The sequence below is a fragment of the Monodon monoceros genome, unplaced genomic scaffold (genome assembly GCF_005190385.1).
Source record: "Monodon monoceros isolate NGI ecotype Baffin Bay Population unplaced genomic scaffold, NGI_Narwhal_1 Super_Scaffold_16, whole genome shotgun sequence".
Taxonomy (NCBI): domain Eukaryota; kingdom Metazoa; phylum Chordata; class Mammalia; order Artiodactyla; family Monodontidae; genus Monodon; species Monodon monoceros.
The window spans coordinates 60,002,938-60,114,266 of NW_021703772.1; the positions used below are offsets into that span (position 1 = coordinate 60,002,938).

Genomic DNA, 111,329 nt, shown 5'->3' on the forward strand with positions numbered 1-111,329 from the left:
GTGAAAATTACCACTGTCCCTTCTCTCCACTGCTACTTCCCCATATTATCGAACCACAGTTCTTTATAATGTCCTAGATGCAACAAAAATACTTTTCCATGGGTGTGTAGTTTATCAATTTTACTGTATAATTTATTATACAATAAAAATTTTATATGTATAGATATACATATATACGTATATATGTATGTATATATGTGTATATATATCCAGCAGTTACTGGTATAGAATAATTCATTTCTCCATATGGTCAGTTCTTGAGTTGTATAAAAGTATATGTATAAAGAATGAGATGAGGACTTCCCTGGTGGCACAGTGGTTAAGAATCCGCCTGCCAATGCAGGGGTCACGGGTTCAATCCCTGGTCCGGGAAGATCCCACATGCCGCGGAGCAACTAAGCCCGTGCGCCACAACTACTGAGTCTGTGCTCTAGAGCCCACGAGCCACAACTACCGAAGCCAGTGCACCTAGAGCCCATGCTCTGCATCAAGAAAAGCCACCGCAATGAGCCCATGCACCGCAACGAAGAATAGCCCCCACTCTCCACAACTAGAGAAAGCCCGTACGCAGTAACAAAGACCCAACGCAGCCATAAATAAATAAATATATTTATTTTTAAAAAAAGAATGGGGCTTCCCTGGTGGTGCAGTGGTTGAGAGTCCGCCTGCCGATGCAGGGCACACGGGTTCGTGCCTCGGTCCGGGAAGATCCCACATGCCGCGGAGTGGCTGGGCCCGTGAGCCATGGCCGCTGAGCCTGCGCGTCCGGAGCCTGTGCTCCGCAACGGGAGAGGCCACATTGGTGAGAGGCCCGCATACCGCAAAAAAAAAAAAAAGAAGTAGGGTGGTCTGAGGCCTGGGGAAAGGTGAATGGAGGTAAGGTGGTGAAGTAACCCGTGTTCTGTGCATGCGCAACTGAGCTACGTGCTTTTTCATGGGATGCTTGTTCAGAAAATGGAGGGGTTAGTGTTATCTGAGGGTGGAGTGTTTTGGCCTTCTGATGTCAAAAGGTCATCTATCCAACACTGCAGAAGGCCCAGTTGAATAGTTGGTGGTCTCGACCAATATGAACTGGGCAAGACTAGCTCCATGTTCCTGAAAAACAACTTTTGAAACCGTTACTATAGTGATCCATACGTCAGAGGTGTTATCTATAGGGGGCGGTTAAAGGAGTCTTGTGATATATTGTCTAAGCTATGTGAAGCTTGAAGGGTGTGCAATCTGTAGGAACAGTTAAGGTAGGTTTGATCAGTGAAGGCAGGTTACATATGATTAAGCAAGTTATAGTTTAAGGGATCTGTTGACTGCCCTTGCTTTCATTATCCCACAGGTTTAGCTTGAGGGAGAACATTGACCACTTGGAAACAAGTGTAGGCGGTTGAGGGGATGGGGTGGAAGCAGCAAACATATTTTCCAAAAGTGGTGCCTCTAATAATTCTTTCAGGTATCTGTTAAAATGGTTGTTGTTATGATTTTGGTGACAATATCTTAGAGGAAGCAGTATGAACATGACTATGAGATATGTAGAGAAAGTAATCAGAGGGTGGTATCTCTTTTATATGTTTGCTGCCCCATCAGCCATACTCTGTACCCTCCAAATGTGGCCTTCCTTCATCCATTCTATGAATATTTGTTGAATGCCTAGGTACCAGGTTATGTTCTAGGTGGCTGGGAATAAAGCCATGTGCATTTCAGATAGGATCCCTTTCACATATGCCTGCTTTTACAAAGCATATAATGCAAAGTCCAACATGGTAGAAGAATTTTACACGTTGTCTTCAAATATTAGCCTGCTCCATAAAAGAAAGATTAGGTTTGTTCTGAGTGGCCCAGGCAGCAGATGGAAGACTTGTGGGTGGAAACTGTAGGGAGCCAGATCTGACTCACACGTGGAAAAACTTTGGTTACAGCCCTTTGACTGTGAAATGCGCAACCTTAGAGGAGGAGGGGGTTCTTGTCAATGACTGTTAGAGTCTGGAGGACAGCTTTCTAAGGACACTGTGGGGAGGATGATTAGGAAGCAATGTGGTGCTATGAAAAGAGACTGGATTCTGGTGTCAAATCCTGGCTCTTTCGTGAACTGGCTATGTGGCCTTGGGTGAGTTACTTAACCTCTCTGAGCCTCAGCCTCCTTACCTAAAAAGGGGGTATAATATCTGTCTCACTGGGGGTGACTGTAACATAGATAGTTTAGCCATCTGTGTTAGCACAATGCCCAGGGCATACTAAACACTCAAATGCCCTCTATTTTTTTTTTTTTTATCATTACTGGTGGTTTTTTAAAGTTATTTCCTTATTACGGTTTGATCAGAACCACTCACATACATGTTTTGCATGAAGCCAACTTTACCAAAGATTTGGTAGAAAACAATTTACAGTGGAATATTAGCCATCCTTAAAATAGCCCCTCAACTACTCTGTGATTCTGCTGCAGCCTCCAGTCGTTTTGCCTTCCTCCTTCTCCCCTTCCTTCCAGATCACTCCTTGAGCTCTAAATTCTTCTCACACTATCACGCACAGTTTTATTCAGCTTCCTCAGCCCTGATTTGCAACTGTGCTGTTTTCCACCGGAGCATGTCGAGGTGCTCAGCTGAACATTAACTTGTGTGAAAGCACAAAGGCCGGGCAGAAAGCTTGAGATTTATCATATCAAGGTTCTTTCACCCAGAAACCAATCCAGCTTTTCTTTTCTCCAAAGTATATTCACCAAGCTTCCACCCAATATACAGAGAATGAGTATATAAAAATAGATTTAAAATTACATCAACTTTTCACTTCTTGGTCAGAGGCTTAGGGTCCAGAAACTGGAGAGAACATTAGATTTTTTTCAGGTATCTGTTAACATGACGGTTGTTAAGACTATAGTAAAAATATTTCAGAGGGAGCAATATAAGCATAAGACTGTAAGATACGGGATCAAAGGTAGAAAGTGATCAAAGGGTGGTATCTCTTTTACGAACTTTTACCAAAGGGCTATATTATTTAACTATGTACATATAAAGTATAACTGTAATGTAAGGCTCTATAAAAACCTTTATAGCAGACTTGGGCGGGATTCTCTAAATTCACTGAGATTTTGATTCTTGTTGGACTGATTTGAATGAAAATCATGGAAACAAACTGGACTATGTTCACCCTGTCTCCTTTACCCTCTGGCTTCATGGGGCTCAGAGGACAAGAGGAAAGTTATGACTATTTATTCTCCTGCCCCTTCCTGCTGGGCCATTGTTTGCGTCCCTCTTAAGTGTGGCCACAGCTCCCTCCCCATGCCCAGTGAGCCCTAGAGGTGGTACCAGTTTCCTTCTCCTGTTAATTGGGGGTGCTTCACGATCCCTGTCTCTTTACTCTGCCCACACCTCTGTAAAGAGTCCCTTCACACACTCTTCTGTTTCCCCTTTGGGTATGCTACCATTTCCTGTCCCAGAACCCTGATGCTTTACAAAGGTAACTTCCAAACAAAAGATAAAAAGCATGACTTTCATGCAACTACAAAATGAACACATCATCACATTGTGTACGTTTAACATCTTATGATTTTATCAATTATACTTCAATAAAGCTGAAAAAATAAAATGAACACACCCAAATTTTAATTAACACATTCATTAAATGAGGGAATCAGAAAAAGTATTACAACCAGTTCAAAGGAGAAGCCAAAAAATAGGATTACAGAAACGAATTTGTAAAGGGCTGTAAAACTGGCTTTTCCCCTTAGGAGTCCGGAACCCTCCACCTCCACCAGACAGAACGTATTTGCATGGATATAGGCAAGAATTATTTGCATTATCAGTTACCTACAATTTACATAGTTATAAATAGCTCAAAGGCAGTGAGTCAGAATCAGACACCCTAAGAAGCTGTGCTCTGATTAATGCATGGTATTTCACTGAGGCATGATTTTCCCCTACCTACATTTGCCTTCTTTCTTTAAGAAGGACCGTCATTCAAGTGATTACCTGTGCAGTGATGTGGAGGCCATCCTGTTCACCAGGACTTGTTTTAGAGAAATCCCCGTATTTATCTGGCGTAGGTATTTGATATGCTGCTCGAGTTGAGAGGGAGATCCCCAGGGAACGAGTAACAGAACAGCCCTGCAGGAAGCTAGGAGAGGAATCCACTCTGCAGAGCTCAGGAGGAGGGGAGGTGGCATTTGCAAAGGCTGTTTCACAATGAGAGCGCTCCCTGAACCCTCAGTAAAGCTCACTAGAAAAAGAAAAAGATGGTTGAGACTGGGTCTTTTGTGCCTTTGTGCAAATTGGTGAAAGGGGTGAATTTTGCATGAGAATTGGGGGCAGCATTTGCACTTGAGGAGCCTAAGCAGTGGTCAGGTTGAAGGGGACTCTGAGGTTGAAAACCCCTAAGAGTTTACAGACCTGACAGAACTCTGGACCTGGACAAACTGGAATTTGCCATTTGAGCTAATTCTGGGGGCAAGAAGTCTGCTGATGTCTGAATTATATATGCCATCAGCACAGTTCAAGTTGTTCCCTTTAAAATTTTGTTGGGGGGGAGGGCATCCAAATTTCTAGTTTCACCACCAATTTCCCTTTATTTCTTTCATTTCTTTCCTTCTTAGGTTTCTAGCTGCCTAGTTCTGGGGTTCACTCATTCTGTAAATGTTTCTTTAGACATGCTGTGTCCTGGGCAGGAACTAGTTTAAGTTCTGGGGATACAGCAATGTACAAGACATCCAGGTCCCTGCTGTCATGGGGCTTCCATGCTAAGGGGAAGAGACAGAGAATAAATATATAAGATTATCTCAGAGAGTGCTACAGGCTATAACAATAATAAACTAGTGTGTGTGTGTGTGTGTGTGTGTGTGTGTGTTGTATGGAGGCTGAGATTAGGACCTTCAGAGGCCCTAAAAAAAAAAAAAAAGATGTTAATGTGACTCCTCCCATCATGAGCCTCAAAAAAACCAATCATTGCTACTGCAAGAAACAAAACAGAAAATCCTTAAGCTTGTTGGCCTTCATTCATTCACAATTCAGTGAAAAAGTCATTACGTGAGACTTTGGATTATGACTGCTATGATTCCCTCAAAACACATAGCTGGCTACAGTCATCACCTCAACTTGCAAATAACCGCGGGCAAGGCACAGAGTTAAGGCCGAGGCGCGAGTCTTTTGCTTCCTGGACACTGTCCTGTCCAGCCCCCTCCTCCACTCTCAGGAGATCAACTGAAAGGCTTTTTCAAAAGGTCCTTTTCCATTTGTTCTGCCTGTGGAGGTGCCCCCACTGTCTGTCAGGAAACTATAACATAAGATTCTGTAAAGAGCTTGGATCTACAGCCATGTCCTCTTCAGAACAATGTGAGTTGCCATATTTCACTGATACTTAGATTTTTTTTTTCACATTTTAACACTTCACAAATCAATAAGGTCTTACAATTCCCATCAGAACAGGTGTTGACATTGCCTATGTTTTTGATCATCAAAACTTGCAGACTGGGTATCAGCTGTCTGGAAGAAAATCCTGAACACTGAAGCGCCCTCTTAAGAAATGCTGCAGGGCTTCCCTGGTGGCGCAGTGGTTGAGAGTCCGCCTGCCGGTGCAGGGGACACGGGTTCGTGCCCCGGTCCGGGAAGATCCCACATGCCGCGGAGCGGCTGGGCCCGTGAGCCATGGCCGCTGAGCCTGCGCGTCCGGAGCCTGTGCTCCGCGACGGGAGAGGCCACGACAGTGAGAGGCCCGCGTACCGCAAAAAAAACCCAAAAACAAATGCTGCATCACAATAGTTATTTTTTGGAAAAGACATTATTCTGAGCTAAAGGTTAATATAAAGAAGGTTATAATATAAAGAAGTTCTTGGAGAATCTTAATTTATTTCACTTACTTTTTCCTATTATTATATGTACAAGGAATATGATTAAAATCTGTCTAAATGTATCTAGAGCTGTTACTAAGATAAAATTTTAAGGGATAAGAAAGCATTGTCATTGGCGACCTTTTAAAATTCTTACTAGGAGGAATATCAGGAGACAAACTGTCTCTAATGCAACTGGTAATTGGAATTGAGATCACCTGGGGAGGGTACAGGAAGCCAGAGACAATCTCTCACAGCAAAAATATTTAAGGCATAACAATAGTGGAAGCCAAAGAAAAAGCACTTTCAAAAATAAGGGAGCATTCGATATTGTTAAATATTCTCCAGCAGTCAAGTAAAATGAGAACTGAGAAGTATGCTTTAGACTTAATAACCAAAAAGTTGGTGGTGGCTTTGGAACAAGTGGCTTCATGAGAACAGTGATGAGGAAGTAGAGATGATAACTCTACTTATAAATAATAACTCTACTTGTAAATAAATACAGTCATTGGGAAGGACCACTGTGGAGTTGGTTTATTTATATATTTTACAATGGGAAAGTCTTGAGTATGTCTAACTGCTGGAGGTGAGGAACTTATGAAGCAAGCTGGATGTAAAGAAGAGGGAGAACTTAAGTGCCTGAATAGGGTCCTGGAGGACTGGAAGTGTTGCCTTAGATGGGAGGAGGGACACATCTTTGATTGGGATGCGTTATCAGTATGTTTAAGAAATGTGTGGAATTGATATGGGCAGACCTGGGCTGGAATCAAGGCTCCGCCACTTTCTAAATGTGTAACCTTGGCTAAGTTGCTCACTCTTACTAATGATTATAGCCATTTCTCTTTCTGTGGCATAGGCACTGACCAATGAAGCAGTTATCTTAACAGAGAATGCTGAGGCCGAATAGCCTAGTGGAGAGAACATCGTGTGTTAAATCAGACCAGGGCTCAAATCTAGTCAGGAAATTGAGAAAATCCTTATACAATAATTTGCATTTTGTGTGTGTGTGAAGCAGGAGGTATAGTGTGCTTGAAGCTAAAGGGAAAGGTGGGAGAAGCTCACTGGATAAACCATCTAAGGAAAGGAAATTCAGAATAACCACGTCTTCTTTTGATAATCCTTCTAGAGATGCGTTAGGGTTGACGGATTTTACTTTGTATTAAGCAGGACTCTTGCAGACTCAAGTACAGAAGACCTAGTTCAAACTTCCTTAAATAAAAGACCATTTTTTTCTCAAGTCACTGAAAAACTCTTCGAGTGGTACATCCAAAGCATCAGTGTGTCCTGCCCTTCTCTTCCTCTTTCTTCCTCCCATATTTCAGCTCTGCTATTCTTGGTGTTGGGTTTCTTGTGAAGCTTCACAAGGCTGACTCCCTGCATTATTTTAGAGATGGACAGAGTAGCAGCAGGCTTTAGTCCCTGATGGGCAAAAGCTCACTAGTGAGCACCCCTCATTGCTCTAGAAAAACACTAGGATTGACTCTGGCCAGGCTGGGGCCATGTTTCCAGCCCTGGAAACTGGAAGTAGGTGTGGAGAGGTGGTGGTACACACACACCTATACCTATCCAACATCAGGGACTGAATTAGAAGAAAGGGAAACAGCAGATTCTTTCATCTGAAGGGATGCTGGGCAGGTAAAGAAACAACACATTATTTCCATGTTCTGCAGACTGGTATTGTGTTTTCTTATGAAACACTGCGATTTAATGGAGACATTCAATCCATGAAATGTGACATTCTCTCACAGAATAATGATTTTTTTCTCTATTTTTATTCCCTTCATTTCCAGATTATTTAGGTCAGATAATGTGCATACACATTTCTACCCTCTTTTAGAGGAGATTTAGAAAAAAGAAACAAGATTCACCTTGATGTGACGTATATCTTGGAGAATCAGGTTGATCTTAAAAGGAATAAAAGTATTTTCAATCCAGCATTAGCTAGAAGAAGGCAGTTACATCCCCTCTATGTATTTTCTTTTAGTTTCCTAGATCTTTTACCATTTTCTTTGGGTGAGTGACCATATCAGTCGGAATTCAGGGCATAAAAATAGAAATCATTCTAGATATTGCTGGCATGAAGGGAATTAATTCAGGAAATTACATGTATACAAAATAGACTTAAAGTAGGCTCTAGCCTGGGCCTCTGAGGATAATTTCTAGAACAATGACCCATCTGGGGATTTCTGGAAATTGAGGAGAAGACAAATACTTGTAGCTGCAATCCACGGTCGAAAACAGCAGAAAAGAGACCACCACCAGTCAATCCTTTCTGATACTTAAAGCTAGAAGACACTCAACACTGAACCTCCACAACCGTGTCTGCCTGTAGAAACACCCACTGAGTCCACCTTGCAGATCTCAAATGAAGGAATATAATTCATAGACTCTAATTCACGTGCAAAATCCCTAGCTGTAAGGGAGTCTGGAAAAGTATTTTTAGCTTTCCAGCCCTTCTAACTAGAAGAAGGGTGGAATAGAGGTGGGGCAAGCCAATCCATAGGTATCTACCACAATGGTCTTAGGCATCTTATTCATTTGTTTTCTGGCAGGAGTAGTTGGGTTGTTTGTGGTGCCAACAGGCAAAGGGAAACTGAAGAATTGTTGCTGCTTGAGAAAGGAAATGTCAAATTCAAAAACTTAACTCTTAGCCTGACCCTTACTTCAGTCTTTTTGTTTTGTTACTGATTTAGAGAAGTCACTATAACCAGACCAACATATCACTGCTTCTGTGGGTCAGCCACCAGAACTGGCGGATTGCTCCCCATTCCGTTGTAATGGGATTCACTGTAACGGGATTTTGCTTCTAGCAGGGCAGGTGTCTTGAAGGCATGACCCATAAGAGTAGCCTAAAACGAATGTTATCTATCCTGTCAAGACAGTGAAAGCTATAGACTCACATATAACAAATACTAAAATGTGCCCTGATTGCTCCTTATCCACAAGTCTGAGGATGTTAGGGGGTTGGAAATTGTATAAAGTGAGTAGATTGGTGTCTATTTCCTAGAGGCCTCCTAGGTTATAATACTGTTTACTCCATATACTGTTTTATAGATGAGGAAATTAAACCATTGGGGGTAAGTAAACTTGCCCAAGGTCACACAAGTAGGAAGTGGCAGAGAAGTAACCTGAACCTTGAATGAAGGTCGGCTCCATAGACCCTTGCTGCCCAACGTGTAATCTGTGGACCAACAGCATTGCAGCACCTGGAGCTCGTTAGAAATGTTGGCTCTCAGGCTCTTTTCCAGGCTGTCTGAGGCAGCACCTGCATCTTAAGATCCCTAGGTGATGCTCAGGCATGTGAAAGTGTGATGAGGACGGCTCTTAACCACCTTGTTGATTTAAGACTTCCAAACCAGGGTGGCTTTCTCAGTTTGGTAAGCACCCTAGAAGTTGTTCCATCAGCAATTTGATGACACCATAGAATCAAACAGACCCCCAGTTTTCCTAGGGAAAAGTGCCTTTTTTTTTGGACTTTAACAAGGTCTTTCAGTCGATGCATTGTGACATGTGCGAGGGAGAAATGGGAGTTGTTCCAACTGTCCTTCCAATGACAGACTTGGTCTAATGTAAGTGATGTAACTCAAGCACGAGATGGGCTCTGTGAGCACATTCTCTTCTGCATAGCAGTAAAGGTATAAGCAACAAAGCTACAACATGCCTTCCCATTACAGGAAACCAAAGAATCAATAGTGTGGGTGAAGAACTGAGGAAGGGTTCCCAAAAAAATAATCCTTTTTACGCTCTTCCATTTCAGAAAAAAAAAAAAAATCAAGAAGAATCAGTACATAGCAATTTCAAGATGCCTACAGACTGACTTTGTGTGCATGCTCCCACCCCAACCCGCATTCTGGTCATTGTATTAAGGGCTTGAAACAATTGAACACAGAAGTAAGGTCACTCTTGTTGTACAAAATGACCTACGTTGATAAGCAGTTGAAGAGTTAGGCTCCCAGTATTTTTTAGTTAGTTACGGGTACTTGGACTTGCAGATTATAGCTGTAACAGGTAAATCACAGGGTATGATAGACCTTGAAGAGTGAGGAAACGAAAGGTCAGTGACAGTTAAACTATGTTTCCCCATCTGTAAAATGAGGAAGTAGAACTAGATTTCCATGCTTCCTTCCTATTTTAACATTTTATGAATCTACGTAACAAATGTGATTATAAAAATAGCTAACATTTGGGCTTCCCTGGTGGCGCAGTGGTTGAGAGTCCGCCTGCCGATGCAGGGGACACGGGTTCGTGCCCCGGTCCGGGAAGATCCCACATGCCACGGAGCGGCTGGGCCCGTGAGCCATGGCAGCTGAGCCTGCGCATCTGGAGCCTGTGCTCCGCAACGGGAGAGGCCACAACAGTGAGAGGCCCGCGTACCGCAAAAAAAAAAAAAAAAAAAAAAAAAAAAAATCTAACATTTATTGAGCACTTTCTGATCATCTCATTTATTCCTTATAAAAATCCATGAGATAGGTACTAATATCAATCTTACTTTACAAATGGAGAAACTGGGGCACAGACAGGTCAGTCACTCACCGGGGTTATATTTCTAAGAGGGGAAGCTAATTCATACCCTGGCAGTCTGGCTGCAACCTCACTCTTGTTCAATCACCTCCTACTTTATGGCAAATATGCCTCTAGCTTCCAAGCTCTCATTACTTGGAAGCATCACACACAGAGATAAGGCATTTCCACATAGAGGGCGGACCCCTTGCCGTAAATATTCAGGCCGTCCAACGACCTCTATAGCAGCTCTCAACCTGAGCTACACTTTGTGTCACCTGGGGAGCCTTAAATAGCACTAATGCCTGGGGTCCCACCCTCTGAGATTCTGATAAAGTCAGTCTAACATGAGGTCTGGGCACTGGGACTTTTAAAAAATGTTTCTTAGGAATTCAAATAGGCAGCCCAGATTGAGAATGACTACTTCCAATTTTCCAGGAATGGGGTTTGTTCTGGAGGCAAGTTCTACCCATGCAGGACCAGGTACTGACCTTATGTGTCAACCATTCATACCTTGATGCAAGATTTTTAATCTGCTACTTATGTAAATTTACCTGTGTTCGTCAGTACCATCTGTTATTTTAGATAAGCTTCCAATAAAAGGTCAGAGCCCATGTCTTATTTGTATGTGTATCCCCAGAGCCTAGTACCATCCTAGAAATTTTATTTCTAATTGGGAAAAAAATGATGAAACCACACCTAACCATCTCCATATTACAATCACAGGATCTGTTACAGTGACAATAACAGGATCTTAAATCTCACTTAAATCTATCTACTGGTTATTGTTGAACTGAATATTTATCTGCTAGGCTTCGAGATAGTAAAAGAAGCACACTCTGTCCCTGTAGTTTGAGATTTCTTGGGGATGTTCTCGAAGGATGAATAGTGTGTGAGAAATATTATCTAACCTCTGCTAATACGATATGTCTCTGCTTATTTCCATGACCCCGGCACAGGCAGCCTGACAGAGAGATGGCTCCAGGGTCAAGGCAAAGAGATTGAGGCACTTAAGCTTTGCTGACTGCTACAAAAATCGCACTTGTTTTCCTTCATACCAGTATAGCCATCGACCATTACCTGGTTAGCTTTTCCCTTTGTGGCTTGCACTGTGCTAGACAAGTTTTCTCACTCTGACTTGTGTTTTACAGTTCACTTACCCATAGAGGATTTAACCAGGAATCCCTTTATAACACTTCCCTCCTAGATGGGTCTGTTGGTGACACCTCTGCAGACCTGGCCTCAGCCACTAGCACACAGCACTCTCACAATCTAACAGCTGGGTCAGAGTCAGCAAAACCTGTTTTTTAAGGTACAAGAGAAAGAAAACTGTTACTCGCCATTTGACCATAATCAGGAACTAGTGGAGGAACAGATGCCCACTAGCTTCTCTGCAATAGCCACTCTTCTGAAATCATTCTTCAGTTCATTTTCTCCATCTCTTTGAAGCTCAGTGCACGTGGTTGGACCACGGAAGTCCAACCAAAGGATGGACCACCCATCCTTTGGTCTCGAGGAACTGCCTTTAATCATTTACTTCATGCTACCCAAGCTGATCAAACAACCCTTCCACATTCCTGTTTTCTCAGCTCTGGGGATGTACTTATGTGGAAGCCAGTCACCTACAGCATTCCACTCTTTCCTCCTTTAAAACAAAACAGTCCGTCAGTCCCAGCCTGTCTTCCCACATTGTCCTTCTGTGGGCTAGGGTACTAGAGATGAGCTTATTAAGATGTTTTCATTTAGGGTAGAAGGCTAGAACTTATCCTTACTTCCCTGGTCTGGACAACTGAAAGCATTCCCCACTGACATCTACCCCACATTCTAGAATATTCTGAACCACAAGGGCATATCATAAGCCATGACTGTGCATGACGCACTGCGAGGTTGTGGCAATGACACGTCAGTGTTTGCAGACGGATCCAAGGATCCCCTGTATAATACCACTATCACTCCTAGGCATCCCTGTATTTTATGAGAGGGGGAGAAGCGAATAGAATCACAGGAGTCATATAAAGCACTGCCAATGACCTCCAGCCAAGAGCATTTATGCCATAGCCCTAGCCAAACCACAGTTACTGACACTCTTAACAGTTATGTTGATTATACATTATTGCAGTGATTTAAACTGGGTACACCCATAGGACTGTGGCTAATAAAGGGTCACAGCCACTGGCCTATCATTAAGGAGTGCCAATCACTCATTTCTTTGGGTGATAACATCTGTCTGATCTTCCAAGAACTAAGAAAGCTAAGACTTAACACGTTACACCAAGTTCAATGGAAAACTATTACCTAAGAGCCTGGGCATATAATACATTTTAGATTGGAAATTTATTCAGGCCAGGGCATGCTATATTATCTGGGCGCTATATACATACCTTATATTTATTAAATTGTGATAATCCAGCTAGAGAAGTTTCATAAAATTGCTTAAATTTAAACGAAATCCATTGGTGAAGAAAATATTTTCTGACCTGTCAATTCTGCCAAATCAGTCCTTGGTGACCAGTATGATGAGTCGTGTCACAGCTGGCCCGCTCTCACATCCAAAGTGTATTCTAAGAAGAAAGCAACTTAGCCATAAGAACTTTTCGCTTCATGCCATGGTATCATTGCTAAATGACGCATCGTAAGCCTTTGAAGCAAATGAATCAACACATACAGACATCTCCCAATTTGTAGGTATCTTGAACAAACCACCTTTAAGATCATTTTCTTTTGAAAATATCCTCAACTGAACAGTAGAGCCAAAAGGGGGGAAAAAAACCCCATCCATCACATTTACATTGCATTTTGGGGGGGCTGATGTGAGATTATTCTTAGTGTCCCATATAAATAAAAACACGAAAAACTTTACAGTTTAGTTTGATGAAATAAAAAGGCAATTCACATTATTTATAATTTCACATATACAACGCTGTGTTACTAAGCAATGAACAGTTTCATAAAAAAATTTATTTCACACTTTTATACAAATATCCACAGGTATTTTTCTAATCATGAAATAATTTCACAATGCTAGTTAGTATAAAAATGTATCAAATGCAAACAGACCAGTGACTTGACTTGAGATGACATTTTTAACAACTATAAATTTAAACACCACTACATTCTTGCTGCTTTTGTTGTTGAACTACCCTTGTACCCCCCCCCCCGCCCACCTTTTAGGACATTCATTTTTATAACAAAGGTCTATAAACACTTTCAAAATACCAGCTTCTGAGCAACCTATACGCCAGTGCACTAGGTTGCAAGTTACCTAAGCAAGAAACTGAGATTTTAAACACTGTTATGACCTGTTTTAGAGAAATCTTTGTAAACAAAATATCACTTATATAACTATTTTTGTTTTGAAAATTCCAAAGTACAACTAGTATCTTAAGGGCATAACATTTCTGAAAGGAAAAAAAAAAATTCAAACTCCAAAGCAACAATGGCACACGTAGCTGTATTTTGTTCTTTTAAAAGATTCTGAGATGCTGCTTACACTATAGCCAAACAAATTAGCACCTGTTTGCTGTTGCGCCCCATATAACTTAACATTTTGAAGTACAGTGATTTTTTAAAATTTAGTTTTCGTATCTATTCAATCTCTATTGAATGTATTATATAATAATATCTTCCTCCTCCCTCCCCTTCATCTTTAAAATTAAACAATTTAAAGTTCTTTATATAATAATATCTTCCTCCTCCCTCCCCTTCATCTTTAAAATTAAACAATTTAAAGTTCTTTTTTAGAGTAGTCAAAGTCTTTTGGGGGATGCAGACAGGAGAGGAAACAAAGCAAGAAAACAGAACATCAACTCACTGATTAAATGCTTCCAGTAACATTTAAAAATGTCAAAGCCACAATGTTCTAACTTTTGGTATCAAGTATTCAGTAGTCTTACGCTGGATCAGTTTGGGTCCACCCTAGGTACTCACCGTTTCTTTCAAGTCCTGAATATACAGTATTTTCAGCAGTGACTAAACTGCACTAAAGTCCAACAAACAATCCCATCATTTCCAAGAGTTCCTGAAAGTTATAGCATGAAATTCAGAAATATCACACAGGGCTCTAAACTAAAAAATACCTGCTGTCTTTAAGAATTAAACATCTTACAGTTAAATCCTATTTCTTAAATGTTTTGGGTCTGGAGGGAGGGGGTAAGGGCTGCCATGAAGGGAGATGTTTTAATAACTTAAACTTATCTGTAAAGTATAACAACTCTGATACATTTATACAGAATTACTGTTTTCTTTAGGCAGTCAATAATTTAGGTCCAACCAACGACCTCTCGTGTTCTAATTCTGATTGCTTAATCCAACCTGAAGGGTAAACTGGAGAATCTTTGGCCTGTTAGTCAATAACAAAATGGTTTGTAAAAAAGAAAAATAAATACCATCTACAAATAGGTATAACTAGCATTCAAATCTGTTATGCCTGTGTGTTTTAGTGAGAGGGGAATTAAACCTCTGTGTATTTGGTGTGAGCAGGTATTCACACATCTAGGAAATGGAAAAAGATGGCAGGATGGCAGCATCACCTTCTATTGCACACTTAATTTATGGGAGCACTTTAAACTGAACCCAGCTACCCTGACGGCATAGTCTTGTAACACAGGACAGTGGACTTGCAGGTTCTCTGGTCCTGCGAGAAGAACGTTTGCAGAGGTGGTGCCGAGGTCAGGATGGTCACTCTGTTGGTGCAGTGGTTGTGGTGGCTTCTTCCAGCTATACCATCAAGAGGATGTGGCAGGTCCTTCCCCAGCACAGGTAAGTCAGTCACACCAAAAACAAAGGCAACCCGGAACATTAAATTAAGGCAGTTTAAAGAAAAATCCATTCCAACAGCCTTCAAATTGGCCGTGCAAAACAGGAGCCTCAGGCTACATAACAATGTCCACAGTTAAAACTGTAGGCTTGTACTGTGTGTAATCTGTCTGAAATCTGTATTCAGGTATTGAACAGGCTTTTCAATCCATTTGAATTTCTGGGTTGGGGAAAACAAAAAGCAGTTTGGGTACTGTGAAGCTTTTTTGGCCCCCCTAGGAGTAGCTTTCATTTTCATTCCACCTTGTGATCCACTGTTTTTTTTCAAGGTTATCATTATATTTTTCATCTTGGATCTCTCGCTCCTCTTTCCGGATCCTTACAGCATGGTATCGGGGAACACTATCGTCGTACCTAGAGCGTTTAAAGAATCCACACTGGAGGCAGGGGAGAAAGACACAGAAACAAATTAAATAATTCCAACAAGAGCATGTCCACTAGATGGCAATGTCTAAGCTTTCTGTTCACCTATGCCTAACTTTGGACTTGGACAAAGAATAAAACACATGGTTTTCTTTTAAGAAGGAACCAATAGGTCAAAAAGAAATGATAACAGCCGGTGGGGATAAACGGAAGAGAACAGCTGTAAAACTGGAAGAAAAGTCCCTTTTTCCATCTTGTCCTTCCATCTTACAACAGTGTTAGTTGCCTCTACCAGTTGAAGAGCTTATGAAACAGTGCTTCCATTTTTTATAATCACAATACTGTACGTAAAAGATCTAATTTTCAGATTATTAGAACACCATGTTTCAAGAACACATTTTTTTCCCAAGGCCATACACCAAAGATTATTTCATGCCCCCTTCCACTAACAAAATGGAAATCAGGTCACAAATATTTTATAAATTACTACTTGAAGTGGGTCAATTTAAGAAATCTCTCCTCCAAGGCTCCAGTACTTATCTCTCAATAGCTAGAAGGTGATTTATACTGCCTGGATTTCCAAACAAAGCTTCAAAACTAAGCTGTTTCATTAATAAATCATGTAGTAACTGTGTCCTGCAATAAAATCATTTATGTACTGCATGGAATTTGAGGAAACTATCACTTGACTGAATTTCAGAGCATACCCTAATTTTTTTTTTTTTTTTTTTTTTTGGCGAAAAGACATTTACATTTAAATTATTAACGAATATATATTTTATTGATCTTTAAAAAAAATTCAATCTGATCCAAAGTAGATTTTTATTGAGAACATATCTGGAAATTTAAAAATCAGATTGAATTTTTTAAGTGAATAAAATATATATGTGTTTTTTAAAAAGACGTGTTTTTAATTTAAAAATGCAGATAAAAGGTGGATGAGGAAGATACTTAGAATGGTTGGTTAATGTGTTTAACTATGTGACATCAACAGGAACAGAACATTTGTTTTGAATGATAAGTTATAAAAATGGCATGGGACAAAATGAAATTATGTACGAAGTTATCACTGAGTCAATGGGAAAAATGGACCAAGAAGTTTTGTTCTAAGGCCTTTTCTATCTTCTGCAAAGAAGCCAAAACAACTATCTGTTGCAGTATGTGGCTCTTCCCCATTTAAACAAAGAAGAAATCAAGGGGGATCCATGAAACTGAAATGGGGTTGGGATTCATCGTGACAGTGCCATGGAAAGGGATTATAGGGGTAATTCTACCCTCTCATGCCCACAGAAATGGAAAAAGGAATCTCTGCCATTCCCATTTCCGTGGATTTACAAATAAGAAAAGCCAAATACAAACTTAAAATCAACTGAGACCCAAGGTTGAAAAGAATCTCTAGGAACAAGGAACAAGGTCAAACTCCATTACAACGTTCTGAAATAAACTGTCCAGAGCATTTTTATATTAGAATTTTGTATATTGAAGGCCATGTGGCAAAGAATCGTCTTCTGAAGTTGACCATAATGTCCATCACGCCAATAGTTAGAGTTTGTTGCAATGGTCTTTGACCCATGGTAGATATGCAGGGAAAGGAAGTTGCATGCTTAGCTAGCATAAAACAATTTCTGAGCAACAATAAAAGCATTCCAAGCCTTCCCCCATCACTTCATAGCAAGGAGATCAAAAAGATGACAGTGAGAAAGGCTTCTTTTCAAGAGAAACACAATGTTTCCAACATGCAATAGGTTAATGAGGCAGTCAACACAAGCTTCTATCTGTGGGAAATTCCAAAATGGACAAGAAATCTGGGATGATTTCTTATGCATCTTTGAAATTCCAAGTGAGATGCTACATACTGGATTAACAACACATGGCAAACTGGGCTACTGTGGAGGTCTAAAGCCTCCTTTTTTGTGTACATAGGTTGCCGTTTTCTTCATTGCTGTGGGTAATGTTTAATAACAACAACAACAACACAAAATTACTCACCTGCAATGAAAGATTCTTTGTGCATTTTTTAAAAACTGTAAGCTTTCAAGTGAAATAAATGAAATAAATCCAAGCAAGGCAAGCCAGTGTGGACATTTGGAAACATCTGTTAATGGGACACACACAGCAAGCTGTTGCTTTTAAAGTTAGCCACCACAACCATAGCGGGTCCCACAGCTAGCAATTAAAAAACATTGATCAATTACCAATTACAGAAGTAGATCAATACTAGGCATCAGAAGTAAGCCTCTCTTTATCAGACGGCTGAGCATGGATCTCAGCCTTGTGATATGTGGCATCATAATGATCTTTCTTATTTCTCTTGAAGAAACCACACTATAAGGAAGCAAGGTATTTAGTCAGTGTTAACAGTTTTGTGTATAAAAGCTAAACAAAAGAAAATCTCAGATTTTAACCTGTTTTCTACTTACAGCTTGTTTACAAAGAGACCACTATGCATCAACCAAAAGGGACCAGCCTCTGCGCTATACTACATGGTGACAGCAATTAACCCAACTCTATTACCATGGGTCTCTGGTCAAATATTTATATGGATGACATTAGCTGATTGATTTTTCTATTTGTAACAAATCCTAAGGACCAAAATCATCCTAAAAGGGAAAATATATACACATCTGATTACAGCTTTGGGTGGTTTCTTCTTGCAGGGAATACGGAGTTTAAAAATAGGCAAAAGATTGACATCTTTTAAAGAATAAATTCTCTAAGGCTTAGCACAAATCCAAATAAAATAGATTCTGTGAATATTTTTCTGCCCTTCGCAGTGAATTTTATGGGATAAATGCCATTTGCTTGGGGGCCTTGGTGGGGGTAAATCACAATATAAATTCAAATACACTGTCATGAAACAACGACAGTTGTCATTTTCCCAAATTCTGAACCACCACGTAACACTTCAGTGGTAGGAATCTGTGCTCCTCAGGTTAGGTCACTCTAAATGAGTATAAAGGTATAATCCCACTTTCTACTATAATTTCCTCATTCAACCGTGGAGAACTTTTTCTACTTACTTTTATCTCGTTCATAAGGCCATGGAACTGCCCTTTGATATATAACTTGATTGAACAATTTCTGACCTCCTGGAAAATTCTGCAGCCTAGCCTGGCAACTCACGAAGTACAAATCTTGATCTGCTTTGTACAGTGTGGTAGCTACTAACCACGTGAGGCTATTCAGATTTAAATTAAATTTACAAGTCAGTACCTCCGTTGCACTAGCCATATTCCACGTGCTCAACAGCCACATGTGACCTGTGATTACCATAATGGACAGTGCAGCTTCAGAACATCTCCATTATTACAGAAAGTTTTACTGTGCAGCGTTGATCCAGGCTGTTGATCTAGGCTATTGATCTGGATATTTATTTCTGACATTTAATTTATTATACAGTGAGCACACCCAGCCAACTTTCAGTAACACGTGCTAGTAAATATCGTGGGAAAAGGAATGAACCACAAACCAAGAGTCCTTGTTATGCCTCTAACTTGGCAACATTCTTAACATCCATGGGCGTGAGCATCTTTGTTTACAAAATGAAGATGACTGGACCAGGCTGGAGGACTTTTCTCTTATACCCTCAAACAAAACCCTATGCAGAATCCCTATGTTCAAAGCAGATAAAGTCACAACGGCTCTGGTTGAAGTGGGGATACTGCCCCTAGCCCCACCTGCGTAGCTTCGTCTTGGCACCTACGTGGATATGCAAAACTCAATTTAAAGGCCAGTGAACCAGAGTCCTCTCTGGTCCTCAAAGTCTATTATTTTAGCACATAAAAGCAAACAGTGCAGTTTCAGAAAGAAAAGCATAAAGTAATAAAAATGATTTTCATGGGGGGGGTTGTTGTAGAAGTTGTCTGATTACTTTAGAGTTCACTTGTGAGTCCGGATACTTTAGAACATAAAAAAAAGGAGAGAGAGATCATCTAGTCCAACCCACTTACTAAGCAGCTAAGGCAAACCAGTGCCCCAGGGAGGTGAAATGATTTGTCCAAGATTATATAGCTCGGGTTTCTTAACTCTCAACTTACCCTCATTAGAGACTGCCAATAAGATCTGCTCTGAAAAAGATTGTTCTTGTGACCTCTTCTGGAGAGAAGGCCATCCTCAAATATCAAACCTTGCACTCAAGTTTTTGATATCAAAATAATTTCCAAAGCATCTCCTATATTGGCTGGCTGTGCTCATCAGACAAACCTACTACCTGAAGTGAACATCAGAGGTAGGACTGGCTAACATCCCATGGGAGGATGGGTCTTGGCATGAGCAGATACCAAGCTTCAATCACACAACTGGAGGACACAGGAAAATTATCTCAGAAAATTATCTTGGCAAGAGGAAGTTACTTGAAAAAATAAAGTGAAAAAGAGATGCCCAATATTTGAAAGTGAGAATATCCTGAGCCCTGTCCATTATACTCTTGGATCCAAGGAAAAGATAAGGATAGTCTGATCCTAGGTATTGTCGGTGGAGTTTCATCATCTGTTAACCTCTCGACCAGACGTGTTTGGAAACCCAGAATTTTTGGCATTTTAGAAAAGTAACACACTGCATACATAATGTCACAGTAATCAAAACGTTAGTATTTCTGCAGTGAGACTAATGAGTAAAGGACAAAGACCATAAAGAGCCTCTTTTCACATCATGTCAAGTTGTGCTGCTGAATAAGTCATTACAAACTGAGTTTTTTTTTTTTTTTTTTTTTTTTTTTACAAGTTGTGATTGTTGACAAAGGTTGATAAAGGTCTGTGAACCTCCATTACTCACTGAGAATAATCCAAAATCTATAGGTCATAATCTCTGGCAACAAAAGTATGCAACATCTCATACATTTTTTGTAATGTAGACTATGTACTAGTAGAAAGCAGGCGGAAGATACTACATTATATTTGCAGGACCAAATGCTAATGAAGAACATTATATGAAACACGGATCTTCCTTATGTTTGATATAGGCTATGAAAACTACTCTGGGATTCATTAATTTCATGCCTTCCTATTCCTAATCTAGCTGCAACTGTAACAAGCCCCAGCTGCTGCCATGAACACTTCTTTACGAAAGTTGAAATTAACCGGGATACAAATTCTGATTAACGTGATACCCAACAATTTGCCTTAGATTCAGAATTTGATCTTAGATGAAGAAAAGGTCATAGTGGTAAGATTTTTTAAATTGTTATTTGCCAAACGTGCTAAATTATATGTGAAAAACACCAAAATTTACACACTTAAGAAGCTCCTTATAATGCACAAATACTATATACCTTTAAATACAAAATGTTAGATAGATATTCAGATGTTCATTGTATAATTCTCAAGTTTGCTGTATGCTGGAAAAGTTTCATAGTAAAATGTTGGGAAAAGGAAGCAATGAAAAAAATATACTATCAGTGTTAATTTACTTTTTAAAAAACCTGAAATAAAGTTTGTATCACAAAACTCAAGTGCCAGATATGACTTACCTTCCATAGTAAAAATACTAATAGAGCAAGCATCAAAATCCCAGCAAGAATAGCCACTAGGATGATCCACCAAGGTACTCCTGAATATTGAGCTACAGTCTTTGAGGGAAACACAGTCACACGAACCTATGGGGCATAAAAGAAAGCAATATCATTATAAACTGAGGCGAGAATTAAACCATGAGTTTATATTACAAATTCTGCTTCCAGACACATTTTGGTCAATGTAGCCTATGGACAGGTGAGATGTCTTTTTGATGTGAGATCCTTTCCTTTAGTAACGAAATACTGCTTTAAGAGACGTTTCTTGGAGATCTTTTCCCAGAACCTGGAAAATGCTGGATTGTGGGGTTTTTTTAAATAAATTTATTTATTTTTATTTATGTGTTGGGTCTTCGTTGCTGCATGTGGACTTTCTCTAGTTGCATCGAGCGGGGGCTCCTCTTCATTTCGGTGCACGGGCTTCTCATTGTGGTGGCTTCTCTTGTTGTGGAGCACAGGCTCTAGGCATGTGGGCTTCAGTAGTTGTGGCTCACGGGCTCGGTAGTTGTGGCTCGTGGCTCTAGAGCGTAGGCTCAGTAGTTGTGGTGCACGGGCTTAGCTGCTCCGTGGCATGTGGGATCTTCCCGGACCAGGGCTCGAACCCATGTCCCCTGCATTTGCAGATGGATTCTTAACCACTGCGCCAGCAGGGAAGTCCTGGATTGTGTTTTGACAAAATAATTATTTCTTTGCTAACTTATGTTTTTAAAATTTTTGTAATCAACAAAAGTAGAGAAAATTGTATAATGAACCATCATTTATTCATCACCAAGTTTCAACAATTATCAATAGGGACACAACCCCAATCTTGTTACATCTATATAACCTGGTATCTTTTTGAGAATGGTCACCTCTCTTAATTAAGCATCCAACAATGGCAACAAAAGGGTCTGTTTATGCACAATAAGCCTACATTCCTCCCTCAGATTTTAAAGACGTTATGAAATATAAAAATAGGGATGGAGCTATTAGATGGTATTAGAGGCATTAGATGGATACCATTCTAATACTTCCTTAGGGTTGAAACCGAGCAGGACCCTACAGGGCGCCCCCAGCTGACAGCTACTTGGAACCACAGGACTGAGAAGGTCATCTCTGAACGTAGAAGATTACCTCCTCTCCAGCACATAGCCCCTCTTTTCCCTACATAATCCCTGAGCAAAACCTGGGGAGTTGGTTCTTTGGGATATGAGTCCACCTTCTCCCCAGGATTGCCAGCTTCCTCAACAAAGCTATCTTTTCTTTTACCTAACACTTCTCTCTCACAAGTGGATTCTTGAGCGACAAGAAGCCAAACCCGAGTTCAGTAACAGGATGGCAAACTAAAGATCCTCATAAAGAATAAAATTTCCTGAAATGGCTTGGTGTCATCTTCTACAACAATGTGTATAGACAAACTGGACTCTGGCTTCATTCGGAGGCAGCTTAGAGCTTTAAGTGGCAGCTGATGAGAAGCTTAAGTTCTAAACATTTGATAGCTGGCAAATACCAATTAAACAGACATAGTGTTTATTTAGAAATCTAAAAAGTTGCTTATGGCGATTTGCTACAACTTGGTTACACGGATTTAGAATTCAAGTGGAGTTTTGTAACGCCAGGAGGCTTTTTTTCCCCCGGAGATGATCTTTCAAAGCACATAAAAGACCTGGTGAAAGCTACAAATATGATTTTGTAAACTATACTGATTAGAGATATACCAGTTTGAAGTTTCTGATATTTTTGAATTTAGAGAATCTAAAGTGAAGGGTAAAGAAAACTTAGAGGGAACAATTTAATTTCTGAGAAATGTTTCTATTCACGTATTCTAAATTAATATTGAATTCTGGATGCTGCCTAAAAATGCTTCTATGTCTACACTGTGATTCAATACTACTATACTAGAACTCTTTCTTTAAAAATCTCTTAAAGTACTTCCCTTCCTACTTATCCTAGAAAACAGCTTCTCAACCTCCTTTGGCTTATGGAATACACTTAAAAGTAAGAACTGCTTTCCTTTAAACATTTAATAGGAAAGAATTCACTTTTAGAGTTTTTAGCATAAACACCTTTCTCAGCTACTATGTTTCCTGTTATGCTCTCAATGAGGTTTCACTCAAGCTCCCAGCCCCAGGGAGGGCCTCATGGCTCACTTCTGTTGCCTCCCTTCCCCCAACAGGTGTCCTAGCTTTAAGCTAAAACAACCCTTTCTTGAGATTACTGGCTCAAGCAGAAGGGTACCCACGAAGTGGGGAAGAAAGAATGGTGAGAGACTGGTGAAGAAATAATATAGTTGATGTGACTGCTAAGCCAGACTATTCCAAAATAAAAAGATTATTTCAATTAGCCTATGCTTTATCTCATTTAACTTTGCTTCCCTAGTATGTAGCACAGGGAAGCCACACAGTGTGTCCCTGGGGTAAGGTGATGACTTGGAAGGGCCATCCTCATGTTTAAGAATAAGCTCTGATGAATCCTTGAAGTGGAGAGTGGAAACTGGTCCATGGCAAGGGCAAGCAGCCTTATAAGTCACACTGCATACCAGAGCCTTTTAAATGGCTGATCATAGGGGGAAACCATGCCCATAAAAGGCTGCAATCCAACAGCATAAGGGCTGAACAAGGTAGTTTATTTTGCGGGTTGGGGCTGGGGTGGTGTGTAGTTTTAAAAACTAAAACAACTCACTGTGCATCAAAGACTGAGGACTGATGCTAGGGGTTGGGCCACACATTTAAAGGCCAGATGTGCTCTGCAAACCCAGTGTGTGCAAGGCCACAGTGCGGTCCAGGAAGGCGAGAGAGGCCAGTCAGCAAGATTTTATTGTTTGTTTCCTTAAATTGTCAACTGTGTGTGTGTGTGTGTGTGTGTGTGTGTGTGTGTGTGTGTGTATGACAGTCATTCTCCAGCTGGGACTGAGAATGGGGGTTGTGTGGAGCTGGCCTTAGAATCGGGTGAGGGGAGACCAACTGTGAGCTGCGACTCCCAGACCTCGGGAAGCCTTGTCTCATCTTGTCACAGCAACTGTTACTGATGGACAATGACAGGTTCAGGCCAGTAGAAATTACTCCAACTCCAAAAACAAAAAAAATTTTTTTGGTTTCATTAAAATCTAGGCATTTCCATAGGGATGACCTGTGCATGTGAACCTCATCCATCATGTGCCCGTAAGGGGAAAAAGGGCTTAACTCTGCTGATGCATTAAATTCCATCACCAGTGAGCAGTGCTGAGACCACATTAGCTTGCCCCCAGCCAAACCGTTTCCCTACATCACTCTGTCATGTAATATCCTACGCTCTCATTGAACATCAGTATAAGAAACCCCCCAATGAAGGGATTTTCCTATCTTTTACAAAACTCTCTATTAAAGACACCATCCCCTTAGTGAGTGTTCTTCATATCAAAAATCCATCTTATAAAAGGATCCATATCTCAAGTTCTTCTCTGAATTTAGAACCAAAAAAAGAAAAGCTCCTCCCCCTGAAAAATGATGTGCCTACTTTCACCTATCACATTCTTTCTCATCTTTGGCAGCCAGGAAGCTTAGACACTCTCTTCCTACTTCCTTAGGAATGAAATGGGGGTATATAAGTACAACCCATAAGTAATCTCCTTCTTCCTTGGCTGACTTCAACAATTCTCTCCCAGTTCGCGATCTCCTAGACCCTGAAATTCTTCACAATTGACCCTATCTTGTTCAACTTTGCTTCTCTAGCATTTTTGCAGGGAAGGCACGCAGTGTGTCCATGGCTAACTGGATTGTTAGTTGGATCAATTTAATTGATACTAAAGTTTTAGTAACCATCTTAGCTGTTTCAGTTAGGTGAGCAGCTCTCTCTGACTTTGTTGTAACAATATCTTGAAAGTGTTTTATTAAGAAATGAACACAAAACTCTTGAAATCAGTTGGGTTATAAGGAAACAAAGGCTTTTGTTTTCATCTTTTTAAAGCCAGGATTAGGGTAAAAGCAATGGGAAGATGTTTCAATATTAACACCAAAAGATAAGACTAAATTACTCAACCTCCTTTGCTTCTATCTCCAAAGAAAAATGACCTAGACACTGGAAAAGAGAGAGGAACCAAGAATAAATGAAATTGAAACCCTCAGTAAGTGAGGGAATAAAAAATGAAGGCATCCTGACACTTGAATTAAGTTTGAATCTTTAGGCCTCCCAAAACTGCACCTTAAAATCTAAAGAAACGTCTAGATATGATATCTGAGCTACTATTACATCTCAGAAATCAGTTAATAGAAGAGGTAACAGAAGACTAGAGATTACAAAAGAAGTCTCGGTTTTCAAAAGAAATGGGTTCTAGACATGAGACTAATAACCCGTTTTCAAATCTACCAATTATTAAACAAATCAAGTAGGATTACAGCAAAGATTCCAATTCCCGTTGGTAGGCATGGGCTCTCAAAGCCCGAAGAACATGAAATACCCGAGAGAACCGCATCTGCATTTGTGACCCAGCCATTAGACTGGACACGAGGGGACTTAGTTCCATTATCTTCGAGAAAACAAGAGCACCTGATGAGGGGCTCTGAGCCCGAGGTCTGGTCTTAACTCCACATGCTGGTCCTGTGACCCTGAGGGAGAGACAACCTTCCTTTTTGGACTCAAGTTTTCTCATCTAAACTTGAGATTTGGGGACTTAATGGGGAGCAAGTGTCACAGAGCCAAAGAACAGGAGCCCTGAGGTCAGACAGGTACAGATTTCAATCCAGGACCCCAAATGACGTCCCCTCTCTGTGCCTGCTTCCTTTTTTGTAAAGTGGGTACAATGTCTACCTTGGCATTCTTCTGCAGTCTAAATGACAGCATATCGGTAAAGCAGCTAGTAGATGGCAGACATTTAATTGACATTTTATTAATGTTAGTCCCTTCCCCCTAAAGTGTTCTTTCTCTTGGCAGCTCTAAAAACTCAGTGATTCTCAGGGTTGCTGATTAAAAGTCACAGGAAGTTACAGCAACTGCCTTCAGTCAGAGAGGGAGTTAAAGGATTCTCAGGGAGGGTGTAGTTTAGTTGACAGTCCTTATGATGCCTTATTAATAAGAGGTAGAAAGGTGGGCTGGAGTAACCTGCAAAGTTAATGTAAGGCCAGGGTGAGGGTACGTCCTGGTGAGCCTGGGACAGTCCTGGCTTGCACCAGGTGCCCCAGCATCCTGCCCAGATAAACGTGTCCTGGTTTAGATGATAAATTTTAACAGCTAAGGGCCACTATATCCCAGAAACCAAGGTGATCAGGGAGACTCACTGGATTTTCAGCTGGTGAAAGGACTGAAGCCAGGACACTGTCATAAATACATCAGTAGATCAGCTTCAGGACAGTAATTCACGATCTTTCCTTCTCCATTCATTCTCTTTTGCAAAACATTCCCAACTGTAACCTGCAGGCATTTACCCTGAGAGCTTGATACAAGCCCCTGTGGGTGCCAGACCCCCACAAGGAACCTCTGACTAGTGGTACACAAGCTCCTACTCTTGTTCAATGGTTTTCTTAATTACCTGGAGGAAGACACAGTAGGCATGCTTCTTGGTTTTAAAAAAAGATAAAGCTTGCAGGGATAGAAAGTTAACAAAGAGCAAATGACCCGAGACTCAAAATTATGCTGTAAACCCAAACAACGGACCAAAAGTCAATCACATAAAATGCAAGGATACACTTAAAGGCATGCATTTAGATTTTTAAAAATTTGCTCAAGGGTGGGATATGGGAAATACAGCTTGACAGCACATTCTGTTGAAAACACCTGGAAGTTTCAGCAGAACACAAACGTAAAAACGGTAGCCGCTAGAAATGCAAACCATCCTCAACAACCATTTCAAAACCAAATTTTAGGCTGAACTAACAGACGCTTGGGTCTGAGACACCGGGAGGCAGGTTCGGGTGAGCTGAAGGAGGCACACCACACATCCGCTCAGCCCTGCCTGGGGCCGGCCCAGGAAGGGCAGAGACCCGGAACCAGTTCAGCTGCACCAGGGCAGGACGGAAAACTGAAGAGCTGGGTGCTTAGCTCTGAAGAGACCTGTCCGAGGAGGCATGACAGTTTCCTTCAATTATTTCAAAGGATAACCAGAGACTGATTTTACAAGATTCAACTCTGGATTCCTATATAGAGATCGTTTCCAGTAACTGCTGCTGGCCACACATGCCACGAGCTACCCCATAATGCAGTGAGGCTACCGTCACTGGGGGCACGCCGACAACGGTGACAAGCATCAGGGGCGGTACAAGACGTGGGGTCTTTTATAGACTTGGGAGGTGCACCCACTCTCTCCTTGAGCCAAGAGCTCTCAAATCTACCCCATGCACCACAGATCGAGATGACCCGGGAATCACTTCTTTCTGCAATGATTCTGTTGAAACACTGCTTGGGGTGGGCCGCGCCTTAAGACACCATCTGCTTTCTCCTTAAAGGGGGTGACAGTGCCGTGAGGGAAATGAGTTGCAGAGCAGCACATCCTCAGGCCACGGGCATGGGGTGGAGGAGAGAGATCTGCTCTGAGCTGAGTGAAGCCCGGGGGCCCCTCACCTGAGTGCCCGCATTGGGCAGCTTAATATTCTCGGTGGCAGCAGTTACATCAATGGAAGCCCGCACGAGGATGTCCAGGTAGTTCATCTTGGAGTACTCCTGTCGGAGACGAAGTTAGTGAAAGCATTAGTGAAGAGGGAAATGTCCTGGGAGGTGGCAGACAACCTGAGGGGCACAGCCCGGCAGCGAAGCCCACCTCCAGAAACGTGCTGTTCCAGAGCCTCGAGCGCAAGACCACGGAGGCCTTGCTATCCAGCCCTCGGATCGGGCACTTGATATTCACACAGTTCACGTTCACGCTGCAGTTCTGGGGAGAAAAGGAAGAGCAGGGGTTACGGCGCAGTGGTCTGGGGAAGGCCTTCCCGCCACCTCCTGTCAAACACTCACAGCTCTTGAAAAATACTTACGAGGGTCTGGTATTTTCTTTCGGCAAATAAAGAAAGTTTTCTACCATCGTCTGTCTGTCTTTCAGCAATTTCTCGTTTCTTTCTTGAGTTGTGAGCCTCCTGAAAAGAATTACATCCAAAAATAGTTCCACCTAAGGTAATTTTTTGGTACTACTGTACAAACCTCTTGAGCTCTCCCTCCCCAAACAGTGCCAAATTCACATGACTGACAATTAATCTTCACCCTTCTCCCATCACCAAAGGCGCAGAAATAATTTAAGTGTAAAATCCACCAGCCTACCTTTAGTTTCAGGAAGTTTATTTCATTTTGTGGCTGACAAGCTATCTTTTCCAATCCTTTGGATTCTACTTTCACCAAATAAAGCAACCATTTGCCATTGCTAACTTCTTTTGGCCACTGGATATTCAAGGTTGCTGTGCCGAGGTTTTTAAGAGGCTTGCCCAAGTTAATCACCTGTTAGAAAATAATACATTATTATCTCAGTGTAATTCCCTCAACATAAAATTAAGTAAGCAGTTCCTATTGCCAAGAGAAAAAAAGCCAAAGTATCTGGCATAATACTACAATGAAAGCACAGTTTCCAAAACTGGATTATGGATAGGGCATTCAAAATAGAGATTTGTGCTTAAAGATTCCTGTCAATAAAAATAGAAAGAAAAGAGAGATCAAAGAGAAATAATCGTTCATTCAATCCAGGAACAAGTTTTGTTGTAACAGAATCTGCAGTGTAGATATGCCAGGCTCTCAACAGACCCAGGAGAAAGTCACATGTGTGTTTGTGTATCGCTCTGTAACCACACTGCCTGGCAGATGACCAAGTCTGTGTGGTGGCAGTGCACCCACAACCTGCTTCTGGGAAGCCCCACCTGCTGCAAAAATGAAGCTGCCCCCGTCCTTACTATGCAGGGGAGGCTTGGGATAACAACTGACAGACCCGGAGTAGGACCCTTCTGGCAGCCAGGAACCCACGAGTGCAAGCTGGGGGCAGGCAGGGAGCAACTCCCTGCAGCAGAAATCGAAAGAGTTTCCGTGGAGGACTGCTCCGGAACCCACAGACCTCTCCTTCAGCCACATTTGCCTAGGTGCCATGACCACCACCCACTACCTGTCCCATCCATGTCTGCAGAGCTAAGAGATGCTTTCAGAGGAGAATTCTGCCTCTTCACCTTGTTGCAGTCACCGGTGGGCCCATTCTTGCTACTTCAGACTTTCACACTTCAACAACGGTCACTGTGTTTTCAGGAGCATGACTGCAGACACACAGACCTCAACCTGCCTATGACTTAGGAGCCACCTCTGTACCATGAGAATATGTTCATTCAACGGGACCAAGAGCCACTGGGATTGCCTACTTTGAAATGGGTCAGAGCAACCACTAGTCTTCCTTACTGGCATATGCCAAACCCACATTCACCATCACAAAACTGGGCTCGGGAAAGGTCGTGAACATTAACCACAAGCAATAAGACAGAGGACCTTATAATAGAGAAAGAAATAAATCATAACACATTCTAAAGCCAGATAGAAATTACTTTGAGATTTTTGTTTTATAGACAGACTCTGGAGGGGGAAAAATCGATTCTTCCTTTCTCTCTACACCAAACTCCAACTCTCTAGGACCAAACTGCACTGGATTCTGAACAGAATCTTATGTTGAATGACAGTTGTGGTTCTCCATTCTGGAAACTATGACTTTTACACTAAGCCAGTATGGTGTTTAAAAGCTGGCAAACTCACTTTATCATGTGTATTTATTATTATTTATTAAAATTACATATTCAAGACCATATACAGCACATGTTAGCTTTCAGTACATAGAACAGAAGGGCCAACTGCGGCCACTTACCCTGAACTCATACTCAATTAAACTTCCCACTTCCTCTTCAGATTTCATAGCTTGCTCACCAATGACTGTACCTCCAAAATACACCTGGGAAGGTTTAGCAACTCTGTTAAATTAAAAAACACCAGTTTTAGTGAGGATTGTAAATGGTTCTTTCAAACACTGATTTGTTGTGCTAAACACAAACACTTACCCGGAGACCGATAAAAGCAGTTCAATAACCACTCTTGCTGTAGCTGTAATTGAAGCCAAATTATCCTGATTGCTTGTTCTGAAAATGAAAAGGAAACAATAGGGTTTTATTTTAACAGTCAGTTTTCTCATTAAATTACACTTCTTTTATGCTTTAGATAAAGGCCAATTCATTGACTGGCTGTGTTTTCATGAAACAATTCTGAATGGAAGGTTGAAAGAACTCTTACGTTTCCAACTTCAGATTAATATCCAGATCCGTGGTGTCAAAGGTGATCTCAGTTGTACTTAAAATTAAATAAAAAGTAACCTAAAAAACAGAAATAGCTGTTAACACAGACTGAGCATATCGACACTGTAATGTTATTTGAAACATTAAAATACAGTATGTAAAGGCATCACCTACACTGGAATTTCTTTTAAAAGGATTCCCAAGCTCGCAGTCTGCTTGTGAGCCGTTCTGGTTTGCAACACAACTCAACTGTTTCTCCTGTAACAGAAGAACATACCAGATCACAACACATTCACCTGCCACACAATGTTTTTTCCGTCCAACATGGTATCCAGAAATACTTACAGGGAAAGCCCTCAGTTCTCTATATGCAGAATAAGTCAAAGTGTCTGGAAAAGTGGCAACGAGTTTAGCTTCATGAGCGTCATCACCATCTTTGGTGGGATTCTTTGGGTTGGAAGGGCTGTTTGTCACTGTTATTTCTAAAGCAATGTCCTTCTGATCTTTTAGAACTAGTTCTGGTACACCTTTTTGACTATTGGAAAAAAAAAAGGAAAATGACAAAGTTCTCAACACATTTTCAATAACCCTTCACAAAAAGTCACTGCAAAGCCAGAGTCATTTTTGCTAGTGCTATGGAGCAATTCTTACATTGGTAAATAAGAAAATTTGTCTTGATTTCCTTCTCGGGTACAAAATTTATATTCTAGCTTAAGGTTGCTGTTACATACATTGTCGTCTCCACATCCCTCTTTTAAGAAGTGTACCTGTAGGAAAACAAAATCGTTGTAATTTACATCACTTAGGACTCTGAATAGGTGACTGTTTCCATACAGTTCATTTCCCTGTGTGACAATTACGACAGCAGAATCCAAGCTACAAACATACTTTGCATCAAACGCCCACTCTGTCCTTTAATGAAACTGTGTTTTCAGAACACTCTGGCCAGGGCACTGAGGTGCTGTAGGAGAGTAAACAGTAAACCAGGCTCTGCTGCTCACTCAGTTGTATGGCTTTGGGCGAGTCACTTAACCTTTCAGAGTCTAAGTTTCATCACAGGTGACATGGGATACCACCTCCCTACTATACAGGGTTACTGAAAGAATTACCGATAATCATGACAGTGCTACCTAACACATGATTACATATTTTAACTCATGTAATCCTCACAAGGGACCTATGAGGCACACACTATTCAGAGCCCCATTGCACAGATGGGGAAACAGAGTTCAAGGTCAGGAAAGCAAAGGGCAGAGTATCTTGCACTGTGCTAAGGGGTGCTCAATAATCACACTGATAAATAATTAGGAAAACGGTCTCCTTGCTTGTCACGTTTAACGTTGACTATGGAGCTGGCAATATATACAAGAAATATTAATGTGACTATGACATTGAGAGTATATTGAAAAGTATACAAGGAACTATGCTTGATGACAATAAACTACAATGTGCAGATTTAGGCATCAGCCCCCAAGCCTAACTCACTCGTGAAAACCTTCGTCAGTGAGCCATTAGAACCAGGTGCCTCAGAGTGGACACTCCAGTATGAACTAGATTTTGACAACAAGTACAAAACATCAAATCAAGATGTCACCACTCCCCAGCCTAATCTGGCATCTCAGCCATCCTAAACCCTAGCAAACAGACCGCACCTCATAAGTGGTATACAGCAAGCCATCCGATATAAATTTTTCTTCCTAAGATTACAGAGGCTACATTAGGCACTAAATGACTATCTCACTGTTAATACATTTTTGCCTTGCTGAATTTTGATACTCCTTGATTTTAACGTTCAGACTAACAACAGTTTCTTTTCTACATTTTAATGCTCTCAGTGGTAAAATACAATGCATTTTTCTTCCTACGTACAGCTACAGGAGAAACTTGATGTGAGAATAATAAGTTCTGTCAATTATAGTCTCAATAAGTTGCAGTGGCCAAAAATCATTAAGAAAAATATTCTCTGGCTCCAAATTGTACCCTGTATGTTCACTGCTAATTTGGGAAACATTTTCTGCAACAAAACTTGCATATATTAAAAAGCTTATTTACTGCAAAGGAATGGCCTTTAGAGTAAATCAATCACTGGTTCTGTTGCCTTCAGAGATGTCTGATTTAGCACAATAACATGGCAAACAATTGGCAAAATGAAAGTCAGAAAGACTTACATCTGTATGAACAGACTTGGGTTCGTTTGAATTCAGAATTGGAAGAACTTCTGGAAGCGAATTCACTCGCCTCCGAGTGCTCGGCTCTTGGATCTCTACTGAAGCTGTTATGGGGATGGGACGCAGTTTATCTCTGATATTTTCCTGGAAAGTATGCAGAGATACAGTTAAGCATGCTATACTTGCTACTGGGGAACTCCAAAACAATGCTTTCCTTTGTACTGGAAAATGGGTTGCTGGTATAAATGTCAGAAATCTCCACGTCACCCTTTAAAAGATCTGTCTGCAGCCCTCACCTGGAGCCACAGGGTTTCCTCCATGCACACCTTCTGCTTCTGCCGGCTCAGAGTGAGCGCCTGCGTATACTTGGGCTCAGAACCTTGGTTTCGAAACTGAACTCTTGATGACAGCCCAGATTTTCTTCTTTCCTTCTCAGCCTCCAGTGTGCCCGCAATGGCTAGGTGAAATCAACAAAATCATGGCAACTCAGAAGTGCATTCATACACAAGGCAGCTGTAAGTATGGTGAGTCCCTTTTTGATATATTTTAATCCCTCCTAGAACACTTGTTCCCACTGCCATTGTTTTCCTTCATATTTCCTGGTAATGTACATTCTGACTGAATTATGATGTTTCAAATCAAGCTGTTCTCTCCTACCCATTGCTGTGAACAATGTTTTAAAGCTACACTTCCATTGGGCCACCTGGGGGAGCTCGAGAGTAAGTCAAAACCTCAGAGCAGCATCTAAGAATCAGTTTCTGACTGTTTCTAGAACTCAGAGTACCTCAGACAACAGGAGGGCAGCCAACACTCCCTAAGTGCCTAAACTGACTCCCCCTTCAACAGTCCGATGCTTAAATTCAAAAATGTTCTCTAGATCAGCAGCAGGGACTTCTCCTGAGTTGTGTCAGGAATGCAGAACCTTGGGCCCCAGCCAGACCTACTTAACCCAAATCTGCATTTTAACAAGGTCATCAGGTGGTTCTTATACACATTAAAGTTTAAGAAGCTTTGATAAAGGGTAGTTGTCTAAAAGAAGAACAATATATATATTAGAGATGGAGATGTCTTTTGACAATAGGATGAAGACTTTTCACTTAAAAAAGAAAAAGAATTAAAAGGTAAAATATACTTCCTTTCAGGAGCTAGAGGGCCCGTTTGTTAGCTAATAAAACTCCGACAACCAAAGTTTCCACTTCCAAAGCCCCAGAAGGCACATCCTGCTTGCGATTACCTACAACACTAACAGAGCTTGGAGACAAGCTAGGGTTTGGATGATCAAAATCTCACTTCTTGACTTCAGAATGCATTCTTTGCCAGTTCGCTATATGTAGCTGCTAACTCTAACTCTGTTTGTTTATGGGCCAATACTTAAATGACTTACATTTATTAATCACTCACTAGCCATCAGAAGAGGAAGTGAACCAGTGTGTACAGGGCCAGGGCAGGTAGCTTCAAGGAAAAAAATCTGCTCCAGAAAGTGAATAACCCATGTTCTAATATTCACATTAGAGTTTGGAAGAGACCTTTTTAAGAGCATCTATTTTAATTCCCTCTTCTTACACATGAAGAACTGGAGGCCCACAGACCTAGGTGGCTGGCCCAGGGACCTACAGTGAGGGGTGGAGGCAACTCCTAAAGTCTCTGTCATAAACACAAAAGACGACTGCCTTACAAAGCCTCTTAGACATGCAGGTTCCCACTTCCCCTAGGCCTCTGCGCAAGTCACTCTCCCCTTCTGCCGGCTGGACCACCCCCTACTTTTTGACTCTCTGTCACTGGCTGACTAACCCTACTCCTCCTTCAGATCTCAGCGTGGACATCGCTTCCTCTAGGAAGCCTCTCCTCACCCCCGATGGGGGTCCGACAGTATTCCTCCCATAACCACATTTAGCCGGCTGAGCTGTGACTGCCTGACCACCTTCCCAGGCAAAGCCGTGCCAGGGACTACCTCGGTCGGTTCACCACCGTACTCCCCGGCAACAGCAGAACACCTGCCATAAATATAATTGGTAGAATAGATGAACAGAAGCATACACGCCAACATACAGCCAATGCACATTTGCGCACACACAATGTGACGTTATCCTTATGCTGAAACAATAGCTGTTCCAATATGGAAGGCCAAAATTTAGAAATGACAGTTTCAATAGTAATTTCTGTGTCCATCTAAAGAATTCTTAAATGTCATGGCTGCCAAATGGAATGTGCCTCCATTTTAGGCCCTCTGTGAACCTTGACATCATCCATTTATCAGTGACCTGCTAACTTCACAATGAACCAGACGAAGGCTCACATGCTGAGTGCCCCTCACAGCAAAAGCAGGGGAGGGTGTGGGTGCATTAAAACCGTTTATCTACCAAACCCACTCTAACCTTTTCTGACCCTCCAGACAGTTCACATCATCTTAAAATCCTTGCCGGCCACCTTTGCTGACCTTTTGAGGGGCAAGCCAAGTAGAATAGTCATTAAGGCTCAATTATAAATATCTGTACGTATGGAACACCACATCTGAGGACTGCCGAGTTAAAACAGCCTAGTCAAACAATAAGCTCACACTCTCTGACACTGGGAACACAGATTTTAAAGGTATTAACTTCTGCAGCTTTGTGCAAGTTCTGCTGTATTTGATTCAGAATTTCCCAAGACCGTGGAAGCAAAGGCAATGAAAACAGGTTTTCTCTCAATGTCTTCAGAAAAAAAAGTTCTATCTATAGTAGGCCATCCATGAACACTTGGTTAATGGAGTAGTTACAGAATATAAAATTAATTTACATGGCATCAAGTGCAGCATTAAAGCTAGAAGGAAGTTTGTAATTTATTTTGTATAAATGATTGATCTGGGGGAAGACACGGAGTGTTCCGGTGAGATTTCACATCTACAGGCAAACAGAGTGGTTTGAGAACATGACCAATAGAATAAAAAACATGTCTCCATTTCCTCTCCTTGCCCAGGCAAAGAATCACTGTTTCTCCTGGTCTCTCTAGGCTACTTCCAAACACAATGGTACAAGGCCCATCACCCAAGCCAGCAAGTGTAAGGCACTGTATTTGGGTAAAAACAACACAAACTACACTGAGAGGATGACAGATTGTGAGAAATCATAAAATATGTCGTCACTGAAAGCCACACAAAAAACCGATTTTCTGTACTCAATAAAATACCGGCTACATCAAAAGTAAAGTGAGGGCTTCCCTGGTGGCGCGGTGGTTGAGAGTCCGCCTGCCGATGCAGGGGACACAGGTTCGTGTCCTGGTCCGGGAGGATCCCGCATGCCGCGGAGCGCTTGGGCCCGTGAGCCGTGGCCGCTGGTTCTGTGCGTCCGGGGCCTGTGCTCCGCAGCGGGAGGGGCCGCAACAGTGAGGGGCCCGCGTACCACCAAAAAAAAAAAGTAAAGTGAAAGGCCACAGCTCCTCCGGTGTAGGAAGTCCTAATACACGCATACCGTGCACACTCCATGTCAGGTCCACAGATCCTGTGGGGAGACCGTACAGCAGGAGGTGGCCCAGAAGAAGGGGCCTAAAAAGGTCAAACAGATGAAGAAACCACCTGAGGACAGTTTAAAATCTGGTAAGATGAAGGCCAAGTGGGCCTATGACAGCATGGATTGGGTGAAGGCCGACTTAGCTGTCAAATTCTGGGGTGTTATAAAGGGACATTTTTTAATAAAGAAAAGAAAGTAATACTTTAGGTAACACGTACAAACCCTAAGAGAACTCACTCCATCTCAAGGTAGAGTAAAAACTGAAAGCCATGAGAACAGACCACCCTGTCCTTCCAGAAAGCTTCTCCTGCGGGCATTGCCGGCCGCACTAAAATACCAAGCTGCCGGGACCACGGCCGACCCAGGAAGGAAATCACCCTCACTCCGTACTTCCTCTTTGGGGAAAAGATTTTCTTTAAATTCCTAGGCCCCCAACTTCACTCTGGCTTACTCCTGAAGAGGTACAGCTGCTACTAAAACATACCAGACAAGGCCTAGGTGATCATCACTACTGTGAGAGTATCGTTAAAAATTTGTCAAACTTTGTGGCAAAACTCCTATTCGGGTTATAAAGAAAGGAAGCGGACTAGACCTTAAAAATGACAACCTGCTTTCCCCACCTTATCTCATTTGCTCTCCACCACAATCCTATGTAGTAATTCCTATCAGAAGCTTTTTTATTTTTTTTAAACTGATAGGAAAATAAAAACTCAAACGTTAAGGGACTTGCTCTGCGTTGAAGGGTCAGTCAGCATCGGTGCTGGAACCAGGAGCAGGGCCCAAGTCTCTGAGTTCTCAAGGCCGGCCTTCACGTTCCCCCAGGGCCCACCCTTGGGGACACAGCTTGGGTGATGTGGGCCACGGAGGCCTTTGGGAGGGGACCGGGCAGCAGAGAGACTATAAACTGGCAGTTATTAGAGCAGGACACGGGCTCCTGCGGTCACTCTTCTACAGCTACCACCCGCCACCTCACAAGTACAAAACCAATTTTCCACACTGCTTTTCAAAGACAGAAATGGAGGAAACGGTCGTGGAAGCAAATGAGTACTTTTCCAAGGCATGCATTCCGTCCTACGTCATCTGCTCTGGAAACTTCAAATGGGGACCAAATGCAGTTTCCCCCTTGGGCTTCACCCTCCTGATTAAAGAGGAGACAACAGATAGACTTAGTTCTTTAAACCAGAATTTATGGACCCATTCTGGCCATTACAGTTTTTTATTCTTCTATTATTTATGCAACTTTCAACCTGGCAGACAGAAAAGATATAATTTTAAAAGTACCAGGTACTTACTTATTGAAGGGTTGTAACCAGTGGGTTTGGCAGTATATTCAAAACAGGCCTTGACCTTCAGGCTGTATAAAATCAAACACATATTTCTTAAGAGATGCATTATTGCCCTAGAAAAAAATCCCAACACGTTCCCCAGCCCTGAAATCCCCCCAGTGACGACTGGTGAGTAAAATGTTATATATTCACTTGACAGATTCCTCTTCCCTTTGCCCATTTCTCTTAATCTTCCCTGTGGCTCCTCAGGGTAACAGGGCCATCATCAAGCAGAGACGTGACACTGGGGGAAGAGTGGACACAGCACAAACGCTCACCATATCCCGCTAGGCGCCCCGCAGGGCATTTTCTGATGGAGATCAATTCTGTTAGGTGTAACTGTGATGGTTTGCTGAATATTAATCACAGGCCGGGATCTGAAGACAAAGGAGTGAAAAAACAAGCTCAGCCCTTTGCTACTTGGAGGTAAGATGAACTCACATACTAGACAGGCATCCTCAGATGTGGCATCTTAAAAACCACAGGGAAAAAAATGTTCCCCAATGTGATTTCTGCTCCCACACTGCTAAAGAAAACAACTGTTAACAGAGATAATTTAAAACCTGTTTACACGATATTTATAAAAGTATTTAAATATGGTTTATTTAAAATTATAGATTGTTTTAATGATTTTAATATTAGAGTTTTTTTAAACTGAAAGAATAATATGGGCAACATGTAAAAGTTCCAGAGTTTTCAGGCAAATACGTCTCGTCCCCACCTAAACCCCTAAGGAGACTTGCATGCCCTTCCAGACGTTATCAGTCAAAAAATATTATCTAAAATTAAATATAATAACATGCATCTATTTTTTAAGTGGGAGCTTTTCATGCTTATCGCTCTGCATGTTACTTTTTCTCATGCACTAACATTTCAGAGGTCTTCTCATATCTATACACACAAACCTAGCTGTTCTTCACAGCTGGTGGTGTTGCATGTGTCAACATAACATCATTTATTTAACCAGTCCTTCATCAGCAGACATTGATAATTTTTTTAAGGCTTTCTGCTCTGACAGACATCCTTGCATATACATCCATGCACATGTATGCGTCCTAAATACATACATCTATTTATCTGTAGGATTAAACTCCTAGGCAGAATTTCTGAGTCAAAGAACACATGCATTTTTAATTGAGTAATCTTGCCAAAAAAAGATTACACCAACATACACCTAACACCTGGGGTGCTCGCTGTCAGGATTTCTACACGCATGTGAATTTTAGTAATCCAGGCAAATCCTGAACTTACGGGTCCCCACCTTACAAACATGTGCCCTTCCTATCCTCCCTCGGAATCTCCCACCCCCAACCTTAAGCCTTTGTCCACCTGCTGCCAGTATTGACTACAGCTTTTCTACCCGCACAATATCTCTACAAGCAAAACCTTGAATCCTTTATCCTTTCCCCTCTCTGCTCTGCCTAACCCAACCTCACAAGCACACAAGAAGCTGAGTCCCACAACTTTAGCCCTTCTCACCATGTAAAAACATCATCTTTCTCCCTTACGTATTCTTCCCTACTTCTCACAGCCAAGGGGTCACCAAGGGCCTACGGCTTAACCCCTGCCCCAGAGGCAGGGAAGTACAAGTGTGTGGTGGCTGGGGAGACAGCGCACCTCTCTGCTCCTTCGCTCTCCAGCATGGACTCAGAGCAGGTTCTATTGCTCCACTACCACAGGGATTCAGTCACCCTGACTTTAGTGGGTTTGTGGTAAACCCAGCCATTCTGGAGAACAGTGTTTCAACAAGAAAATGTATCCAAATTCCAAACAGCTACTTTGAACTTCTGGAATCCATCTATCAGTAGGCCAGAGAGGTTTTGAGTACCTTCCTGGGGAAGCCAGGAGCCAATTAAAGGGCAAATGCTGCCTACATTTTGTTTCTTCATTTCCCTTTATCTTAACTGTCTACCTTTCTATTGTTATTTTACATTTAGACAGCTACTAATTTCTAAGATCCTAACTACAAGCATACTTCGGAGATACTACAGGTTTGGTTCCAGACCACGGCAACAAAGCAAAAGGATTGCAATAAAGGAGTCACTTGAATTTTTTGGTTTCCTAGTGCGTATAAAAGTTATGTTTACACTATACTGTAATCTATTAAGTTGCAATGGCATGATGTCTTAAAAAAACAATGTACATGCCTTAATTAAAAAATACTTTATTAGCAGAGCAGCTCCCTCGCTGCGATCTATTCAAAGTCAGCCCTCGACACAAGGGTTTGTAGAAAAAGAAAGAAGAGAAAAAAAAAAGAAAAAAAGAAAACCTTTACTGCAGAAAAAAAAAAAAAATGCTAACCAGCATCTGGGTCTTCAGGAAGTCGTAGCAATAATATCAAAGATCAACCATAATGAAAATAATAATAATGAAAAAGTTTAAAATGTTGCAAGAACTACCAAAATGTGACACAGCGACATGAAGTGAACAAATGATATTAGAAAAATGGCACCTCACCACAAACCTTCAATTTGTTAAAAAAAAAAAAAAAAAAAAAACCAAGAACACAGTATCTGTGAAGCGCAATAAAGCAAAGTACGATAAAACGAAGTACGCCTGTAGATATGTTCTTAAAGTTTTGAGAGCATATTTAAAAGGCAAAATTTCACAAATATTTTAAAGCCAGTTGCTACAGATGCTAGAGTGCTTTACATACAATAGTATTAAGGCTTTAGTGCGTCATAAATTTCAAAAGGAACTATTTTAACACATACTTCTGCCTAAATCCTATTTTTATTTCTGTTTTTAAATACACAACATACACACACAATTTTGAGTGCACATTATATATGAATCATAAAAAATGTCTTAACACATAAAGCAAATCTTATGGCTCAGCTGTCTCATGTTTAATTAGCATTTATTTATTAAGTACCCTGAAGTACTAGTATAATTTAGTGGGGAGAAATGCCCAGGGACTGAAGTTAGGAAGATTTAGGTACCACGCCCTGTTCTCACAGGATCCAGCCTTAAAAGTTCAAGCAAGTCCTGGGCCTCCATTTTCCTTGTTTGTAAAATAAGGGAGTTATCTTATTTCTTATTATCTTATTATCAAAGGCTTTTGAAATTTACTTTCATACTATCTATGAGGAATGAAGGAACACATTTACAGGGTTCATAGTCAACCTACTTATGAGGACGGGAAAGTAAGGATATTAAAATATCAATTACGTACAAAGGCAAATATTTAATTGGCTAAAGTCAGGTTATCTGCTGGGAAAGACGTCGTAACCAAATTTTGTTACAGAAATTCAAGTCTTCTTGACACCTGAGGTCTATACCTCAAACTAGAACTAGAAGTTCAAATTGCTTTCTGATGGAAACTTGCTAAAATACTTGAATGTTATGCTATACTCTTCCACCTTTTAAAAATGTTGACTATTTTAAGGTTAACACCTAACACTTATATGTACAGAGAGAAACAGGCATATAAAGGTAGTAACACACATTCATTCAGTTAACTAAATTTTTTTTTTTTTTTTTTTACTTCTTCCTTTGGCCTAATATCCCAGATACATTTTTCTCCACTTATTTTCACATCTCCTACTTTTGTCATCTGTAACGGCTCTTGTGGTTCTTAGTTTTCATATAAAATGGCTTTCATAGATCTTGCCATTTAACTAGAAAACTATTTTTCTATAGCATTCTATACTACATTGTATAAACGCACAGTATATTCTAGTTTTTTTAAATAGCGTTCTCTTCAGAAGTGTCCTGGTGTTGTTTTCTTACCCCCGGGGGTCTTGCTTCGGATTCTATTTAGACACAGAGGCCACATCTACACTTGCACCCTTCTGGAAGAACAAAGGGCAATGATGGCACCAAGTGTACATATGGCACAGATTTTTTTCTTTTAGGGTTTCATTGTACATCACTGCCTATTTCTTTAAAGACATTCTTTAGATAAAAATGACTATAAAGCCAAATAGTTTAAGAAAACAAACCCAAATGGCTCACTCTCACCAATGAGCAAAGAAATACAAATTCAATCAAAAGATGAGATCACATATCACACTGGCAAAAATTAAACAGATTCATCCTGTTCAATGTTGGTAAGGGTGTGAGAAAATGGGCCCTCTAGTAGGTTGTTACTGTGAGCATAAATTGCTACCAGTTTTCTGTGGGTATATGTATTAATACAAAAATGTGCTAACCTTATCCCAGCAATTCTATTTCTAGGAATTTTTCTTTAAAAAAAATCCATTACACAGAGATACATACAATATACTATATAGCACACTGTTTATAATAGCTAAAAGTCAAAGACTGTCTAAAAATTCCATCAACTGAGGATTCATTAAATGCATATTATGGAATAATATTAAGTTGTTAGAAAGAGTAAGATTGATGTATCTGCATTAACAAGGAGAGATAACTGAAGAGATTAACTTTTAAAAACCAGAAATAGAGAACAGCAGTTATAGTATGGCCTTTTGATGATACCCTAGAACTGGAGAGAGACTCAAAACTATTAAAAGCTGTTTCGTGGAAGAAGAGAATATTGGGAAACTTGCACTTAACTGAAATTCTGTATTAACCTTTTTTTTTTTTTTTAAAAGAATGTGCTACTTTTTAAATAATAAAAAATTTATTTATCAATTTTTCCCGGTGATTTCCAGCAGTGATGGAATTGCTGGGATAAGGGGACTCAGACACAGCTGATGGGCACACTGTTGCAGCCTTTCTGGAGGTCATTTCACTTGTGAACCTGAATCACAAGTCCTAAAACACACATGGCCCTTCAACTTAGCAACTCACTTTTAGGAATTTATCATAAGGAAATAATCCAGGACACAAAGAAAATTAAGGATGTTGACCACAGCTTTGTGTATCATAATAGGAGCAAACAAACAAACCTGGAAAGCAACATAAATGTGTCCAATGACAGTATGGCAGTGGTTAAGTAAACTATGATCCAGCCATGGGATATCTCAGACAACCATTAACTTCATTTCAGAAAAGTACTCAATGACAGGGCGATAGCCCACTATGCATTATAAACTCACTCATGGAAAAAGGCCACTATACGTTACAAACCAACAAAAGCAGGTTACAAAACAATATGTACATTATGATCTCAATTTTGTTAAACATATGTGTATATTCAAAGAAGATTAAAAACTAGAAGGATATAAACCAAAATTTTGTAGTTTCATAATGGACGGTGAAATATAGGACATTTATTTCCTTCTTTATATTCTTTATACTGTCAAATTTTCTGTTTCAGTTTTTATGAAAAGGTTTTTGAAGTATATCCAAAAGTAAAAATTTTCCACCAATTCTGACCTTTTTAAAAAAATTAGTTCAAAATTACAGCAAGACTTTACAAAATAGGTTTTTTATTACATCATTACACTACTCTGAAGAGAAAAAGAATGTTCAAAATTCATACAAGCCTTTGCCTTTGAAGTATAGTTGTTAACAAATTTCAATTCAAAAGGTAAAAAAAATTCTAGAGTAAGCGGATTACCAAACATACTTTAAGTCAGAGATTACACACCTGAAAATAGTTACTGAATCTGAGAGGGAACCAACAGCAACATCGGGGTAGGAATTTCTATCAAGGTCCATGTTTCCGGCAATTGAATATCCAAAAAAAGGTGATTTACCCTCGAGAATCTGAAAGGAACAGGGCATCAGAATGGACACTGGGCCACCAAAATGAGCCTCTTATCCGTGCGTTGAAAAAGGCACATAAGTCTCTTTTGAACTGAAGATTAAGGGGTTACTTATAAATTACATTAAATCAAAACTAAATCATAAATAAGTATACATATGATCCAACACTTCATACATTTTAGTTCATAAAAGTTATCTGATTTATGTTGTACCTCAAAAGACAAAAGAGACAATTTTTGATGAGCTTGTGTACTGTACTAAGTTGATCAGTGTATTTCAAACCAAACCTCTCTACCTGCCCTCCACAAATGTCTTGTTTTTCTCAAAAGCAATTTTTAGTTTTTAGTATCTGAATTCTATGCAATTACAATCATCTCTTATGTTCGTCCAGTTTCATCTCTATTTAGTATGCTACTAAAAGGAATATATCACATTTCCATCTATTTATGCTGTCAGGGTAGAATAGTCTTTTCCTTTGGCTTACTTTGATTCCTAATTCACCAAAGAAATTTTACAATTTAAAACAACCAGGTCATTGCATTTATATCTATTTACAAGCTATCTTCTAATAATACATTTTTTATAAAAACAAAATTCATACTATTGTAGACTTGTAAATAAAACATGATTAGTGTGAAAATTCACATAAACCTAAACATTCCATTAGAAAGCAAACTGTTGAGACCTTTGTTGTAGAAATCCAGGTTATCTGGTTACCTGTGTTGGTTTGGTATTTATTCCGTTCGCAGATCCGTGATAGATAAAAACCTTCCCCTTACCATCGTAGGGTGCTCCGACTGCAATATCTGTTGACAACACCACATTTTAACAAACATTAAATTTTAAAAGCATTCCAATACAATGTTTTAAAATAAGATGCCATGAGCACTCACTATTTTAGACAATCAAATAATCTATAAATCATGACCAATTCATAATCTATTGTCTACCTGGGTAGCCATCTTGATTAATATCACCGATATTTTTGACCGCAATGCCAAACATAGAATCTTTGGTTCCATTAAGACGAATTGGCTTGACGTTATTCCATCTGCCTTGCTGGTTAATGTAGACATATGCTGCACCTCCAACTTCTCCACTTCTATCAAAATACTGTGGGGCTCCAATAACTATATCTTGCCACCTGAAAACATAATGAGGGGAAGAACTGTGAACCATTGGCTAAAATACCAGCGAGCTTAGGGAGAATCCCACATGCCCAGGTATTAAGGACACAAAGAGATATGATAAAAGGACCTCAAATCTGGAATTTATATATCATCAATTAAAGTATTTTTTAAAAACCAAGGTAGCCTCTAATAAACACCCAAAGAAAAATATCAAGGGTAAGAACTTGAAGCCAGTTCCCAAGTTATATCTATAGTGCGCAGACTCCCAGTAAAGATTCCACTCCCCTCCACCTTCATCTCTCTACGGGACCCAAACTGGCACCACCACCACCAGCCACAGAGACCTTTGTATTGACTTTGTCACCAATCCCTACTTTCAACAGGACATTCTGGATGCTCCAACAGCCCCTCAAGAAACCAGAGAACAGAACCTCGTAGGTGTTTTTTTTTTTTGAGTTAAAGTTTAATTCTCACGGACCCATGATCCCAGCACATAGTAAAACTGAAAACTGAAAATGTAATCCTACCCGCTGGGGAGGGTAATGGATGCCTACTGCCAAAATATAAGTGAGGAAGAGTGATGGAATGGTAAAAACCTGGCAGCAGAAATATTTTTTCCATCAACTAACCTGAAAGGATATTTCTTCTCAAGACCTACAGAAGCCAGAGCAGCAATGAATTCTTTGCACATATAAAATAACCTAAGAGGTTCTTACCCATCTTTGTTAAGGTCCACCACTGCCACGTCATAGCCAAATGAAGAAGCCAGCCCTTCCCCATCAAATATGTGCTCAGGGAGAAGGTGCGCAGACTTCAGGTCTCTTTTAAGCAAAACCACAGCTCCACTGTGATTGGCTCTAGGAGCACCAGATACAAAAGTGATCTCATCTTTGGAAACAATACCCTTCCCTGAGTCCAAAGAAAACCCTAGAAAAACAAAACAGTACATATCAACTCTGTTTTTTAGGAGGTATATAACACTGGTTACTCCCACCACTCTCCTCTGACCCTCCCCACCAGCTGTCACATCTACGATAAGAAAGAGTCACAGAGCCAACAGATGTGACACAAGTACAAAGTAGTAGGCTACTGCATTGCTTTCTATGGGAATGTATTAAGACTTTTAAAGAAAAGCACCTATACTATTTGGCATCTGTGTAACTTGAATCATGAAGCATTCATGCATCTTAAGAATCAGTTTGAACCCCATTTTAATACTGAAACTGCTGTAAAAGGAGATCAAGCTAGATACTAAATTATCATGGGAAAGTTACATACTATATACTGAGATACAACCTGACATAGTGTAATTGAGTGCATGGTATAGGGTTTTGCTATAATGTAGTAGTTAGTAACTTCTGTACTCAATCTCCTTGGTCGTCAGGCAAGAATAAGAATGCTAACAACATTAATATACCACAGACAGCGTTTCACTATTTGGGGTCAACTCAGTTCTCAGACACAAACATGCAAACAAAACCATGATTGATGACCTAGTGTTTGAGAACCTGGTATAAACAATAGAGGTGAGCAAGTTGCCATCTGTATCAATTACATACTTGTTCAGAGGGCAGAAAAACGGTAGAACACCTCACCATAAAGCGTCAGGTAGGATGTCAGATTACCAATATTGAAGTTAAATGGCAAGCAAACACAAACGCCCATATCAAAATCATTCAAATTAAGCCAATCTTCCTATGTAAAGGCGAGGCAGATGCAGAATACTATAAGCTCACCCTTTTTATTGGGTTTTATTTACAAAAAGCTTCACCACTACTGTTGCAGTTCTCAAATTGTGAAGTGAGTCAAAAAACAGGATGAGCTACAAGTTTAGAAGAGGGTGATACAATTGAATCCAGCTCTGGAAGCCACCTGTCTGCAGCGCCTCAACCACGGCATGCTTTTTATGTGTGCTTCACTTGAAATGAAATAGAAAATAAAAAGATTTATGCTCTGTATGGATCAAAAAAAAATTATTAAATGACCATGACCAAGACAATTTATTTGTCATCTCAGAGGTCACAAACCTAGGTAGCTATTCATCATCACATCAGGGGATGTGTCGGGCTGCTCCCTGGGAGGCTGTGTTTTATAAACAAACTGATCGGGATCTGTATAGGAAATGCTGGTCAAAAACAGCAGGCCTGTACACATGCACGGGACGGAAGAGATTGAAGAAAAAGCAATTATACGCGGTAAGCAGCACGCCAGCTACTGCCGTGCTCGCTGGATGATGAGGCCACCACTGCATCTGGCAAGCCACCCTCTTTGCCAGCTTCCAAACCTCATGCAGATCATTTTATTCCTAAAACCTACTGATTTTTTTTGAAATGACAGATGCACAGACAGCATGGACAACCAAAATGTAACAGTACAAACTTGACACTTTTTCCCCCCAGGCAACCACCTTTGAGGAAATTCATTCCAAAAGTGGCAAATGCGTTGAATAAAAAATGTTTAATATTTTCAAATGTTCCAACAGAAACTAAGTTTATAAAATCCATGGGCATCTATCTTACAGACCAAAGTGTAGGTTTCTTGACCAAAGCCATTAACTTGAAATACCATAAACTAATTCCTAAATAAACCATTTGAAGAGAGGTTGTCTGTTAAAATTTATTCAAATAAAATATTGGTTTGTTGATAATATTTACCTTGGAAAGGAGTTTACCCTGAAAAAGTCTATTTAATAATTGAGACTCCAAACCACTCGGCCTTGTGTTCCCTTCCTGTCCTGCAAAGCCGCTAACAACATTCACACTCCCAGCTGCTTCCCACCCTGCCCCAGTCATTTTCATTAAGAATTTCTTCCCTTGGCTAGGGGATTATTAATTGTGTGACCTTGAACTAGGAAATTAATGTCCCTAAGGCACAAGTTTTTTTTTCCCCATCAGCAACAGAGGGACAATGATACTTATTTTATATTGTTGGGAAGATCAAATAAGACCTATAAAGTAGTAAGTATAGTGTGTGATTTATAGCCCATGGTAGGTGCTTAACAAGTGATAAGTATAACTTTTCTCCCTTCTATGCCTTCACACCAAGTTTTTAATTTGGGGGTGGGGAAGTTTCTGAAGTTTTTTTTTTTTTTAATTAACAGTATTGTTCATACATATCTATATAATTACAAAAATTTTTGAAGAATACATTTACTAATACCTTGTTTAGAATTATTTTTAAATCTACACCTATTTTTTCTCTTTTTTTAACCTTCCATTGTTCTAGTAATATCTCTAGCATATGGGTACGTCTCTATTTTTGAAAAAGAATAGGTTACTATTTAGGTTTAGGAGATTTTTTACATTTTTTCCAAGAATTGCACAGTAATTATTCTTTATGTCAACTCATACCAAGAATTAAAGCTTTTAAAAGCCTTTGTGTAATTACCATAATGCACATGAATAATTTAGGACACCATTAGTAATGCAAACAAGCCTTAGGAGTTAAGGAATTGGCACTTAGACACAATCCGGGTGTCCTCAAGAGCTGCCTTAGCACTCCTGCTTAGGCTCAGCTGTAAAGCCCCCGTGCCACCCGCCAGGGGCTTTGTGACAAGAGGGCCCCAATCCAGGAGCAAGGCCAACCCGTGGAGAACAGCAATCACAGAGGACGGACCTGGAGGTCTTGACCTGCCACTTAAGAGTAACTTCATAAATGCAGCTCTTAAAGAGTCTCTCTCCAAAAAGAGGCACTGAAGGGAGAGGGAAGGCATTTCAGCCTCCTGCGAACATCCATGCATGAACAGCCTGCCTCAGGTTACAGAGGCCGACACTAGCTCAGGAAACAGACCTCCACACAGGAGGACAGAAGATTTTAGGAGAGAGTAGTAGGTTTCCTCCTGCTTTGAGCAAGCTCAGGTGAGACGGGAAGGATCCCAAGCATCAGTCAGGTTACCTTGGGATCACCAAGGCTTAAATTCCAGTAAATGCAGCCACAGTCCCCTGGCTCCAACCTGGCCTCTTTCTCAGCCTAGCAGTCCAGGGTCCTGTGACAGCGGTGTCACACAGAGGCATCTGAAGAGGCAGGCATGCCGTCTACTCTCGTTCCTACCTAAATAACTGTTAGCAGGAACAGGAACTAGACTTTCATCATGGTCAGTCTCTCCACCAACTTCATAAGGCCCATCTTCAAAGATGTTCATGTCAAAAAAAGTGTTATTCTTTTGCTCTACGCGAACAATCCCTAAAAGAATGAAATGGTTAAAAAAAAATGAAGATGAAACAAAATAAAATAGATGGTTCCTAATAAACATTCCTCGTGTTATCATTAAGCACAGAAAGAAAAGTCTGGAGGAAGAAAAGGAGAAGAAAGATGACTTTTGAGGTTATTAAAGTTAAAAAATCATGTTCGTGTAGATTTTTACATCAAACAAATCTGTTCTAGTAATAAAAAAAAAAAAAATGCCCATGCATTTTCATGAATTATCTTTATAATGCCATGACACTAGATGGAAAATGGAATGTTTACTTAGTTAACTAAACCTACGGAAAACTTTTAAATTATATGAACCTGATATATTTTACATTTTCTATAATCCTAAATCAATTTATCTTTTTACTATACTGTGAAAGTAAGATTAGTAGTTTGATCTTTTCTTCCAATCACTTTAACCAAAGATTTAAAAGCTTTAAAAAATTTTCACAGCTAATAATTGAAAAGAGAAGATCTCACATAGTCCACTATAAATGGTAACATTTTAAGTCAGAATTTATAAAGCAGATAAAACATGTTTCCCATAAATTAAACCATACATAATTGATGGGTGTTTTTATTGTTTTGTTTTACTATGTATGGCCTCTATTCTTGCTAAAATAAAACAATTTCTAAATTCATGTGTTATTTCGAATAGTTAAGATAACCTGACAAATGCTGTTACGTGGAAGTTTTGGTTGGGGCCGGGGAGGCCAAAGGAAATTCCTCCCAAAGGTTGCTATCGAGCAAGGTGTTCTCAAGGCTCATTTCTAATAGGAAATTTCTGAATGGAAAAAGGGAAAATTTTCCTAAGTTTTTCCTGACTAGTGAAAATGTTATAACACAGGACTTATTTTAATAAATTTCTCAAAAGAAAAGTCTTATTTCCAAATCAGATGCATTTCTCTTCACTACGGATTACAGTAAGGTTAATTGTCCTTTATAACACAGTGGTTTTTCTACACCTGCTTAATTTCTTCAGAGAAGTTGAACTTTTACTACAGGAGCACTGACCATGTTCATCCAGGCAAAAAATGCAGGCCATTCTTCTCCCTCCCTCCCTCCCTCCCGGTGTCTCCTTTTACCTATATCACGAAATTATTTAAACAATACCATTAAACAATCTTTCCAGAAGTTATCCAAAATCATCTCAAAATTCCCTAATTTGACATCTATGCTTCTAACTATACTGCTTTATTAGCAAAACACAGCCTTTTAAGATAATACATAATGAAAACATGTCTAGGGCTTCCCTGGTGGCGCAGTGGTTGAGAGTCCGCCTGCAGATGCAGGGGACACGGGTTCGTGCCCCGGTCCGGGAAGATCCCACATGCCGCGGAGCGGCTGGGCCCGTGAGCCATGGCCGCTGAGCCTGCGCGTCCGGAGCCTGTGCTCCGTGGCTGGAGCCTGTGCTCCGCAGCAGGAGGGGCCACAACGGTGAGAGGCCCACATACCGCAAAAAAAAAAAAAAAAAAAAAGTCTGTATTAATACAATGTTATTTGTACATGACACCACTCAATTATTTTCAGTTTTCAGATCCCTACCTTAAAATTAAAACTTTCATCTTCATGAAACAGGCAAATACAAAAGAGCAAAAACTAATGTTAATTATATTCTTACAGAAGAAAGTTAATTACTTATATTAATGTAAACTGCTGGCAGAGGGGGAAAAAATCTCTTAAAACATACATTTTGAATATTATTTGTTTTTAAAAATCAGAATTTAGATATTTTGCTATCCTACCCTACTTCTACAACATAAAAGTGCCTTATAACACATTTTGTTTTCATTTAAAATGTACTAAATCATGGTGCATATAACAGCAATTATGTAATAATTCTAATCTCTATCTCTATAAATACACATGTCATACCTTTCCAGTTGTAAGTGCCTGGGGCTCCAAACGCAATGTAATGAAAGTCTTTAGTAAAAGTAGCTGCTACACCTTGTTGGCAAGAACCAAATTTTTCATGACCTCTTAATCGGCCATCACAAAAACTCCAGTCTCCTCCATCCATATCATCTTCAATCCTGAGATTCTGACTTAGGACGTAACACCTTCCAAAAATGTCTCGGGATTCCTGTTTTGTATTAACATGCTGCCTTTTTTCATATCGATGAGCACATGTCTGCAAACAGATGGAATAAAGTAGCCCATACACGTCGGCAAACCCTACGTTTTTCATTACAAACTGATGAAGTTGTCAATAATCAAGAGGTTAATTCTAAGTGGGATGTTAAATGTGGCCTCCTCCTGAGATTGGATCTGAAAACCAGCAAATCTTCCTCCCCACAGTTGCAAGGAGACCATTATCTAGTACAGGGCTTCTGTCTTGCCCTCAGCCTGAGAATAATGCTCCAATCCAAATACTGAATGCCAATCTGTAATCCACAGGCAAATTTATTTATAAATTTACTTGTCACATAAACAGTGGGAAACACCCTATTTCATCTTCTCAGTTTAATTGGTTTTTAGTGGCTATATAAACCTTCACATCAGTATGTTTGTGAAAATAAGTACTCATATTCCAGAGGAGAGAGATCATGGACATATTTTCACAGGGATCAGGCTAACACTGCTAAAACAAAGACATTTTCCTTTTACCTATACTATTTCCTTATAATCAATACTAACTAACTTATCCTCTGAACTCTGAGATTAAGTTTATTTTAAAAGGCAGAGACAATTACACTGCTGGGAGAGATGAAATAATCTCTAATTTTACAGGGTATTCATGGTCACCCTCCATATAACAGGCTGAAAACACTTTACAATGTCCAAGTCAATTTCCCATAATGCATCCCCTTAGATATAAAAATTCAGTGTTTGGTAAAATTCTCACTTTTCTCAAAATTCTACATAAATCTGTTACAGCAACCAGATTTTGAAAGAAACAGAAAGATCATCATAATCCAGCCTGGCACCTCCAAGGCCACCTCGCACAATCCATCTAACAGACCCTTTTTTCTTCGTTACCACTTCTATTTGAAGAAGCTCAGAATATATAATAAAAGAGTTTAAAATTATCTGATCCTTACTTTCCATGACCATTCCCATATTTTTTTTATAACTCATCTACAATAGCTACATAGTTCCTGAGACAAAAAGCATGCCTAGTTTTGTTGTTGTTGTTGTTTGTTTTTAACATCTTTATTGGAGTATAATTGCTTTGCAATGTTGTGTTAGTTTCTGCTGTATAACAAAGTGAAGCATGTCTAGTTTTGCTTTGCTTCTTGTTTTAAGACCACCTAGAGTTTTAGGGACATTGGTAAAGGTTTTTAAATAAGTTCTTTGAATCTGAAAGTTCTAAAGAAAAGCAGATCGTAGAGCTATTTCAAAATAGATCAGAAATCACAGGAAAAATAAGGCTTTCATTTCTTCTTGACATCAATTCCTGCTTTAAAGCAGTCAGTTTTCTAGAATGTATACTCTATGCAGGCAGAAGCTCTACCTGTTTTGTTCAATACTGTAAGCCCAGCAGTGGCACACAACAGGCACTCAGACACTGTGGAATGGACACACTTCTCTACACTTACCACAACTTTGCCCCCTGGACCTTGGCTCTGGACGGTGACCCCCATCCACTGATCTTCCTTGCTTTCCGATGAAGGGTCAGCTGTGGAGAAAGCAGCACAGTTTACACAGAGTTATGACTTCAAAGCCATTGCAACAGGAAATGAACCAATATATGAACAAAAATATAAGAAACAGCTTCTAAATTGTCTTGACTGCAAGTCTAAATACTTAGTAAATTTAATTACTCAATCCAGAAAAATTACTTCTCATCTTAAGAAAATGGGTGAGTGATTATTGGTATGAATGATTCATCAAATTCTTTATATAAAATACATACCTTTACCTGGTAGCCCTTCACTTTCTCTGACATCCAGGGTCCCGAGTACAGAAACTACCATCCAAACTAACAAAAAGTGGGTACTTCTCTACATACTCCCAAATTTGTTACATAATAGCATGAACTCTTCTTTACTGCAGATGGGAAGACAAGGCCTCAGACTCACTTTATATCTTCCTATCAATGCAGAAAAGGAAAGTGATATATTTATTTTTACCTCCTTCCTCCAAAAAGGAGAGAGAGGGAAACCATAAATCTCACCATGTGCTCATTTCAGTATCAATCTGAGCCTACTGTTTGACCCTACATCCAAATTTTTGCCTTCCCCAATGAGCAGGCAGGCATGATTTCCAATCTTGAATCATGACAAAACTATGAAACCTGGGGCTTCCCTGGTGGCGCAGTGGTTGGGAGTCCGCCTGCCAATTCAGGAGACGTGGGTTCGTGCCCCGGTCTGGGAGGATCCCACATACCACGGAGTGGCTGGGCCCGTGAGCCATGGCCACTGAGCCTGCACGTCCAGAGCCTGTGCTCCGCAATGGGAGAGGCCACAGCAGTGAGAGGCCCTCATACCGCAAAAAAAAACCAAAAAACAAACTATGAAACCTAACAACTTTAGGTAGACAGAAGGAAAAAATGCCAAAATGTTAAGTAAAGAGCAATTATGCCTACATTATCAGTGGGTCTGGGTTTTTCCCTTACAGTTCAAAGTCATTTACAAGTTTCCCACAATTAACATGTATTATTTTCTAATCAGTAAAAAAAAAACAAAAAACCAAAAACAAATACTGTTGCTAAAAAGATGAAAAAGCAAGAGAAGAACATAAACATGAATCTGCAAATCTGCTTAGACCAAGAATGTCAAACTAGGTTTGGTTGCAGCTTCTCAGGACCCTAATTGCTCTGCCTACCACACAGAGTCTGTGCAAAACAAGCCTCTAACTGAGATAGTAGGGCAAAATTTATCCATGTTGGCCAGCTTTCATTTTAGAGAGATCTGATGTTTAAACAGTCTTTCTCCCAAATATTTTAACAGCAAATGAGAACTTTTGGCCGCTGAGTACAAAATACACATTCAATTTTCTTCGCGGCTGTGAATACAGTTTCTCTCCCGTAGAACCTCTCAACACATCACTAGGTGGCGACATCGATACACCATATCAGTTTAGAAAGCAGAGTTGGGTAGGGGGGCGGGCAGGAACTACGCTGCAGCCCAGTGACTTAAAACTTAAATGTGCTCAGGGCAAGCAAGAAACAGACGACGCTGATGCAATTAACAGAGGCCCTCTCTCCAAGAATAAGTGCTTGTCCCCCCCCCCCCCCCGCTTTCCTTCCGCCTGGAAAGGGCAAGTGGCATACAAGGCAAGTTGGTCAAGGGAACCCTGAGTGAGTGCAGAAGAACTCACCGTCGTTATCAAATTCAATCCGTGGGCACGGCCCCCGGGAGGTGATGTCGCAGCTGTACAAGCCTCCTGTTCTGTTGGCCTTCTGCAGCGGAAGGGCCACTGCCCGTGGGGCCCCCACGAGCAACCTGTTGACGAAGCAGAGAATTTGCAGATTTGAGTTGAATACGCATGTAACGTTTCAATCAGTCAGAAGCAGGAGATACTGGGGTTATTCTTTATCAAGGAGTCCCCTAATTCTCTGCCAGTTTAGGTGGTGAGGGAGAACAAAAGCAGAGCCCTGTGACACACACACACACACACACACGCAAAACGATGCAAGCACAAGAAAGGTTGTTGAAACAAGGTGAAGGATACGCGCGTCTCTCATCCAATCAGCAGCTCTCTGTGGAGCACGATTCTGGTGTTTCAGAAGCCACGCTTTGCACAGAGCTTGCCCCCTGCACCTAAGCCAAGGACATTATAAGGAGCCCAGACACAACAAACACTCCCACACTGGAGAAGAAAAATGGTCACATTAAACTCAACAAGCGATGATACGTCCATTTCCAACATTGTGCCTTCCTGGGGGTGGTTTTCAAAGGTAATTTTGAATGTCCCCCAGATTTCCAGTTTTTACACTGTCATTAATTAAACCGGGAGGCCATCAGACTGAGGTGGCTCTAACGCTGTGGCAGCCTACGGAAGCGAACCAAAATCTCAGCCTGTAAACGCCTCACTGTTGCAAAACCAAACCCTAAGGGCAACCAATCACAAACTGTGTCCATCCCATCAAATCGTTTCCTTGCTTTGCTTCCTTACTTTCCCTGTGTCTTTCCCTGCTCCTGTCGGTGGAGCATCGCTAACCACTTCCGCTTGACGCTGCCAGGTTCGCACTGATTTCTGCTCAAACTCGTCGAGTTTTTAATATGCCTCAGTTTACCTTTTAACAACACAGATTTGGAACCAAACCTTTGCCCAAGATACAACTCAACTGAATTACTCTTTTGCAGCCTCTTTCTGCATCAATTCTTACTTCCTGGCATTTTGGTCATCTCGACAAGCTCCTCCTTTATCGTCCAATTAATCCCCACCAAGGATTCAGGGATACCACTTACGTACTAGGCATCCTAATATTCCCTCTCCCCTCCCACCTCAGGGTTCTTGCCATCTCCAGTAAGAGGGGCTCCTAAGCCAAACCCACAATCCTGAAAATCTGTTTCCCAGCCAGAGGGATCTTTAGAGACCCACTACCTTTCTGCTGTGTTCTTTTTACTTAATGCCCTTTACTCACCATCAGTTTTACAATCTTTGAGGTCTGGCTGACTGACAAGAGGAGAAGAAACAAAGAGAAAGAACATACACCTGACTGGACAGAGAAACAGAGCTGAAAGGGAAACCAGGCTGGAGTTGGGGAAAAGGGCTGGGAACACGAATGTGAACCAACAACCAACTCCCAAAACAGAAAAGCCACTCCTGGCCTTCAAGAAACTCACAAATCTCAGATGCCAAAAACAAAAGAACAAAGAAACAAACAAACAACCCCACACACACAACAGTCCTTACCACTTTTGTCTTTGCTATGATCCCAATAAAGGATTTAAATTTTTTTTTTTTTTAAACCAATGCAACGCAGTGGGTACAATGCAAAGAAAATGCACTCAGAAAACAGAGACGGGAGCCAGACTCTGCCCAGGGAGAACCAGTGAGGCAGGTCTTACAGAACGATGGCTGGCTTGTGTGGGAACATGCATCCCTTGCACCATCCTTCCTCCCAGACCCTTGGGTGGAAGCACCATCAGCCTCCACCTCCAATTTGTCCAACATTTAAGGGATGAAACAAAACACACCAAAGTACGGAACTGCAGGACCAAGGTGGGGTCCTTGGTGCCTGGAACTTCTGTGCAGAGGCAAGGCCAAGGGCTGTCCCACACCTATTCCGCTAATGTCATTCTTGATCCCAGGAGCACTGACAAAGAGCTGAGAGGTGAACTAGGCTACACTGTGAGTGAACAAGCTCAATTATCCAGTAGGTGTGGAGATGGAACCCTTTCTAAGTACTTCAAGGGATAAGCAAAGTGCTAGGGTCAGAAGCACAAAATCACAGGATGTGGGCACTGGAAGTACCGGAAAATGCATCCAGCCCTCTAACTTCACAGAGGAGGAAACAGGGGCTTTGGGGAGGAGGGTAAGTACCCTGTCCCTAAGACCTCACAGCTAGTTGGGAGCCAGGGAAAAAAACTACCTTGGAGCAATGTTTTCTCCATTCCTCTAAATTGCTAGCTCCTAGGAAAATAAAACCCAGGATTTTAAGGTGTTTACAATTTAAATGAAAGGGCAAAACCTACACAAATGAAACATCGAAACAAGAACTGTTCCATTTACTAAGATTAATTCAGAAAGGGTGAGGGAAGGCGGAGGCGAAGCATTATTGCAGCTGGGTGGGGTGAAGGTCACCAGGAGATTTCCTGTAAAGGTAACGACTCCAACAGGCAAGGCTATAAAGAGCAGAGCAGGCCAGGAGTTCCAAGGTTATTACAGTGTGCCTTCTCTGACCACTTCCTCTCCTCATCCCCGCCCAAGGAGCCTGGCAAGCTACCATAGGCAGGTACTGGGGCTTGTTATTTCCCGTTGACCGTCCTCGCTCATTTGTTCACTTATTCATTCCACAAACATTCAAGAGCCTCCTAGGGTGAGTAAGAATTGCCCCCCTCCCTGTCAAACCCTGGCCCTGTGAGAGCCAGATCCAGAATCGGGTCTTTAAACCACAGGGAGGTAGAAGCAATGGGAGGCCGGGGCAGAGTGCCACGCCGGTCCAGAGGGCACTAAACCTGCCCTGGAGCGTGTGTCACCTAGAGATGACAGGAGCTGGAAGTGGCCCAGTGAGGGGCACAGCATGTGCACGGGCTGAGAGGGAAGGGGCTGGAGGAAATGGAAGAGCAGGAATCGGCGATGCAACAAGACGGGACTGGGGATGGGCAGCCTGATCTGCGGAGCTCCGCGTTCCGGTGCAAAAGGCCACAGATGCGCACCTGCGCAGCGCCTCAGGGCCCCTGGCTTCCGCTGACCATTTGTCCCCAGCAGGGGACAGGTGCTTCCGGGTTTCCTGTTGTTTAAAAAGCTGCGGAGATTGTTCCATTTACATGGACAGTCCTTCAGAGCAAGCCACTCCCTCCAGCCTCTTTTCCCCTGGCTGCGTGGGAGGGCTTCTCCCTCTTCGGTACCTGCAGATTCCACTGCTTCCCAGGCCCTCAAAGGGTGGGCCTCTACCACGCAGGAACCCTTTCACTCCAGTTGGCTGGCTAGTTATAGCGCTGTAGGGACAAAATTTCCCGGATGCTACGAATGCCAAGCTCTTGCAGAAGTTCCCCCGCATTCTTTGGGGTGGCTACTGCATCTGAAAGCTGACCACAGAGAAGGATGGAAGCAGCTGGAAGATTGTGGGGGAGGGGGGGAGAGGGGACAACACATGGGAAAAGGGAACTTGACAAAATAAGAGAAATGTACCTCTGGAGAATAATGTTAGCTGCCTTGTGTTCCCAGCACTATCCTTCCTCCCAGGTCCCTGGACAGTTGGCACAATGAGCCCCGCTTCGGAATCTGTCCTAGCTCAGACGGAGGAGGCAGGGTGCTCTGGGGCCTCAGGCCACAGGCAGCCAGAGGGGGAAGACCAGACACCCATCAGTGGGGGGTGCCCCTGCTCTAGCCGCACCCCATTCCCTGGGACCACACTTACAGGAAGACAGTGATGGGGAGGGAAAGTAGAGCTATAAGTCAGACAAAATCAGTCATAGAAAAGGTGAGGAAGCACCTTGATGGAGGAACACGGTACCCCCAACCAAAGTCAACAACTGGCAGGTGGCTAAATCCTCAAGGGAAAGTCACCGTCTCTTGTTCAGGAAATAAGCAAACTCTGATTTCTGCTTAGAACCAGCCTTAATCACAGGAGGTCACAGTCCATTAGCTGAGGCTATGTCTGGCAAGGATAAAGAATTGAAAATAGAGCTGTAACCAGTCGATGACACCATCCCCAGTGCAACCCATCTACTTCCTCATTAAGTCCTTCAGGACCTGGGCACTGGCCTAAGCCATTCAGAACCCAGCCAGCTCCTGGGATAGCACAGCGAGTGCAGCTCTAGGGGGGACAGTCTGCATCTGGGGGGAAGACTCAGGCCACACCAACATCCAGTTTCTGCTCAAATCCCACTTTTTTCCCTTTGAGGCTGGGTTTAATGTGAGCACCAGGAGCTCTGGGCACTGCAGGGATGGATGCCCACAGCAACTCCTAGGGCCCGGGGAAGCATGTGCCAGGCTGTTCATTTTCTTTTAAGCAGCAGCAGCTGCTTTTTACTGACCCACCCAGTACCACTGGAGGGATTCAGAACTACAGTCTCACCTCACATTCAGAGTGACAGGGACCGAGGAACATGAAGTCATGGCTTTTGAAGGGAAGCGGTGGAAATGAACAGAACAGGGTCTTAGAAACCTATTCCCATATATCAGGTCAGAAGAAAAACTGTAATCAAGGAAGGGCAAGAATCTGGATTTGAACTAAGATTGTTTTAGACACCAAAAGGAACAGGAAAAATTACTTCCCAAATTGCTTTCCACAGGGCCATTGGACAATCACCTCCACTGTTTCAAGCTGTACTGACATAAACACTGCCTTGGGATTCCAACATAATGGAAACTTACCTTTAAAATACAAAACTCAAAATGTGTAAAACCACATAATCTTTAAAGATGAGAAATGAAATTTGAAATAGTAAAATACAATGTAAAAGACAAATTGCACAAGTGTGGCAGTGACTGAGGACATGATATCAATTCAGGCCTTTGGAGTCTAGATCAAAATTCTTGGCACAAAGATGCAGGATCCTTATCATGCTATTAACCACAAGGTTATTTCAAACTTCAAGCAAGCCATACTCCTATTTCCTATAGTCAAGTTCTCCCCCAAGCAGAGCCAGTATACTTTTGCATAACTACATCAACCAAAAGTTCTAAACACTGGGGTACTTTTAAAACTCTAAGGACAATAGCAGCTTGGCTTCATTGTTTTTGGCAATAATTCATTTCCTCAAGGATTAAAGATTCTGCCTCTAGCTATGCAACTTTGTCCCAGGAAATGTGAAATATTGCTTCATTAGAACAAGGACACTATTATTGCTTAATTTAAAACAGCCTTCCTAGTTTGTCCAAATTAAACCTTAATTAGAAGATGGCATTAATAATTCAACTGTGTCACCTCTACATTTAATCCATCTTTGAGCTCAGTCTTTAACAGTAATAAATACGGATGGCAAGAAATCAAAAACAACTTACAGTGGAAAGCAACAGATTCTACACTCATCCCAAGCCCCACTCTCTGGGCAGAACTCCTTTTAAATTCTGGATTTACTTCTCTAGAATGCTAGATATTGATATTATGCTAATACATTTATTTCTTGACTTACCAGCTTTAGGCAATTAACTGTTGACACCACAATATGAAAAGGGGAGAGCTTAAACTACTTGCTACTTTCCCTCCTATGTTTAATAACTATATTACTTTCGGTCTTCTATTTGCTACGCTTTAAGTTTTAAGTAATATATTTAAATTTCTACTTTCTCTTCATCAATTTCTGACAAAATCTCTCCATTCCCCAGCTGGGGAGATGATGCTCTCAGCACTCTGTCTCCTCAACTTTCCTCTTGGTGCCTCCAAGTCCTACCATCCATTGACTATACTTTTACACTATTACCAGAGCTATTACCATTTACAATTTGTCTTGTAACCACATTTTGGTCACCTGTTCTTTTGTACAACCAGGTAAACATTATTCAGTGCTGAACCAAACAGCATTGAAATTATCCTCTATCTGGGACCAGTATCAGAAGCTCTTGTCCTCCAAGGATACTGTTCCTAGCATCAAGGTCAAACAGACTTGCTTTCCTTCCATTCTATCAATTGTTTGGTGTACGTCACATTTGGACCATGACTTCAGCTTTTCTTGGCGTTTCTCATTACCGTTTTTTCTCGCTTACGTTGTTTGCTTTTATTCCAGCCCCAATTGTTTCTAAGCTCCCAATTGTACCTAGTATGAAATCAGGATCTCTTCTTTGCTCAGATGTCCTCCTCAGAGCCCTTGGACCTCCTAGTACCACACAGACTGACTGTTCTTCTAGGTCTGCTGTACAGAGTCAGGGTCATCTGGGTCTGCTGTACGTGGTCATCCTAGCACTTCTCTTTACTGCCCCCTCCTGGATTGGTCTCCTTTGACCTAGGATCTCATGTTTTCCTCTTATTTGGTTTTCTTAAATGTCATCCTAAAGAACAGTACATGATAGGTAAACTGAGTCCCTGCATATACAAAAATGTCATTCTGCTCTCACTCTTGACTGACAGTTTGGGTGTAGCATCTAGGTTGGAAAACACTTTCTTCAGAACTGCTCTAATTTATTCCAGTGTCCAGTGCTGCCAATGAAAATTCTGACGTTAAGTCCTATTTTCGTTTCTTTAAAGGTGACTTTTAGGCTCTGCACGTTAACCCAGGCGTTCTGAACAGCACGACAGTACCTGTGCGTGAGCCTTTTCTCGCTCACTGTGCACTGCGTGGCCTCTTTCAATCTAGAGACTTAGGACATCAACTTCCAGGAAACTCTTACGGTGCATCGGTCATTTTACTCATTCCATTTTCTGTTCTTTCTGGAATCTGTTAGCTAGTCTGTTAGCTAGTGGGACCTCCTGGATTAATCTTCTCACTTTTTCCTTCCCTCTCTCTGGTTCCAGAGACTTGACTTAATTTTCTAGTATTTCTAATGAAATTTAAGTTTCAGCAATTATATTTGTAATCTCCAAAAGCTCTGTGTTTGGATTGCGCCTTTCACATAACAATGCACCCTATTCTTATTTTGTGGATTCACATATTCTCAAATTCTCATATTCTAAGCATTTTACCTAGATGGTTTTTTGGTTTTGTTTTTCCTTTGTTCTTTTTCTGTTTCTTCCGATTTTTCTTCTGGTTTACTTCAGTGATTCCCTTTCATGCTGCTAGCTCTCACCATATGCCTGATAATCCTTGGTTCTCTTGTTTTGCTATTGCCTAAAAAGGTCCATTTTTGGCTTGGTCTCACCCCGATCAGGAATGCTGAAAGGGAGTCCTGGGTGGGGCCTGCTGACAGAGGAATCACTTTAGGCTGAGTGAGTAGGGAGCTGCTGTCAAGACTGAAAACCAGTCTTCAAATGCTAGAGGAGGAAGGCTTAATTCTTGGGCTGCCAGCATTCACACTAGAAGCCCCAGCTTTCCCTAGCTGTTTTTTAAATACTATAACTGCCTTGCTTTACCTCTACAAGAACCCATTCTTGAGCTGTCATCATTTAAGCTTTGTAAAACATGCACCTGTCAACATCCCCACCCCTTTCCCCCCAAAAAGAAAGTACTATGGTTTTTTTGTTTTTGCCAGTGTTAAATTCCAGCGTCCTATATACTCTGTACAGAGAGATGGGGAATGAAGGTGTCATCTGGCATCTGTGGTCCAGCATATAGGCCTTTACTTCCAGATCCACGCCTGATTCCCAGAGCCTGCCTCACCTGACGATTCTCAGGGTGGGCACAAGGCAGACCACCTGCCCCCTTTTTCCCAGTCCCTGCACGATATACCCCTGAGTGTGGCTCCCTCCCTTGTTAAGGCCATAAGCCAGATCCCATCTGCTTTCTGCCTTTTAGCAATAATCTCTCAGCCATCACAGAGCCCTGAGGAGCCTGCAGGGAAACCTGTATATCTAGTCAGCCATCTGGAACCTGTAAGTCAAAATCCAATCATTTCTTGAAGGAATCCAATTTTCACCCCAGCCTGGATTCCTTGCAGTTTGAAGGTAAATGTCCTTTTCCCAGCTGTTACCACAACATCTCTATCATTACAATCACCCCTCATATACCAGGGATTCCTCATAAAGCTCCGTGAATGGGGAAAAAAAAATCCAAAAAAGGGGTTTTTGGCCAATTTGTATATGTAAGCCATTATGAATGTAGGTGAAAGAGTCCACTGACATCTGATTATTTATGCAAACATTTTGAATAACATCTTATTAAAAATTTATCTAATAGTTTTACGCTTATTTTACAAAGCAATTGTATTCAAACTCCATATGCTACTTTGACATTACTTTCTGAAAAGCAATGTCTAACCCAGTTTTCCAGGGCATTTCTAGGACATTTTAAAGTTTATAACCACACCTAAGACTTGCAATTATCGTGTCAAATCCTGAGGAATTATTACTAAATGTGAGCTAAATTTCTTTGCTTCCTTTTTGAAATCATTTTATTTAAAATATTTTAAAACAAATTTAACCTCTATCAGCACCCACAGTTATAAATGATTGAGGTCCCTTTAGGCTAATGTGTTTATAGCGAACAAAATTTTGTTGCTCAAGTAAAGTAATCACGAGGGCAGCTCTCCGAGGAAAATGACTTTATAAGGGCTCAAATATAAGGTGGGATAATTTGGGGATAAAAAATAGATCTTGCCTTATATTTAAAGGTGTATGGAAAACAGCTCTAAAGCCTCCAAGTTGGAAAGCTCTCTGTGCTGTGAACAGGAATCTTAAGAAAGGCCCCTGGGTCACGCCTTCTCCTCCTCTGGAAGGTCTTGGCCCTTCCACACAAAGGCCACGCTGTACTGAGTCATTTTTGGTCAGACTGTCCACAAAGTGGTTAAAGCTTCCAACACTTCGCTGGGCTGACCATAGGTCCAGGTTTCCCCAGGACACTCTTGATTCACACCTATTGTCCCAGGCCCCCTTTCATTCTCAAAAATGTCCCAGTTTGGTAGATGAACTATACAGTCATCCCAGCCTCAGGTATAAAGCTAGCAATGTAACCTGACTGAGGCAACAACTTGAATTTAATAATGCTATCCTTACAGTCCAACTGTGTGCTTGGATATGGCACAGTTTCCCAGGTACCGGGGAGTTACTTCGGCCCGGGAGGCCCTGCAGTCAATTTCCACATGACCAGGCTCGCCGAGGGCAGCTTGTCTGGTCATCGAAGCTCCAATGGCCCTCTGAGAGCCCCTCTCCACCGCAGCCAGGCTGACTCTCCAGGTGTCCACCGGCAGAAGCACTGTCCCTCCTCTGGCTGGAGGGGGAGGTGCCTGCTTTCCAAGGACCAGCGGTCGACGGGGAATGTCCACACCCCACCTACCACCCCCAGCCACCATGAGCAAACCTGGTAACCTGCCAGGTTTTTGCTAAGGATTGCTAAGGAGTTTCGTCCTTTCCTCCCCTTCCTTCTTTACCTGGTGTAGAGAACAGGCATTACAGCTTGCTTGTGCTTTAACCTAAACCCCGCATCTCTGCCTCTGAGTTAAATGGCTTCAGAGGAAGGGCCTGCTTCTCTCTCCTTTGGAACCAGAAAATCTGTCAATCATCAGACTAACTCCCATGTTAGACTTTCCAAAGTACATACATTATTAAAGTTATGAAACTTAAAAAGACTGTTCTTATTTTGATGACTGGTTATTTGAAGATTTAAAAATATACGAGGGAACTCTGCACTCAAGAACTGATATCCAGGGGCTTCCCTGGTGGCGCAGTGGGTAAGAATCCACCTGCCAGTGCAGGGGACACGGGTTTGAGCCCTGGTCCGGGAAGATTCCACATGCCGCGGAGCAACTGAGCCCGTGTGCCACAACTACAGAGCCTGAGCTCTAGAGCCCGTGAGCCACAACTACTGAGCCCACATGCCACAACTACTGAGCCTGTGCCCTAGAGCCCGTGCTCCGCAACAAAAGAAGCCACCGCAATGAGAAGCCTGTGCACCGCAACGAATAGCCCCAGCTCGCCGCAACTAGAGAAACCCTGTGCGCAGCAACGAAGACCCAATGCAGCCAAAAAATAAATAAATTTATTAAGAAAACACTGATATCCAGCAGCAGTGAGCTGTGCATTAGCAAATATTATTGTATTTAATGTGTGCTGTTAGTCCTGAAGAATCATTTCCAAACAACCCAAAAACTAAGTATAGATATGTTGGATAAAACTCTAGTTTTCCTATAAGTAGTCAAGATAGGAAACAGACTCGTCTTTTTCAGGGAAAATCACTGCTATTCACAACCACGTAGCAGTGCCCGGGTGCCTGGCTGAGTGTCTGGACATGAACTCTCTGCCCTCGCCGGCCCTCTGCATAGGTCAGGGCTATGAGGCATCTAGAATGTAGTTCCATGAAGGCACACATCTTGCTGTTTTTAACCCACGAACCTATCCCAAGCTCCTGCAGCTGGTGCCAGCACATGGCGATGCCCAAGTATTCACTGAAGAATGACCACAGCTCAAGCACCTCGAGGTAGGGTGTGTAAGAGCCATTCTCCACTGCCCTGAACAGCAAAGCAAGTAGCAGAGGTCATTACTACCAAGTGACTTGGTGGCAACAGCCATCTACGCAATGAGACCTTGAGTTGGGCAGGTGTGTTAGTTTTCTGTGGCTGCTATAACAAGTTACCACCAACTTAGTGGCTTGAAACACAGATTTCTTATCTTACAGTTCCTGTGGTTCAGGAGTCTAGGATGGGTCTCACTAGACTGAAAAACCAAGGTGTCAGCAGCTCCTTTCTGAAGGTTAGAGGAGGGTGTTTCCTTGCCCCTGCCAGCTTTTAAAGCTGCCTGCATTCCTTGACTCGCAGCCCCTTCTTCCATCTGAAACTGCAGCAAAGTATGTTCAGATCCCTCTTTTGCCTCCCTCTTCCACATTTATAAGGATCCCTGTGGCTACACGGGGCCCACCCGGATAATCTAGGACAATCTTACTAATCTTAAAGTCATCTGATTAGCAACCTTAATCCAACTGCAACTTTAATTCCCCTTTGCCGCTTAACCTAATACATTCACAGGTTTGGGGGGTTAGGACATAGACTCTTTGTAAGCATTATTCTGCCAATTACAGCAGGAAATCTAAACAGTCTCTTTCTTATTGAATTGTACGCAGACACCAAGAACTTCTATTTGGAATGATAACCTAAAATACTTTTGCTGAAGCTAAGTATATGTCAAGAGCACATTCTGGGTTTACCTTCTCCCTCACTTTCGACCCTTTGGACTGGGCTGCTTTCAAACCCCTCAACTACCATGCTCTCTCCTGGCTCAGAACCTCTGCACACACTCTTCTCTCCCCCCGGAATCCTCCTACTCTCCCTCTTCAGGCCTCTGCTTAAAACCCTTCATGTACCTTCCAAGCTAGGCCGGGCCCCACCTCTTATAAGTCCTCATCTACCTTCCCTTCCTAGCACGACCACGGTCAGTAATCATGACATGTGAGAGGAACTGCATACTGGCCACCTCCCTCACCCGAAGGTCAGCTCCATGGGGGCAGGGCCATGTCTGTTCTGTTCACTGCTGTGTCCCCCAGTGTCCAGCTCAGGGCGAGCACTTAACTCAACAGGTTTTTTTTTTTTTTTTTTTTTTGCGATATGCGGGCCTCTCCCTGCTGTGGCCTCTCCCGTTGCGGAGCACAGGCTCCGGACGCGCAGGCTCAGCGGCCATGGCTCACGGGCCCAGCCGCTCCGCGGCATGTGGGATCTTCCCGGACCGGGGCACGAACCCGTGTCCCCTGCATCGGCAGGCAGACTCTCAACCACTGCGCCACCAGGGAAGACCTCAACAGGTATTTTTAATGAACCAAATTCATCATAGTAATTTACACAGCTAAAAAGTGAAGTTCACTTTTAATGATTTCAACATAGCAGATTTAATCTTCTCGGCCTTTTGGCTAAGATCAATGCAGCATAGCAGATTTAAACTAAACCGAGAAACCTTCCACTATTTCTACAAGTGGCCCTGTAGAGGAGAATGGGGGACAGCACTGCCTGCTGCACCCCCCCTACCCCTTGGCCTATTTCCAACAAGTCAGACTTTCCTTTGAGGGTTCCAGTTGGTCTTCAAAATATGTCGGTATTCTGTTTTGTACGGTGATTTTTAAACTGTGTGTAAAAGCTAGATTATAATGCAGCATTGTTTCAGAACAGTTACGCCAACAAATCTGAGTAAATGATGGTGAAATGCTGGCAGCCCGTCTGAGAGCACAACCTTTCAATCATCCCCCTGTTCACTCCTTCATTCCTTCAGCAAATATCTCCCAAGCTCCCTGCTGCAGGAAGCGCTCTGCCCACGTTGTGCCTCCCCGCCTCAGCTGGACCTGTTGGAGCAGTCAGTGGTTCCGATTTCCAGGATTCCTACCAATTAATGCCTTCCCAAGAGACACAAAGGAAACTGGTCTTAGCAACACCTTACACAGACAGCAGTTTGCCTCCGTGGCCCACACTGCATCTGGGAACCACAGGAGGGGCTGGGAGGTTTCAAAGGTAGCTTTAACATCAGTGCTCTTACCCAAGACCCAGCTGCAACGACACACACCAAAATGAGCCCATAGGATGGGTTTTGGGAGAAAGCTTTAAAACATCAACTTGTCAAATGAAGCTTGAACTTTGTTTCTGGGTTTAAACATGCAGAACCCATAAACCCTAATGTTTTTGAATGTCTTTACTCAACCCACTTGGATTTTCCACAGGGCTACTTACAGATGAGAAAATACAGGAGAACTGCCCTGTTCCTGTATGTGGGGTCACCATGTGGCTCTGGTCCTATGACACTGCTACCTTGTTACCACCATCACTTCCCCTCCCTGCCCCACCGAGATTCCAACTGGACCGACCACCTGAATTCATCCTTTCCACCAGGCTCTTCTTTCACGCTTCCACACTGCACAGATGCTGTCCATTCCCCGCAGAACATCTGCCCCAACCCCAACTCTTCCCTAGACCTCCGAGACTCAACTCCAGCATCGCCTCCATGAGTGAATCCCAGCCCTCTCTGCCTCCTCAGGTGTTGGTTGCCATGTGGACCGTAGCTGAGAATGCCCACCGACCCCCACCAGGCCCTGGTTTCCCGGAGGAGCTCATGGAGCCCAGCTTGATCTCATCTGAGCCCCTGATTTTAGGGAGACAAGAATAAAGGTTCAAAGAGGACCTGCCCAGGTCCTGTGGTCAGTTACGCAGCCTGCATTTAAGACCTTAATAGTCAAAACAATTAACCACCTGGAAAGAAGAGCTAGAAGATCAAGGGAAACTGGACAAGGAAACTGACTACATTCCACCTCTTTCTGAATCAAATTCTGAAGCCGTATTTCATTCACCGTTTGAGAGGAATCCCCAGAATATCAAACTCCTCCACAATCTTAGCAGTAAGATTAAGCACCAGGGGCTCGGCTCCTCTTCACTGTTAGAACCTGACGTGATATTTCTAGGAGGGCACCATGCGGAGAGCTTTGAACTGTGGGCTCACGTCCCTTATTTAAGAGGAGAGGGACCCAAGAGTCTCTGTGACTTCCCAAGTCTAGTTTCATGTTGATCTTCTAGTCCCGTCCAATTAGGAACTAGACTGGGCAGCTGGAGGAAAAGGCAGCAAGGCCTATGATACGAGCCCATCAATACTTGCCAGATTTATCCTCCCCCTCGCTGGCGGCTCCCCTTCCAATAGATCTTGGAGGCTTTCCTTGTCTCTGGCTATACTCTTGTCCTGGGGCTGGAAACACCTTTATTTAACAGGTGACTCTCAGAACATCTTTTCAGCCCAGACTTCGCTACTCTCCACGCTCCGACACCCAGCTGTCTACTAGACGTCGGCACTTAGCATCTCACATTTAACGTGTTCAACACAGAACTCAGCATTCCCCCAGCCACGCTCCCCACAATCCTTCCCTCTCTCAGTAAATGTACACTATCCACCCACGTGTCTCTTCAGGCTAGAAACCTAGGAGTCATCCTTGATTCCTCGCTTTCCCTCACCTTCCACATCTGAGGCATCAGTACATTCTCTTGGCCCTGCCTCCACATTTCACTCTGACCCACATCTCGGTGGCTCCTTTGCTGTAAGGATGGTCCAAGCCTCCATCTGGTCACATCTGGACAATTGTAATATCCTTCTGACTGGTCCACCTGCTTCCGCTCTTGTCCCGCCCCAGCCCATCTCCGCAGAGCAACCACTGCTCTTTCTACGTCTTAAGTCACATCACATCACCCCTCTGCTTACAGCCCTCACTGGGTTCCCATGGCCACTGGCATGAAATGCAACCTCCCGCCATGCTGCACAAGGCCCTACGTGAACTGCCCTTTACCTGCCGCTCTAGCCTCACTCACCTCGGGTGTGCACTCCTGCCACACTGGCCTGGCTTCTGGCATTTGAACACACCAACCTGTTTTCCATTTCAGGGTCTCTGCAGTCACTTCCTTCGGCTGAGACCATTCCTGCCTCAGATTTTTGTGGGATGCACCCTTCACATCCCTCAACTCACAAGTCACCTCCTCAGAGAGGCCCTCCTTACTCATCCTACCTAGAGCTCTCCCTAAGGCACTGTCTACAGATTCTCCCTATGTAAGGATCTTCACAGCCCTCATCAGTACCTGAAATGACAAGGTTCGGCACTTTGGGTCAACTGCCCATCTTCCCTGCGCTAGAATGCTACTGGCTCCAAGGGTGCGGGGGCTCTTCTTTTGCGCCCTGAACACACACCTAGAGCAGTACCTGGCAGGTAGATACTGCTCATGCATCCTAGGCTCTCTGCCTTAGCGAAGGAGATTGCTCCCTACTCAGGTGTGCTAACTACTCACATTTGTACGGCACTCTATAATTACAAAGTCCTTAACATACACTTTTATTCAGCTATGTCTCAGCAACTGGGAGGTAGGCATCTGCATCTCAGAGATGAAGAAACCGAGGCTCAGACACCACCTGGCATGGGTAGGGCTTCCCACGTGCCATACTCTTCCCACTGCAATGGCAGCCACCCCCTGCCGTCTGTCCCCACACTAGCCATCCATCCTAGCTGCCCCTATGCCCCTCACCTGCCAAGCACACAAAGGTCTTGGTGCCTTGGCTCATGCCATCCTGCCCCCGTTCCACCAAATCCTCCTCAACAGCAACTTCCAAACTCCAGCTCTAGGCTTTATATATCAAGACCCTGTCTCAAGTTTCACCTCTCCAAAGTAAACTTCCCTGGACCAGGATTTCTCCCAACTTCACTTAATTAGACTACAAACGCCTTGAGGGCAGGAATCTGGTCCCTTTTTTTTTTTTAAAATAACCTCAAGGGGTGTTTGGCCAAGAAAAACCAAAACCCTACCTAACTATACTAACTGGCTGATCCAGTAGGGCAAGCCTGAGCAAAAATTCACAGTGGAACAAATCTGTTCACTTCCTAGCCTTGGGTTTTCACATTTACACAGAAAGGTAAATTTTCTCTATGAACTACAACCTCACTTTCAAAAGACTAGATTTCTAACAACCTTCCGAGAAATCACATGAGAAATACATACCTTAACCTGCAAATCAGGGCAAATAAGCAATTATTATTAATACACTGGAGCTATCATCTCCCATGCTCTTACAATGTATTAGGCACTCTGCTATGAGTTCTTTAAGAAGTAGACACTGTTACTACCACCCATTTTACAAATGTGGATGCAGGTTCAGAGAGGACAAGTAACTTGTCCAATGTAACACAGCTGGTAATTGATGAAATAGGGGTTCTGCCCAACACTCCCTAATCTTGCTCTACATCACTACACCCAAATTCTTCTTTCTGCTTCATTGGAAAACATCACTAAAGTACTTTAATCTATCCACCTTTTTTAAAAAGTATTTATTTTACAGGAGTTATAATTAAGGTCTATAAAGCACTTTAAGATCCATGCCACAGGGGCCCAAAGGATACTTGTGGTCTTTATGTGGATCACAAAACCAGTCATCTTGTCCTGGCCTTCCCAACATTTCTTGAGACTTTTTTCCTGTCTCCTTGGAGAAACATGCTGGAACTAAATTCAATCTCCAGTGACTCTGAAACTCCTGTGACATCTGAGCCTGAGGGTTCTGTTTCTTACTTGACTCAGTACATTTTACTACAGGTGTGTCTCTGACTAAGAACAAGGGAGCTCATACAATAAAAGAACACCCAAAGCAGAACATGTTTTTATTATCCACAACATGCAACTCCTCTTCCAGCTCAGAACCTCAACCATCAACTGGGGGGGAAAAATGTGAAATCACGGCATCAATTTCAACTATTTAACTGGAATGCCAACAAGGGCGGTCAGATCAGCAACATGGAGAAGCGGGTGGGGAAGGAATTCTGGTTCCAGCCCTGGCATCAATTTTTGGAATGACCTTGGTTCAACACTTGCTTCTAACCTCCCAACAACAGAGATTTAAATAATCTCAAGGAAAAAGAATATAGTTAGCACCCAACAAGATAAAATCATGATACTGGCCTATATTCAGAATGGCCAAGAATTCCACTTCAATTCAACAAAAAATGATGAAGTATAAATATATAAACCAGGGACTTCCCTGGCAGTCCAGTGATTAAGACTCTGTGCTTCCAGTGCAGGGGAGGCAGGTTTGATCCCTGGTCGAGGAATTAAGATCCCACATGCCGCGCAGCCAAAAAAAATTAATTAATTAAATAGATAACTAGCTCATTTTAAAAAATAAAATCATGAGCTGAGAAGGGCTTTTCAGCTGACCAAGCAACTGATTACCAGTAAGACATCACTCAAGGAGTTATAATAAAAATGCTTTCATCCCATAATTCAAAAAGACACATGCACCCCAATGGTCATTGCAGCTCTATTTACAATAGCTAGGTCATGGAAGCAACCTAAATGCCCATCGACGGACACATGGATAAAGAAGATGTAGTACATATATACAATGGAATATTACTCAGCCATAAAAAGGAACGAAATTGGGTCATTTGTAGAGACATGGATGAATCTAGAGACTGTCATACAGAGTGAAGTAAGCCAGAAAGAGAAAAACAAATATCGTATATTAACGCATGTATGTGGAACCTAGAAAAGTGGTACTGATGAACTGGTTTGCAGGGCAGAAATAGAAACACAGATGTAGAGAACAAATGTATGGACACCAAGGGGGGAAAGCGGGGCAGGGGTGGGGGTGGGGGTGTGATGAATTGGGAGATTGGGATTGACGTGTATACACTAATGTGTATAAAATGGATAACTAATAAGAACCTGCTGTATAAAAAATAAAATTCAAAAACCAAAATGCTTTTATCTACTGCAGTAAGAAAAGGAAGAATGAAAATCTCCAAGCAATCCTGTTCTTTCAGTTTTACAAAGCAGTTGCTTGTCCAATGTGGCACTGGATCACTTCCTGTGCTTCTGAATTATCAGATACCTGACTTCCCCGTTGCCAAGTCAAATCACATTTGTCCTTCTAGTGAGCTGTCCTTTTAAGAAACCTGTCTGAACTGGACTGTGAGCCCACCCTCCCATCCTTGACCTTCACACAGTGCTTGGTTCACGGGCATTTAGCAAATTTCTGGTAAATAAAATTTTATAATTATCATTGCATTTCATAATTTTAAATTCAAGTATGTTGTTACCATATGGTTTTTCTATGCCAAGTGGACTGAGCATATCGTCAGTGCTAACTCAAAAAAAAAAAAAAAGACTCATTTCTTAAAGGCTGTTATCAAATAAGCTCATTTGCAAAGGAAAAAGTGACTTTTCAATTTCCATCATGTTGCAGTCAAATGCTTTTAATAAAAGCCAAGAGAAAAGGTATATCTAAAAAGCACATACCTGGTAGGTCACTGTATCCATTTGACTATTCCAACAGCTTAGGAAATCCAGATTTTTCAATGTTTTGAAAAGGAAATTAATATGATCACATAGTTTATTTTCTAAATGAGATAACTGAAGCAACGGGCTTAGTAGCTGGGCCAGAGACTGCTGGCTGGCACCCAGTGCCGGTTTCCCCCTTTTTCCATATAGTAAAAGAACTTTTAGCTGGGCATAGGGCCATAGAAAGCCCGCGCACAGGAACGAAGACCCAATACAGCCAAATTAATTAAGGAATTTTTAAAAAATATTGAGCAATCAATATGACTTGGAAACCAATTAATCAGCACAGATGGTGGTGTAGTATTGGAGCTACATCCCAGAGCGCCCTGTTGTATTAGGACATTTCCCCATTAGTTGCTGGATTGTGGCAAAATATGGGAGCGGGGGGTGTCCTATAGGAAGAGTGGCCAGGGCAGTGTCGAAGGACACTCGGGAGACGGGGGAAAGCTCTTACCAACCAGAAGTATTTTGAAAGTTTAACAACTAGCACTACTTTATTGGTATACACTGGCTACGCATCCGTCCTACTTGGGCCTGTCATTATTGGGATAATACGGTACATGCTTATCACAGCTACCACCTCCAGCTAGTCCACGCCTTCTTACCTGCCTGGTAACACACTGGTAAGTCAAAACTGTAGTCAGAAATGTGAGGGAGTTCCACGAAGACCTGGTGGGTTCAAGTCCTGGCTGTACCACCTATTAGCTGGGTGTCATCTGTATGATTATCTGTGAAATGCTCCTATCTAAGTTTTCTCATAGGGTGTTGCAAGGATCAAATGAAACGTCAAATAACCCTGTTAACTCCAATGCAGGGATGAAGCACTACATGTGCTCTTATCAGTATCTGGTGAACACACATTCCAACAAGCCATTCTAATTTTAACAAGTAAATTTTAACAAGCATAGGTCCAGGTGGGGCACAAATGCTGAAGCCATGAGGAATCCCAACAGCTTGGGCTTAACACTGTCAACTCTAGCTGTTGAAAAGATTCCAGCAACTCTGCCAGCTGAGTAGCCTATAATAATATCAGATGGTAGGATATAGTTTGTGATAGAAAGTCATGAAGAGCAGCCAGACACACCTCCGGAATCAGCCATGATCATTAAAACAATGCTGGGCAAGCCACTGCACCAGGAAGTGATCCTCTACCTAAGGTGAAAGGAGGAAGGTATAAAATTCTTCACTGCAGCACTGCTTTTAACAGCAAAAGATTAGAAAATACCTGAATATCCAGATTGGTTCAGTGAATCATGGTTCATGCTTAAAAATGAACACTATGCAAACATTAAAAATACTAAAGAAGCTCTTTATTTACATCAAACAAGCTCTAAAATATGCCGAGGGGAAAAAAAAAAGCAAGGTTCAGAAAAATACACGTGGCATGCTATCATATGTAAAAAAAAAAAATGTAAATCCTTTCACAGGTGTCTGCAAATTTATAAGCAAATATAAACATATACAACCAACTAGTAAAACAACTGTTGTCTCCAGGAAGAATAGGATGACTAGAGACCAGAAGTGCAAGGGTAATCTTTTTTTAGTTTTTATATTTGTACCATGTGAGTATATTACCTATTCAAAGGTAAATTTAAAATGTAATTTTAAAAATGATGTTGGTTGATGGACACTGGCTTATTAAAAGCCTTGCAAAGAAAATGACAGAGATAGATGGTCATGGAGGTTAAAAATCAGTGCCCAAATCCCACTCCTGGGCATATAACCTGAGAAAACCATAATTCAAAAAGTCATGTACCACAATGTTCACTGCAGCTCTATTTACAATAGCCAGGACATGGAAGCAACCTAAGTGTCCACTGACAGATGAATAAAGAAGATGTGGCACATATGTACAATGGACTATTACTCAGCCATAAAACAGGAACGAAACTGAATTATTTATAGTGAGGTGGACGGACCTAGAGTCTGTCATACAGAGTGAAGTAAGTCAGAAAGAGAAAAACAAATACCATATGCTAACACATATATATGGAATCTTAAAAAAAATGGTTCTGATGAATCTAGGGGGCAGGACGGGAATAAAGACGGAGATGTAAAGAATGGACTTGAGGACATGGGAAGGGGGAAGAGTAAGCTGGGATGAAGTGAGAGAGTGGCATGGACATATATACACTACCAAATGTTAAATAGATAGCTAGTGGGAAGCAGCGGCATAGCACAAGGAGATCAGCTCGGTGCAGGAGATATGGGGATATATGTATATGTATAGCTGATTCACTTTGTAATAAAGCAGAAACTAACACACCATTGTAAAGCAATTATACTCCAATAAAGATGTTAAAAAAAAATCAGTGCCCAGAAATCATGAAAAGGCAAACCTCATAACTGCATAGGACAAGCTCACACGTGCTTTCTGTAGGCAGCTGCAGGCAGGCAAGAGTTAGAGACTGAGTTTCACAGCCCATTCCAGACGTGTGACGACACACCAATAAAGAGGCACATAAACCCGTACCTACTGTGTACCAGGCACTGTGCTGGCCGGCCATCTGGGTGTTACAATCAAGTGCAAATGTACTGTAATGGACAGAGGCTGTGAAATATACTGAGGAGGGACACATAGTTTTTCAAGGCTGGAGCCCGCTGTGTCCCCCTTTGCCTGGCAAACTAATAAAGCTACTCTTTTCTACTCTTGCAAAAAAAATTTTTTATACACACACACACACACACACACACACACACACACACACACACACACACACACACACACACACACAGTGAAGCGAGGAAATCCAACCAGCTGAGAGGGTGGACAAGCTTTCCACCACAGTCAAGTGAGGTGCAGAATAAAATGCAATGACATCAGAAAGAGGAACCGTCACTTGGCTATAAAAGTCCACGAAACTGACAGCATTCAGGGGAACGTCTCAGCTATGGAGAAACAACACAAAATGCTCACCCCTCACATCTTCCTTTAGAAGGGAATGAATGTGCCCAGTTCAGGAGCATCTCGATATGCAGGGTTTAAGTGCGGTAAGTACCTTTGACAAATAGCTGCAGGGTTCAATAAATGCCTTTGCCTTAGATGCTGTGGACACTGTCCGACCCAGCCCGCAGCAGCCACCTGCCACAGGGAAGAGCAGGAGTGAGTCACTGCCTGAGGCAGTACCTCACCTTACATCTTATCTAAAGCATGAATGAGAGGTGTGGAGGGAGCCTGGGTGGCTTGTTCAGAAACAGAGGGGGTAGGGATTCCCCATGGGGAACACACAACCGCTTCTGCGTGCTCAACCGCAATCCCAGGCCCGGTTCCTCATGGAGAAACGGTTATCTCAGAAACTCAGGATGGCAATTTTTTTTTTTTAATTTATTTAATTAATTTATTTTTTGACTGCATTGGGTCTTCGTTGCTGCGCACGGGCTTTCTCTAGTTGCAGTGAGTGGGGACTACTCTTCGTTGAGGTGCGCGGGCTTCTCATTGTGGTGGCTTCTCTTGTAGAGGACAGGGTTCTAGGCATGAGGGCTTCAGCAGCTGTGGTTCGCGGGCTCTAGAACACAGGCTCATTAGTTGTGGTGCATGGGCTTTAGTTGCTACGCAGCATGTGGGAATCTCCCCAGGCCAGGGCTCGAACCCGTGTCCCCTGCATTGGCAGGTGGATTCTTAACCACTGTGCCACCAGGGAAGCCCAGCAACTCTTTTTGATGAGTACAGATTTTCAAAGAAACTTGGTGGAACTTGAACAGATCTGCTTAAGCTTCCGGTGACATTTTATAAAAACAGACACATTGGCTAGATTGATCCCTGCAAGGGTGGGCAGTGGAGGTCGAAAACAGGGAGGGGCTCAAGTGTGGAGAGAGCCCTGGACACTAGGGGGAGGAAGGGTGGAGGGGCAGCTCTGCCAGTAGCTGGCTGCATGACGGACAACAAATCCTAGGCCTCCAGTTCTTTATCTATAACATGAGAGAGACGGACTACCTTTCTAGATCATTCCCTGGGTTCCTTCCTAACTTCTGCAGGGGTAAGTAGTTTTGGTAGTAAAGCAATCCACAAAAGCATTATTGGGTAATATGACTACGCTTTGTGCATGTGTGGGGGTCAGATTTCTTTTAAAGCACGTTTCTGTTTTATTTGTGAAGAATGACGCACGTCAGCCTCCACGTTAAAGCAAACACAGATAAATCAGTCCCAACCTCTTGCCTACGGAGGGCCCACAATTCAGAACCACCAGTAAGCTTTATTTTGACAGCTCCCAAATAGCTTACTAGAAATTTCATAATGAAACATCAATAAGAACAAAGAAAGCCTATTAAACTCAACAGATTCTGGCAATACAGAAATTAGTCATTAGAAATCCAAAGAGACAAGGAACAGAAGAAAAAGATAATCGAATACCTGGGAGCATCTTTAACAGGGCTCTAAAGAAAGCAGGGGGTGGGTGGGTAGAGAGGGTGGTATGAACAAAGTATTTGCAAGACAAGCTAAAGCCAGCCTTGCCACCAGGGACAGCTGTCAGTCTAATCTGATGTTCCCGAACACACACTTCCTCCTGAACATCAACCCATGAATGGGCCACTGTCACATCAAACCTCAGCTGCACCTGCACTCAGTGTGCCACTGAAATCGGTTTCATTTCAAAGCTACTAAGAGGTAGGTAGGAAGGGTAGCAAGATAAAAGAAACAAATGGCCAGTTTTTTTTAATCTGTTGCCATTTCCTCATAACTCAGCAAAAAACTTAAAACAAATTACTTCAGTTTCTCAAAGAATATGCAGTGAGGAGCCCTAGGGTTCCACAAATGGAGCCAGGCGCACAGCTGCTGAAATCAACCAGGAGCCGTCCTTTACGAGATTGGAAAGACATACTAAGCTAGGAGACGGAATTTTTTGTTTTTTAACATCTTTATTGGAGTATAATTGCTTTACAATGGTGTGTTAGTTTCTGCTGTATAACAAAGTGAATCAGTTATATGTATACATATATCCCCATATCCCCTCCCTCTTGCATCTCCCTATCCCATCCCTCTAGGTGGACACAAAGCACAGAGCTGATCGAGGAGATGGAATTTTTTTTTTTTTTTTTTTTTTTTTGCGGTACGCGGGCCTCTCACTGCTGTGGCCTCTCCCGTTGCGGAGCACAGGCTCCGGATGCGCAGGCTCGGCCGTGGCTCACGGGCCCAGCCGCTCTGCGGCATGTGGGATCTTCCCGGACCGGGGCACGAACCCGTGTTCCCTGCATTGGCAGGCGGACTCTCAACCACTGCGCCACCAGGGGAGCCCCGAGGAGATGGAATTTTTAACATCATAAATTTATTAAAATTTTAATTCCATTGCCACTAATCTATGTTAGAATATCATATCAGATGATATGATTTAGCACAATTCTATGTTTAGGTATTTAAGTTTGGTTTATCAATATTTTATGCCCTCATAATAGGGCCATCCTGAAGGGTAAGTTGTGACAAAGTGAGAGAGTGGCATGGACATATATACGCTACCAAACGTAAAACAGATAGCTAGTGGGAAGCAGCCGCATAACACAGGGAGATCAGCTCCGTGCTTTGTGACCACCTAGAGGGGTGGGATAGGGAAGGGTGGGAGGGAGGGAGACGCAAGAGGGAAGAGATATGGGAACATATGTATATGTATATGTATAACTGATTCACTTTGTTATAAAGCAGAAACTAACACACCATTGTAAAACAATTATACTCCAATAAAGATGTAATAAATAAATAAATAAAATAGTAGGGCCATCCTGATTACGGGGCACTCCAGAAGAAGTTTAAGGAGTACAGGGGTGTTCACAACCATGTGGGTGTTTAACACTACTGAACTGTATACTTTAAAATGGTTAAGATGATAAATCTTATGTGTATTTCACCACAGTTTTTTTTTTTTTTAAAGTAGTAGTACTAATATCAGGGCATAAAGGATCATTCTAAAGAAATGGTCATCCCACTTCCTATTTTCTACAAGACTTCAGTGTATTTGGGAAATTAACTCAAAGGGCTTAACAAATGCCTTTTGGGCACTCATTTCTGTCTAACAGATTGGAACCAAAAGTGGACAAGCCATCAGCCTCGCTCTTAAGAAGCTCACAAACCGGCAGGAATAATGTCCAGCAGGGAGACATTTAGAGTGCCTTCCATATGCAGGGGATTTGGCCAGGCCAAGAGGGCAAACAGATGCTGTCTTACGTGCAAGCACCTATACATACATCAGCAGAGGCTAACTAACGCTGACCTGGAGAATTCTGAGACTCAGCTGGAAGAAGTGCTACGGTCATTTGGAGTGCCCCCAGTTGGCAGGGGGGAAAGGACAACAGTGGCTGTGTATTTGCTATCGCTATACCAGGCCATTATGGGGGAAAGACATTTAAAAATGTGAGATACTGTTCTATTAACAGCAAGACCACAGGGTACAGGTTCAATTACAGGAATCGCCTACCAAGATGTAGACGTGTATGGCATGGCACCTGGTGGACTGAGCATCGGGCAGCTGGGTTCCAGGGCTCATGCCGCTACTACCTAGCTGTCGCTCGATGTTCCTGGGTGTCAGTCACCCCTCTGCAGAGAAAGGGTTGTGCCGGTCAGCGGTTCAACCATTTTCTCAGAAGCCCTGACTGACAGGGGAGATGAACAAGTATGGGGGCATAGCCCAAGATGACCGCCAAAAGCTTGAACTGTCTTTAAAGCCTTGTGTTTTATATTAAAAACTTACTCATATTTCATTCTGCACTATACTGAGATAATTTTTTTTTTAATAACTCACCACCATGCCACCTCCGAAAGACGTTCCCTAATGAATCTGTGGTACACCCCAGGGTGAGGGTGGTATGGTCCTGATGAGCCACACTTGCGTAACTGCAGAGATATTCTATATCCTTTTGGATTCAGATTTACCTCAAGCTACCTCTTTAGCCAATAACACTTATCTTGAAAGAAGAGACTGAAAACTGCCAGTATTTTAGAAGCCACAGTGCCATTTAGTCTCGTTTTCTACCTCCCTGACAACTCAACAAGTCCATACGTTATTCTTGTTCAATGCACGCAGTGAAATGCTGCATACGTTGACCATGATCACCAAGACAATCAGTCGGGCCAGGGAACAGGAAGCCGGGCCTCGGCACCCCTGCGTGTTGCCCACTCACTCTCACCCAGCATGGTACCCACCCACCTGCCAGTGCCCCACTCCCACCATGTCCACCCAGCCTGCAGGACACACGGATGCTGTGCTGAGACAAAACCAGATGCTGGAGCTGCAGATACTCCTACATGGGAAACGTCCACCCAACACATAAGGTGAGCCTTGTAAGAATTTAACAAAATAAGAAGCTGTGCTTCTCTGTAGCTCAAATATAGCATAAGAAACTGGAAATCCTTAAAGGGTTTTGCCTTGTTTCCATCTTCTCTTCCTTCCTCCAAGTCCTGTGTTTCCCCTTCCTCTCTTCAAGGCAATGTGATAGTTCCCATCTATCTGTGAACCTCTCCCCGGACTCTGGGGGCAACTTCACCTTTGATCTGACCCCCAAAGGGTAACCTCTACTGTCTGCCAGACAGTAAAGATAAGATAGCTACAAAACTCTCCCATGTGAGGGGATTATAGTACGATTTTACTCTAAGGCAGCCACAACAGGAAAGGCTAGTGTTACTGGACGTGATGGGCATGATGCTAAGAGCTTCACACTCACTACAGTCCATCTTCACAACTCTGCGGGGTAGTTATCATTAGTGCCTCCATTTTACTGATAAGCACAAGCAACTCGCCCAAGGTCAAGTCCACAGAATGGGAAGCAGCTGGGATTCAAACCCCACACTCCTTTGCCTCTAGAATGGAGTTCTTACTCCTACGAGGCAAACTTCTATGCAGGTATTGAGTAAATTAGGGTTAATGATCTATTACTATTCACTGAGAAATTAAAAGCAACCAGAAAAGCCTCACAGTCTCCCACCGACCTGCATCCGGGCCCCTTTATTCTGTGGTGTGATGAGCTACCTGTGCTCCAGTAACCAGGCTAACTTCTCCACTGGTGTATCCCTCTCACCTACTCACAGACATCACACCAGCCATTCTCCCCACTCCTGCCTTCACTTTTCCCTTTCTACTGAATTATCCTCATCAGTAGACCAGCTCACTGTCACTTCCTCCCCTCTTAAAAAAAAAATAAGATTCCCTCTTAACCCCAGTTTCCCCCTCCAGCTCTTGCTCTGCTCCCCTCTTCAGCTGAGTCCCTATTCTTCACCTCCAATTCGTCTTCTAGTCTCTCACCAACCCAGTCCAACCAGGCATTGCTTCCACTCCACTCCACAAGGCTTCTGATAAGGTCACCAATGGCCTCCCTATTGCTAGGCCAGGGATCAACTCTCAGCGTCATCTGACACGACTGATTTATCACTCCGTCTCTGAAACACCTGCATCATGAGGCTTCCAGGATAGCACATCACCTAGCTCCCCATCTTACTGGCCATCCCTCTCCGTGCCTGGCGCTGGTCCCCCCATCTCCCTAACCTCTACGTGGGGAGTGCCTTGCATCTGTGTCCTTAGTCTCTATCTTCACCTCCTTGGTGAACTCATTCATTCAGCCCACCATTCTCAATACAACCCAGAAGCCCAGGGCTCCACTATTTGTATCTCCAATCCAAACCTTTCCGCCTAAACTTCAGACTCATATTCTTCGACTGCCTTCTCAACAGCTCCACTTGATGTCCAGACATCTCAAGCCTAGGATCTCCAAAATTAAATTCCTGCTCTTCACCCTAAATCCATTTCTTCTATAGTCCACCCTAAACCATTGAATGACAACGGTTTTCTCTTCCAGCTTTTCTCTCTCTCTTATGTCTATTCCATAGGAAATCCTGTTGACTGTACTTTCAAAATATATCCAGAATCCAACCACTTCTCGCTGTCATCACTGCTGCTATCCACTATCAACTCTTACCTATTAGTAAAAGGACCCTCCTCATTAAGATCACTACATCTATATACTTGAGTCTACTCTCAATAATGTAGCAGCTAGAGAAATCCACTTAAACTCTAAGTCAGAATATGTCATACTCTTCTCAGAATCCTCCAATGGCTCCCCATCTCATTCGAGAGTTAAAAACCAGTCTTTCAAAGACCTATAAGGCTCTACACAATTTGGCTCCAAGGAGACTATACAGGCTTCCTTGCTGTTCCTGAACATGCTAGGCATGCTTCTGCCTCAGGGCCTTTGCACTTGCTGTTCTCACCACCAGGGATACTTTCCCCCCAATATTGACATGGCTTGCACCTTCTCAGTGAAGTCTTCCCTGCCCGATGGCCAATCACTCCCTACCCCACTCCCACTCTTTGGTCCCTCTCTCCACTTCATTTTCCCCTGTATCACTATTACCATCTAACATAATACCCCTATTTATTTTGTCTCTTCCATCAGAACCTAAGTAGGAATTTTATCTATTTTGTTTGCTGCTGTATCTCTAGCCCTAGAACGGTGCCCGAGCATTTATTAGCAACTTTTATATGGGAAAAAGGAGAAGCTGCTTATGGTTTTTCTAGCTAGTCCAGAACATACTCCCCTCCAAGTTTTTACTTGGTCCTCATGTTCAAGTAAGGATAAAAATCCCTATTATCTTTTAGGTTGAAATATCCAACATACATGCACATACACAGAAATAAACGAGCTTACAAAAGACCAATTTCTTATCCCATGTAGTGAAAAACTTTCTCTGTTGGCTTCTGGTTGGTGGTGTGGCTAAGCTGAGGGGATCATCCTCTGAGGGTCCCCAGGACACTTCTCCACACTCCCACACCCTTTCTCAGTTCATCTCTGTAGCAGCCTTGGGCCCTTTCTGAATACACGGCTTAGAAAGTACTTTTCTCTCTAAACTGGCTGGTCAGATATGGAATGTGAAAAGACTTTACCACGTGCTGTGCATTAAAACACTTCTCCAGCTGGCCCCCAAAGTCTTCCCTTGAGGTCTGGACCATCTAATTCAGTGGGTCTCTCCTTCGGTCTTCCCCAGGACCCTATCCTTGATCTTCTAGAAGGCCCAACAGAGTCCAGAGCCATCTCCTTCTGCACTTGTGGGTTCGTGCAGAGACTCTTCATCACCCAGATCTGAAAGCCAGATCGCAACTTTTTCTGAGTATTGTCCTAAGTCGGCCCGTGGGCCTACTCTCACGAGCAGCCATGAGGCCTCGGTGGCAAAGCCATTTTCCTAGAATCATGTCTGCATATCCACTTGAGCACATCTAAACCTCTCTAAGCTTTTCCTTCTTTAAAAGCTCTTAGGTTTATTTGTGTCCCAGCAAAGGTGAATTCCATACGCCCAATCAATAGTTTTTCAACCACCTCACATTCACTCCAGGTATTTTAAATATCTTTTCCTACCTATCTCCAATCTCTCCAGAGCCTTGTAGAATTCTAAACATTTCCATTTCACTACTTCAAAATACCTTTTGTTCTCAAGCGACAGATGAAACTACACTGCCAGGAGGAGGGGGGTCAGCCATCACCTGACAGGACGTATCAGTGGGAAGGGGACCCAGGAAAGATTTTTTTTTACTCTCCTCAGCAAAGAGAGGGAGTACAGAATTTCAAACTCCCAGTGCTACCGAATGGGCCATTCACACCAAGGAGCTACCGTTCCACACCTACACTATGGCTCACTCTAATGGGCTCCTCTAGTTAACTTTATATCACGTTGCTTTATCGAGACCACAGAAGACTGACCACTTGATCAATGGCAGTAAACCCTGAAGACAAGGACTCTGGTTCTGCAAAGACAAAAGGTTAACTGGCTCAGGAGACCTACAGTTCAGTGACATCCTACGCTCTGGGTCTGAAACAATTTTTTATCATGTGTCTCTCTCTCTCTCTCTCACACACACACACACACACTCACTCACTCACACTCACACACACACACACGATTAAATAACTTCAGTACAAATGAATGTCCTTTTCAAAATGAAGAAACTGTAGCAACACTGATATCACCGAGCAAGCACAGATCACAGGTAAACAGGCACTACCCCGTGCTTTGTTTATTCTTCGTATCACTAACCAATGTGCCCCTTGCACAGTATACCAAAGTTTATTTTTATTTCTATACTCCCAGGCTTATATAGCCAATTTCTCTAAAAGGTTTTTCTTATATCTGAAATGGCTTTTCAAAAAAAGTAATCTTCGGATTGTATGACACGTAAAACGTATCCAGCTGGTTGGCAAATAAACACGCGAGCCGACAACCAGGGCTCCGTGTCACTTGTTTTTGCCTTCTGCACTTTCTTTTGTGGCACTTTCCCCATTCCCCCTAATTCAATTCGGAACAGTCATCTTTACCATTTAATTGGTTTTTGAGACTTGAAGTTTTTCTAAAGTCTTTTTGCCAATTTGGGATTAGATGAAGTGACAGCAGTATCCAACGCGGGAATCCAGTACTGTGGCCGTGCGGGGAAGGTGGGCTGCTACACTGTGGCCTATGAAGGTGTCATTCGGCAAACACACCAACCACGGATCAGGTGAACTGATTTAGAATTGTCTTGCCCTGTTTATCGAAACGGAAAAGCCAGACAGCAGTGGTTTAGATGGTGATCATTCTACCCTGTTACTAGGCTAATAAGGACCAACGCTGGTGAAGAGCCAATTGACCTGTCCCAGTTCACAACTAATTAACAATTAGCCTCAATTTAGTTCCAAGAGATCTCTGTATGCAATTCTAAACGCCAGTTAAACAAGCATCTGCTAGAACATGACTTTCACACTTTGTCTGTGCATCTTTCAGCTTTAGGCAGCTTCATCATCAACAAATCAGATCCAGCTTTGCACAAGTTCCTTCCTACCATACATTAATGCCAAACAAAGGACTATGAAAAATAAATCGTCATCAGCCCTGCCCTGGGTGGAGTGCACATTACCCAGCCTACCAGGAATAAGGTGGGAGCTGAGACTTTGAAAGTCACAGAGGTCTGAGAAGATCTGGAAACCAGACAGTATGAATCACTCCACCCTGTAACTGCACAATCCACCCTCCGTGGGTAACCTATGCCCGAAGTCCCTGCCGTCCAGAACCTCATCATCCCCGCACCAGTCTGCCCATTCATCTCCTTTGCTTACTGAAACCCTGCTGGTGTTTATCTACCGCGTGGCAGCTACCAAAAGGCCACAAGGCGTGGTTCTTCTGAGGTGTACTTTCCAAACATGTAACTGTAGAATGGATGCGAAGGGAGGATGGACACTTGCACATTATCAAAATCAAACCCCAAAGGAGAAAGCACACACTGCACAGGCCAGGAAGCATGGAAGATGTGGACTGAGAACCAACCTGCCCAACATGTCACGGCCACTTCACCTCTCACAGCCTTGGTTTCCACATTTATTTAACACACACACAAAGTGCTTATTATTCTGAGTCAGGACTAGTCTAAGGTGCAATTATCCTCACTTTACAGCTGAGGAAAGAGACCCAGAGAGAGGATGTATTGTGATTTATAATAATATATTTGGCTTTCCTTCCACTGTTCCTGCCACAGAGCTCCTAAAACCCTTGGAATTTCCTAAGTGAGGAGAGCGACAAAGATGTCTTTTGTTATGTTAATGAGATGGCCATGGGACTGCACCTGGGAGGGGGGCTGGTTGCCAGGAGAACCAGGCACTTGATTAGAGGGCTGGAACTTTCAGCCCCACCTTCCTGACCTCAGGGGAGGGAAGAAGGGCTGGAGGTTGAGTTCAATCAGCAATGGCTAATGATTTAATCAGCTGTGCCTCTGTATGGAAGCCTCCATAAAAACCCAAAAGGATGGAGTTTGGAGAACTTCGGGGTTGGTGACCACGTGGAGATTTGGGGAGAGGGGCATGCTAGGAGACAGCACGGAAACTCTACTTTCCCCATACCTTGCCCTATGCATCTCTTCCACCTGGCTGTTCCTGAGTTATATCTTTTTATAATAATCTGGTAATCTAGTAAATAAAATGTTTCTCTGAGTTCTGAGAGCCACTCTAACAAATTAATCAAACCCAAGAAGGGGGTCATGGGAACATCCAATTTATAGCCAGTCCGTCAGCAGAGGGGACAACCTGGACTTGACATGGGCATCTGAAGTGGGGGAGAGGCAGTCTTGCAGGACTGAACCCTTAATCTGTGGAATCTGATGCTATCTCCAGGTACAGAGTGTCAGAATTGAGTTGACTAGTATCTGAGAATGGCTTGGCGGTGTATGTGGGAAAACCCCTACATGCTGGAATGCCGAGCAGAATTATAGGTATCCTGCACACTGTCACAGCTAGTAAATGGCAGAGCCGGATTTGATCCCATCTAGCTCTAGACTCTAGTTGGGATCTAGACTCTAGCTCTAGAGTCTGCTCTTATCCACTGCACTATTCCTGCCTTCTGTGTGAAAAATAAAAGCTCATCTAGCTCAATCTTAGAAAAGTTTATGAACAGATGGAAACTAGTACAATAGATCTGAACTGAGTCTAGAATTATATTTTTTATAAAGAGATTCCCCAAATTACCTTGACGGCCAGCCAGATTTGAGAACCCCTAAGGTTCCTTGCAAATATAGTTATTTGATTCTAAACTTTTACCCCAAAACACAAGGGTAAGATGAGCAGTAAAGCTCCCAGGGCTCAACCTTGACCACCCTCCCAAAAGGCCATTAGCTCTCGGTTGAGAGTGATCCACTCGGTTCACCGTTCTACAGCTCTCACTGGAGGGGGTCAGCAGCTTCCTCACCACTGCACTTAAGAGCTACATGTATCCAAGATTCCCTTACTAACCATGAATAAGTAAAGCTTTAGCCATCAATTCACAAGCGCCCTCACATTCTTACTTCCATCTGCCCTCCACACCCTCGTCAAGTAGCTTCCAGGATCTTACGCTACTGCCATCCTTCTCTATCTAGTCTCGTTTTAACAACCAGCAGATCCTGAGTACGCACTGCAGTGCAGGTCAGCCTGTATTTCTGGGGTTAAGTTCTAAAGTCTGCCTTTAAGGCAAAAGTCAAGTGTAATTAAAAATCACCTATAGAAACAAAATCACTCATGAAAATCCCTTAGCTGGGACCTGGGCCCTTGAAAACTCAAAAACCAAGAATTGAGGTCTTGTGGAGTCTTTGCGTTACCACCACAGCTTCTCTTTCCCTGGGGGCAGCAGAGATACCTACGGTGAGCAGGGAAGGACAGAGGGCTAAATAAAGGGATTTCTCCGTCTCTACCCTGGGCTGGAAAAATTGATTTCACAAGTTAAATTGAGTGTATGATATGACTCCATTGTACTTGCAAGGCATATGCTACGTGCCATCAGGCAAAGAAATGAACGTTAAGACCCCTGCCCTCACATAACCTATAATCCAGCTGGGGGAGATTAGTTCATCCTCTGAAAATGGCAGATAACCGATATACACAAAACCATCAGAACACGATAGGAAGGGATACGGACATTCAAAGGAAGAAGAAGTGCTGTAGTATGGGTTGGGCTCAAAAGGCTTTCATGGAGAAATTTAAACTGGTTCTTACAACATGAATATGTTCTTCAAGGTGGGCTGACTCGGAACCAACCAGGGTTCCAGGTAAAACTGACCCTGTCACTTAAGCAAAGGATAGTATTTTCTATTATGTCTCCACTTTCTATCTTGAAAGTGCCAGGTAATTCACCTGCCACTCCGTCCACAGCAGTACGTTAAGTCAAGGTTCTTAGGGGAACCAGGCACCATAGTTCCAGTACTATTTGGTTACAAAACTTAAATTAAATCTTGATATTATTGTTACGCTAAAATACAGAATTATACAACTAAGAACACAGTACTTGCTTCTTTACAATAGTGTAACACTTTATTACATGAGCATTTCACCTGACTTTCCCGACATATTACACATACCACAAAAATACTTTTCTTTTTTGACCCTAAGTCATTCATTACTTGGATGGGCTCACACCAGCCTGTGCTCAAATTCAACTTGTCCATTTCTGCTTCCTTGCAGAGTCCTAAGATCTCCTCCAAGTCTCCCTGCCCATTTTGTCTCTTTCTCGACTCTGAGGACTCAAGGTGACTGAGACAGTCCCTGGACGATGGCCCTGGGCCACATGGCACTCTGAATGAATGCAAGGAAGCAAGTACTTAAGTACACATCCTGGACACAGTTCTGATCCTGGGCTGGCTCCAGTCACCCCTCACTGGGCTTTTTCAGAAGGGGAAGGAGTGACAGGCAAAGAAGGACCCGGAAGCTGATCCAAGGCCAGCTGGAATAAGGGTCAATAGGAAGAGAGTCCAGGCACAGATATTTAAATAGACAGCCTGACCCACATGGGGAGCAATGTAATAAATCAACCTCACATAGCACATTTCCAAAATTCAGATGCTGGCCAATTTCTCCAGGTCTGAAGGACGCTTCTGACTTTTCCTTTTAGAGGTGGAATGAGCCTGAGTCAGAAATACCAAGTTCAAATCCAGATTTTGTTAAGATTCTGCTTAAGCACTCAAGAGACTTTAGACATTTCCTAGCTTTCAGCTTCAGTTTCTTCATCTATAAAGGGAGCTAGTTGGACTAGATGATCTCTAGTTCAGTAAACACGATTTTAAGAGCGGAAGCATCGCAAGTCTGAGAAAAACCAAGAGCAAATGTTAGAGTCAGAACAGAAGCGACAGTGGGCCTGGAGAGCCTTAGGAAGACAGCAGTGATCAGAAAGTTCCCCAAAATAAGAAAATGGCAATTGGATTAGACCCAGGATTGCTCCCTGAGGATATCACTTATCTCTTCCTTCCAGATTCTGCCCTGCAGTCATACACAGATCCGTCTCTTCCCAGAAGAGCTAAGAGGGATGATTCACAGGATGGACATACCCACAGATGCCACCCCCTACTTTCTACCTAGGCAGGGTGACTCAACCTTAACTACCTAAGAGAAATGAAAGATTCCAAGGTCCTCAGACCTCAGTAACTCAGCCAACCAACTAATAACATTTTGGAGTCTGAAACTTCTTTAATACACAGCCGAGGAAAGTTTTACAAGTCTCTATTTCAATTTTACAGTCCCCAGAGTTTTAGGAACACCCAGCATGTTTTAAGGCTCTCAGATACAATATTATTCTGTTATAAAATGTTAAGTAGAGTTTAAAATGTTATTAAATATTTAAATGGCATCGTAGAAAGTTTAACCCACAAACATCTATGGTTTGTTCCCATAATTCTGCATTCATCTGCTATGCCCACACATCTTTGGTATTTTACTTCTCCTGCCTCAGTAAAGTCCCCTGTTCAAGAAACTAACTTTTGTTATAAGTCTAAGATGGATTAAAGTTAAATTGCTTTGAAAATGGGTTTCATAAATGTGACTAAGTTTAAATTACCCAACCTACAATAACCTTTGACTTTACTCTTTGGCAGAGTGAGAATCACAGGATGTTTAACACCTGTGGAGTAGCAGGGCACACAGTAGGAATTCAGTTACTGCTTCTAAATGCATCATCATTTAGTCAGCAAATACCCATGCCAGGCAGGAATCAGGCACTTTGCATGTTATCTCTTAATCCTCACAACAGCCCTATTAAGCAGTAATGATCTCCGTTTTACAGATAAAGACACTAAGGCTCAAAGTAACAGCTGAGAAGGAATTTTGAGCTCAGGTCTCTCTCACCAGTTCCCTGAAATACTCCCACTGAGCTTTTCCATCAAGTACAGAGTTTAGGAAGCTGGCCCAGAAGTTGTGAGGTCTCAGCCTCACCGGCTGTTATTTACACACATCCTTTACTGACAAAGGTTACAACTGATGTGGATATGATATGGCCTGTGTGTGCTGGTTCTCCTGGTGGGGTCAATGCTGCTGGAATACTTTACCAAAAGAAGCGATTGGGGGTGGGGGGAGGGGAGGGGCGTGGGGGTGGGGGAAGCAGCATTTGACATAAACCACAGCCCCTTAGAGTGTGGTTACTGCCACACTCTGAGCTCGAAGGAAAGATACAGCCCCCTTAGAGTGAGCTGCTCCTCTCCTTCAGTCCCTAAGAAGAGCATTTCTAGAAGGCATCAGACCCCAAACACAGGCTGCTTCTTACTTACCTGCAGCAGCTCTAATAGAGAAGCCCACCAGAGAGAACAAGCTTTAGCAAGCATGCGGCTAACCTTAGTGACAACAGAGATCCTGGCTGAAGTCACGTTTTGCAAATCTCCACCAAGACACTTTCTTGTCCCAGTACTTCCCCTTCACAATCTTTGCTTGAACAAGTATTTCAAGGAAACCGCCAGCTTCAGTAGGCATCTGGCGCAGAGAATGCTAAGGAGAATGTATTCCCCCTGTGGGCCCACGATCATTTCTGCACTAACAAGTTCATTCTCCATATGGGTAGATACACATCTACAAGCTCAAGTATTCAGAGACACTAAATGTCATCCATTCACTGAGTTACCAGAAGCCACCTTCCATTTCAAATTTACAGCATAATTATTTCTACTGAGAGAAAGCAGAGTATAAGCAGCTGGCCAGGCCTGCAGACCACCCCCAACTAATTTCTTTGCTTCACTAGCAGGTGTTACCAGAAAAATCTGACTTTAAGATTCAGGGACCCGCAACATTCACCGATTCCAAAGTTCTCAATTGCTGAAATCAAGAGGTTTCCTCCAGCCCCTAAAATCCCATTCCCCTCTCATAAACACAAAGTCCTCTCTCCTGTACCTGCACTTTGCTTTCTTCGCTCTGTTGGTCCTGGAAGTACCTCAGTTCAACTAAAGGCCTGTGGGGAGGGGGGACCTTTTGTGAGTTTATTTTTCGGTAGCACAGATCAAGAATGTAGCTCACAGCGATTACGGCGACTAAGCTCCCAAATACCCTCTCCAGCCTAAAGAGTTTGATCATGTGGGAACCAAACACTGTCTCCAAAGAAAAAGAGAGGCTAAGAGTGCCGGTCTCCACTTTCTCCAGGGAAGAGCACTGCTCTACCATGGTGCGGGGCTGTCACTTCCAAACCTTGTTTGCAAAGCACCAGCCCAGATCGGACATTTTGCTTTCACCCCTCGGCAGGGCCTGCCCAGTGCAGGGGCCCAGAGGGTCTCGGGTGGCGCCGGACGCTTTGGGGCTTGGGCGACGGGTCGGCCACACCACTAAGAGGGGTCTTGTTTTCTCAGCTGATCTAGCCTGCGAACAGGTGCGTGGTTAGTTCCATCTTTTTTTTTTTTTTTTTTAGTTCCATCTTTTTGAAAAGGGGAAAGGCATGTAAAAGTCTCTCCTACTGGAACACCCGCCCTTCGGGGAAAGCCTCGCAGGACGTGATGAAAGGTGGCTTTCCAACTTCTGCGGGGCGCGCGAGTCTGCGGGGGGCCGCGGTGCTCTCTGTGAGTTTGGGAAAGGCCTGGATCTCCCTGAACGACCCTCCCAGTCACCTCACCGCAGCGTACAGCGACCCTCCACCCCACGTCACCCCCGCCTAGCACACACGTGAAGCTCAGCAAAGCATGCCACCTGCCGGGTTCCCAGCAAACACGCCCAGAGGGAAGGACCGCCGGAAAACACTTTGTTTAAAAAAAAAAAAAAGTAAACTCTCCCGGGGCCAAGGACAGACCCGCCTGGCACCGGGGCCGCGGTCCGCAGGGGTCGGCCCCTGGGTTCTCCTCCTTCCGGGGCTGAATGGGGGGGAGGCGCGGCGCCGGGCGGGGCCGGAGGCGAGCGCGCGGGGCGTCGGGCCCCGCTCCCCCCGGGGGCCGGCGGAGTCCCGGGCGAGGCAGGGCCGGCCGGCGGGAACGCGGCGCGCCCTCGCCCCGGTTCGCTCGCGGGCCGGCGCCCCGATGGGGTGGGCAGAATAGGGGAACTCACAGCCGCTTGTCCTCGGGCTGCAACTGCCAGTGCATGGCCAGCGAGAAGCCGAAGAGGCTCCCGGAGTCCCCGGTTTTCTCGATCACATTGTCCTCGCGGGTGTCCAAGTTGAAGGCGGCGCCGAGCCGCGGCAGGAGCCCCGCCGACAGGTAAAGCAGCCACAGTCGCCCCGCGGCCGCCATAGGCCGGCGCAGCGGGAGGGGAGCGGGAAGCTGCGCGGCCGCCCTGCGCTGCGGGCTGGGTTCGAGGCTGCCGCCGCGGCCACCTCGGTCTCCTCTCGCCGCCTCGCCCGGCCCCACCCCCGGGACGAGTCGCGCTCTCCGCCTGGCCGCTCCCCCTCGCGGGCAGCTCCCGACCACTGAATGAGCCCGTTGTTCTCTGGAGACTCGCAGGCGTTTTATCAAGTGACGAGAACGCCGGCCCCGCCCCGGCCCTCCCCACCCCCTGGCCCCTCCTCGCACGCCCGCCGCCGGCACCTTCCCTGCCGGCCCGGCTGCGGTGCGGTGCGGCGCGGCGCTGCCCCTCCCTGCCGCCCCGCACCTGGCCCGGAAGCTGCGGCGGGGAGACCCGGAGGCGAGCTGCGGGCCGGGCAGCCCCGGCTCGGGTGTCCTCCTGGAGAGAAACACTTGAATTGTGGTTGCCATTCGGCGCAGAGCCGGGAAGGCGTTTACTACCTGTTAGTTAAGACAAGTGCTGGTGATGCGCCGGCCCTAATGCCCGGAGCCCTGGGCGGTCGCCAACCGAGGCCCACGTGCAAATGCAGGCTGCCTTCATTCATTCCACAAGTGTTTATGGAGCTTTTAACGCGGGCCAGGTACTTGGGGAATGGAGCTCTATAGATCCTCCTCGGCCCTCAAAGACCTAACCGTCGAAAAGGATAACAGCACAAACAGGGCTGTGCAATTGACAACGCGCAGCTATTATTTCATGCTCCTAACAATCCTATGAGGTGGGTGTTTTCTTTTTGCAGATGAGAAAACTGAAGCTCAGCCTTGCCCCAGAGCATCCACAGATCTGCGTCCAGGTGGAAAAGAGAGTTTGTGGGAGAAGTCACACTGGTGTAGGCAACTTCACACTTGGTTTCCAGGTGTTCTCAGACTGAGAAGGCCCTCAACAGGGAAGGATGAGTTATTTAAAGTGGCACCCACGAGCTCAGGAGCCCTTCTTCCCTGCCCCCAAATACCCAGAACTAGTTGGGAGGAGTACTTCCTGCCGAGAGACCGCTCTGAGTTCGGTGTGGGTGGCCTAAAGGCTCCAGCCTCCAGCACAAGGGGTGGGGCCTCCAGTGAGGTGTTGACCCCTGGGGTAACTTTATCCTGCAGGGGTTGTTAACCCGGGGAGAGAGAATTCAGGTTACTGTGAATTTGGATGGCAAAAAAAAAAAAATTACATTTTTATTTTCACTAATCTTTTAACTGACATTTAGCATTTCCTTCCATTATGAAGGTAGGCAGCACACCACGGTGGCAGTAAGAATCCAGGACTTAGTCTCCAGTAGAACCCATAGGTTTTTTACATCACATCACAGTTGCTACAAATATCTTAAATTACAGTAGTTATCAGATAGACCCTCAGCTAGATCTTGTTATGTAATATGTCAATTAAAATGTATATAATAGTGCTATAACAATTTTTTAAAAATATTGTGTTAACTGTATTTCAATAAAATTGGTTTCCTTTGTAATCCCATGCATTTTATTTTATGCATTTAAAAACCTTGTTCTGGGCCTTCCCTGGCGGTTCACTGGTTAAGACTCCGTGCTTCCAATGCAGAGGACTCAGGTTCCATCCCTGGTCGGGGGAACTAAGATCCCACATGGCGCATGGCATGGCCAAAAGATTAAAAAAATAATAATAAAAACCTTGTTCTAAAAAGGGGTCCATGGTCTTCAGCAGTCTGCCAAAAATGCTAGCCCAAAGGCTCCTGGAATGCCTTGGGGAGCCCGCCTTGAAATCTGACATAGAAAGAGAAGCAGAGTGCAGTCCCAGGGAAGAGCTGGAGCTCTGAGTGTGCCTGTGGTGATGGGGGGTAGGGGTCATGTGCCATCTCGCCGCAAGGGGTATTTACACCAAGGGAGCAGCCTGTACCACACCGAAAAGCCACCTGAACATCATCAAGAGTCCACAGGTGGTAAGAGCTGCCAGGAGTGGGGTATGTCCCACTTCTCTCCCAATCGATACCTCCAGTCAAATATAGTCCAAAGTGGGGTACAGTGAGTTCAAGTTCAGTAGACAATCTTGAAGATCACACTGTTTTAACCAGTACGTGATAACCTTGATAAGGTTGAGAAACCGTTGGAGACTATAATCTAGTAAGCTAAGAAACAGCTGCAATATGATTTTTCATGCAAGTTAGCCTTTCTTCTTCATGTTAAACACATACTATTCCAGAGGGTACAGGTCCCAGCTATTATAGTTAGAGCACAACGAACCTCACTGCAGGCTGGTACTCAGCAGGAGCCACTGATGGGGCTGTAATGGTTGCTGAAATACTTCTGAACTAGTAGCCAAAAGCTATGCCCTGAGCTCCCCAGGTTCAACTGGCCACTTTCCTAGGACCCGCCAACTTCCCCACAATTCAGCAGCTCAAAGGTTTGAGCCCTTAAGCCCTGCCTGGCACTACAAGGGCTTCTGATTGGGTGTGCTCATGTCATACCAACTGTTAACTATACCGAATATCACCCCTTGCTTCCAAGAGTAATTCTTGCTTCCTCCCAAAGGTATGTTTAGTCGATGATGTTTGAATAGCCAGAGTTAGCTCCTTGATCCCAAATACAGATTATGCTCAAATTGAAATTTTACATAATGTTAAATTTAAACATAGTGCTTCCAAATTGAGTACTACTTATGTGGGAGAAGGAGGGGATAAAAACAAGGATGAGAGACTTGTTCTGGAGTGTGCCAAGTGCCCATCACAGGGGACCCACACTCCTGCCTTCCACCTATCTCTGGTTACGATGCCAAACATACTTGAAATTGAGTCAAACCCAGGCTCTTAATAATAACCTCTTTGAAGATTGGCAGTGCTTCCTGATTAACTGTAACAATCAAGGTTTGTGAATTAGTTGTCATTTCCGTGGTAAATAGTTAAGGCTGACATAAGAGGTGTCTTAGAAAAAGGAGGTTTAGAGGTCCTTCAGGATCTGCTGAGGACAATGTCAGTCTATAGGGTCAAAGGAATGAAAGAATCAAGACATCTAAAAATTATGCATTAAAGACCTGAGGAGGGAGGTACATAGTTATAATGAAAAAAATTCTGGAACAAAAAGACACTTGTCTGGAACCAAAGTGAGAGAGAGAGCTTGATGATAAAGGTGTGCTGACCATTAGATGGCATGGGGGGGGTGTGTGTGTATGAAAAAACCAAAGGGCTCTACAAATCCAGTTATGACAAAATTGTGTCATGTTCCCAAAAAGCCTCATTAGAAAACAAACAAAATGGAATACCTAAGAAAATGATATGATAATCACAGAAGAAATTTTACAAACTGAAATTTTTAAGTAAAAAGGCAGTGAAAGCAATGAATAGAAGCATTTGCTCAGTTGACAGCTTTTGAATTCCTGTATTTTACCGATATACTTTTCAAAAGAAATTTTTTTGTTCTATATTCCACTTATGGTAGAGGAGCTTGTAAATAATTTTAAACTATGGGTCACCCATGCAAAGGTCTGAGGTACTCACGTCATGCCTGATATATTTTCCATTTCCTGGGACCTACTTTAATCATTTTTGCTCTCAGGTTCCCTGTTCTATTGACTTTGTCGTCACCAACAGCAGAGGATATCATATTTGCTGCTTTTAGGCAACGTAGAAACTATTAAAACATCTCTTTATTCTTCTGTGGTCGCGTTACATCGCCATATCAACAGTTTCACGTGTTCCCTGCGGCCCTTTGATGAAGGCCATTTGTCAGAGTGGTTAGCACATGGTCCGTGGAACCCAAGTCACTTCAGATCCCATCTCTGCTCCACACTGGCCAGGTGACCTTAAACAAGTCATTGAATCTCTCTCCACCTCAGTTTCCCCAGCTATGAAGTAGGGATAACAGCATCCACCCTCAAAGAGTCGCCTTGCCTTGAGGATGAATAAAGTTAGCGTGAGCTGAAGCACTTAGAATGTTGTGTCAGAACTTCCACCCATGTGTACAGGCTTTCACAATTTGGCTTTTACAAGTTATGCACTGACCCATGGTATACCTACAGTTTTATAAACTAGGTGTATATAGCAAACTGTTCCAAACTGGGATTCAGACTGTTCAGTGGCAGAGTTTTTTGTGTTTCAGAAAAAGAAATAGAGTTTTCTCCAATTGCTTTTTTTGCCTCTATATACGTGTTCAGGGGTTTTCCTTCCACACTGAACCTTAATGCTTTTTGTTTGGATATTTTATTTGCTGTAAGTCACAGCGCATTTTCTAGGGGCAAATCTGCCTTTGGTTTGGACCAGGATAATCCAGATTGCCAGCTCTACCTTATTTTAACACTCAGATCTATTTTATTTATTTTCCCAGTTTTATTAAGATATAATTGCTATAGAACATTGTATAAGTTTAAGCTATACAATATAATGATTTGATATATGTATATATTATGAAATGATCACCACAATAAGTTTAGTTAACATCCATCACCTCACAGAGTTACAGTTTTTTTCCTTGTGATGAGAACTTTTAAGATTTATTATCTTAGCAACTTTCAAAGATACAATACAGTGTTGTTAACTATAGTCACCATGCTGTGCATTACAACCTCACAACATATTTATCTTATTAACTGGAAATTTGTTTCTTTTGACCACCTTCACCCATTTCCCCCACCACCCGCCTCTGGTAATCGCCCATCTGTTCTTTGTTTCTATGAGTTGTTTTTTGTTTTTTTTTTCAGATTCCACATATAAGTGAGATCATACAACATTTGTCTTTTTCTGACTAATTTCACTTAGCATAATGCCCTCAAGGTCCATCCATGTTGTCACAAACAGCAGGATTCCACATATAAGTGAGATCATACAACATTTGTCTTTTTCTGACTAATTTCACTTAGCATAATGCCCTCAAGGTCCATCCATGTTGTCACAAACAGCAGGATTTCTTTCTTTTCTATGATTGAATAATATTCCATTGTGTGATATATACGTGAAAATGTGATATATATATTTTTTCTTTACCCATTTTCTTTATCCATTCATCCATCAATAGACCCTTAGGTTGTTCACCAGATCTTTTTTTTAAAAAAAGATGCTTTTTTAAAATTTATTTTATTTTTGGCTGCGTTGGGTCTTCGTTGCTGCACGCAGGCTTTTCTCTGGTTGCGGTGGGGGGGGGGCTACTCTTTGTTGCAGTGCTCAGGCTTCTCATTGTGGTGGCTTCTCTTGTTGCAGAGCACAGGCTCTAGGCACACAGGCTTCAGTAGTTGTGGCATGGGGTCTCAGTCGTTGTGGCTTGCGGGCTCTAGAGCACAGGCTCAGTAGCTCAGTAGTTGTGGCGCATGGGATTAGTTGCTCCAACGGCATGTGGCATCTTCCTGGAACAGGACTTGAACCCATGTCCGCTGCCTTGGCAGGCGGATTCTTAACCACTGCGCCACCAGGGAAGCCCCACCAGATCTATTTTAAAGTAAATTTAAGTTGAATGTTTCTAATTTGCTTGTTTGTTATGAATGCATTAAATGTTGTACAGTATTTCATGTTGCCATTTTAGGTGGGATTCTTTTTTTCAAATTTGTTTTGAGGGAAATTTTCTAAGCCAAGAAGGCCCATTTTGCCAGCCAGCCAGAAATAAACTCAAACTTTAAATGAATCAAGTTAAGTCTAAAACTGAGCTCCCAAGGCTGAGGTGAAACCCCCACCGGAAAATTTGGTTTTCCATCCCCACCATCATCAGAAACAAACATGAATCTCTGTGTATCTCATGCCGCACAAATGCAGTCTTGACAGGCCAAACGTGGAGGAGACGTTTTTAAAATTTTTTCTTGCTTTCTATAAAAATATCTTAACTGGAAAAAAAGACAAGCTGATTCTGAGTTAGGACTTAACCCAGTGATCTCTGGAGTGTATCAATTCAGGTCAAAGCAAGCACTCAGGGAAGGCAGCTTAGCCTCACCCACTTCCCAGCTGACAGCCTGGAGCAAGTTCCTCTACTTCTCCAGGACTCAGTTTTCTAGTCTGTAAAATGGCCAGAAATCTTACTTCACCAGGTTGTTGTAAGGATTAAATGAGATTATATATGTGAGATACAGAGCAGAGTGTCTGCTATTAAATATGTGCTGAATAAAATAGTAGCTGTGAAAATGAAGGAGAAGAAAATATACTAGAATATAAAACAAAGGAGGGCTTCAGATCAGGGACACATAGGGAGAGGAAGCATGTGAATGAGGTCCCCTGCGCCCCACATTCACCTGATGTAAGTGGTCAGGATAAACCATTCCTTCCCATCATAGCTTGGCAAATAATCTCTGTCATATCATAACTTCTCAGTGCTTGAGGTTTGGATGGAAGCAAGTTTGTGCTTCACCCTGGCTCTGGACCACTTCTATCTCCTGCCAGTCTTTGCAGAAGCAACAATGGGTTCCAAACTCAGTGTCATAAGTTTGGAAGAGAAAAAGTTCAGAGGACTCGCCAGCCAGGAGGCCTGGTAGGAGAAAGAGATGAAAAGTGGACATATGTGCCCAAACATATCCTTATCTTCCTCTTTCCACGATCTGATCAGCCAGGGGAAAAGTAAGTGCTAAAGATTATCAAAAATCATGGCCAACTTAAAAATCATTGTTATTTTGTTTGAAGATTTATCTTAATTGAATACATCTTGCTGCTAATATTAAAGCAGCTTCTACTACTTAAAATGAATCATCAGGGTAATTAGGAGAAAATGACACTTCACAGGGAAATCAGATCCTGAACTTCAAAATTTCCTCAAAATTTTTGAATCTGGAAAGCCACTTGCACACAAATAATTAAGTACTCAGTATGGTTAACAAGGTGTTCTCCTGTCACATTGACAACACATTTGAAAGCAATGTAATACATTCTGCCCTGTGGACACACCACTATAAAGAACAAAAAGCAAAGAAAGGAGAAAAAGAATGCAGAAATTTGGACCACCTAACAGCCGGGAATGTTCCTGTAACAATGGCTTTGCTGTCCCAGATCACGTGATCCAAAGTGAGGGGCTGAATGGTTCTGCATTGTACAAGGTGTTTCTGGACGCTCCCTGGTGAAAAGGATACTTAGACCACATTTCATTTTCAAAAACCTTTCAGTGCATCTCCACAAGGCAAAAGGTATTGTCCTATTTTATGTCTGGAGACATCGAAGCGGGACTTTTCGTAAGAGAGAATGTCAGGGTCTCCGACCAAATTAAGACTCAGGATATCCTGATTTCTGATTTCATAACCAACACCACACGTTCATAACCAACGTTTTTCAGCCTTGGCTGACAAATAGTCCACCGAGACCAAATTTCCTGACTCCCAAACAAGGAATTGTAGCAGCTCACAAAATGTCATCTTGATCAAAGCTGTTCTCTGGCAGGAAAAAAAGCCAGCAGTCACGTTTTATCAGTTAGGCTGGGGTGTCCATACATGAACACGTGCTGCTTGTTCTTGCTGCTCACAGGAGGACGGAAAGCGTAGAAAGGCTAACCAGGGTGGTTTGTGCCCTACCACGTCCAATGAACCAGGGTGAATTTTTTCAGCCTTGGACCCTACTAGGAAATAGAGGCTCCACCCCATTGCTCCAGAAGTTTACTTTCCCCAAGTAGCCAACTCATCCCCGGTTGCTGTTGGTTACAGACATGGTTGGGTAAATGCTGTACTGGTTGAAAAGGAGGTAAGAGAGTATGGGAGACAGTCAGCTCGTTGATTTTGAAGGGCTATTAGAACTTCCTAATTTACTCTCTGTAAATAACCAAAATACGTACATCTATTTCTCTGAGACTTTCTTTATGTGTTCACTGCAGTCATCTAGCGATGTCTTTAGGGGTTATAAACAGTTTTTAATCTGTATTTTTTAAATAATTCAAATGCAGGAAAAATAGTTTGAGAGTTATGTGTATTTTTAAAACATATTCCAAAGTTGAAATATTTTTAAATGTTAATTATATATTAAATGTTTTATATATATGTATATATATACATATATATGTGTGTATATGTATATATATATACATATATATATGTGTGTGTGTATATATATATATATATTCCAGCCATCAGCCACTTAGAATAAATATTCAAAGAAGAGAGAGTAGCATTAAGTAGACACCATATCCACCTGCCCAGGCACTCCCTCTTCAGACTCCATCAACACTTTGCATACACCTCTCTCCTACTTCATATTGAATAATACTGTTATTTATATGCTTATATAACTGTCTGCTAAACTGTTAGTTCCTTCAAAGTAGGGGCCATGCTTTACTCATCTTTGTATCCCCAGTACCAATAATTAGGCCTGGAACATGGAAGCTACTAAAAAAATGACTGACTAGGGTACCTAAGGGTTTTCATCAATCATCACTTTTATGCCAGAAGACTTCTTTGAAGTTGGAGAGTTTTTTTTAGAAAGTGTGTCACCCTTGCATTACGTGCTTAAAACCGAGCATACCCAATAGTGCACATTATTCAAAGGGCACATCCTCCCCACCCAGATTCCTCTAAAGATCAGTAATTTTCATGGAAATGGAAAACCCCTGCAACAAGTCAGCCAATTAACAAGGCACCATTTTGGACTCAAGGTCTCTGATACTATAATCCTGCCAACAATTCAAACACAGCTAGTAAAAGTGAAAGTGGACTGCCTAACCTGGAATGGAAATTTTTAGCAAAGGATTTTGGGGGGATTGGAGGGAGACTGGAGAGGAGGAGGGTGGATTGGAGAGGGGGGCATGATGGCTGCAAATCCAGAACTCCTTTGAACAAAGAAAGCAGCCACGTCTTAAGAAGGCTAGGTTCCTGAAATTGGAAAACACATCTGTTTCACTCTTTGGTCTACTGTCCCAAAGTGCTAACAATGTTATCACCTTCAATCTATCTTGTCCTTTAGTCACCAAAGAAAGAAAAGACATGGTGACATGAAGTAGGAAGGGTTCAGGTGGTAGATTTCCCTAACCTCCCACTCCACCACCCAATCTGCCCAATAGTAAATAATAGTATATAACTGGGTCAGCTCTGCACCCTGCCCTCTTCCCATTCCAACTGCACATGCCTACATGGGAGGATGCTTAATGCCAGCTAGACCTTCTCAGGAAAAGACTTCTGAGAGAAAGCATGCATTGAGTATCCAGCAGACACAGCTGAGGCTTATGAGCTTGAAGCAATACTACAGATGTGATTTTTTTTTATTGCAATGAAAAAACACTGCAGAAAATAGGCTTCTGTTTGCATCTGTAAAGATGATACAATGTGGTTCCAAGGCACAATTATAGTTTACATAGAATCCTGGAGACATGGGCAGTGTGTGGAGGAGTATGGTTGTAGCGATAAAAGACTACAAGGTGAACAATGGGAAAAGGCATCCAGTGTGTGAGTCCCAGAGTTTAATACATACAGACTATATTGTTTTATATAAACATCAATGTTCTCTGTGATTTATTCAAGGTTGATAGTAAAATTGTCAGCCAAGTGTTATCTACTTGAAACCTGTGCAATTACTCTCAATCATATATTTCATTGAACTGATCTCCCAATTGTTACTAAATATTGATGTTATTAAGCACTTAATGCATATCAGGGTTTACTAAATATTGCTAAGCGTTCAGTGCACCCTCAGTGTGCGCATAAGGGTTTCTTAAGAGTTTTCCTTTACTTTTTCCCCATTTTTGGATGAGGGATTTGAGAAATGACTTATAATACTGAATTTTTTCTATATGGCCACAAGAAAGTGTTTGAGGCAAACCTGAGATGGCCACAGATTTTTTTGACATTCCTCTCATTGAGAGGTGGGGTCTACTTCTCTTACCTTTGAATCTTAACTGGCCTCAGTTACTTTCCTGACCAATAAAAATTGGTCAAGAAAGCAGATATGACATTCTGGGACTCCCCAGGCTAAAGCATAAGGAGCCTTAGAGCTCATTCCTGGGACTCTTGAAACACTCATTCTTGGACCCTGAGCCACTATGTAAGAAGTCCACCTTCCATGGTGAAGCAGCCATGAGGCCACATGGAAAGGGAAGGGGCTGACTGAGCCCAGCTTTTTGGCTGTCCACGCCAAAGTGCCATGTATGGGACTGAAGCTATCTTGGAGCCTACAAACCTATCCAGCCACCATCTGGATACCACCAAGTAATCCCTGCTGACACTTTATGAAGCAGAAGAATCACCCATCCAAGCCCTACCTGAATTCCAGACTCACAGATATTAATAAAGCGACGGTTGTTTCAGGCCACTAAGTTTCAGGGTCGTTTGTGATGAAGCGATAGATAACCAAAACAGATGTACTATAAAGTTCCTGTGTGGGATTTCTCCGAAGGTAAGCATTAGCTTCTACTCAGTTGACCCACCCGCTGCCATCTTTCTCAGCAGGAGCAAGTCCGCAGGGCCAGGATGTGGTTGACTAAGCTGCTGAGTCATGCTCTTGGACAAATGAGATCAGTTATACTTGCTCAAAATTTGATTAGAAAGAGTTTTGGGGGAGATGATTTCATGGCTCCATGACTAATTCCCAATCACTCAATAACAGGTCCAAAGCATGAGCAAATACGGTAGGGCTTTATACATTTTCTCCCAGCCTCTAGCATGGGGATAGGGGAAGAACAAAAAGCAGCTCTGCCACTGCGTGGTTGGTGATGCCTTCCACTGATCCATATGCCGCTCCCTGACCCATTTCATCTTTAAGAGTCTTTTATAGTCCCTAGTTCCCATTAGCATTACACGTATCCATCATCACAACGAATTTGAAGATGGCACTAGAGACTTTCTGTTAATCAGGAGGACAAATCCCAGAGTATCGTGCCAACGCTGAGCAGGAGAACCTCAGCACAACGGAGGCTTCCTAGAAACTTAGAAGATCCCCCACCAAAGTCTCTCAGCCTCCCTCTTCATTAAAGGCTTTGTTTTTTCTCTCTCCAGCTCTAGTTTCATTTTGTGAAAAGGTTCACCGCCTTATGTGCCATGAGCAGACAAGCTTATCGAATGAACTGTAAATCTAATCAGTTTGGCATAGGGGTTTCATGGGAGCCATGTAAACAATAGCTGGACTTGTGTTAAGCTTCAGTGACTCCAACTGATTCCCAGTGTGGTTCATTTGTGCAGAACAGTTGGAGATACAAAGCCAAGCCCATTAATTTCAGGAGAGTGGTTCTAACAGAGGAACAAGCTGTCAGTCCTCGGGAGGGTTTCAATCCAAGCTCTAACGACAGGTTTTATTTATGGCATAAGATATGTCTTTGAGTTACTCAGTTTCTTTCCATTTCCTCAATATTCTGTATTTCTAAGAAGATCCTGGCAATTCTTGTTGAAATTGGAATCCTGTGGAAAAATGGGCCAAGAACGTCTCCAAGTTCCTCTGACCCCTCATAACAGTGGTCAAAGTGGGGTCCTGAATCCCCACCCAAGAGTTTTCTTAACATGGCGGCGCCCCAGGTTACCTCTGAAAAGTGGACTTAATTCGTTTCAGCAATCAATTCAGTTCTATATCTCATCTGTATACTTTTACAGCAACACATTTTTTTTTAATGTGCATGACACTCTCAAGATTGTGAAGTTTATGTAGTTACAGCACTGAAGTCACACCAGTTTTCAATCTGCTAAATCGCATGTGCTTAAGTTTCCAGATGGAAAAATGAATATTCACCACAGCTCCATCAGGAATGCCAATTTCCCATCACTCCCTAGCATTGGGCAATGCAGTTTAAGTACTGTGTTAATTTAAGACATTTTCTGGTCCTCCAAGACTTGTATTTACATACTAGCTGAAACTGCAAGTGGAAGTGAATGGGGGATGATGATATTTGCTTATCTCAATTTTTCTGTGAGAAGGAGAAAAGCACTTATGCTTGAAATAAGCAGATGTGAAAACACTTCTCACTAATCAAAATGTTTACCACTAGTTTAGGAGAGGCTGCCTGTTTAGAGGCAGTGAACCTGATACATATACTTAGCAAGACGAGTGTATTTGGTGTGACAGAAGCTTGAAGCAGAACTTTTTCAGCTTAGCTCAAGATTAACACGAGCAATATCACATTTCTTTGCTTATTAGGCTTTTCACAGTTCATGAACTTGGATTTGAGAGTGACTCGTGTCTATTTCAGCGTAGACTCTCTCACACCAATATATTCTCAGCTTCAAGTCACTATAACCAAAGGCAATACAGGGAGAAAAATGCAAAGAACAATGTCACTACAAGATTCAAAGAATTAGCTTTGTAAAATATTTTATACTAAATTAATGAAAGTATAAATTAAATATCTACTATTCTGGAAGATGACAAAAATCATGCAATTGCTCTCAATTTGATCCCAGGCGCTTGATAGTATTCATAACAGAAAATTCATGAAATAATATGACAGAAATTCACCAGCATGATTCTGTAAAAAGCTCTGCATAACAAACCACTCTGATTTCTTTCTATAATAAAATTATGGCCACAGAAACTGGTAGAAAGTGACAAGAAGTCCAACTGCATTTTCTTGATTAAGACCATTGTGGTTGTAAAATGCATAGGCTCCCACCTGAAACTAGCTTAAGCTATACAATTAAAATTCAACAAAGTTTATGGAACTAATTATAACAATAATAACTAACATTTATGGGATATTTGCTCTGTAGTAGGTACTGTTCCCAGCACGCATTTTCATTGACTCATTCATTTAATCTTTGCAATAACCCATATCATTAATATTCTTAGTAATCCCATTTCATACATAAGGGAAGTCAGGAACAGCAGGGTCACATAAGTCCCCCAAGTTACATAAATCTGAAGTGGAGCCAGATTTTGATTCCAGGTGGACCGGCTCCAAAGCCTGTATGCATGACCCACACACCCAACCAATTAATTATGTGACGCTTTATCAATCAGGAAAAAGTGTTATCTTCTGGTTTTATTTTGGTCCGAGTTAGAGTTGGGGCTTACGGATTAAACTCAGAAGGTAGTAGTGTTCAATGGAACAGTGTCCACCTGTGATGTTCTGAGGAGAGTCGCATGGGGTTCATTCTTAGACTCTATCTCATTCAATATCAGTATTTATTAGGTAGAAAAACGAGTTAGAATATATGCCCTCAATTTTTACATGATGATGACTTTAGTGAAATTGTTAATACCATGAAAGGCAATAGAAATTCAAACTAACAGCAAATGGGGAATATAGTTCTATAAAAACTACTCAATTTAGAGTTATTTGTAGTGAGGTGGATGGACCTAGAGTCTGTCATACAGAGTGAAGTAAGTCAGAAAGAGAAAAACAAATACCGTATGCTAACATATATATGGATTCTAAAAAAAAAAAACGTTCTGAAGAACCTAGGGGCAGGACAGGAATAAAGACGCAGACATAGAGAATGGACTTGAGGACACGGGGAGGGGGAAGGGTAAGCTGGGATGAAGAGAGAGAGTGGCATAGACATATATACACTACCAAATGTAAAATAGCTAGCTAGTGGGAAGCAGCCACATAGCACAGGGAGATCAGCTCAGTGCTTTGTGACCACATAGAGGGGTGGGATAGGGAGGGTGGGAGGGACTTGCAAGAGGGAGGGGATATGGGGATATATGTATACATATAGCTGATTCACTTTGTTATACAGCAGAAACTAACACAACATTGTAAAGCAATTATACTCCAATAAAGATGTTAAAAAAATATCCTAAACAAAACAAAAAAACCCACTCGATTTAGATGTGCCAGACGTGCCAAGATGTTTTTTTTGTTTTGTTTTGTTTTGTTTTTCGGTACGCGGGCCTCTCACTGTTGTGGCCTCTCCCGTTGCGGAGCACAGGCTCCCGACGCGCAGGCCCAGTGGCCACGGGCTACGGGCCCAGCCGCTCCGCGGCATGCGGGATCCTCCCGGACCGGGGTACGAACCCGTGTCCCCTGCATCAGAAGGTGGACTCTCAACCACTGCGCCACCAGGGAAGCCTGCCAAGATGTTTTTTAATCACAGTGCCAAATCAACCACTCCCCGCTGCGTGCTCTTTGTTTTTCTGCTGGTTTTTTTTTTTTTTTTTTGGTTTGCTTTTTAATTTTTTTCTTTATATTTTTGGCTGTGTTGGGTCTTCGTTGCTGTGCGCGGGCTTCCTCTAGTTGCGGTGAGCAAGGGCTACTCTTCATTGCAGTGCGTGGGCTTCTCATTGCGGTGGCTTCTCTTGTTGTGGAGCATGGACTCTAGGCACACAGGCTTCAGTAGTTGTGGCATGAGGGCTCAGTAGTTGCAGCACACAGGCTCTAGGGTGCACAGGATTCAGTAGTTGTGGCTCAAGGTCTCTAGGGCGTGGGCTCAGTAGTTGTGGCACACGGGCTTAGTTGCTCCATGGCATGTGGGATCTTCCCAGACCAGGGATTGAACCCGTGTCCCCTGCACTGGCAGGCGGATTCTTAACCACTGCGCCACCAGGGAAGTGCCCTCTGCGTGTTCTTTGAATGACCACCTCCCATGCCCAGCACAGATGACTGCACATGGGTGAACACCTGACCCAGGGGTGTCGGATCACCCTTGGGTCACAGTCAGTCCACAGGCTGGAATGAAAAGATGAGCTGGGCCTATCAGATCCCCACTCTTAGGAATTTGCTTTGGAAAACAGTGACCCAGTTGGCAACAGTAACTTAAGGTGAAAAGTTGTGATGTAGGAAAGGAAAGAAGAGGCCATTGTGGCCATGTCATGGGCAAGCCAAAGCTAAAAGGGAGCAGAAGCTTTGAGTGAGAAGACAGAGCAAGGTAGTCAGTTTAGAGGGGAGAACGAGGCAGAAATAAAGTCACAGAAAGGTTTCAAGTGTAGGAAAGCTCTGTTTTATACTACATGGTGTCTTATTTATCACTCATTAGGAATCTACTTGACACAATCTCTCCGGTGTTCTATGTTCTTCGGTGATTTCTTTTGGTTATAAGAGTAACTATGGCTAGGGTGATGTTCCCCTGATATTTGGGGAGGGGTTTATAACTTGGTCTGATTTGAAAGAACATTCTCTCCAGTCTCACTATGACTAAGGCAAGTCCGCGCCCAAATACCTGAGGGTTGTGCCCATACACGCTGCAATTGAGATAACGTAACCTCAGGTGCTATTTATCTGAAGGGCTCCCAAGCTGCTGAGCTCCTGGCAGCTGTTCAAGAAGAAGGAACACCCATACTTGGGAAGGAATAGTAGCTCCCATGGTAAGCACAAGACCTATAAGTAGAAGCCGTAACACCTTGCAAGCTGACTGCCAGCTCTCACGGTCTCAGATAAGCGATTAGCTTTTACTCAGTCCCTTGTAGCTGAATAGGACACAGGGGGTGAGGCACAGGGAGTGTGTATTTAGCACAAGTGCTCAGTGAGGCTCTGTGCATTGTGGTGCAAGATACCAATGAGTCCTGCCTAGGTAGAAGGAGACAGGTACAGCCTAAATGATTGTCAAAGCCCTCCAAAGGCTGAGCAATTTGTGTGATTACCCTTCACCTCTCCTCTCAATTGGGCACAACTCTGACCTCTAAATTTCACCACAACGTTCTCTGTGCCCCTGGAGTGCTGTTCGCTGCCTTGGTTTCTTCATCTGCAGAATACGGTTCTCAGTGCCTGTCTCCAAAGGAGAATCAGTTGGCTCAAGCCCGAGATAGGTGTTGAAAATATCGATCAACGGTCACAAAATCTCATTACGACAATCACAAAAGGTTTCCCAATGCCTTCTGTTTTCCTGGAATATTTTTTTTTTAAATCACTTACAACTTGAAATAAGCTCAGGTAATGTTTCTCAAACTGAGATTCACAAGTTCTGAAAGAATTTTTTGATTTGGGGTTTTCCTTAAGACTATGATCTAAGAAAAGTAATATGAGTGTTCTGGACCATTGGGATGACCACCTTGTAACCAAACGCTGTCCAGAATTCAGCATCTACATCTGTGTCTCCAAGAGACCCTGCGCTACACCCTCAGTGTCATATATTATACAACACTGTACACACACTGTATACAAGGCAAAGTACTAAATGGATTGGACCACCAATATAATGGATCAATGGATAGAAACCCAACAGTAAAAGCTAAAAATAACAGCAGGGACCACAATGAAGCGTCAAATAATGATCCATCATATTCAAGATGGAAAGAATCAAGTCAACCAGTGAAATGTAAAACAACTAAACACGTATGTTATTAAACCCAACATCAGCCATTTTGTTTCCATAACATACCATCTGTTGCTCATTTAAATTTTACTTATTTTATAAATATGGATGTTTAATTGATAAATGTCTTTTGGTGCTATGTCTGTTTAAGGGTCATAAACCTAAGAAGTATATACCTAGTTTTGTGTGTGTCTATATTTAAGTAATGTTACTTAAAAGTAATAGTAATTTGAGTCATCACTTGGGCTACTAAGAACTTTTTCCATGAAAAGCCGTCCGTACGTTAATTTGAAAAACACTGAATTAAGGGATTAGCTGGGTTTTGTATATTAAATAGAAAATCTCATTCTAATGTTAGCTATTATAAAGGAGTTTTGTCAGTAACTTTCAAGCGGAGATTTAAAGCTGGTGGATCTTCCTAATGTTATTCAAATGCACATTAATTCATTTCAGTGCACATTAATTCATACAGTCACTCATTGATTCATCGAACATTGAATAGCTACTATTAACAGGCACTGTGCGGGAATAACAATGAGTAATATGGTAGTATTTTTACCTTCAGGCTTCACGGCATAGTTGATAAACCTAAGAAATGCCCAGTAGAAATCTGTTTGCCTGGAAATCAGTAGACACCTCTTTGGGGAGAAAAACTCTAACGGTACGTGTTCACCTCTGAGTGTGTCTACCCTATTAGTAGAATGACCAAATATGTTATTTAATCCTGTCCTGTTCACCTATTCCTATGATAGCACCATACTGTTCTAATCAAAAAAAGTTTATGATATATTTTTAAACGTGGGCAAGTCCTACATCATTATTCTATTTTTTCAGGATTTTCCTAGATACTCCTACATGTTGTTTTTTTTTCAGGTGAACATTAGAACATTTTTGTCGAGTTCTCCCTAAAATCCCATTGGCATTTTTCATTAGGAATGTGTTAATAATCAGCTTAATTGAGGAGATTGACTTATTAATATTGTGTCTTCAGTGGTAGAAATATAGAAAATGTTTCTCCATGTATTCAAATCCTCCTTTCCATGTCAAAAAGAAACTGTTTTTTTCTAAATATAAGTCTAGCACATTTCTATCCCCATGTATTTTATGTTTTGTGTGTATGTATGTCTTGTGAATGGGATCTCAATTTTTATTACATTTTCCATTAATTGCTTGCATATAGAACAGTACTGATCTACATAATTATTTTGTAACTGATCCCCCTAAATGCTTATTAGTTCTGATAACTGAGTAATCCCAAGTCTTTTCACCTGAATTCCCCAAATGGTAGATGCCATTTTAACTGATGTAATTAACTCAATTTCTTTAAATCTCTTATTTTGCCATTACTTGCATTTGGTTCCTTAATATGGTATTTGTTGTAATATAAACAAATTTGGATAAACAATTTTATCAATAAAATCGATTCTCTAGGATGACGTATCATGCTTATTTCCCAGTATGTTCATTCCAATTTGACAAACATAGTTTTTCACCTGCTTCCCTTGGTTTAGACAGTCTTGTTTTGTTTTTTTGGGGGGCCGTGCAGGGCAGCTTGTGGGATCTTAGTTCCCCAACCAGGGATTGAACCTGGGCCACAGCAGTGAAAGTGCCAAGTCCTAACCACTGGACCACCAGGGAACTCCTAAAACAGTTTTCTAATTTTTAAATTAGGATTATTTCATCTCCTTTCAAATACGTAAATCTCGCAAAATATCTTATTATAAAACAGCAATGTAACAGGTTCTAAAATATTTATGCTACACTTTACTTAGTCAGATGCCTTACATTAACTTTTAATTTAGTGATAACATTGAGTAATAACACACTGTTTCAGATTTCCAAACAGTGACAGGTCCAAAGCAAAAATCTGGTTGCTAATCGGCTGCCCATGTGCCATGTCAAACTCTGGTTTCGAGCAGCAGAATTTGGCATTTTCATTCTGCTTGCTCACTGCCCTGGCCCAAGGAAATGAGTTGGATGAGTGCCCTTCTTTTTTATTCAGAGATGCCATAGATTAATTGTAAAGACTTCCTTTCATCTACATAACAGAATGGGTTCAGATAGCCTTTTAAGCTATTATCTGCAGTTTGGAACTTTGTGCTGGAAAGTCATAGCATTTATACAAAAGAGGTCTGTTAGAAACAGTGAACAATGAGAGTTTGACATTTTTCTCCTTCTGCCTCCAGAAAAAAACCAAAGCAACTATTTGATTACATTTATGTATTTCATAAAAGAATGTGGGGTTATATTCAAATGCCAGCAAACCTCATGGAAATGACAAAACTCTGCAGCTCGTTTAAGTGGGCATTCTCATTAATACCTCACTCCCATCGAGCTGATGGAAGGAGAGCGGCAGCAAACTATTCCATGTGCTCTATTCATCACTCAAACTGTGTACTTGTTTAAATGTAAGAAAAATAAGAAGCCATGCCCAATCTAGGATGAAACTCAGCCTCCTTTTGTAAGGGGGGGGCAGCAAGGAAGGGGGAGAACAGTAAATAGTGTGCAACACATTTAGGATTTTGGCTGAAATAAGGCAATGTGTGCAAATACTTTAAACAGAAATTAAATCTAAAAAAATTTCTTTTGCCCTTCCTCGTAAGGACTTCTAGGTTACATCAGTTTTTTTCTGTTTCCTCTCTTGACTTCATTGATTTTGTGTGAGCCTGCATGTGTGCACATTCTTTGAATATAAATTGCTTTAATTAAAAACCACCTGAGCCAGAGCATTCAGTTCTCAGTTTAACAGGGTGAAGATTTAGCAGAAGGGCTTTCACATCCCAGATGTCCTTCCAAAGGAGCTGTGATTTTCCAGGACAATCTTTTCTTTGAACCCAACATGAAAACACGTTAGAGCTCTTTTTGGAACAAAGAAATATACATAGGAAATAAAGACATTGTTTTATCAAATCCTCATCTTCTACTCTGACGTAAGCTGGCTAGGAAAGAAAGTGTCTCCTTCCCAAGAGGAAAGTGGATCGAGTCTGTTTTCTCCATACCTAATCCTGCCCCACCTGACTGGTATTATAAAAACGTAGAAGCGAGTTTTACCATTTTCTCTTCCCTGGAGTTTCATCCCTGTCTCCCCTCATTTATCCAGCACAGGCTGTGAGCCCACAGCCACTGAGCCAGTGTGAATCATGGCCTGGGTAACCAGGGTTGCGTCTGAGCTCCTTTATCTGGACTCTTCTGACATTTTTTTTTTTTTTTTTTTTGCGGTAGGTGGGCCTCTCACTGCTGTGGCCTCTCCCGTTGTGGAGCACAGGCTCCGGACACGCAGGCTCAGCGGCCATGGCCCATGGGCCCAGCCGCTCCATGGCACGTGGGATCTTCCCGGACCGGGGCACGAACCCGTGTCCCCTACATTGGCAGGCGGACTCTCAACCACTGTGCCACCAGGGAAGGCCTCTTCTGACATATTATTAATCATATTTATTTAAGCTGATTTGGCCCCATTCTAGGATGAGGAAGATCTTTTGCTGTCCGAGTCTGGGCTGCTCAGAACACAGAGGAGAGCAAAAACCCCATCTTTCCTCCACCACATCACGCCCCAAAGGCCACCTGGCTAAGACCAATTCAGGGTACACTCATCCAGGGTGTTCTGTCTACATTGTGTCCTCTGACACACATGGTGTGTTTGTGGTGGCCCTCAAGCTCGCCACTGCATAAACCAAGAATCCGACTTCTCCGCCTCTTTCAGAGCTCACCCATTGCCCCAAATAATCCCTCTCCACCCACAGACCCAACTGTAGGTTTGCAGCAACGAGGTCCTTGCTGCATCCCATTGCCTCTGAGGTCTTTCCAGTACCTCCTTTCGGGGGTCTCTCTAGCTTCTTTGCCCTCTGGATTCTCTACATGCAATCCAGTCCTTGCTCTCCCTCTACCTGTGTGGACTTGATGCCAACCCTACCTTCAGTTTTGGACACAAACTCTAGCCCATTCACTTCCAGAGGCTTGGGCCCCGTCTGCCGGATGCCTAATAAAGACATGCTTCAGGACGTAAGTTAAGACGATGCGATGCACAGAATGCCCAGATTGTGCTCACTGTCTCAGAGTTTGTTCTCATCCTAATATCAAGAGTAACAAAAGTCTAGTCATGCTACTTAACAGTCTGGTATCTGAGGACATCTAAGGAATATCCAAACCAAGTGTTGACAAAAATCACATGGTTCAGTTTTTATGAAACTAGCCAGGCACTTCAGTAGATTAAAAAAAAAGGTATTACTGAGCCTGCGTGTCTGGAGCCTGTGCTCCGCAACAAGAGAGGCCGCGATAGTGAGAGGTCCATGCACCGCGATGAAGAGTGGCCACCGCTTGCCACAACTAGAGAAAGCCCTCGCACAGAAACGGAACCCAACACAGCAAAAATACATAAATTAATTAATAAACTCCTACCCCCCCCAAAAAAAAGATATGTAATACACTGCCACTTTGAAACTTTTAGATTAGAGTTTAAATATTTTTCTACACTTATTGAGCACCTACTCTGTATGCCAGGTGGTGGACGAGGCACCAGATAACAAAAGTGAATGAAGACACAGTTGGTTAGCCCAGGAACTTTACAACGTCATAGGGGAAATGAGACATAAACAAATAGCAGTGGTGCTCTAATAGATGTGAGCCCTTAGGACAGCGGGGACCCATGGCAGAGCTTAAGAGATCCTGAGTGGTGGGGTTAGGTCATTCTCCAAAGATTTATCAAAGGCCTAGTTTGTTCCCAACATTAGGAATAGAGTTAAAAGACAGTCCTGGTTTTCAAGTTGCTCATCATCTACTAGGAGAGCAAGATAAATAGATGAATACAGAACAATGTGATACAGGGTATAATAGGGATATATATGGGATACAGTAGAACTCAGAGAAGGAGGTCCAACCATAGTGATTCAAGATATGCAACTGACCAATCAGAACTAAGTCCAGCCATGAACGATTGGCTCCATAAATGGCTATACCAGCTGATTAGGAAGGAACCCTGTCCCTAGCCCAGTCTGGATGGCCAGGGGGCTTCCTGAAAATCAGGAAGTGATGCTTGATTAGACACTTGAAGGACAAGTAGAAATTGGCCAGGCAAGGTCATTTCAGACAGAGGTGACAGCACAAATGCTTGGTGGAGTGAGAGCACAGTGCATAACCAGGAGAATCAGCATGCCTTCACCAAACACCCCCAGTGAGCACCCCGTGGGGCTTATCAGAATCAGGCCCTGTGAAATGAGACAGCCTGCTTGTTGAAACCATCTAGAAGCCATCAGAAGTGACATTTGAAGATAGTCAGGACTGGAAACAACACACACACACACACACACACACACACACACACACACACACACACACACACA

General features: G+C 42.6%; 1 protein-coding gene, 1 long non-coding RNA gene and 1 other non-coding gene across 4 annotated transcripts; 1 reads left to right on the top strand and 2 right to left on the bottom strand.

Moving 5' to 3' along the window:
* Positions 1-14,427: 14,427 nt before the first annotated feature.
* ITGA6 (integrin subunit alpha 6) lies at positions 14,428-90,126 on the bottom strand. Of its 2 annotated transcripts, XM_029226039.1 has the most exons (26): positions 89,752-90,126; positions 53,359-53,483; positions 51,636-51,715; positions 49,972-50,227; positions 47,956-48,087; positions 44,622-44,832; positions 43,726-43,919; positions 43,493-43,581; positions 42,657-42,775; positions 37,435-37,533; positions 37,124-37,185; positions 32,643-32,803; positions 32,347-32,490; positions 30,830-30,945; positions 30,524-30,713; positions 30,353-30,436; positions 30,177-30,256; positions 29,948-30,025; positions 29,758-29,860; positions 28,191-28,364; positions 27,911-28,009; positions 27,700-27,810; positions 27,504-27,602; positions 20,952-21,077; positions 17,680-17,809; positions 14,428-15,498 (listed from the first exon to the last, which is right to left on the bottom strand). In XM_029226039.1, exons 1-25 carry the CDS (start codon positions 89,931-89,933, stop codon positions 17,702-17,704), a joined length of 3,222 nt encoding a protein of 1,073 aa, XP_029081872.1. In that variant the 5' UTR covers positions 89,934-90,126; the 3' UTR covers positions 14,428-15,498; positions 17,680-17,701. The 2 variants fall into 2 exon arrangements, with proteins under 2 accessions (XP_029081872.1, XP_029081871.1); XM_029226038.1 differs by lacking the exon at positions 17,680-17,809 and having other exon boundaries at positions 89,752-90,125.
* LOC114897241 lies at positions 37,490-39,450 on the top strand. The gene is made up of 2 exons (XR_003794026.1): positions 37,490-37,582; positions 39,094-39,450. It is a non-coding gene; the product is annotated as an uncharacterized LOC114897241 (long non-coding RNA).
* Positions 90,127-107,559: 17,433 nt separating the features above from the next.
* Positions 107,560-107,631, bottom strand: TRNAE-UUC. The gene has a single exon. It is a non-coding gene; the product is annotated as a tRNA-Glu (tRNA).
* Between the last annotated feature and the right edge of the window lie 3,698 nt (positions 107,632-111,329).

Bases quoted from the DNA above. Each gene is read 5' to 3' on its own strand.
- ITGA6 (XM_029226038.1), bottom strand. From the start codon at position 89,933: ATGGCGGCCGCGGGGCGACTGTGGCTGCTTTACCTGTCGGCGGGGCTC. The intron at 51,716-53,358 runs GTGAGTTCTTCT...CTTTCTCCACAG, and splicing joins GATTGAATTTGATAACGACG to CTGACCCTTCATCGGAAAGC. The intron at 30,257-30,352 runs GTAGGTGATGCC...TCTGTTTTTTAG, and splicing joins CTTTTAAAAGAAATTCCAGT to GTTACTTTTTATTTAATTTT.